The sequence below is a fragment of the Mobula hypostoma genome, chromosome 3 (assembly GCF_963921235.1).
Source record: "Mobula hypostoma chromosome 3, sMobHyp1.1, whole genome shotgun sequence".
Taxonomy (NCBI): Eukaryota; Metazoa; Chordata; class Chondrichthyes; order Myliobatiformes; family Myliobatidae; genus Mobula; species Mobula hypostoma.
The window spans coordinates 130,340,097-130,484,275 of NC_086099.1; the positions used below are offsets into that span (position 1 = coordinate 130,340,097).

Genomic DNA, 144,179 nt, shown 5'->3' on the forward strand with positions numbered 1-144,179 from the left:
CATGAGATAGTGATCTTTACATTAAGCATTCACTAGAGTGCTCAACTAACCAACTCCCATTGTACAGCATTCTCTCTGACAATCGACCTTGGAAAATATGCACGTGGAGTTCATGTTTCCCTCCCTGTTGTGCCTGGAGCAGAGGTCATGTTGCAAAATAAGGGATCAGTCACTTGGGACTAAGATGAAGAGAAAGTTCTACAGCGGTTCCTGCATCCATGCTGAGCTTGTCGATATCATCCTTTCTTGTCTTTTTCTTCAGTCCTTTGCCTCTTCAACCCATCCCTTCCTCGCTTCTTAGTTCATTCTCTCTCCCCCACCCACCCACCTTCCTTCTCATCTGTTCTCACCAATCAGCCGCCGGATTGTACTCTTTCCCCTCCCCCCACTTTCTAATTCTGGCTTCTGCCCCTTTTCTCCCCAAGTCCTGATGATGGGTCTTGGCCCAACACGTGAACTGTTTATTCCCCTTCGTAGATGCTGCCTCTGACCGGCTCAGTCCCTCCAGCATTTAGTGTGTCTGCTCTAGAGATTTCTACACCTGGTGCTTAGTGAATCTTTAGAACTCTTCCTCTGGGAGGGCTGTAGAGCAAAGTTCGTGAACATATTAAAGACAAGTAGTAAGGGAATAATATGGATTGGATATTGGAATCTTCTCGGATATTAAGGGAATCATATAATATGGGGTTGGTGGAAGGAGGTGCCAATGAGATAAAAAATCAGCTGTGATCTTACTGCAGTATGATGGGAGGGGCTGAATGGCCTATTCTCATTCTTGTTTATTTTCTGTATATCAGGAGCCACCTCCAGTGCAAGCAGACATTGATAATTCAGTCACAATGCCTCCAGTGACTCAACCTGAAGAAAAGGGTGCTCAGAACTCAAGACTTCAAACCTGTCACAAAGTTCATACTCTGGTGGGTGACGGTGATTACATGCCCTCCTGCAAAAGATGCACATCTAAAAGCACTAGAGAGGTGCCAACTAATCACTTCCTTCCTTAGCCCGCCTGTGGAGGCATCTGCATATTTAAAATTGTGCTCTTCAGTCATCTCAGAATTCACAATAGCAAACTACATGAATTGGAAATGTACCTCTCGGTTAGTGGGATTAAATTTCATTCTGTGGAAGGAAATATCTCCTGTGGCCTGACCTAATCCTGTGTTCAAGTAACTCACGTTCACCTCAAGCCTCCCTAACACAACCAAATCAACAATAACAATCATCTAAACCTTAAATATTTTAAGTACACAAACTAATCAAATGAAACAACAATAAGTAAATCTAAGCTAAATCTAACCTTGTAATAAAGGGCTTTAAACTGTAAGTTCAAAGGCTGGTCTCTTTATAATTCTTTATTTGGGCATTTTGATCACCCACCAGATGAAGCTGAACAAAATATTCTAAATGTTGCATTTCATTACAATATTTTCTTTGTAGAATTGTATTTAACAACATTTTGACCTTCTTGCCTTTCTCTAAATGCAGCCTTCAACTTTCCTAATGTGACAATGGACTTTACAGCCTATAGAAGAGAATTCAGTAAAATCCTAGATTCTGCACGTTACTCTTCCTCTCACGCCCACCTTCATCAATTGATGACTGGTTCAGATCAGTGCAAGTAAATAGGTTTTCTCAACATTGGCCAATTCTAAAATGTTATACCGAAGGATTAACATGTTGTATTTTTTCAGATATCATTTCTAAGCATTTTCAGCCTTTTATTTGTGTTCATTTTTATTTTCCAGCATTTATAGCTTTCTTTTAAATTGCTACCACCATCAATTTTCCAGCATTTGAACCTCCATGAGCAATTAAACAACATGGTGGTTCTTTTTTCCCCTCTCATAATTTTCTCTGCATGGTAAAATGGGAATCTGGAGGTTAAGACAGCAGTCAAAGAAGTGATTTACACATTATAGTCTTCTGTATTTCAAATTCCAACAATTATTATGCAAGTAAATTATTCAAACATCTCATGCTCACATTAGAAGTCATAGTCCTTTGTGATAACTGTACATCTCTGAAGAGATCACTTTTAAAAATTGTGTTCCAGAGATCAATATGTCAACACTTTCCTAAACAGAAAATCTTATTGAGCTCTATATTAGACTTTGAATTCAAATAAAGCATTTACTGCAATATTGTACATAGATTTAATCCTATTATATTAACTGCCTGCAGCTTTTTGTATACATTGAACAACTCAAATAAAGAATATGTTGGATTTGATTCCAAGAGTGCATCATAAAAATATTCAAAATCTATGTTTCACAGTAAATACAGCTATATCATATTGAATTCACTACATGTGACCTGATTATATAAAACACCCAGAGAAAGGAGCAGTCTTTCAACATATTAAGTCTAAATCAATCATCTTGTACAATTAGCAAACATTCTGTCATGAGCCCTGTTGTCCTGTTATGAGCCATAGAGCATTGGGCTTCTAGGTGTCTCGAATATCTGTATTTACTAATTATTGTATTTGCAAGTGTCGTTAAGCCCTTGTGCTTTTTGTTTAATCTTGTGAAGTTTATTGTGACTGGCATGGGTTTTCCACTTTCCATGATTATTTAATGCAGTCTCCCATTAGGCACTGATCACAGAGCCCTTGAGTTGAAAATGATTTGTGTTGCGGTGTTGCTCGGCCATGCCACTGATGGAATTCCTATGCATAAGCTCTTGTTTCCATCCCTACATGGGAGTCTGCCACTCCTCCGCACCTGGATTCAGTCATCGCCAACACTCACCGTGACAGAGTCTGTCATATCTCCACACCTGGGGCGAGCCATCGCCAGTGCTCACCATGACAGAGACCTCTGTCCCTTCACACCTTGGTTCAGTCATTGCCAGCATTCACCGTGACACATTTAGTACAAAAGGAAGTGGTTGCTTGTGAAAATATACCTAAATCCTCAAGTGCTGTTAAACAGGCAAATCAAGTGCTTTGTTCTGCTTCATGATTCGCTTTAAAATGAACCAACAAATTTTGTATATGCATTATTGTACTGTTCCAAGGGTGTATGTTATAATAGTTTTTCAGCCCACCGTCGGAGTTCCGCAGTGAATGGTAAGGCACTGAGGAGTGCAGTAGAACAGAGGGATCTGAGATTGCTGGTCCATAATTCCATGAAAGTGTGTCACAAGTAGACTGGATTGTAAAGAGAGCTTTAGTACGTTGGCCTTCATGAAAAAAAAAATACTGGGTACAAGAGTTGGTATGTTATGTTAAAGCTGCACAATTTGTTGGCGAGACCAAATTTGGAGTATAATGTATAATTTGGTTCCTTACCTACAGGAAATACATCAATAAGATTGAAAGATTACAGAGTGAACTTACAAGGTTGTTGCTGGGTCTTAAGGGCCTGAGTTACAGGGAAAGGTTAAATAAATTAGAATTTCATTCCCTGGAGTGTAGGAGAATGAGGGGAAATTTGATAGACGTATATGAGGGGTATAGATAGAGTTAATGCAGACAGGCTTTTTCCACTGAGATTGGGCGAGACTGGAATGAGAGACCATAGGTTAAGGGTGAAAGGTGAGATATTTAAGGGGAACATCTTCACTCAGAGGGTGAAGAATAGGCTGCCGGAAGAAGTGCTTGTTGCCTGGATGCAGGTTTGTTGCATTATTGAAGAGGATATTTTATGTATATGGATGGAAGGCGTATGAAGGGCTATGGTCCAGGCATGGGTCAATGGAAGGAGGGTGAACAACAGTTCTGCATGGACTACATGGTCCCAAGGGCCTGTTTCTGTGCTGTAACTGACTATGACTGTCTAATTTAATGAAAAAAATCTGGTATCTATTCTTGGAGCCTTCCTTTCCACTGCATGTGATGATGGTGGGAGAGGCGATGTGAAGAATTAAGGGACAATGATGTAAAGACTAAATATTCTCAGCAACAGGATGTGTAGAGGATGTTTCCTATAGACTCCCCCACTATAGGAAACATCCTCGCCACATGCACTGTAACTAGGGCTACAATATTCCATATGTTTCAATGAGATCCCCACTCATTTTCTAAACTCCAGTGAGTACAGGCCCAGAGCCATCTGCCACTTCATTGCCCATTCTCCCAATCTGTTTAAATCTTTCTGCAGTTTCACTGCTTCCTCAACACTACCTGCCCCTACACCCATCTTCATATTGTCCACAAACCTGGCCACAGAGCCATCAATTCCACCATCCAAATCATTGACGTATAATGTGAAAAGAAGCAGTCCCAACACTGACCCCTGCGGAACACCAGCAGCCAACCAGAAAAGGCCCACTTTATTTCCACTCTTTACTACTCACCCATCAGCTATCTGTGTTAGTACTTTTCCTGTAATACCATGGGCTCTTATCTTGTTTGGCAGCATCATGTGTGGCACCTTGTCAAAGGCCTTCTGAAAATCCAAGTAAACAATCTCCACAGATCTAACCTTTTTCTGTCCTGCCTGTTATTTCCTCAAAGAATTCCAGATTTGTCAGGCAAGATTTCACCTTAAGGAAATCATGCTGACTTTGGCCTATTTTATCATGTGCCTCCAAGTACCCAGAAAACTTAATCTTAATAATGGACTCAAACATTTTCCCACAACTGGCCTATAATTTCTTTTCTTCTGCCTCCCTCCCTCCCTCCCTTCTTAAAAAAGTAGAGTGACATTTGCAATTTTCCAGTTCTCTGTAACCATTATAGAATCTAGTGTTTCTTGAAAAGTCATTGCTAATGACTCCATAATCTCTTCAGTTACCGATTTTAGAACCCTGGTCCATCTGGTCCAGGTGAGTTATCTACCTTCAGGCCTTTCAGCTTCCCAAGCACCTACTCCTTAGTAATAGCAACTAGACTTACTTCTGCTCCCTGACACTCTAATTTCTGCCATATGACTAGTGTCTTCTACAGTGATGACTGATGCAAAGTGGGTTACGGTGGGTGCCATGGTAATGTAGCGGTTAACGTGACGCTATTACAGCTCAGGGAATTCCAGAGTTTGGAGGTCAATTCCAGTGGTGTTCTGTAAGGAGTCTCTGTACATCCTCCCTGTGGAATGCATGGGTTACTGGGGTGCTGTAGCTTAGAGGGCCAGAGGGCCTACTCTATGCTTCATAGCTAAATAAAAATGCTTATGTTCTTGCACCATTTCTACTTTTCTAACATTGTTTTCCAGTGGTCCAATATTCACTCTCGCTCTCTTTTACCCTTTATATGTCTGAAAATATACCTGGTATCCTCTTTTGTACTAATGGCTAGCTTATCTTTATATTGTGTCTATTTTCTCCTTTTTTAAAGTTGCCTTTTGTTGGCTTTTAAAAACTTCCCAATCCTATAACTTACCACTAATCTTTGATAACATATATGCCCTCTCTTTCTCTTTTATGCTGGCTTTGACTTCTCCTGTCAGCCACGGTTGTCTCATTCTCCAGTTCAAACATAGAACATAGAATTGTACAGCACAGTACAGGCCCTTCAGCCCACAATGTCGTGTCAACCCTCAAACCCTGCCTCCCATATAACACCCCGCCTTAAATTCCTCCATATACCTGTCTAGTAGTCTCTTAAACTTCACTAGTGTATCTGCCTCCACCACTGAATCAGGCTGTTACTTCCACGCACCAACTGCTGTCTGTCTGTATCTTGTTTTACGGCGGTTGGCATCCAGCTTAATGGTGCATTACCGCCACCCTCTGCTCCAGAATGTGCACTAGACATACATTCTAAATCCCGCACCAACCCCTCTCTGAGCCTTCCTCTAATATCCCCCTTGAACTTCCCACCCCTTATCTAAAAGCCATGTCCTCTTGTATTGAGCAGTGGTGCCCTGGGGAAGAGGCGCTGGCTATACACTCTATCTATTCCTCTTAATATCTTGTATACCTCTATCATGTCTCCTCTCATCCTCCTTCTCTCCAAAGAGTAAAACCCTAGCTCCCTTAATCTATGATCATAATCTCTAAACCAGGCAGCATCCTGATAAATCTCCTCTGTACCCTTTCCAATGCTTCCACGTCCTTCCCATAGTGAGGCGACAAGAACTAGGCACAGTACTCCAAGTGTGGCCTAACCAGTTTTATAGAGCTGCAACATTACCTCGCGACTCTTTAACTCTACCCCTTGACTTATGAAATCTAACACCCCATAAGCTTTCTTAACTACTCTATCTACCTGTGAGGCAACTTTCAGGGATCTATGGACATGTACCCCCAGATCCCTCTGCTCCTCCACACTACCAAGTATCCTGACATTTACTTTGTACTCTGCCTTGGAGTTTGTCCTTCCAAAGTGTACCACCTCACACTTCTCCGGTTTGAACTCCATCTGCCACTTCTCAGCCCACTTCTGCATCCTATCAATGTCTCTCTGCAATCTTCCACAATCCGCTACACTATCTACAACACCACCAACTTTTGTGTCATCTGCAAACTTGCCAACCTACCCTTCTAACCCCACATTCAGGTCGTTAATAAAAATCACAAAAAGTAGAGGTCCCAGAACCTATCCTTGTGGGACACCACTAGTCACAACCCTCCAATCGGAATGTACTCCCTCCACCATGACCCTCCGCCTTCTGCAGGCAAGCCAATTCTGAATCTACCTGGCCAAACTTCCCTGGATCCTATGCCTTCTGACTTTCTGAATAAGCCTACCGTGTGGAACCTTGTCAAATGCCTTACTAAAATCCATGTAGATCACATCCACTGCACTACCCTCATCTATATGCCTGGTCACCTCCTCAAAGAACTCTACCAGGCTTATTAGACACGATCTGCCCTTCACAAAGCCATGCTGACTGTCCCTGATTGGACCATGATTCTCTAAATGCCCATAGATCCTATCTCTAAGAATCTTTTCCAATAGCATTCCCACCACAGACGTAAGGCTCACTGGTCTATAATTACCCAAACCATCCCTACTACCTTTTTTGAACAAGGGGACAACATTCGCCTCCTTCCAATCCTCCGGTACCATTCCCGTAGACAACGAGGATATAAAGATCCTAGCCAGAGGCTCAGCATTCTCTTCCCTTGCCTCGTGGAGCAGCCTGGGGAATATTCCATCAGGCCCCGGGGACTTATCTGTCCTAATGTATTTTAATAACTCCAACACCTCCTCTTCCTTAATATCAACATGCTCCAGAACATCAACCTCACTCATATTGTCCTCATCGTCAACAAGTTCCCTCTCATTGGTGAATACCGAAGAGAAGTATTTATTGAGGACCTCGCTCACTTCCACAGCCTCCAGGCACATCTTCCCACCTTTATCTCTAATCGGTCCTACCTTCACTCCTGTCATCCTTTTGTTTTTCACATAATTGAAGAATGCCTTGGGGTTTTCCATTACCCTACTCGCCAAGGCCTTCTCATGCCCCCTTCTTGCTCTTCTCAGCCACTTAAGCGCCTTTCTTGCTATCCTAAATTCTTCAATAGACCCATCTGACCCTTGCTTCTTAAACCTCATGTATGCTGCCTTCTTCCACCTGACTAGATTTTCCACCTCACTTGTCACCTATGGTTCACCGAACCATTCTTTATCTTCCTCACTGGGACAAATTTATCCCTAACATCCTGCAAGAGATCCCTGGACATCAACTACATGTCCATAGTACATTTCCCTGCAAAAACATTATCCCAATTCACACCCGCAGGTTCTAGCCTTATAGCCTCATAATTTGCCTTTCCCCAATTAAAAATGTTCCTGTCCTCTCTGACTTATCTTTTTCCATGATAATACTAAGGGCCAGAGAGCAGTGGTCACTGTGCCCCAGAAGCTCACCCACTGAGAGATCTATGACGTGATCCGGTTGGTTACCTAATACTAGATCTAGTATGGCATTCCCCCTAGTCGGCCTGTCAACATACTGTTACAGGAATCCATCCTGGACACACTTAACAAACTCTGCCCCATATAAACCCTTAGAACTAATCAGATGCCAATCAATATTAAGGAAGTTAAAGTCACCCATGAAAATAACCCTGTTATTTTAGCACCTTTCCAAAACCTGCCTCCCAGTCTGCTCCTCAGTATCTCTGTTGCTACCAGGGGGCCTATAGAATACTCCCAATAGAGTAACTGCTCCCTTCCTGTTCCTGACTTCCACCCATACTGACTCAAAAGAGGATCCTGCTACATTACCCACCCTTTCTGTAGCTGTAATATTTGTTTGAGCTTTTCAAACTGCTTGGTCACCTGACTTCGATTGCCCTATCAGCTGCTTTCTGCTGAATCTGAGCTATTCAAATCTTGATTGTTTAATCAACTGCTTTCTGCTGATCTATTCAAATCTTGATTGACTTGATTGCACAGTCCAACTGCCAAAACTGCCAGAATTTCTCGAGTGGAGCTTTGAGGCTTTGGCTCCTTCACTGGCCGCTTTCCACCAAACATGATCTACCTAGTCCCGATTTGCCCCCGGCCCTCCATTTACCTACCCAGGTACTTCTTCAATGTTACTACTTAAATTGTACCTGTCTCAACAACAGAAGCACTCCTGTGCAGGTCTAGCAAAAAACTTTAGAAACCCAGTCTCTATAAAAGAGAGGTACTGCCTAGCAGAGCGGTCATCATGGAAGCGGTTGTCATCGGAGTAGTCTGAGTCAGAGTAGTGAGGCTTCGGCAAAACAGGTGGAGGCAAGAAAATTAAGTTGGATGATTGGGAAGCTTTTAAAATCCAACAAAAGGCAACTAAAAAAAGCTATAATATGAGGGCAAACTAGCTGATATATAAAGCAGGATATTAAAAGTTTTTTGAAGTTATATTAAGAAAAAAGGGAGGTGAGAGTTGATATTGGACCACTGGAAAATGTGTTGGTGCGGTTGTAATGGACGGACAAAGAAATGGCAGATGAACTTAATAAGTACTTTGCTTCAGTCTTTACTGTGGAAGACACTAGCTGTATGCCAGACATCTGAGTGTGTCAGGGAGCAGGAGTGAGTGCCATTGCTATTACAATGGAAAAAGTGATAGGTAAACTCAAAGGTCTTAAGGTGGAGAAGTCACCTAGACCAGATGGACTACATCCAAGAGTCCTGAAAGAGGTTGCTGAAGAGATAACAGACGCATTGGTCATGACCTTTCAAGAATCACTTGATTCTGGCATGGTCCCAGAGGACTGAAAAATTGCAAATGTCACCCCACTCTTTAAGAAGGGAGGAAGACAAAAGAGAAGAAATTATAGGCCAGTTAGCCTAATGTCAGTGGTTGGAAAAGTGTTGGAGTCCATTATTAAGGCAAGGTTTCGGGGTACTTGAAGACTACTGATAAAATAAGTCAGTCAGCATGGTTTCTGTTGAGGGGTATCTTGCCTGATAAATCTGTTGGAATTCTTTGAAAAAGAAACAAGCAGGGTGGACAAAGGAGAGGCAGCGGATGTCATTTACAAACGTACTTGGATTTTCAGAAGGCATTTGACAATGTGCCTCATGTGAGGCTGCTTAACAAGATAAAATCCTGTCATGTTACAGGAAATATACTAGCATGGATTGAGAAATGGCTAACAGGCAGGAGGCAGCGAGTGGGAATAAAGGTGGCCTTTTCTGGTTGGCTGCTAGTTACTAGTGGTGTTCCTCAGGAGTCAGTATTGGGACCGCTACTTTTCATTGTTTGTTAATAATTTGGATAACAGAATTGATGACTTTGTGGCAAAGTTTGTGGATGATATGAAGATAGGTGGAGGGGCAGGTAGTGCTGAGGAAGCAATGCGATTGCAGCAGGACTTAGACAAATTGGAAGAATGGGCAAAAAAGTGGTAGATGGAATAGTGTTGCTAAATGTATGATCATGCATTTTGGTAAAAGGAACAATAGTGCAGACTATTATTGAAATGGGGTAAAAATTCAAACATCAGAGGTGCAAAGGGATTTTGGAGTCCTTGTGTAAGACTCCCAGACAGTTAATTCACAAGTTTGAGTCTGTGGTAAAGGCAGCAAATGCAATGTTGGCATTTATTTCCAAGGAGAATAGAATATAAAAGCAAGGAGATAATGCTGAGCCTTTATAAGACACTAATCAGGCCTCACTTGGAGTATTGTCAACGGTTTTGCACCCCTCATCTCAGAAAGGATGTGTTGTCATTGGAGAGTCCAGAGGTGGTTCATGAGGATGAAGGGGTTAACATATGACGAGGTGGTTCATGAGGATGAAGGGGTTAACATATGATGAGTTTTTGGCAGCTTTGGGCCTGTCCTCACTGGAATTCAGAAGAATGCATGGGGATCTCATTGAAACCTACCGAATGTTGAAAGGATTAGATAAGGTGGCTGTGGAGAGGATGTTTCCTCTGGTGGGGTTATCCAGAAATAGAGGGCACGGCCTCAAAATTGAGGGGCAACCTTTTAGAACACAGAAATAAGGATGATTTTTTTTTAGCCAGAGAGTCGTGAATCTGTGGAACACTCTGCCACAGACTGCAGTGGAGACCAAGTCTATGGGATATTTAAAGCGGAAGTTGACAGATTCTTGATTGGTCAGGACATCAAGGGATATGGTGAGAGGGTATATGGGGTTGAATGGGATCCAGGATCAACCATGATCAAATGGTGGAGGGTACTCGATGAGCTGAATGGCCTAATTCTGCCCCTATGCCTTATCGTCTTAACGTTCTCTGCCAACACATTCTATATACTAACGCTAGTGCTACTCCAGAAGGTTTAAACTGGTTTCGCAGAGACATGGGAACCAGAGCACCAGGCAGAAAGTGAAGGGATTGAGTGGAAGGTGGATGTCAGGCCAGGAAAAATAGGCAGGAGCAAAGTAATAGATATGATGGACTGGAAAATTTGAAGTGTGTCTATTTTAATGCTAGGAGTATTATGTGCAAAGGTAATTAGTTTAGAGCATGGATCCGTACATGTTGAGGCCATTACAGAAAATTGGTTGAAAGACAAACAGGGTTTTGATGCTTTGGGAAAAAATAAGAGACGGGGGTAAAATGGTGTGGGGGGAGCTGTACTACTTATCAGGGACAATATCATAGCTTCACTCAGAGGGGCTATAATGCAGGGCTTGTCCACAGAGTCTATATGAGTAGAACTCAGAAACAGGAAAGGTGTAATCACTCTGATGGGATTGTACTACAGACCTCCAATAGCCACCAGGACAATGAGGAACAGATATGCAGGCAGATTAAGGAAAGGTGTAAAAACATTAAGAATTGTTGGCATGGGGGACTTCAACTTCCACAATATAAACTGGAACCTTCTTAGTGCTAGAGGTTTAGATGGGGCAGAATTTGTTGGGTGCATCCAGGAGAGTTTCTTAAACCAATATGTAGATAGTTCAACAAGAGGAGGGGCTGTACTTGACCTGGTCAAGTGACCGACCTTCCAGTGGGTCAGCAGTAGAGGAATTGTGACTACAACTCCTTAAGTTTTCAGATAGTTATAGACAGGGATAAGTATGGGCCTTGCAGGAGAGTATTAAATTGGAGCAGGGCAATTTACGAGAGTATTATGCAGGAACCAGGGGAAGTTAATTGGGAACAGGTGTTCTCAGACAAGTCTGACATGTGAAGGGAATTTAAAGACTACGGGACAGGTGTGTTCGAAGGATGGCAAAGTAAGAGAACCTTGGATGTCGAGAGAGGTGATGAAATTAAGTCAAGAAGTAAAAGTATGGAAAGCTTAGGAAGCTAGAATCAAACACAGCCCTTGAGGATTATTTTGAAAAAAGCCAGAAAAGAACTCAAGAAGTTCATTAGAAAAGACGGGTTGGGGGGGGGGGGCAGCTATGAAAAGTCCTTGGCAAGTAGGATTAAAGAGCATTCTATAAATACACCAAGAGCAAGGGGATATTTGGGGGAGATGGTGGGACCACTCAATGATAAAGGTGGGAACATTTGCTTGGATGTAGAGAATGTGAGCAAAGTCCTTACATCAGTATTTACCAAGAAGGGTGTGGAGGATAGGGAGATCAGTACTGAACGTATTAATATGCTAAGGCATTTCGAGGTAAAGGACGAGATAATGTTGGGTCTCTAGAGAGCATTAAACTCGATAAGTACATCAATTACAGGTTATTGAGAGAAGCAAGGAATGAGGTTGCTGGTGCCTTGACCAACATCTTACTGTCCTCTCTAGCCACGGGTTAGTTCCAGAGGACTGTTGTGCAGCTAATGTTGTTCCATTATTCAAGAAGGAAACCAGGGTCAATCCTGGAAACTATAAACCAGTTTCATATCAGTGGCAGAGAGGTTACTGGAGAGAATTCTTAGGGATAGGATTTATGAGCATTTGCAAAACCATAGCCTAATTGGGGGGAGCCAGCATGCCTTTGTGTGGTGCAAGTCATGTCTTACTAACTTGATTGAGTTCTTTGACTAAGTGACGAGGAAGACTGATGTAGATAGAGCTGCAGGTGTTGTCTACGTGGATTTTAGTAAGGCACTTGACAAAGTCCCTGTTGGGAGGCTCACCCAGAAGATTAAGATGCATGGGATCCATAGTGAATTGGCTGTGTAGATGCAGAACTGGCTTGCCCATAGATGAGAGGATCGTGGTCAAATGAACATATTTCAGGTGGAGGTCTGTAATTAGTCGTGTTCCACAGGGATCTGTACTGAGACCTGTACTGTGTGTGATGTATACAGTACAAGTGACATGGATGAAAATGCTGATGGGTGGATTAGTACATTTGCAGATGATATGAAGTTTGGTGGAGATGTGGATAGCACAGAGGACTGGCAAAGAATACAGCAGGATATAGATCAGTTGCAGATATGGTCAGAGAAATGGCAGATGAATGTGAAGAGTTGCACCTTGGTAAGGCAAATGTAATGAGACAGTATGAGACCCTTAACAGCGTTGATAAGCAGAGGGATATTAGAGTCTGAGCTCATAGCTCCTTGACAGTGACTGCACAGGTTGACAGGGTGGATAAAAAGGCATTTCGCATGCTTGCCCTTTTTAGTCGAGGCACTGAGTTCAACAGGCAGGAAGTTATAGAAACATAGAAAATAGGTGCAGGAGTAGGCCATTCGGCTCTTCGAGCCTGCACCGCCATTTATTATGATCATGGCTGATCATCCAACTCAGAACCCTGCACCAGCCTTCCCTCCATACCCCCTGATCCCCGTAGCCACAAGGGCCATATCTAACTCCCTCTTAAATATAGCCAATGAACTGGCCTCAACTGTTTCCTGTGGCAGAGAATTCCACAGATTCACCCCTCTCTGTGTGAAGAAGTTTTTCCTAATCTCAGTCCTAAAAGGCTTCCCCTTTATCCTCAAACTGTGACCCCTCGTTCTGGACTTCCCCAACATCGGGAACAATCTTCCTGCATCTAGTCTGTCCAATCCCTTTAGGATTTTATACATTTCAATCAGATCCCCCCCTCAATCTTCTAAATTCTAACGAGTACAAGCCTAGTTCATCCAGTCTTTCTTCATATGAAAGTCCTGCCATCCCAGGAATCAATCTGGTGAACCTTCTTTGTACTCCCTCTATGGCAAAGATGTCTTTCCTCAGATTAGGGGACCAAAACTGCACACAATACTCCAGGTGTGGTCTCACCAAGGCCTTGTACAATGACTGGTGTATAATGACACCCAGGTCTCATTGCACCTCCCCTTTTCCTAATCAGCCACCATTCAGATAATAATCTGTTTTCCTATTTTTGCCACCAAAGTGGATAACTTCACATTTATCCACATTAAATTGCATCTGCCATGAATTTGCCCACTCACCTAACCTATCCAAGTCACCCTGCATCCTCTTAGCATCCTCCTCACAGCTAACACTGCCGCCCAGCTTCGTGTCATCCGCAAACTTGGAGATGCTGCATTTAATTCCCTCATCCAAGTCATCAATATATATTGTAAACAACTGGGGTCCCAGCACTGAGCCTTGCGGTACCCCACTAGTCACTGCCTGCCATTCTGAAAAGGTCCCGTTTATTCCCACTCTTTGCTTCCTGTCTGCTAACCAATTCTCTATCCACATCAATACCTTACCCCCAATACCGTGTGCTTTAAGTTTGCACACTATCTCCTGTGTGGGACCTTGTCAAAAGCCTTTTGAAAATCCAAGTTACCACATCCACTGGTTCTCCCCTATCCACTCTACTAGTTACATCCTCAAAAAATTCTATGAGATTCGTCAGACATGATTTTCCTTTCACAAATCCATGCTGACTTTGTCCGATGATTTCACCGCTTTCCAAATATGCTGTTATCACATCTTTGATAACTGACTCCAGCAGTTTCCCCACTACCGACGTTAGGCTAACCGGTCTATAATTCCCCGGTTTCTCTCTCCCTCCTTTTTTAAAAAGTGGAGTTACATTAGCCACCCTCCAATCCTCAGGAACTAGTCCAGAAGCTAACGAGTTTTGAAAAATTATCACTAATGCATCCACTATTTCTTGGGCTACTTCCTTAAGCACTCTGGGATACAGACCATCTGGCCCTGGGGATTTATCTGCCTTTAATCCCTTCAATTTACCTAACACCACTTCCCTACTAACATGTATTTCCCTCAGTTCCTCCATCTCACTGGACCCTCTGTCCCCTACTATTTCTGGAAGATTATTTATATCCTCCTTAGTGAAGACAGAACCAAAGTAATTATTCAATTGGTCTGCCATGTCCTTGCTCCCCATAATCAATTCACCTGTTTCTGTCTGTAGGGACCTACATTTGTCTTTACCAGTCTTTTCCTTTTTACATATCTATAAAAGCTTTTACAGTCAGTTTTTATGTTCTCTGCCAGTTTTCTCTCATAATCTTTTTTCCCCTTCCTAATTAAGCCCTTTGTCCTCCTCTGCTGAAATCTGAATTTCTCCCAGTCCTCAGGTGAGCCACTTTTTCTGGCTGATTTGTATGCTTCTTCTTTGGAATTGATTCTATCCCTAATTTCTCTTGTCAGCCACGGGTGCACTACCTTCCTTGATTTATTCTTTTGCCAAACTGGGATGAACAATTGTTGTAGTTCATCCATGCAATCTTTAAATGCTTGCCATTGCATATCCACCGTCAATCCTTTAAGTGTCATTTGCCAGTCTATCTTAGCTAATTCACGACTCATACCTTCAAAGTTACCCCTCTTTAAGTTCAGAACCTTTGTTTCTGAATTAACTATGTCACTCTCCATCTTAATGAAGAATTCCACCATATTATGGTCACTCTTACCCAAGGGGCCTCTCACGACAAGATTGCTAATTAACCCTTCCTCATTGCTCAAAACCCAGTCTAGGATAGCCTGCTCTCTAGTTGGTTCCTCGACATGTTGGTTCAAAAAACCATCCCGCATACATTCCAAGAAATCCTCTTCCTCAGCACCTTTACCAATTTGGTTCACCCAATCTACATGTAGATTGAAGTCACCCATTATAACTGCTCTTCCTTTATTGCACACATTTCTAATTTCCTGTTTAATACCATGTCCGACCTCACTACTACTGTTAGGTGGCCTGTACACAACTCCCACCAGCGTTTTCTGCCCCTTAGTGTTATGCGGTTCTACCCATATCGATTCCACATCTTCCCGGCTTATGTCCTTCCTTCCTATTGCGTTAATCTCATCTTTAACCAGCAACGCCACCCCACCTCCTTTTCTTTCATGTCTATCCCTCCTGAATATTGAATATCCCTGAACGTTGAGCTCCCATCCTTGGTCACCCTGGAGCCATGTCTCTGTGATCCCAACTATATCATAATCATTAATAACAATCTGCACTTTCAATTCATCCACCTTGTTACGAAATAACAATCTGCACTTTCAATTCATCTACCTTGTTATAGAAACATAGAAAATAGGTGCAGGAGTAGGCCATTCGGCCCTTCGAGCCTGTACCGCCATTTATTATGATCATGGCTGATCATCCAACTCAGAACCCCGCCCCAGCCTTCCCACCATACCCCCTGACCCCTGTAGCCACAAGGGCCATATCTAACTCCCTCTTAAACATAGCCAATGAACTGGCCTCAACTGTTTCCTGTGGCAGAGAATTCCACAGATTCACCACTCTCTGTGTGAAGAAGTTTTTCCTAATCTCGGTCCTAAAAGGCTTCCCCTCCATCCTCAAACTGTGACCCCTCGTTCTGGACTTCCCCAACATCGGGAACAATCTTCCTGCATCTAGCCTGTCCAATCCCTTTAGGATCTTATACGTTTCAATCAGATCCCCCCTCAATCTTCTAAATTCCAACGAGTACAAGCCCAGTTCATCCAGTCTTTCTTCATATGAAAGTCCTGCCATCCCAGGAATCAATCTGGTGAACCTTCTTTGTACTCCCTCTATGGCAAAGATGTCTTTCCTCAGATTAGGGGACCAAAACTGCACACAATACTCCAGGTGTGGTCTCACCAAGGCCTTGTACAACTGCAGTAGTACCTCCCTGCTCCTGTACTCGAATCCTCTCGCTATAAATGCCAGCATACCATTCGCCTTTTTCACCGCCTGCTGTACCTGCATGCCCACTTTCAATGACTGGTGTATAATGACACCCAGGTCTCGTTGCACCTCCCCTTTTCCTAATCGGCCACCATTCAGATAATAATCTGTTTTCCTATTTTTGCCACCAAAGTGGATAACTTCACATTTATCCACATTAAATTGCATCTGCCATGAGTTTGCCCACTCACCCAACCTATCCAAGTCACCCTGCATCCTCCTCACAGCTAACACTGCCACCCAGCTTCGTGTCATCCGCAAACTTGGAGATGCTGCATTTAATTCCCTCATCCAAGTCATTAATATATATTGTAAACAACTGGGGTCCCAGCACTGAGCCTTGCGGTACCCCACTCGTCACCGCCTGCCAGTCTGAAAAGGTCCCGTTTATTCCTACTCTTTGCTTCCTGTCTGCTAACCAATTCTCCACCCACACCAATACCTTACCCCCAATACCATGTGCTTTAAGTTTGCACACTAATCTCCTGTGTGGGACCTTGTCAAAAGCCTTTTGAAAATCCAAATATACCACATCCACTGGTTCTCCCCTATCCACTCTACTAGTTACATCCTCAAAAAATTCTATGAGATTCGTCAGACATGATTTTCCTTTCACAAATCCATGCTGACTTTGTCCGATCATTATGCTGCAGCTTTAAAAAATAAAACCCTTGTTCATCTGCATCTAGAGGTTTGCATACTGTTCCGGTTGCACCTTTATAAGAAGGCTTTCAAGGTGCAGAAGTAGTTTACCAGGATGCTGCCTGGATTAGAGGCATGTGCTATAACGAGAGGTCCGGCAAATTTGGGTTGTTTTCACTGGAGCGGTAGAGGCCGAGGGAAAATCTGATAGAGGTTTATAAGATTATGAGAAACTCACAATCGTAACTCAAATTCATAGATGGATAGACATTTTTTCCCAGGGATGAAATCGTAAATTCTACAGGGCATGCATTTTAAGGTGAGAGGGGATATTCAAAGGAGATGCAAAGGCTAAGATTTACTTGTTTGTTTGTTTACAAAAAGTGGGTGTCTGGAATGCACTGTCTGGCGAGGTGGTAGAGGCCAGATACATTAGAGACTTTTAAGAGACACTTTGATAATGTGAGAGAAATGAAAGGATATGGACATTGTGTAGGCAGTAGAGATTATATGCTGCACTATACAGACAGGTTAAATGCAAGCAGGCTTTTTCCACCGAGGTCACAAGAACTAGAGGTCTTGGGTCATATTTGGAGATACAGTGTGGAACAGGCTCTTCCAGCCCAAGCCACACCACCCAGTTACTCACTGATCTAACCCTAACCAAATCACAGGACAATTTACAATGATGAATTAACCTACTAACTGACAGTGTATGGAAACTCTTGCATGGACATACAAACTTCTGCAGAGGATGCTGGAATTGAACTCTGAACTCTGACACCCCAAGCTGTTTAGTACAGTAGATTGGACCAAACACGCTACAAGCAGTGATTTAAGCAAAAGTAACTTTCAGTCCTAATTCTTAGCATTGCAAGGAGGAAGGTGTGATAAATCACAGGAAATTATTGCCTGAGCATCTTAGAAAAGACAACAGATAGCACAGATTGGAGATTATAACAAATAGCAGCTTTAGAAATGACCACACTGGGTACTGATGGGGCCTGTGAGTGCAATGACAGTGTTAGTTAGGAAAACTTTGGTCACAAAAAGTCATTCGGTGCCTATAAAAAGTATTCGCCCCCCCCCCCCCCACTTGGAAGTTTTCAGGTTTTATTGTTTTACATTAAATCAGTTTTTTTTTAAACTGATCGACAGAAAGACTCTTTTGTGTCAAAGTGAAAAAAAGCGATCAAAGTGATCTAAATTAATCACAAATATAAAACAGAAAATAATTGATTGTGCAAGCATTCACCCCCTTTAATGTGACACACCAAATCATCACTGGTGCAGCCAGTTGGTTTTATAGGTCACATAATTGATTAAATTGAGATCTGTTTTTGGAGACCTGTGTGCAGTCAAGGTGTATCAATTGATTGGTGTAAAAATAAACCTGCATCTGGAAGCTCCAACTGCTGGTGAGTCAGTGTCCTGGCATGAAGACAAAAGAACACTCCAAGCAACTCCACAAGAAGTTCATTGAAAAGCACAAGTCAGGAGATATAATCAAGAATATTTCCAAGTCACTGAATATCCCTTGGAGTACAGTTAAATTAATCAACAAGAAATGGGAAGAATATGGCACAGCTGTATTCTACAGCAGGCCATCCTCAAAAGTTGAGTGACCGTGCAAGAAGGGGACTAATAAGGGAGCCCACCAAGAGACCCATGACAACTCTGGAGGAGTTACAAGCTTCAGTGGCTGAGATGGGAAAGACTGTGCATACAACTGTTGCCTGGGTGCTTCACCAGTCAAGGCTTCATGGGAGAGTGGCAAAGAGAAAGCCACTGTTGAAAAAAAACCTCACAAAATCTTGGCTAGAGTTTGCCAGAAGATACATGAGAGACTCTGAAGTCAGCTGGAAGAAGGTTTTATGGCCTGATGAAACCAAAATTGAGCTTTTTGGCCATCAGACTAAAGATTTTGTGTAAGCCAAACACTACACATCATCAAAAACACACCATCCCTACCATGAACGTGATGGTGGCTGTATCATGCTGTGGGGATGCTTCACTGCAGCAGAACCTGGAAGGATTGTGAAGGAAGAGGGTAAAACGAATGTGGAAAAATACAGGGAAATCCTGGAGGAAAACTGATTCAGTCTGCAAGAGAACTGTGACTTGGGAGAAGATTTGTTTTCCAGCAAGGCAATGACCCCAAGCACAAAGCCAAAGCCACACAGGAATGGTCTAAAACAATTAACGTTAATGTCCTGGAGTGGGCAGAATCAGACCTCAATCCAATTGAGAACTTGTGGCTGCACTTGAAAAGGGCTATTCGCTTATGATCCCCATGCAATCTGACAGAGCCTGAGCAGTTTTGTAAAGAAGAATGGGGAAAAATTGCAGTGTCCAGATGTGGAAAGCTGATTGAAACCCATCCACACAGACTCAAGGCTGTAATTGCTGACTTGAAGGGGGTAAATAATCAATTATTTAATGTTTTTATATTTGTAGTCACTTTGTAGAAATTGGTTTTCACTTAAGAGTCTTTTCCTGTTGATCAGTGTCAAATAAAGCTGTGGCGGGCGGGGGGGGGGAGGAGGGAGGATAATTTTTATAGGCACTCTATGGACCAATGAGGAAATTAAATCATGCACTGGCTTCTGGAAATCTGTTTCTGAATCAACAGAACATGCATGTATCAGACCATCTTATCTAACATACTGACAATATTTGCTCAATATTTACATTGCTCATATTTAAATATGCCTCAGGTTACTTTCCACTTTTACAATTTTTTGTTGCCTATTGAAAGCAAAGGACCTTTGTCATCTATCAAAAATGTTAAGGAAAATGAATCATTTTATGAAGTCTCTCCTATCCTGTAGAAATAATCAGCTATTGAAGGATTACACACAGGCCTCTCAACTTAACGATATTTTAATGGACAACTTCAGTTTTCTGCTGCAGGTGAAAAAAAAACATTTTCCCCCCAGAAAATGTATTCTTTTATACAAATATGCTTTATAAAAATGTGAACAAATCATGCCTTTAAGGCCATACTGGCAGAATCCATTATTAAAAGTTTATGATGCCAAGAAAACACATTTAAAAAAAAGATTTACAAGTGAATTATTGTAACAAAATATTCAGGTTAATAATCTTGTTGTAGAAAGTCTGATATTCAAAATCAAAATTTCTTTCCCTCCCCAAACACCACCAATAATATTCCCTTTTAATTTTTTTTTACACATATTAATTGTGTATTCTTTAATTCTTAAACGTCTGAAAGTTACTTAGAATTAAGTTCTATGGGCAGTTAATCATTTTTAATCATTACATGCATGATTATAATCACAAATGGAAGCAGACATACATTAAAACAAAAGTACCATGCAAGGCCAGAAACAACCTGTGTAATCACAATAAGGTAGCTAAATGACTTTAATGATGCAAATCTATATAAATTTAGATTTCACTGCTTTCCAAGAAGACAAGTTTACTTGCACCTACAATTATATGAACTTTATTCCTGGCCTTGCATAAAAAAGTATAAAAGTACTTGTGATAAATAATAAATCAACTGTAATTTTCTACAGCCATGTCCACTTGCGACAGACACTAACTCACTGGAGAAAAATGCAAGTATTACTAATGGCAACACTTACCATTTATAGAACTATACATATCATAATTCTTCCGTGCAGCTATATGAAATTAAGACCAACAAAGTACACAAGTTAGTCGGTGATATAAACATATTTATACAAAAAGAAATGGGCACTGATTCAGCCTTTGAGGTTTACTGGGACACTAGATCGAATTAGTGCCTAGCCTCTTTCTACAAGCAGGCCTTATCAAAAGATAGTTTAAATATATGTAAAGCATATACTAAATAATTCAAAACCAGAACCAAGCACCAAAACAAAAAAAATGCAGTGAGACAGAAGCAAATATAAAAAAGGCTGAATACATGAATGGAAGTTGAATGTTTAAACCCCTTTTGCAAGGTTAGTAATATTACCTGGTCCATGAAAGTATTTTAACAAATCAACGAGTTTCTCCTTAAACATTATAGTTAAATGAAAAAGAATCTTAACAGGAATACAAAAAATTACATGCACAACTTTAATTGCAAAATTTGTAAAGCAAATGTTTGACAAGAAATATAAGAGCAAAATTTTGTCTTCAGACAGACAGGAGTTGCATCTGCCATTTTCAATCTAAAATTTCTTCTTGATGAATATCCTCCAACACTTTAGATCTTAGAAAGTTATTCCAATAACTAAACAAAGCTGCAGATTTGGAAGAAAATGATCACAATTAAGTATCAATGATATATCCCATGTACAAATAAAACCTGGAATAAAATCAACCTTCTTCCAGTAAGGTTGAATCAATAGCATTGATAAATGACTCTACATCATTGCAGCAGCTTATCTATGTCTTTGGACATGCTTTTTTCAAAAAGCATTTAAAAAATATTGGGGACTTGTTAAAGAAAAAAACAGTATGATGTCATATTCTAAATTTCAATTGTCATCCACACAGAGATCAGAAAACAATGTTATGGAAAAAAAAACAGTAATATCTTGGAATAATCAACATGATTACCATCAGATACCACTTTCCCAAGATGTCGATGGAAAGCAAAAATTACAAAGAAGTTTTGTAAAAAAAAAGTTCTCTATAAATTAATAAGTCCGCAGATTAAGATCAAACAATTAAACTCTTTTTAAAAAATAGTGCCACAGGAAAGTTTTATATTTGAATCATACCAAACAAGTTTACAAGAAGAATAAATTCTTGTAGCATTTTAGGAAAACATTGGTAAGCTGCTGCACGTCTTTTAAATCTGAATAGTCAATGATCTGAACAGCTACTTTGCATGTGACTCCTTTGTCCAGTTAAAATGACAAATTTAAACCTTCATTACAAGTAACCAACGTCAAATTAAAAGTTGCGTTTTAATATCGATAAAGAACTTTGTAAGTTTTTAAAATGGGTTCTAATTTGAAATAAACTGATAAGTATGGAGCCTGGACCGCTGCACGTTATATTATCAATATTCATCTATGCTATTTCCCACAGCTGACATTGCTGGACTGGAATCCTGGGAAGTAGTGGTAATGGCGACTATTCTGGGAGAGACAAGAACCTCTGCCACAGATGGCTCCATGTCCGGCGAGATATTCCCAACAGTTTGAACAACAGTAGCACCTTTCTTGTTCTGATGGGTTTTGACATGTTTTGAAAGATGATCACTGCGCATAAACCGCTTTGAACACTCTGGGCAGGAAAACTTCTTTTCACCTATAACACAACCAGAATAAATAAATTAATGGAGAAAATATTAAAACGTATAATCACATACGGGAGCTGGCGAGCTGGAGGGTTTGGTGGTAGACAAGTTGGGGCAGCATTCCAATTTCACAATTTTTAACTCAAGGAAAGCATTTGGGATCGAATTTTCACTAAGACTGTTGTCCTTCGCAAAGTGTGGCACACAGGCTTTGAATGCAAGTATACAACAAGTAATATTTTCTTTTAGGTGAGGAGACCAAAATTGTACACAAGACTCCTCGAAGCTTGGACAGTTAAAATCATGGTTAAAAGACAAAGGGGTAAATTACTGGAGGGTACTTGGAATCTATTGAAATGGAAGTTTGATATTACACAGATATCAAATTGCACAATTTGAAGTACTGATGCTCTGTATTTTCATTGTGCCATAAACACTAAACAGCACAAAATGTGTAGCTGCTTCCACAAATATATCTGTTTGCCCCACCTTCAGGAGAGATTTAAAATACCGTGGATTCTGGTTAGTTGGGCCATCGGTTATTCGGTGCAGCTGTTTACTTGAGCCAACTTTTAAAGACCAAAAATTAATCAAGGAAATTGTTGAGATTCCCTTCATTTATTTGGGACATTATGCCATTTAATTGGTGCAGGAAACTGTTGCCAGCCAGGTTTTAACTGGCGTCAGTCATATGCATTTGAAACTCGCTACAGCGCGCTTAAAACGAACACTTATTAAATAGTGTCAGTTGTGTTTGCTTGTGTTCAAAAAAGCAGGGATTTCTCTGATAGTTGGTTAGAAATAAGCAGCAAGACAATTCAGAACTGTTCTGCTCACTGCAGTTTTAAGCATTCAGGCTTGGAAATGCCAGAAACAGATGGGAGTGAAGATAAAATGATTTCACTACTTCAACAAGATAGGATCTATGAATAATCTGAAGGTATCAACGATCATCTTGAATGTTACAATGAATACAAATATTTGGAGAATGCAATCATTGATAGCATTGTATGAAAGCAGTCTATCATCTGCACTAGGTGTCTGCAATGATTTTGTTCATTTACAGTCAATCAAAAGAACACAGCAGCGTACATCAAATTCCTTCATTGATAACTATTAGGAAATAAAAGTTTTATCGTACTGAAGTAGTATTGATAGTGTTCCAAATGTCTCATTTAAATATATAATTTGATACTTAGTTAAATGTTGTTTGCCTGTTTTCATACCTTTTAAATATGTCCATGAAACTTCAGCTAATTGGGGCAGCGGCTTAATTGAGCCAAAATGTACGGGCCCTGGTGTGTCCCACTTAACCAAAATCCACTGTATTTGAAAGATACAATGATCTGGTTTAAACTGCAAGGGTAAATTATTATGGGCATCAGTTCATTCACTCAGACACTAAATTTTAAGCAATGAGAGTTCTCCCTAGAAAGAATCATTGGAGTAACCAATGACAAGACTGTATATACGGCACGTGAAAAATACAAAGCTCAATTTTCACCCCCTGCAAAAGTAAGCTCTTTACAAAAAAACGTATCCCCAGTTCTATATTCTTACACAAAAGAAAACATCCACTCTATCAAGAACTTCACAGATTTTTAAAATAAAGCCTCCGCCACACTTCAAAGTTCAAAGGAAACTCAAAACCAGAGCCTGCCCGATCTCTCTTTATTAGATAATCTGCCCTTTCCAGGTAAAGCTTCTAAAGCTTTGAAAATGTTTCCTCACGTACAGATGTCCCCAGCTTTTCGAACGTTCGCTTTACGAAACCTCACTGTTATGAAAGACCTATATTAGTACCCTGTTTTCGCTAACAGGTGTTTTCACTGTTACGAAAAAAATCAGCGCGCGCACCGAGCAGCCGCTCTCCCCCAGATTCGAAACGGCATTCTCGCCAGCATTGCTTCAACACGTGCCTGTGAGCAGCCGTTTGCAAGATGAGTTCTATGGTATCGAAAAAGCCTGAAAGAGCTCGTAAGGGTGTTACACTTAGCATAAAACTAGACATAATTAAGCGTTTTGATCGTGGTGAACGAAGTAAGGACTAAGTGAGTTTGGCTTGTGGAAGCTGACGAAGATGATGTTGAAGAGGTTTTGGCATCCCATGACCAAGAACTGATAGATGAAGAGCTGATGCAATTGGAAGAGGAAAAGATAACAATTGAAACCGAATGAGTAATGATAAAGTACGACTTTAATTTTGAAAGGGTACGTTGGTTTAGGGGATATTTGCAAGATGGTTTGAGTGCTTACAAAGAACTGTATGATAGAAAAATGCGCGAGGCTCAGCAGTCAAGCAAGCCTTCCACATCAACCACAGCAGATGACGAACCTCGACCTTTGACATCGAGGCGGGCAGTCATAGGAGAAGATGAGCTGCCTGCTCTAATGGAAACAGACGACCAGATGACACCCCAGTGTCCCACCACCCCAACACCCAGGCCGCAGACAGATACCGATTCACGGAGAATGCAGCAGTAGCCGGGAGACACACAGCGCATCTTTAAGAAAAAAGCCGAAATAAACATGCTAATTAATTAGGTGCCGCCCGACACGCAATTGTCGGCCCAGGTCAGAGGCGATGCAATCGGCAATGATCTGGACCGACAATTATGTGCCGGGCAGCACCTAATTAATTAGCATGTTTATTTCGGCTTTTTTCTTAAAGATGTGCTGGGTGCCTCCTGGCTACCACTGTACCCCTGCATGATTCACGGATCGGTATCAGTTCGCTGCCCGGAGGATGGGGGCCAATGCACCACCCAAACTCCGATGACTCAGTCTAACACACCACCATCAGTGTGCTCCGCGCTTTCCCGATTCCGGTACGTGATACTACACTGTACATACATTATTTCTACTTTATATCGGCTGTGTATTTTTACGTGTTATTTGGTATGATTTGGCAGCTTCATAGCTTAAAGGTTACTGGAGAGCGCTTGCGCCGCGTTTTTGCCGATGGCACTTGCGTGAGATTTTCGCTACGGAGAATAGTTCAGGCAATGATTGTGGGAAAGTATTTCTACTTTATATAGGCTGTGTATTATCATATCATTCCTGCTTTTACTATATGTTACTGTTATTTTAGGTTTTATGTGTTATTTGGCATGATTTAGTAGGCTATTTTTGGGTCTGCGAACGCTCACAAAATTTTCCCATATAAATAAATGGTAATTGCTTCTTCGCTTTACGACATTCCGGCTTACGAACTGTTTCATAGGAACGCTCTACCTTCGGATGGCGGGGGAAACCTGTATTAACATCGTTCCTTAAATAATGAGGATCAACACTGCTCTACGTAATTAAAGTGAAGTCTCCTGACTTTAGTGTTCAATTCCCTTAGCAATAAAAAAAACTGAAAATCTGCTAAAGAATTTTTGACCTGAAGTGAACCATTTTTCTTTAACACTTTTTAGCTACCATTTGACATATGAAATCAGTCAGAGAGTTAAAGCATGAAAGCATGCCCTTCAGCCCAAATTGCCCAAGTTTTGTCCAACTTGAGGTCATTTGCCTGCCTCTGGTCAATAGTTTTCTCTGGGTAATTCTCAAAGTTCAAAGTAAATTTATTATCAAAGTGCATATATGTCACTATATACAACCCTGAGATTCATTTCTTGAGGGCGTACTCAATAATGTCTATAGAATAACTATGAGAGAAACAATGAAAGACCACTCAACTAGGGCATTCAATCAGAGTGTAGGTAATAACAAACTGTGCAACTACAAAAAGAGAAACAGAATTAATAAATATCTTGTCGAATGCCTTCTGAAAATCCAAGCAAATGTCATCTACTGAGTCTCCTTTGTCTATCCTGCCCATTATTTCCTCAAAGAATTCCAGCAGATTTATCACGCAAATTATTAAGGAAACCTTGTTGACTTCGATCCATTTTATCATGTGCCTTAATACCCCGAAATCTCATGCTTCATAATGAACCAACATCTTTGCAATTACTGAAGTCAGGCTACTGGCCTATAATTCTAATTTTTCTTTTTTTTTCTCTCTCTCTCTCATTTCCTTTACTCCACTGTAATACTGATACAGCTGGTTTTAGCTTCTGCTTTTCAACTACAGAGTAATTTCTATCATATGATGATCACTGTCTCCTAAGGGTTCTTTTACCCAAAGCTCCCTAATCAAATCTGATTTCTTACAAAACCCAGTCCTGCCCTGCCCCACCCCCGAGCAGGTTTCTGTAATAGCTATAATATCACATTCCCATGTGCCAATCCATCCCGAGTACCTCTGCCTTACCTGTTAGCTTCTTGCATTAAGGTAAATGTAGTTTAGTCTATTACATCTTCCTCACTCTGTCTAGCCTCTGCCTGTCCTTTCCACTGGAGTTTGTCGCTTTAACATTTAACTGTCTCAACTTTCCCATCTTTCTCAGTAGTTGAATTAATTTTAAACAGCAAAGACAAGCTTTGAGATTTCAAATGTAGCAGGGCATAAAGTATCACTAGACATTTAACTAATAATTGCTTTAATTAGTAATGTTCAACCGCTAACTGCTTCCAGAGGTTCCCATCCGCTTCAAAATGGGGACAATCATACTGGTGCAACTATCGCACAGTTGCACTCACAGCAACTGTACCGAAGTGCTTCGAGAGGTTGGTCATGGCCAGAATCAACTCTTGCCTACGTAAGGACCTGGACCTGCTGCAATTTGCCAATCACCTCAACAGGTCTATAGTGGATGCAATCTCTCTCTCCACTCACCATGGATTGCATGGACTATAACAATAGTTACATCAATCTGCAGTTTACTGATGACAACCTCAGTTCGGATCAACAAGCTCCAAAACCTGGGGTTCTGTACCTCCCTCTGCAACTGGATCCCTGACTTCCTCACTGGGAGACCAGTCAGTGCGGATTGGAAATAACATTTCTTCCCTCGCTAGCAATCAACACTGGCACGCCTCAAGGATGCGTGTACAGCCGAATGCTCTACTTTCCGTACACCCATGACTGTGTGTAGCTCAAATACCATCTATAAATTTCACAATAACATAACTACTGTTGGCATAGTTTCACATGGTGACAAGGTGGTGTACAGGAGTGAGATGGATCTAACAACGGTTGAGTGATCTAACAACAACTTTGCACTCAACGTCAGAAAGACCAAGGAGTTGATTGTGGACTTCAGGAAGGGGAAGTTGAGGGAACAAACACCAGTGCTCATTGAGAGATTAGCAGTGGAAAGAGTGAGCAGTTTCAAGTTCCTGGGTGTCAATAGCTTTCAGGATCTGTCCTTGGTCCAACATACTGATGCAATATGATACAAAGGTGGCACAACAGTGTATATATATTAGGAGTTTGAAGAGATTTGGTACATCACCAAAGACGCTAGCAAACTTCTACAGATATATAATGGAGAGCATTCCAACTAGCAGCATTACCATCTGGTATGGAGGAGCCAGTGCACAGGATCAGAAAAAGCAGAAAAAAGTTGCGTTCTCAGCCAGCTCCATTATGGACCCGAGCCTCCCCAGTGTCCACGACATCTTCAACAGGTGATGCCTCAGAAAGTCAGAATCCATCCTCAAGGATGCCATCACCCAGGACATGCCCTCTTCTCATTGATACCATCAAGAAGATGGTACAGTAGCCAGCAGACACACAACTCAATGTTTCAGCAACAACTTTTCCTTTCCACCATTAGATTCCTGAATGGGCAATGAACCCACAAATACTATCTCACTCTTTTTTGTTCTTTTTTTCCCCCATTACTTATTTATTTTAATATTTCTATATACGTACACTTCTTAAGAAAGGAGGAAGGCAGCAGAAAGGAAATTATAGACCAGTTAGTCTGACCTCAGTGGTTGGGAAGATGTTGGAATCAATCGTTAAGGATGAGGTTATGGAGTACTTGGTGACACTGGACAGGATAGGACAAAGTCAGCATGGTTTCCTTAAGGGAACATCTTGCCTGACAAACCTGTTGGAATTCTTTGAGGAGATTACAAGTAGGATAGATGAAGGGGATTTTAGATTAGATTAGATTAGATTAGATTAGATTATGAGGACACTCAGTCCTCATTTATTGTCACTTAGAAATGCATGCATTAAAAAATGACACATTGTTCCTCCAGAATGATATCACAGAAACACAGGACAAACCAAGACTAAAACTAACAAAACCACATAATTATAACATATAGTTACAACAGTGCAAAGCAATACCGTAATTTGATAAAGAACAGACCATGGGCACGGTAAAAAAGTCTCAAGTCCCGATAGCCCCATCATCTCACACAGACGGTAGAAGGGAGAAACTCTCCCTGCCATGAACCTCCAAGCGCCGCAAACTTGCCGATGCAGCACCACTGGAAGCACCTGACTGCAATGGACTCTGAGTCCATCCAAAAACTTTGAGGCTCCAACCAGCCCTCCGACACCGAGCACCATCCTCTGCCAAGCACTTCGACCCCGCCCCAGCCGCCGAGCAACAAGCAAAGCCAAGGACTCGGGGCCTTCCCCTCCGGATATTTCAGATCACACAGTAGCAGCAGTAGCGAAGCAGGCATTTCAGAAGTTTCACTAGATGTTCCTCCGTGCTCTCATGTCTGTCTCCATCAAATCAGGATTGTGCACGGCACCTACTTGACAAGTAACAGATATCACCACTGGAGTGGCCGCTGCGTGCTGCGTTGCACCACCATCTTCTCCTCATGAAGAGATGCAGTGAATGTTGTACATTTGGACTTTCAGAGGCCATGACAAGGTGCCACATATGAGGCTGCTTACCAAATTAAGAGCCCACGGTATTACAGGAAAGTTACTAACATGGTTAGAACATTGGCTGATTGGTAGAAGGCAGCGAGTGGGAAGAAAAGGATCCTTGTCTGGTTAGCTGCCAGTGACTAGCGGTGTTCAGCAGGGGCTGGTATTGGGACCGCTTCTTTTTATGTTGTATATCAATTATTTAGATGATGGAATAGATGGCTTTGTTGCCAAGTTTTCTAGAGGATATGAAGATTAGTGGAGGGACAGGTAGTGTTGAGGAAACAGGCAGGATGCAGAAGGACTTAGACAGATTAGGAAATAGGCAAGGAAGTGGCAAATGAAATACAATGCTGGAAAATACATGGTCATGTACTTTGGTAGTAGAAATAAATGTGCAGACTATTTTCTAAACAGGGAGAAAATACAAATATCTGAGATGCAAAGGGATTTGGGAGTCCTTGTGCAGAACATCCTAAAAGTTAACTTGCAAGTTGAGTTGGTGGTGAGGAAGGCAAATGCAATGTTGGCATTCATTTCAAGAGGTCTTGAATACAAGAGCAGGGATGTGATGTTGCGGTTTTATAAAGCATTGGTGAGGCCTCACCTTGAGTATCGTGAACAGTTTGGGTTCCTCATCTAGGAAAAGACGTGCTGGAATTGGAGTGGGCTCAGAGGAGGTTCACAAGGATGACTCCAGGAATGAAAGGGTTATCATACAAGGAATGTTTGATGGCTCAGGGTCTGTACTCGCTGGAATTTAGAAGGATGAGAGGGGATCTCACTGAAACCTTTCGAACCTTTTGAAAGACCGAGACAGAGCAGGTGTGGAAAGGACCAGGGGGAATGCCATACTAGATCTAGTACTAGGTAATGAACCGGATCAGGTCACAGATCTCTCAGTGGGTGAGCATCTGGGGGACAGTGACCACCGCTCCCTGGCCTTTATAATTATCATGGAAAAGGATAGAATCAAAGAGGACAGGAAAATTTTTAATTGGGGAAAGGCAAATTATGAGGCTATAAGGCTAGAACTTGCGGGTGTGAACTGGGATGATGTTTTTGCAGGGAAATGTACTATGGACATGTGGTCGATGTTTAGAGATCTCTTGCGGGATGTAAGGGATAAAATTGTCCCGGTGAGGAAGATAAAGAATGGTAGGGTGAAGGAACCATGGGTGACAAGTGAGGTGGAAAATCTAGTCAGGTGGAAGAAGGCAGCATACATGAGGTTTAGGAAGCAAGGATCAGATGGGTCTATTGAGGAATATAGGGAAGCAAGAAAGGAGCTTAAGAAGGGGCTGAGAAGAGCAAGAAGGGGGCATGAGAAGGCCTTGGCGAGTAGGATAAAGGAAAACCCCAAGGCATTCTTCAATTATGTGAAGAAAAAAAGGATGACAGGAGTGAAGGTAGGACTGATTAGAGATAAAGGTGGGAAGATGTGCCTGGAGGCTGTGGAAGTGAGCGAGGTCCTCAATGAATACTTCTCTTCGGTATTCACCACTGAGAGGGAACTTGATGATGGTGAGGACAATATGAGTGAGGTTGATGTTCTGGAGCATGTTGATATTAAGGGAGAGGAGGTGTTGGAGCTGTTAAAATACATTAGGACAGATAAGTCCCCGGGGCCTGATGGAATATTCCCCAGGCTGCTCCACAAGGCGAGAGAAGAGATTGCTGAGCCTCTGGCTAGGATCTTTATGTCCTCGTTGTCCACTGGAATGGTACCGGAGGATTGGAGGGAGGCGAATGTTGTTCCCTTGTTCAAAAAAGGTAGTAAGGATAGTCTGGGCAATTACAGACCAGTGAGCCTTACGTCTGTGGTGGGAAAGCTGTTGGAAAAGATTCTTAGAGATAGGATCTATAGGCATTTAAAGAATCACGGTCTGATCAGGGACAGTCAGCATGGCTATGTGAAGGGCAGATCGTGTCTAACAAGCCTGATGGAGTTCTTTGAGGAGGTGACCAGGCATATAGATGAGGGTAGTGCAGTGGATGTGATCTATATGGATTTTAGTAAGGCATTTGACAAGGTTCCACACGGTAGGCTTATTCAGAAAGTTAGAAGGCATGGGATCCAGGGAAGTTTGGCCAGGTGGATTCAGAATTGGCTTGCCTGCAGAAGGCAGAGGGTGGTGGTGGAGGGAGTACATTCAGATTGGAGGATTGTGACTAGTGGTGTCCCACAAGGATCTGTTCTGTGACCCCTACTTTTCGTGATTTTTATTAACGACCTGGATGTGGGGGTAGAAGGGTGGGTTGGCAAGTTGCAGACGACACAAAGGTTGGTGGGGTTGTAGATAGTGTAGAGGATTGTCAAAGATTGCAGAGAGACATTGATAGGATGCAGAAGTGGGCTGAGAAGTGGCAGATGGAGTTCAACCTGGAGAAGTGTGAGGTGGTACACTTTGGAAGGACAAACTCCAAGGCAGAGTACAAAGTAAATAGCAGGATACTTGGTAGTGTGGAGGAGCAGAGGGATCTCGGGGTACGTGTCCACAGGTCCCTGAAAGTTGCCACACAGGTGGATAGGGTAGTTAAGAAAGTTTATGGGGTGTTAGCTTTCATAAGGCGAGGGATAGAGTTTAAGAGTCGCGATGTAATGATGCAGCTCTATAAAACTCTGGTTTGGCCACACTTGGAGTACTGTGTCCAGTTCTGGTCACCTCACTATAGGAAGGATGTGGAAGCATTGGAAAGGGTACAGAGGAGATTTACCAGGATGCTGCCTGGTTTAGAAAGTATGCATTATGATCAGAGATTAATGGAGCTAGGGCTTTACTCTTTGGATAGAAGGAGGATGAGAGGAGACATGATAGAGGTGTACAAGATAATGAGAGGAATAGATAGAGTGGATAGCCAGCGCCTCCTCCCCAGGGCACCACTGCTCAATACAAGAGGACATGGCTTTAAGGTAAGGGGTGGGAAGTTCAAGGGGGATATTAGAGAAAGGTTTTTTACTCAGAGAGTGGTTGGTGCGTGGAATGCACTGCCTGAGTCAGTGGTGGAGGCAGATACACTAGTGAAGTTTAAGAGACTATTAGACAGGTATATGGAGGAATCTAAGGTGAGGGCTTATATGGGAGGCAGGGTTTGAGGGTCGGCACAACATTGTGGGCCAAAGGGCCTGTACTGTGCTGTACTGTTCTATGTTCTATGTATGTGGGGGAGTCTCGGACAAGAGAGTGCAGCCTCAGGATAGAGGGGCATCCATTTAAAACCGAGATACAGAGAAATTTCTTTAGCCAGAGGATGGTGAACTTGTGGAATTTGTTACCACAGGCAGCTGTGCAGACCAGGTCATTGGATGTATTTAATGCAGAGATTGATAGGTTCTTGATTGGACACGGCATCAAAAGTTACGGGGAGAAGGCTGGGAATGGGGTTGAGGAGGGGAAAGTAAGGATCAGTCATGATTGAATGGTAGAGCAGACTCGATGAGCCCAATGGTCTAATTCTGCTCCTATGGGCAAAAAAAGACACATACATTCGAATGCTGTTCATAGTCTTCAGTTCAGCATTCAACACAATCATTCCTCAGAAACTGATTGGAAAGCTGAGCCTACTGGGCCTGAACACCTCCCTCTGCAACTGGATCCTAGACTTCCTGACTGGGAGACCTCAGTCAGACCGGATCAGAAGCAGCATCTCCAACACCATCACACTGAGCACGGGGGCCCCCCAGGACTGTGTGCTCAGTCCACTGCTGTTCACTCTGTTGACCCACGACTGTGCTGCAACACACAGCTCGAATCACATCATCAAGTTCGCCGATGACACGACCGTGGTGGGTCTCATCAGCAAGAATGATGAGTCAGCATACAGAGAGGAGGTGCAGCGGCTAACGGACTGGTGCAGAGCCAACAACCTGTCTCTGAATGTGAACAAATCAAAAGAGATGGTTGTTGACTTCAGGAGGACACGGAGTGACCACTCTCCGCTGAACATCGACGACTCCTCCGTTGAGATCGTTAAGAGCACCAAATTTCTTGGTGTTCACCTGGTGGAGAATCTCACCTGGTCTCTCAACACCAGCTCCATAGCAAAGAAAGCCCAGCAGTGTCTCTACTTTCTGCAAAGGCTGAGAAAAGTCCATCTCCCACCCCCCATCCTCACCACGTCCCAGAGGTTGTATTGAGAGCATTCTGGTTCGGAAACTGCACCATCTCGGATCGCAAGACCCTGCAGCAGATAGTGAGGTCAGCTGAGAAGATCTTCGGGGTCTCTCTTCCTGCCATTACAGACATTTATACCACACGCTGCATCCGTAAAGCAAACAGCATTATGAAGGATCCCACGCACCCCTCATACAAACTCTTCTCCCTCCTGCCATCTGGCAAAAGGCACCGAAGTATTCGGGATCTCACGACCAGACTATGTAACAGTTTCTTCCCACAAGCCATCAGGCTCCTCAATACCCAGAGCCTGGACTGACACCAACTTACTGCCCTCTACTGTGCCTATTGTCTTGTTTATTATTTATTGTAATGCCTGCACTGCTTTGTGCACTTTATGCAGTTCTGGGTAGGTCTGTAGTCTAGTGTAGTTTTATGTTGTTTTACGTAGTTCAGTGTAGTTTTTGTGTTGTTTCATCTAGCACCATGGTCCTGAAAAACGTCGTCTCGTTTTTACTGTGTACTGTACCAGCAGTTATGGTCGAAATGACAATAAAAAGTGACTTGACTTGACTAATCATGTTGAAGCACTGGAAAATTAACACAAGGAGAGAGGAAAATAAACTACACCAAGTAAATTCAAGGTCAAATCAGTTACAATTAAGTTGGATTTTAATGAGTAGAGTAGGAAAATGGATAAATAATAAGTTAGGTTCTTTTTGTGCTTAAATGGAATTTTCCTCTAAACACAAATAAGGCACTACATGGAACAAATAAATAAGGAATGAGATGTCATGTTAGTCAATTAATTTTCAGGTTGCTTGAACTCTAACAGCATTTATTTCGTCAATGAAAGGCTATTACAACTACAATGGGCAACTCTTATCTAAACTTTCCTGATCAAAACTTTAAGTTGCAGCCTTTTAAAAGCTCACCATCATTCTGGTGTGAAAATCTGGGTCAATATCACATGAAGGTTAAAAATTAGTTTATACTTCTAAAGAACTGAGCATCCACTTGAAACTGACTGAAGATTAATAAACAATCACTTGAACAAAATTGGACTGAAAGTTTGATCCAGAAGCTGAGAACCTCAGCCAAATTGTTCTCAGACAACTGCAACACTAACAAAGCATGATAGCGAAATGGAATAGGCTCTAAGGCCAAGCAAGAACTCCTGCCCGAGGAGTGACTTGGATCTGCTCCAGTTTGCCACCAGGTCAACAGCAGGGGCCATTTAATTGGTTCTCCACTTATCACTGGAATATCTGAACAGTAACGATGCATACACAAGGATACACTTCACTGTGTACAGCTCAGCATTTAACACTATCATCTTAATCATTAAGCACAACCAAGGCCTCAATACATCCTTGTGTAACTGGATACTCTATTTCCTCACTTGCAGAGCCCAATTAGTACAGATTGGCAACAACATCTCCTCCACAATCACCATCAGCATAGGTGCACCACAAGGCTGTGTGCTTAGTCCCAGCTCTACTCACATTCTATTTATGACTGTGAGATTATATTTCAGTTCGTTACACGACAGCACTGTTGTTGTCTAATCAAAGGCGGTGCTGAATTGGTCCACTGAAAATCTGACTGAGTGGTGCTTTGGCTTTGCTGACTCACACAACATCAGCAAAACCAAACAGCTAATTATTGACTACAGGAAGAAGAAAGCTGGAGTTCATGAGCCAGTGCTCATTTGGGGATTGAAGGTGGAGAGGGTCAGTAACTTTAAATTTCAGGGTGATCTATCCTGAGTTTAGCACTAAAGTGTCAAAGAAAGTTTGGAAGCGTTTCTACTTTCTTATAAGTTTGCACAGAACTGGCATGTCATCGAAAACTTTGACAAACTTCTACACATGCATAGTGGAAGAGTATCCTGACTGGTTGCATCATGGCCCGGCGTGGAAACAGGAGTGTCCAAGAAAAGCCTGAAGTGGTAGATACAGCCCAGTTAATCACACGAAAAGCCCTCCCCACTATTGAGCACATCTACAAAAAAAACAGTGCCACAAGAAAGCAGCACCCATCATTGAGAACCCCTATCATCCAGACCATGCTCTCTTCTCACTACTACCATCAGGAAGGAGGTACAGGAGCCTTAGGTCCCTCACCACTAGGTTCAGGAACAATTATTACCCTTCAACCATCAGGCTGCTGAACCAGTGTGGACAGTTTCACTCACAACACTGAACTGATCACTCAACACTTCTCAAGGACGCTACAACTCATGTTCTCAGTAATATTTATTTATTTATTTATTTATTATGAAGTTTTTTTTGTAGTTGCACAGTTATATCAGTTGTCTGGCCGGTCATTGTGTGTAGTTTTCCATTGATGCTATTGCATTTCTTTGTTCTACTGTGAATGCCTGTAAGAAAATGAATTTCAGGGTAGTATTTGGTGACAAATCTGTAATTTGATAATAAATGAACTTTAGAAAGAGCTTGATATTAGCTGATGATGCTCAGAGTTCAACTCCATTATTGGCATCACAAACTACAAATATTAATGATATCACACAAATTCTTGTCAATGATCAAGCAAAGTTTAACCTCCTATGGCAATATATCGAGCTTCCCATCATTGCCATCGACAGGAAACTTCCTTAGAAGAGCCATATAATGCAGTGGCCGCAAGATGTCAAAAGCTGGGTATCCTGCAAGAGAGATAACTCCAAGCTGCCAGCCTGTCCTCATAGTCATACTTTATTGATCCCGGGGGAAATTGGTTAAATAAGATAGGACAGGTAACAGAATTAAATAAGTAATCAACATATTGAACAATAAAAAGAGAGAATATTACGGATTGGAATTGGACTGAAGACAGGGTGATTTGAACACCACTCATGATTTTGTCTTTGCCAGCACTACACAAGAGCATTTTCTGTAGAGGAAATGGGGACAATGTCAGGGCAAGTTAAATTAAGAAAAGATGGAGATGGAAAGTTATTCATGCTTTGTTACTTAAGATTCAAGATTGTTTATTGTCATTCTTCAGGGCAAAGGGAAACAAGTGATTGTTACTCGCGATCTGATGCACCATAAACAAACATAATAAGCATGAAGAACACACTTAAAATCCAATAAATGTACATTACATCAGCTTATATACAGAGATTGATTGTATTCTATATTTAAAGATCCCACACACCTCACAACTCCCTGAAATGCTCTTCCATCCTCTTCAAGAGGTGCAACATTTGTCCTTTCACTTCTTCCCTTCTCACCATCCAAACAATCCTCTTACATAGAACAGAAACTGATTTATACCACCTCCAGTCTACTTGCATTCAGTGGTCAATATGCAATCTTCACACCGGTGTGAGCACGACTTCAGGATTGAAGGACGTCCATTTAGAACTGAGATGCGGAGAAATTACTTTAGTCAGAGGGTGGTAAATCTGTGGAATTTGTTGTCATGAGCGGCTGTGGAGGCCAAGTCATTGGGTGTATTTAAGGCAGAGATAGATAGGTTCTTCATTAGGCAGGGCTTAAAAGGGTATGGGGAGAAGGCAGGGGGAGTGGGGATGACTGGAAGAATTCTATCAGCCATGATTGAATGACGGAGCAGACTTGATGGGCCGAATGGCCCATTTCTGCCCCTATAACTTATGGTCTTATGGGTGCCCAATTACTTTTAATTCTTCATCGAAACATAGAAAATAGGTGCAGGAGTAGGCCATTCAGCCCTTCGAGCCTGCACCGCCATTCAGTATGATCATGGCTGATCATCCAACACAGAACCCTGCACCGGCCTTCTCTCCATACCCCATGATCCCTTTAGCCACAAGGGCCATATCTAACTCCCTCTTAAATATAGCCAATGAACTGGCTTCAACTGTTTCCTGTGGCAGAGAATTCCACAGATTCACCACTCTCTGTGGTGAATTCATTGGAGCTTCGTACTCTCACATTGAAGGAGATGAGGAGTAGCACCTCAACTTCCATCTGGGCATAATCCTGAGTCAAAAGGACATTCAACAATTGCAGGTACTTCACCTTCTCTTATTATCTGAACTGGCAATTTTTGAACATCCACCTGTAATATTAGGTCACATTTCTCTTTCCCCATTAACAATGCTTGATCTGCTGACTAATCCAATACTGCCTCTTGAATTACACAGCTTTTATGTGTTCCTTTGTTTATTTATACTTGGCGTGTTTGTCTTTCTTTGTAAGTGCTCTCATCATAGTATGGAGATAACTGCACCAAAATGCTCAACCCTGACCTCATCTTATCAAAAAGTACACCCTTCGTCCTATCCATTTCACAACCTCGCCTTTTCTGCTTTTTAAAACTAGTTATTTTTCTTCTCCCCACACCTCCCCCCTGCAGTTCTAACAAATGATCATGGACCTGAAACACTCACTGCTTCTCTTCCTGGCACTTCCAGCACATTTGTTTTTATGCCAGCTAGTTATGGTTGCTAAGGTTTATAATCCACATTACCCTATTCAAATGCACATAATTCAGATCAAAGCATTTTGTAAAGCTACATTCACCAAAATAAATGGGACTTCAGAGGCCTGAAGAAAAATAATCATATGGAATTTCTTTCTTCAACAACTGATACTTAATCTTTTCACAATAGTATCTCTGACAATGGAATATAAAACAGCAGTGTTCATGAGGAGGTATAAAAAAGACTTTGTTACTATTAATTTGGTAGCAATAGTGATGCTATTAAAGCTCGAGGCATCGGAGTTCATTTCCGACATTCTCTGTAAGGAGTTTGTACTTGTGGAATGAATGGGTTTTTCCCAAGTGCTCCAGCTCCCCCCCCACAATCCAAAGACATACCAGATAGGTTAACTTGTCATTGGAACGTGCCCCATGATCAGGTTAGGGTTAAATCGGGGTTGTCAGGGGCAGCTAAAGGTGCACAGCCTGAAGGATCAGAAGTGCCTACTCTGCACTGCATCACTAAATAATATCTGCTAAAAATCAGATAGGAGCACATATTAAATAAGTTCAACCATGCCTGGAACATTGTTAATTACGGCAAAAATGTGTCCTTCATGCTCAAGTTCCTGTGTGCTACTTAGAGATTACAACTCAGTAAGTACTTGCATAAGATGAACTCCATAGTTCATTGTTCTGCAACTTGTCCTGAGGCCAGTTCAGACAGCGAGAATAGCAATTACAAATGATTTTCAAATCAGTTATTAGCTATTTTGGTCTTTCAAGGGTTCCCAACGTGGGCGTCCACAGACCCTTTGCTGAATGGTATTGGTCCATGGCATAAAAAGGGCTGGGAACTCCTGTTGGTCACTTTGTTTAACTAGAAGCACAACTTTTGCTGATCCAGTGATATTGATTAAAAATATCATAAAGAATAACAAATATTGAACAGTCACTGAGTTCTCCATTCTATATGTAGATACAGTATTTTGCTCAGGTGCAAGGATCATGTTTTTTGATTTCTCAAGTGTCTTCAATACACTCAGCCCTCATGCTGGGGGAAAAGCTCCATACAATACAGGTTGGCACTTCCATTGTATCTTGGATAATGAGTGGCAGACCACAATATGTGCAGTTTCAGAGATGTGTGTCAGACATGGCCTTAAGCCACACAGGAGGCTGTATTGGCTCCCTTCCTAATTACCCTGTATACCTTGGCCTTTAGATACAACAGAATCATGTCATCCGCAGAAATTCTCTGATGACTCAGCAATTGCTGAGTGTAAAAAGAGAGGACGGGAAGATGAATACAGGGACTTGGTGAAGGACTTTGTCAAATAGTGCAAGCTGAATCATCTGCAGCTCAACATCAGTAATACAAAGGAGATGGTGATGGACTTTAGGAAGACTAAGCCTGTACTGCTCCCTGTTACCATTGTTGGTGAGGACGTGGATGTGCTGAGGACCTACAAGTACCTGGGGGTGCACCTGGATGACAGACCTGAGTGGGACACCAACACAGAGGCTGTGTACAAGAAGGGCCAGATCGCCTCTACTTCCTGACGAGACTGAGAAGTCCTTTGGAGGATGAGGGCTGCTTCTTCACACGTTCTACCAGTCTGTTGTCACCATACAATCTTCTATGCAGTGGTGTGCTGGGGCAAAGGCATCAACATAGGCGATGCCAACAGGCTCAATAAACTGATTAGAAAGGCTGGTTCTATTATAGGAGTCAAACTGGACACACTGAAGCCTGTGGTAGAACAAAGGACCCTTTGTCTAGAATTGCCAGGATTTTCCAATGTTTCTCACTCTCTGGCTGAAGAAAAGAGCGCTATATGAGGCTACTCTTACCCTCCATTAGGCTCTATAATCAGTCAACCTATAGCCGGGAAAGTGATGACCCCCCTCCTGTTAGACTGCTATTAACCCCTAGTTACCAGAGCTCTGCTTAAACTCTGTTTACCACACCCTGCTATTGTGGACACCCTGTGCAATACTACTGTCATTTCTTATCTGGACAGTGTGAATGTACAGTGTGAATATTACAGTAATTCTTGAACTACCATCTTAGCAGTGTAAACTTGGAAATCTTGTAATCTATTGACTTGTAAATCTTGTACATCTTATTTTTAAGGCAACTTTTTTTATTCTTATCTCTTTTCTAATATTTGTATATCTGTGCACTTGTAATGCTACTGTGACATTGTAATGTCCTTTGGGATCAATAAAGTATCTATCTATCTATTCATTAAACATGGCCCATTTCCCAGTGTCCAAAATCTAGACAGGAACCAGTGCCTTTCCAGGGGAGGCAAAGGGGATTGGGGAAAAATGTCTAAAACATCAATTACAGTGAGTTAGTAGAGTGCAGGAGCAGGATCCCAGCTCCAGAGTCGCTCATTCTCTGGGACAACTGGAATTAGATGCTAGGATTGTTCTGTTTATTTCCATTTAAAACTAATGTAATGCCCTAGTTAAGATTTTTATTGCTATGCTGTAGGTACCTCATTTTAGCATTCTGCAAGTCCTGCTTTCAGCCTGTTTAGGTTTGAGCTGAGATGAGGGGCTTTCTGTTCACCTTAGGAATGTGCTGTCAGCCAATCAGGATGATAGGATTGGGAGAAGGTTCTAGAAATCACTGGGGGGGGGGGCGGGGGAGAGGCTTTTGTTGGAGGGAGCTGGGAGAAAACAGGAGGGAAGGTGGTGGAGGATGTCGTCCCTGTTGCACAAAGTGCTTTGTGCAGATGAACGGCTTCAAGGAGGAAGAACCAATACTCCCGTGGGTGAGCCCGTTTGTTCAAGATGGATTTCAAGTGACATTCGGAAAGTAGTGTGTGCTTTCACACAGACCACGGCTCAGGCACCGAGTTACAGACAAGGTCAAGATTTGAGCTCCACTGTGCACATGTGACTGTTTCAACTATAACAGCCTCTTTTTGGTTTTTTTTTCTTTCCTTTAATTACTATATTTGGGTGCAGTGTATGATCTGTTATTTCTTGCTGATGGGCAACTGCTGGGGGCAGTAAATCACACAGCATTCACACAAACCGAGGCTTGGGTGGGTAAGACATCCCAATCTCAAGTCATATCCACCCTAGACGTAGGGAGCCTGTGAAAGGTGGGTTCCTCACCTCGGAATCCAGTGGCTGTTAGTGAGGGGCTAATGAGTCACATTTCCAGAGATGCCCAGTAAAAAGGGATTTAACCACAAAAAAAAAAAAAATCGCAATCCTGGGATGCAACAGTCATGGTAGGGGAAAAAAAATTTATTGCCTATGCCAGGTATCCAAAGGGTGTCAACCATATTGTCTGTTACTCATATTGCAAAGGTTGCCAAAGGGATGAAGGCAGCAGTTTTACTTTCCTAGACATCCTAATAAAATTTGTTGAGTTTTACATCAATGCACCTGCAATCATACCCGGGTTTTTTAACCGCTGCTCTACAAATGTTATTTTACTGCATTAAATCACTTGTCACAGAATGACCAGAATTTCTAATTTTGAGCTTACCAGTCCAAAAACATGAGACTATCTTCTACTACACATCAGAAACTGGACACAGATCCTCCCCTAATTAAGTGAGGGCCCTGCTCCTGAGAACTGTCTATATCTCAAATAGCTCACGAGCAGGAAATGCAGCTGTGAACTGAGTTCTGATACAGCAGATTCCTGCAGCTTTACAGCAGCCCACTAATCCACTCTACTGGTCTCTGAAAAACTCACTCATATGTATGGGCTGTACATAAGCCAGGCGCTTGTAGACTGGGAAGGACCTACAGTGTTTCAAAACAAGAGACAAGGGATCTACAAAGTGATCTAAATTAATCACAAATATAAAAAAAAATTGATTGCATAAGTATTCACCCCTTTTAACATGACACACCAAATCATCATTGGTCCATGGTTTTAGAGGTCTCATAATTAGTTAAATGGTGCAATCAAGCTGTTTCAATTGATAGTAGTAAAAATACACCTGTATCTGGAAGGTCCAACTGCTGGTGAGTCAGTATCCTGGCAAAATCTACACCACGAAGTCCAAAGAAGACTCCAAGCAGTTTCACAAATAGGTTATTGAAAAGCACAAGTCAGGAGATGGATAAAGAAAATTTCCAAGTCACTGAATATCCCTTGGAGTACAGTTAAGTCAATCAACAAGAAATAGAAAAACTATGGCACAGCTGTAAATCTGCCTACAGCAGGCCATCCTCAAAAGGGGATCTATGACAACTCTGGAGGAGTTACAAACTTTAGTAGCTAAGACGGGTGAGATTGCGCATACACGACTGTTGCTCGGCTGCTTCACCAGTCGCAGCTTTATTGGAGAGTGGCAAAGAAAAAGCCACTGTGGAAAAAACTCACATGAAATCTCGGCTGAAGTTTGCAAGGAACAGCTTCTTCCCCTCTACCATCTGATTCTCGAATGGACTTTGAAGCTTTGGACACTACCTCACTTTTTTTTAAAAATATACAGTATTTCTGTTTTTTGCACATTTTTTAATAATCTATTCCATATACGTAATTGATTTACTTGTTTATTTATCTTTCTTTTATTTTATTTATTATTATTTTTCTCTCTCTGCTAGATTATGTATTGCATTGAACTGATGCTGCTAAGTTAACAAATTTCACGTCACATGCCAGTGATAATAATCCTGATTCTGATTCTGATTCTGATGTGGGAGACTCTGAAGTCAGCTGGAAGAAAGTTCTATGGTCTGATGAAACCAAAATTGAGCTTTTTGGCCATCAGACTAAATGCTATGTTTGGCATAAGCCAAACACCGCACATAATCAAAAACACACCATCCCTACTGTGAAGTGGGGATGCTTCACTGCAGCAGGCCCTGGAAGGCTTGTGAAGGTAGAGGGTAAAACGAATGCAGCAAAATACAGGGAAACATTGGAGGAAATCTGATGTAGGCTGCAAGAGAACTGCGACCCCAAGTATAAAGCCAAACCTATGTAGGAATGACTTAAAAAGAACAAAGTTAATATCCTGGAGTGGCCAAGTCAGATGCCAGACGTCAATCTAATTAAGAATTGTAACTGGACTTGAAAAAGGTTGTTCACTCATGATCCCCATGCAATCTGACAGTTTGAGCAGTTGAATGAAGAAGAATGGGGAAAAATTGCAGTGTCTAGATGTGCAAAGTTGATAGAGACCTATGTACATGACTCAAGGCTGTAATTACTGCCAAAGGTGCATCTTTTGACTTGAAGGGGGTCAGTAATTATTGCAGAAATTTATTTTCACTTTTGACACGAGAGAGTCTTCTCTGTTGATTAGTGTCAAAAAAGCCAAATTAAATCCTCTGGGATTCAATGTTGTAAAAGAATAAAACACGAGAACTTCCAAGGGAGGTGAATAACTTTTTATAGGCACTGCTTATCAAAACTGTCACTGAATTTTGAAAACAAATCAAGTATTAAATTTAAAGCAACAAAAACAGAAATATGGAATTGGAAAGTGTTACTTTTTTTAACTATTCATTTTTCAGCATCTGGGCATTACTGACAAAGCCAGCACTAATTAGGCAATGTCAACAGAGTATACAAGCTGGATGTTACGTTGCAATTATACAATTTCCCATTGAGGCTGCATGTGGAATACTGTATTCACCTTTGGAGACTCTGCTATAGAGAAGATGCCATTAAGCTGGAAAGAGCGCAGAGGAGATTTACGAGGATGCTGTTAGCACTTGAGGGACTAAGTTATAAGATCATAAGAGACAGAAGCAGAATTAGGCCATTCAGCCCATTGAGTCTGCTCCACTATTTCATCAAGGCTGATCTATTTCCCTCTCAACCCCATCCTCCTGCCTTCCCCACATAACCTTTCACACCCAAATCAAGAACCTATCAACCTCTACCTTAATTACACTCAATGACCTGGCCTCCACAACTGCCTGTGGCAACAAATTCCACAGATTCACTACCCTCTGGCTAAAGAAATTCTTCCTCATCTCCGTTGTAAATGAACATCCCTCTATTCTGAGGCAGTGCCCTCAGGTCTTAGTCCTTAGAGGGAAACACCCTCTCCACATCCATTCTACCAAGGCCTTTCACCATTCAATAGGTTTCAATGAAATCCTGCCCACCCCTCATTCTTCTAAATGCCAGTGAGTACAGGCCCAGAGCATTCAATCGCTCCTCATATGATAACCCTTTCGTTCCCAGAATGATCCTTGTGAATCTCCTTGGAATCTTATCCAATGTCAGCGCATCCTTTCTTAAAAAAGGGGCCCAAGACTGCTCTCAATACTCCAAGTGATGCCTCACCAGTGCCTTATAAAGCCTCAGCCATTACACCTTGCTTTTATATTCCAGTCCTCTCGAAAACAATGTGAACATTGCATTTCTCTTCCTCACCAGACTCAAAACAGAAAATTAACCTTCAAGAAATCTTGCACAAGGACTCCGAAGTCCCTTTGCACTCGGATTTTTGTATTTTCTTCCCCTTTAGAAAATATTCTATGCTTTTATTCCTTCCACCAAAGTGTATGACCATACACCTCCAGAATGTATTCCACCTGTCACTTCTTTGCCTACTCTCCTAACCTGTCCAAATCCTTCCGCAGCCTCCTGGCTTCCTCAACACTACCTGCCCCTCTGTCTTTGTATCATCTGCCAACTTGGCCACAAAGCCAACAATTCCATCATCTAAATCACTGACATACACTACAAAAAGCAGTCCCAACACCAACCCCTGCAGAACACCATTAGTCATTGGTAGCTAATCAGAAAAGGCTCCTTTTATTTCCACTCTTTGTTTTCTGCCAATCAGCCAATGCTCTATGTGAAAATCTTTCCATGGGCTCTCATTTCATTAAGCAGCCTCTTGTGTGGCACCTTGCCAAGGGCCTTCTGTCAATCCAAGTACACAACATCCACCAATTTGCCTTTGTCTATCCTGCTTGCTATTTCCTCAAAGAATTCCAACAGATTTGTCAGGCAAGATTTTCCTTTAAGGGAAGAATGCTGACTTTGGCCTATTGTATCATGTGCCTCCAAATACCCCAAAACCACATCTTTAACAACTTCAACATCCTCCGAACCATTGAGGTCACACTAACTGGCCTATAATTTCTGGTTTTTCTGCCTCCCTCCCTTCTTGGAGAGTGGAATGACATTTGCAATTTTCGATTCCTCCAGAACCATGCCAGAATCAATTGATTCTCGAAAGATTATTACTAATGCCTCCAGAACCTCTTCAGCCACCTCTCATACAGCAAGATCAAGCAGATTGGAACTTTATTCACTGGAGTATCGGAAAATGAAGGGTGATTTATTTATTTATTTATTTATTTTTAAAAAGAGGTGTATAAAGTCATGAGTTTTTTTTCTCTCTCGGGGTTGGTGATAACATGAGTTTAAGTAGAGACAGAGGCACAGAGAGACAGAGATTTAATGGGAACCTGGTTGCGCTTTTCAACCCAGACAGTGGTCAGAAAGAGTTGCCAGAAGAGGAGGTTGAGGCAGGTACAGTAAAAACATTAAAAAACACTTAGGCAGGTACATGGATAGGAAAGGTTCAGAGGGACATTGATCAAACTAGACTAGTTTCGATAGGGACCTTCTTTAGCTTGGACCAGTTGGGATGAAGGGACTGTTTCTATGTGGAATGACTATATCTGGTTTATGGGCATAATTAATAAACAAATATACATATATAAAAACATGTTAAAAGTCAAACACAAGTGGATTCAGATTCACACAAAGACGAAATAGATAAGCATGACAGGTTTTCCCTCTGAAGTAGTGAACATGATGAATTAAAAAAAACTATATAATTTATAGATTCTGAGATTATTATCTAAACTAACGGCTGCAAATTCCAGACTAACAACCTAATTTAAATTCCACAGATGCCATGCTGGGATTTAAACCTGGGTCTTTGAATCACTAGCATTGGTCTCTGGATCATTAATCAAGCTACAAATATACTTTCAAAGAAAAATACTGTTTAAAATAAAAAAAAAAGTACCTTCCCCTTTGTCCCTTAATCAGCAGGCCAAGAAGCAACATTGAAATCTACAGGGTTTCACATCCAGACCGGGATCTGAACAATTTCCCATTGTAATGCTTTGGAATCCTGTCAGGACTGGACCACGTCATTCTTTTCTCAACACAGATACCATCACTGGAGCATAAGGAAGCATATGTAAATATTGGACTTCAGTGATCGTATAAAGCGCCAAGACAAGTTTAGAATGAGTCATACTTTGGATTCTGTTTGGTACATCTGGCCACAGTTTACAAGGCTTCTCCTGGAATGCCTCAACCCCATTAATTCCCTTTGGAAAGCTCTTGGGGCAACATTAAGCGTACTTACACTATCACTAAAGACGACATATCATAATGATGGTTGTGGTATTTAACATGAAGTCAGAGAGCAACTTCATTAATAAATGCTGAAGCTATTGCAATGCTCACAAGATGGCAACTATTCTACATTTTATTATATCTGAAACCACACAAGAAAATGGCTACTTATTTGATTTCAGTCACAGATCTAAATCTCTAAATCCCCAACATTAGCTTTGGCTTTCAACCAATCTCACTTAAATAAAAACGGAATCACAATCCAGTTGACTCAAAATTTGATCAGAGCTCATTCCTGGATGTAATAATTTTCTGAGGAAAAAAACCTTAAAACGTGTATTGCTTTCTTTATATTATATTTAATAATAGATGAATTTAAACAATATGATCAAGATTAGCAAACTAGATTAACCTGGATAACATACACTTAGAACAAGATTCATTTAAAGCAAACACTTAATAAAGTTTATGTACTGCAGTACTTTGAACTAACGTCAGCTATCAGTTAATGCAGCATGAAAATTGAATTCAGTAACACCTATCCATTTGGGGATCATGAGTGTTCTAAAGCACAAAAATGGCTGTTGTGTCCTGTGCACCCATTTGTGGCTTTCATAATACTGGAATCCAGACTGGTAAATGTATTTGTATGTAAAAATTGAACTACTGCCAGATGAGACAGACTGTGATTTGACACCAGAGCTGCTATTCCAGCAGCAGTACTTAGTAAGAGATCAACAATTACCCAGTTCCTTAGTTTCTACCTCAAGATCCTCTATTGCTGTGATTCCACACATATCTGCAATTCATACTTTTTTTAAAACTTTTACAAAGTCGCCAGGGACTGGTAATGTCAACTTCTTAAGGTGTTTTGCCAATTTCAAGGCTTCTAGACAAAACTGTTATTGGATAAATTAGGAAGCCTTAGTGTCACAGTAATTTTCCCATGAGAACTACAGTGAGGAATGTCTTGCACAACATCTGTGCTTCCATAAGGATGGCATCAACAGAACCTATCATCAGCAGCAGTCACAACTAAAGTTCCAAAATTGTGTTTGGACTGAACCATCTTTAGAATTTTACATTTTTGTTTCTTTTGGGCTCAGATATTTTTCCAGCTCTTAATGCTTGAATGACAGGTCCTCAAGACTAATTTGGAAAAACCACTGATGAAATCAAGACTTTGGAAATATAGTTGCGGTCTCCCCCAGAGTGGAAAGTATGATGGCCAGTTGGCCTCATTAATAGGTCTCATCTTGCCACACTGTTTACTTATAAATGCCTCTTATTTGTTAAAGATTTTTTTAAAAATCCAGCATTGTACATTGCTAACCTGTGTGAGTCCTTCTATGCCTCTGTAATTCATCGCTTCGTGTAAAACGCTTTCCACAGAAGAGCCAATTACACACAAATGGTCTTTCACCGGTGTGCCAGCGAAGGTGTGCCCGTAGATGGGATGTTTTACCATAAACTTTTCCACAGCCTTCCATGTGGCAGATGTGCTGTTTCTTCTTCCCTGGCTCAGTAGAGGACCTATTCAAAAGAGAAGTTACAGAATGAAGATCCAAGAGCAAAAAAAAATTAAGTCAGCCAAATTTTTTTGTAAAGTAGTTACTTGTTAATATATTGTATAGTTCTACTGTAAATGACTGCAAGAAAATGAATTTCAAGTATATGGTGTCATTTACATACTTTGATAATAAATTTACTTTGAGCTTTGCTCAACATTTTAAAAAAAGTGTTTCGTAAAACCCAAAAATTGCCTATTGGCCATAAAACTGTTAGGATACTTCAGTTATATGAACTCAGCTGCTTGTTTGGAAGGGACCCAGATACATTGGAATGATAATTTTAAGTTGGCTTTTCCCAGATGGCATCCACCTTCCTCATTTTGATGGCAATAAACTTTATTAGTAGACAGTGTAAATATAGCAGGAATAATTAGAGGTAAAAAGGGTGAATTCATAAAAGGTGACTATGTTTCACTTGAAGGTTAATTTGACATAACCAGATATTTCTCCATCCATTTCCTTTCAAGTTAGGTCCCTTCAGAATTGTGATACTCTCAGCTGGAAAGTGGACAGAAATTTAAAAATCTGAAGGATTCTCTTCAAGTGCTGCCTCATGTACTCCTTGCAATTTTGGCTTCAATTGCAGATAATCTAGTTAGAGACTTGGTTCACTCAATTATAAAGAAATAACACCTTTTATGTATTCTTTGATAAAAAGATTAAAACTACCCCCGCGTGAACCCCTGCAGCAGCTGGCGGCCCAATAATATCTGCCTCAGAAGCCAATGTGAGAACATTCATCAGGAGGGTGAACCCTCGCCAAGGTGCCAGGCCCCAGAGTACCTGGGAGGGCACTGAAAACCAATGCCAACCAACTGGCTGGAGCATTCAAGGACATCTTTAAACCCTGCACTGCTTCAGTTGGAGGTTCCCATGTTGCTTCAAAAGAGCATCAATCATACCACTGCCCAAGAAAAGTAGAGTGAGCTGCTCGAACGACTATTCTCCAGTAGCATTTCCATCTACTGTGATGAAGAGTCCTTTGGGAGATTGGTTATGGTTAGAATTCACTTGTGCATGAGTAAGCCTCTGGACCTGCTGCAATTTACCTACTGCCATAACATGTCTACAGCGGATGCAAACTTGCTGGCCTCTCAATTGGCCTTGGGCCACCTGGATAACAACATCTATGTCAGGCTGTGGCTTATTGGTTACAACTCAGCGTTCAACACCATCATCTATTCAGTACTAATCAACAAGATTCAAAACCTGTTTATTAAAAATAAACATGTGCATACTATAATACGCAAAATCATAGTAAGCAGTTACTTACATACAAGTAATTATATAAAGCACAAACAGATAATTGATTGTTACACTGCAAAGCAAAGAATAATCTAAGAATTAAACATACAGATCTAATAATTCCCCCTTTGATTCAAAATCACATGTTTAGAATCATTACATCTGAAAATTCAGAGGCAGGAGAACATGTGCCATCTACATTATGTATAAAATAATCAAAACACTAATTAAATTACAAAATATCAAAGGGTATATATTCTTCAAACAATTCAATAGATCATGTCATGGTTAGGCAGATTAGTATGCATACTTGTGCAAGTTTGACCTATTCTGTTAATGATAGCCTTTAAACAAGCAGAGAAAGATGCAAGTTATGATAAGGCATATTGGTATGAATAATAAGACTTGTAATGTAGAGTAACTCCAGCTTCTGAATCCAATCAAAGAAATCCCAACCATCAGACTGATGTGCTTCAGCTGCTTCTTTATAAATATGATCAGCCAAATTAGTTACGTCTTCAGACTCGTCAAGTATGTAAGTACAGCACTCCTTGCTGCACATATTCTCTTAACTGCTAAGCAAAGATCCAATGCCATACAATTTTCAAGGACCATCTTACACACAGCGACCATCTCTGTTGTTACTTTTCCCAAGGTTTCAGCAGTATCGTTCTAAGGCTGCAGCAACATTTTAAATCTCTTATAATCCTTGTAACACCATAAAATGGGAATAAAATTGATGCAAAATTATCTGAAATGTCATTTACTTATAGGTTTGGGAGGTAAAGGTAAGGTGTGTGCAGGAAAAATATATCCTAGGTAACAAGATCCTAGCTAATTACATGGAAGAGGTAAATTAAAAGTTCATATGCTCAGGTTCATTGTCATCTGATTGTACATACAGCACTGTGGAAAAGTCCTAGGCACATAAATATAGCAGTACTGCATAAACAACCAAATGAAACAACGTTCCTCCGGTAACAATAAAGTACATATTGTTCCGTGAACTTACACCATTCCTTATTACTTGACAAGAGCCTTGTTGAACTGTAACATTTTTCTGTTCATCAATGGTAATTCTTGAGTCATTACCCCGTTTAAGACAACGTAGAGCGTAATTGAACTATGTCCTACTGGAGTAGTACCTTCTGAACACAAGCAAAAGGTAGCTTTTATAGTGAACACATGGAAGTACTTAATAGCTTTGTCATGGACATTAGATGTAGATATATCCCAGGACACAACATGAATAGGTCAAACACGACAATCCATAAATCATGGTGGTATTTACATAAATTATCTAGCTTAAGGCGATATGTGCGGGGACATGATCATTGTATATTTGTGTCTTCCTTGAGAATAATTAATCAGGAATAATGTCAACATCGCCAGTGTTGGAGTGTTTAATAAAGAGGATGCATTTTGTTCTGGATTGGCAGGAATGCCTAGGATGAGTGAATATTTTGAAGTGTGTGGTATATATTGACATACCCAACACCTACAGTCATTAACAGCATCAGCAAATTCATGTAATATTTGCAAGTATACGTTACGAGTCATCTCAGCTACCTTTTGCTTGTGTTCAGAAGGTACTATTCCAGTAGGGCATAGTTCCTGGGAAAATTGGCAAAAATTTACCAAGAGTATTAGAATGAACATTATAATGACAACTTGATTGACGGCTTCTGTCTGGATAGTGATTTGCTGACTGTAGCCCAGCAATGTAGGCACTAGGTCAAAGGTTTCTAGCACATTAACCACAACATTAGCACTTACTGTCCTCGCCTTCAGTTCGCTCGCAGCGGCTGGCCTGTATCCACTTACTTTTACCTTCTGCCTACCACCAAGTTGGTAATTAACAGCACTTGAAAAGGACTCTCCCATCCAGCTCACGGTGGTTACCACTTCGAATAGACTTAGTTTGGGGTTACTCTGATGCTGCAGAAGACCATAGGAAGGGCCGTAAACAATAGTACACCTTCCTCGTGATGCTTGTTGTTGTTTGATGTTTCCATTCACTCGTTCGACTTGTCCTGATGACTCTGGGTGATATAGACAATGAAAAGTTCGATGTTCATCAGTGGACATAATCCCTGACGAGCACTCCCAGTGAAATGTGTTCCTTGGTCAGGGTCAATATGACATGACAATCCCTGTCTAGAAATATAGTCCCTGGTCAGAGTTTATGCTGTGGGTGTGGCAGCGGCTTTACTTGCTGGAAGAGCTTCCACCCATCTTGTCTATTATTACCAGTACATCTGAGCATCCTTGACAACTTGGTAAAGAAATGTAGTCCACTTGAGAGTGCAGAAATGAACCAGGTGGTGCAGGAACACTGTGACAGAGAGCACTCAGTAAATGCACCACACATACACCCACCCTTGTCATTCTGCTGTCGTTGCGCTGAGTGTACGCACTTCAATGACTTCCCCAGTATATTCTCATAATGGGTCCTAAACTGAGCTGACACACTTCGGTTGGCTTTATGGTGCCTTTCATGCCATACATGGCAGAATTTTCCATTTCTTTAGTAATGGGGATGTGTTAAATGTGTACATGTTGTTTGTATACTATATTTAATGTAGATACCTTCATTTATTTTGTAATGATTGCAATTTCCTAACCAGAAGACCACAAACTGTTCGGATTAATGATAGTATCTCCTCCTCACTGACAATCAACACTGGTGCACCTCAGGGATGTGTGCTTAGCCCACTGCTCTACTTGCTGTATACTCATGACTGTGGGGCTAGGCACAGCTCAAATGGACCTATAAATATGCTGATGATACAACCATCATTGGTAGAAGCTCAGATGGAGACAAGAGGACATACACAAGAGCAAGATATATCAGCTAGTTGAGTGGTATCGCAGCAACAACCTTGCACTCAATGTCAGTAAGACAAGAAAGCTGATTGTGGACTGCAGGAAGGGCAAGATGAGGAAACATGAACCATCCTCCTAGGGGGAGCAGAAGTGGAGAGCAGTTTCAAGTTCCGAAAACTTCTACAGATGTACTATGGACAGCATTCTGACAGGCTTCATCACTGTCTGGTATTGGGGGTGGGGGGGGGGGGGGGAGTCTGCTGCATAGGATGAAAGAAGCTACGGAAGTTATAAAATTAATCAGCTCCATCTTGGGTACTAGCCACGGAGCAGTCCCTCAGAAAGGTGGCTTGCATTACCCAGGACATGCCCTCTTCTCATTGTGACAGAGGAAGGAGGAACAGAAGCCTGAAGGCACACACACAGTGTTTCAGGAACAGCTTCTTCCTCTCTACCATCTGATTCCTAAATGAATATTGATCCCATGAATATAAAGTTTGCTTTTCGATGCATCTAATAAACAGCCTTGCACTAAGTGCCAGTCATAACCCATGTATCTAATATGTGTGGCAGCGGTGGGATGGCTAGTCACAAAGTGGTGTGTTCAACCTGGAGAAGAATGGGATTGCGGTCCCAAGTCTGGAAATCTCTGAGGATAAAAATGAAGTAGATGCCTGAGGGACAGTGATCTCAGAGGAGGAAGAACTTCAACCCAGGGACAAAGACAGGCCAGAAACAGGCACTACCTCCGAACCCTTCTTGGAAAATCTGTTCAGCAAAGGAGAGATGATGCTTTTTGGAAGGAATTCCAAAGCCAGGGAAGAGTCCCAAAATGCCTTCCTATCAGCAAGGTGACGATATTGTGAACTAACTCCTAAGGGTTCAAGAGGATGGCCTGGATACGGCAATGGCCAGAGGAGAAGTTGGCCTGCCAGCTAGTGCCACCACTGACGTGTACAGCTCTTGAAGCCTATGCTGCAATGGATGAAAAGAGGTCCAAAAACTATCCTGACCTGAAGGAGACACTGCTGGCTAAATTTGATATCTCAGCAGAAACCTATTGCCAACAATTCCATTCCAGTACTCTCCCACCAGGGGTGGTCACCCACTGGGATGAGGGGTCTCTATGGCTGATGGATTTGAGCAGAACAGAAGTCCAGGGAGGAAATTGGTGATGCCATTGTTCTGGAGCAGCTGCTGTGGCTTCTTCCTCCAGACACCAGAACACAGGTCTGAGAGCACGAGCCAGCAGATGGACACACTGTGTTCCGACTGGCACTGCAGTACTTCAATGCCCGCAAGGTTGTGCCATCACTCCAAAGCAACAGAGACTCTAATGCTCCAAGGGACCCTCAGGTAACTCTACAGAATGGGGCTGGGAGAAATGAGCGTTAAAAAACTTTGGTACTCACATCTATGTCTTTTATTTGCTACCATTGTCAGCAAACCAGGCTACAAGTCTTGTGTGTCCTCTCAAGAAGACTAAAATGCCAGACGTGTGCTCTACCAAGAGACAGAGCAAGTGATGATAATGATAATAATAGCCGAGAGTGTGGTAATGGAAAATAAGCAGACTGTGATGAGAAAGAGCCTATGTTTATTTGAAATATTGTGGAATATCAGTAGCTCGGGTTGGCTATTTGGAAGTCTGGCTGATCGCCAAGCTTGGCAAGATGTTTGCAGGCATTTCCGTTCCAATTGAGAAGCTATCATCAGTGCACAATTGAGGACATCGTCTCCTCAGAATGCTGGCTTATATATTCATCCGGGATCTGAATAGATATTAATTAGACATCGTGATCTGGTTGGCTGTCTTCAAGGGAGGTCTGTTGGAAGTGTCTGCTTCGCTGTCTAGGTCCGATTGTTTATGTTGTTGTTTCTCTTTTCTCCATAATGGTTCACATACCAGATCTATGTCGATGTGTTTGTTGATGGTTCCTTCTATTGAGAACCATGCTTTGAGAAATTCTCGTTCTTTTCGTGTTCTTGTTTGAGTCAAGACCCTTGCTGCTGTCCAGTTGAAATGGTGTCATTCTTCGTCTTTATGAGCTGACACTAGTGAGCGTAGGTCATGCCATCTGCACACTAGCTGATGCTCATGTTGCCTGGTCCAGTTTTCTTCCCGTTTGTCCAATGTCATCGCAGGATTGTCTGAGCAGTTGCTGTCTTTTAGCAGAGCGTTGAGTGGTTAAGCAATAGTTGAAGGATCTGCCACTAGCTCATCAATAATTAACAATGGTTTCATCTTCAGTCCTGTATCTTTTCACTCCCTTGGTCTTTATTGGAGCAAGCTATGACATAGCTGTCAATTTTATTGTTTCATCACTGTCATCCTCACCGCGAGTCACTAGATGCCGCTGTAGAGTCCATGTCATGTCCATCTGTAATTCCTCAGTGTTCAGATGGTGGCGCAGTCTCTGGAGCCTGTCTGCTATAGGCTGTAGTTCTCTGGAGTTCGGATGGTGGCACTGTATAAAGAGACTGTTTGATGTGGACCATTGGGCGGAGCTTCAGAAACAGGTTTTTCCCAGGACGGACCACCAGTAGTAAAGTCACGAAGCACTACTAGCAGGACTGCCCATTTGAAGTCATGGTTGTGCTTTCTTGTTTGTTTGCTTTGAAGCTTTATACAATGCACATTGATTTTATCATGTTTCACTTCTTCAGTTAATGCAAATATTTGCTCTTTAGGCTTTTTACTGCCTCTATCATACGGTTTTCGTAGTTCATCACAAGTTTTGTGATTTCTTTTGAATAGTAGAAGATTTTACTTGTCCCATTAACTCTTCCAGTCACTCTCACATTTGATCAAACTGACCACGCAGTCTTTTCTCTAAACCAGTAGCAGTCATTTCCTGGACATGTCCATACCTTCAAAATATCATGCAAGGGACACTTCATTGGATTCAACACTGAAGGTATATTTCGTCTGGACATGTTCAACAATTTTATCAAACTGAAATGTTTCATTTAGATAAGAGCTTTGGCCATTGTTTTGATTTGATCAAAATTCATAAGCATTTTTAATTATTTTGACCACAATGTTGAAACACTAAAAGCTTGCAGCTGAAATTTTAATAGGTTGGCTTGCACGGCAAATTTAATTACTTCCACCCCCCACCCCCCGTACTCTGCTAGCTTACATATACTTAAAGTTTTCTCACACACTCCATTGGCTCACTTATCTTTTTATCAGAATCAGATTTATCATCACTGGTATGTGACATGAAATGTGTTAACTTAGCAGCAGCAGTTCAGTGCAATACATAATCTAGTAGAGAGAAAAAAATAACAATAATTAAAATAAAAAATAATAATAAATAAACAAACAAGTAAATCAATTATGTGCTCAACTGCTTGTACTACTTAATTTTTAGGTTCTACTGGCTTGTGTATTTAATCCGCACTCTCCCATGGCTCTACCAGGTTGTGTTTTTTTTACAGATCTGTTTTTAAAAATAGCAACAGAGCAGTCCCTCACTCCCAACTCCTGACCAATGATGCAGAAGCCAGAATTTTTCTCTCAGGCAAATGGGAAAACAAGAGGAAGTTCTTACCCCTTTTGTTTAAGCACCGCAAATTCCACATTTATCTTCGATTGTTCCAAGTTCTAAATCGTGTTTGCCAGCTACGCCACTTGGATTCTGGTGTTTTAATCCAAAGTTCTTTTAGAAGTCAGGAAAGAGGCATAAAACTTGTTTCTTTATGATTGTTTCATTACGAGTCAGGTCCAATAACTTCCTCATTGGGAAGTCATCACCTGAATGGAAATAACATCTCCTCTTCGCTGGCAATCAACACAGGCACCACGCAAGGATACAGACTTACCACTGCTTTACTTCCTCTACACTCATGACTGCGGCCAGGCACAGTTCAAATGTCATTTATAAATTTGCCAATGACAGAACTGCATTTGGGAGAATCTCAGATGGTAATGATGAGGCATACAGGCGTGAGGGAGATCAGCTGGTTGAGTGCTGTCACAACATCAACCTTTCACTCAACAATGGCTATGGGCTTCAGGAAGTGGATGCCGGAAAAACACTCAGTCGGGTACAGCACCAGGAGGAGTAAGCAGATTCACGTTCCTTGATGCGGACATCTCACAGGATCCATCCCTAGCCCGACATATTGATGCAATCATAAAAAAGACACTTATACTTCTTTCAGAGTTTGAGGAGATTTTATTACATCACCAAAGACTCAAATAAATTTCTATAGAAGTACCGTGGAGAACATTTTAACAGATTGCATCACAGTTTAACGGAGGCTCCAAAAGCACAGGTTGAAAAATGCTGCAGAGGTTTGTCGACTCAACCAGCTCCTGCATGAGCACCAGCTTTCCCACTATTGAAGATATCTCCAAGAGGCAGTGCCCCAAGTTGGCATCCATCATTAAGGTCTCTCACCATGCAGGACATGCCCTCTTCTCATTACTACCAGCAGGGAAGTGGTAAAGGAGCGTGAAGACACATACACAGGCTCTGAGGAAAAGGTTCTTTTCCTCCGCCATCGGATTTCTGAACGGTCAATGAACCTATGAACACAACCTCACTATAGTGCTCTCTTTTGCACTTTTAAAAATATTTCCTATTATAGTATTTTGCTGTTTATGTATCGCACTTGTATCGTACTGCTATTGCAAAACAACAGATTTCATGTTTTTTCCCAATTTATTGAGATACTGCGTGAAATAGGTCCTTCCAGTCTTACTGTCTCGCCCAGCAACCACCAATTTAACCACAGCCCAATCATGGGAGAATTTACAATGACCAATTAACTTTCCAGCTGATATGTCTTTGGACTATGGGTGGAAACCGGAGCACCCAGAGGAAACCCATGCGGTCAAACTCCTTACAAATAGCAGCAGGATTGAACCAGGTCACTAGTACTGTAAAGCACTGTGCTAACCATTAAGCCACCCTGCCGTCCCAGTATATGTCAGTATTAATAAACCTGACTATGATAACACAAATGACTACTCATGCAGATGCCATTTCATTGGATCTTCACTCAACCCTGGAACACCTGGGCAGTGAAGATGCATACATCAGGATGCTTTACAATGACTACAGTTCTCAATTCAATACTATCATCCGCTCAAAACTAATCAAGAAACTCCAAGACCCAAGCCTCAGTACCTCCACGTACAACTGAATCCTCGATTTTCTCACTTGCAGATCCCTGTCAGTTCAGATTGAGGGCAACATCTCCTCCCTGATCTCCATCAGCACAGGTGCACCACAAGGCTGTGTGCTTAGCCGCCTACTCTATTCACTTTACTTATGACTGCAAGGCCGAATACAACTCCAACGCCATATTAAGTTTGTTGACAACTCTACTGTTGTTGGCCAAATCAAAGGTGGTGAGGATCAGTAAGGAGACTGAAAATCTGGCTGAATGGTGCCACAACAAGAACCTCCCACTCAATACCAGCAAAACAAAAGAGCCAATTATTGACTACCGTAGGAGGAAACTGGAGGCCCACAAGCGAGTCCTCATCAGGGGATCAGAGATGGAGAGGGTCAGTAACTTTCAATACCTCAGCATTACCATTTTTGAGAACCTGTCCTAGGCCCAGCATGTAATTGCCATTACGAAGGCAGCCGCACGGCAGCACCTCTACTTTCTTAGAAGCTTGCGAAGATTCATGTTATCTAAAACTTTGACAAAATCCTATAGATGTACAGTGGTGAGTATTCTTTCTGGTGGTATCATGGCCTGGTATGCAACCAATGCCCTTGAATGGAAAAGCCCAGTAAAAGTAATTGATACAGCCCAGTCCATCACAAGTAAAGCCCTCTGCACCATCGAGCACATCCACAAGGAGTGCTCTGGCAGGAAAGCAGCATCTATCATCAGGGACCCTTACTATTGAGGCCATGCTCTTTTCCTGCTGCTGCCATCAGGAAGGAGGTACAGAAGCCTTAGGTCCCACCTCACCAGCATCAGGAACAATTTTTACCCCTCAACTATCAGGCTCTTCAACTACAATAAATCACACACCCCAACACTGAGCTGACTCCACAACCGATGGACGTAATTTTGACTCAGACTCATGCTTTCAATATTCATTTACTTATTATTATTTTTTCTTTTAGTATTTGCACAATTTGGTTGTTTAGCTATCTTTGTGTGCAGTTTTTCATTGATTCCGTTGCGTTTCTTTGTAGTTGCTATGAATGCCCGCAGGAAAATTAATCTCAGGGTAGTATACAGTGATATACATGTGCTTTGATAATAAAGTTATGTTGAATATTGAACTTTCAAATTCCATTTTACCCAGCAAAGACTGCCCCCTTAAGGAATCAGTACAGCTATATCACCTGGCTTAGCCCAGGTATTCCCAGCTTTTTTTATGCCACGGACAAATGCCATTAAGCAAAGCATCTGTGGACCCCAGGTTAGGAAGTCTTTGCTCAGCCAGTCAGCAGAAGACTGATTAGTTGTACTGCTCAATGCACAGGTAAGAAATAAGAATATATTAATCCGCTGAAACAAAGTAAAAAGCATTACTTGGAGAGCAACCATCATATCTAGCAAGGTTTTATGTCAGTAATTAAACCCACATCGTTAGAAACCCAAGTAATTATCAAGAATGAAATTATTAAAAGCATGAAAACTAATTCTGCAAATGAGAGTTTTCAGTGAAATTTAGTGTTTAAAAATACTGCCCTTGTGATAAATATGGATTTGTGAGAAGGTTGACTGTTTTGGGCTCTGGGAAGTGAAGGTCAGACAAGTTGATGCTACAGCCAAGAAATCTCATCTGCGCCTCTACTTCTTCAGCAGGTTACAGAAATCTGGAATGTCCCTGTCAACACTAACCACTTTCATTGAAGCACCATAGAACTAAGTAGAAAGTACTCACCTCCCTTCACCATCTCTGCAGTTAGGACATGAACAGGCAACTCTTCTCAATCTTTTTCCGGGTTGAACATCTTGCTCACTAGATGACTGGAGCTGTACTTGAGCGAGGTTGTTAGGGCTAACAGTGCCCAATGCAGCACTGGAAAGACCACCGACTGCCACTGTGACTGGAGTTACAGCTGTAGGCTGTACTTTTAGATGCCATTTTGTATCTCCACCATCCTGGGTCTGCTGTTGACCTGTGAAAATGTATTACATATAAAGCTCTTTTGGCCATCATTTTCAGCAAATTAAAATTCTATTATGTTCACTTCTATTTATATTTCCACTATATTTTTAAGCAATCTCATTTAATCAAACAAAGCAAACTGTAAAGATTTATAGAAATTTCAGATCTTCCCAACAAGATTAAAGAAAAGCAATTCATGTTAGAGCTTTTTCTACCAGTGAATATAAAATTCTACCTGCCTGCCTTTGCTCCACCACCTCAGTAAAAATCAAATTATCCCCTACTGAAATATGCAACAACCACACCATTTTGCCATTTTTGATAAGACAGATCCAGATTATGTAAATGAAAACTCTTCAATTTTAGGCTCTGAACTTCTCCATTAAAACTTTCTACTATAGCCTTTTACGAAATATCAATTGCACAAAATTTGCTGGAGAGTACCCAGTTACCTGGACTAAAGTTGTTGCTTTTCCCTTGGCATGCAGCACAAATATACATTGCTTTACAAGTTGAAAGAAAGGCACACATGGAATGTGGCAATGAAAATGGGGTTGCTGGGGCATGAATGAATTATGAGACCAACAGCATGTCTGTATTATCAATGAGATGCAAGATGGAAAATTAAATGACAGCTTTAAAAATGTAATTTTCAAATTACAGTCCCACACAGCCACTTATTAAAGAAGCTGTCTTTCTGGTTTAGAAAGATTATTTGATATTGTACAAACACAATTATCTTTAAAGATTTGCAACAGAAATACTTGGCCAATAGTGGACTGAACCATATAAAAGGGATTAATCTTTGGATTTGAATGAAGATGCAACAACCATCACCAACTTCAGTTCCTGCCTGAACGAGTGTGTGCCTTGAAGAACATACTGAATCTTCCCAAACCAGAAGCGCTGGATGAACAGTCTGCTGCGGGCTAGATCTTTGGCATTAAAAAGTGGTGATCCAACCCCTACATTAGTCCAGCTACGACCTCTACAAGGATATACTAAGAGCGAAAAGACAATTCCATGTGAAGTTAGAGACAAAAATCAGACGTGTGATATCTATGGCAGGGTTAGCCTGCCATTCCTTCCTATAAAGTGAAACCTAATAGCATAGATGGCAGGGGTTCTCCATTCCTCCATGAGCTCAAAGCCTATATGCAAACTCTGAAAAGGAGAATAACATTATGCCTGTGTGAATTCCTACAGCATTTGACGGCCCTGTCTTGAAGGCTGACGTCAGAACATCTTTCAAGAGGGTGAACCCTTGCAAGGCATCAGGCCCTGATGGTGTACCTGGAAGGGCAATGAATACCTGTGCCAACCAACTGGACATCCTCAGTCTCTCACTGCTGCAGTCGGACATTCCCACCTGTTCAAAAGGGCATCAAACCAGGAAAAGCAGGACGAACTCCCTCCAATGACCATCACCTGATAGCACTCACCTTTACTACGCTAAAATGCTTTGGGAGAATGGTCATGGGTAGTATAACTCCTGACTGAGCAATGGCTTGAATCTGCTGCAATGTTCCTACTGCAACAACAAATCTACAGCAGAAGCAATCTCACTCACTTTGGAGCCTCTGGGCAATGACAAAACATATGTTAGACTGTTTACTGAATACATAACAGCATTCAACACCATCATCCCCTCACTACTAATCAACAAGCTTCAAAAACTGAGCCTCTACACCTCCTTTTGCAACTGGTTCCTCGACTTCCTATCAGGAGACCATAGTTAGTGCAGATTGGTAATAACATCTCATCCTCAATGACAATCAACATAGGCACACCTCAAAGGTGCGTGCTTAGCCCATCGTTCTGCTCTCTATACTCACGACTGTGGCTGGATAAACACCATCTATAAATTTGCCAATAACGTCACTATTGCTGGCAGAATCTCAAGATAGTCATAACGCAGCGTACAGGTGCGAGACAGATCAGCTAGTTGAGATGTGTTTGCAACATCAACCTTGCACTTGGCAAAACCAAGGAACTGATTGTCAACTTCAGGAAGGAGAAGTCAGGAGAACATACACCATTTTCATTTATGGGGTCAGCGGTGGAATGGATGAGCAGCTTCTCCAGGTGCTAGCATCTTAGAATATTGATGAATTAATTGAACATTGATTGAATCATGAGCAAGGCACTCTAGCAGCTATACTTTATTAGAAGTTTGGGGAGATTTAGTCTGTCAAACGCTCGCAAATTTCAAGGTAAAACACATTCAAAGGTTTAAGAACAGTTTTTTCCCCTCTACCAGATTTGCTAATAGACCATCTAGTCCTTGTGCCTCCCCTCCACCATCACATTTCCTAATGGTCCATCTAGTTTCTGTGCTATTTATTTATCTTTGTAATATATCATAATCTTTTATCTCTTGTACTCTTCTGCCGTTGCAAAACAACAAACCTCGTGACACATTTCAGTTATAATAAACCAGATTCTGATTTGAAAATTTTGTGGCAATTTTGATGGGCACTGAATGTGCAATATGCATTTAGGGGCCAAGGTATCATTGGTGTGACAATTTAAATTCAGATGATAGCTCTTCCTAAACAGTGTTGGGCAATTTATACCTTCATAAAACTCAAGCATATTAAACATGAAATTAATTTAACATCAAAATTATGACCCAATCTAATTGAATCTTAGCCTAATGAGCATTTACTTTATGACACCTGATAGTATGACTAGACTTTGTGTGTGTGGGCTACAGTGCCATTTCAGCCTCACTAAAGTTTATTTAATTGTTTAATGAAGTGCAACATATGATCAGGAAAACTGACAAATCTGACCATACAAAAATGCAACCACTAAAGTTTCAACAATCATGATGCAACAAAGCAAACAATAATTCTGGGAGTTCCATACTACATGCTAGGAGTGAAAGCAGAAAATACTGCAGATGCTCAGCAGCCTCCTTGGAGAAATGAAGAATGGACATTTCAGTCAAGGATCTTTCATTAGAGCCATTAAGATTAAATGCTAACTGTTTTTCTTGACACAGAAGCTGTTTGACCTGTTCAGGGCATGTACATTTCAGCTTTCATTTTAGATTGCCTTCTCCTGCAGTATTTGTTTTATCGAAATAAACAACATGTACTCGGAGCTGAAAAAAGTTCCCTGAAGCAGCTATTTCAATGTAATTATATATAGTCCTCTGCAATTTAGTCAGAATTGAAGGGTTTAATCAGACACTGCTGTGTCCACTCTATTTTTACACCTTGACTGATCTGTTTAAAGAGGAAGGATCTGTAATTTATTAAAGTGAAAATCTAAGATTCAGAGTTACCATGAAGATTAATACCCATCAGCCCACACTATTTAAGAAATATGTCTCTATCAACACACGGATTAACATTAACCAGTTTCATACTAAACATTTGGGAAATGACACAATTCTTTGCCAAATTCTGATCAACACAAGAAATCTAAGTGTAGTCTTTACTATGCTCTTTCTCCCAGCAGATTAAATTACTCTTGGGCTGTTGTCCTACATTTATCCAGTTAGTTAACCCAAAAGCTCATCTAGACAGCTAAGAAGAGGCACACGTAAAACTGTTACACCTTAAATTCAAGAAACATCCAGCTGCAATTATTATCATGGAGTCACTGAGAAGTAAAGCACAGAAACAAGCCCTTCAACCCATCTAGTCCATGCCAAAACCAATTAAAATGCCTGCTCCCAACGACCTGCACCTGGACCATAGTCCTTCGTATCGCCACTATCCATGTACCTATCCAAGCTTCTCCTAAATGTACAAATCGAGCTTGTGCGGACCATTGGTTCTGGCAGCTCATTCCACGCTATCACAACCCTCTAAGTGAAGAGGTTTCCTCTCATGTTCCCCTTAGTTTTCACCTTTCATCCTTAACCCATGATCCCTGATTGTAGGCCCACGTATCCTCAATGGAAAAAGCCTGCTTGCATTTACGCCATCATACCACTCATAATTTTGTATACCTCTATCAAATCTCTAAATCTGCTATGATCTAATGAAGGCATTCCTCACCTATTCAATCATTCCTTATAACTCAGGTCCTCTAGATCCATCAACATCCTTGTAAATTTTCTCTGCACTCTTTCAACCTTGTTTACATCTTTCCTGCAGGTAGGTGACCAAAACAGCACACAACACTCCAAATTAGGCCTCACCAACTTCATAAATGTACTGAGTACAGAAGATGGGATGTTATGTTGAAGGCCAATGTGATGCCATTTTCAATGAATTATGTAGATGTATTCCCAGATCCATTTGTTCTGCTACACTCCTCAGTGCCCTACCAATTCACTGTGTAAGTCAGAGAGGCAATCCTCTACTACGCTCTGGCTTCTCTCACAAAGCCAAATGTCTAATCCACTCTACTACCTCATCCTGAATGCCGAGCAACTGAACCTTCTTGACCAGCCTCTCATGCGGGACCTTGTCAGATGCCTTACTAAAGTCCATTTAGACCATATCCACTGCCTTGCCTTCGCCCACTTTCCTGGCAACCTCCTCAAAAGACTGGTTAGACATGACCTACCACACATGAAGCCATGCTGACTATCCTTAATCAGTCCATGTCTATACGAATACTTATATATCTGGTCCCTTCGAATACCTTCCAGTAACTTTCCAACAACCGTGTCAGATTCACCAGCCTATAATTCTCTGGTTTCTGTTTAGAGCCTTTTTTAAAAAAAAAACAGCAGAACAACATCAGCTATCCTCCAATCCTCTGGTACCTCTCCTGTCACTAGGGGTGTTTTAAATAACTCTGCTAGAGCCCTCGCAATTTCTACACTTCTCTCCCATAGAGTCCGAGGGAACACCTTAACAGGCCATGGGGATTTATCTACGCAACACACATCAAAGTTGCTGGTGAACGCAGCAGGCCAGGCAGCATCTATAGGAAGAGGCGCAGTCGACGTTTCAGGCCGAGACCCTTCGTCAGGACTAGTCCTGACGAAGGGTCTCGGCCTGAAACGTCGACTGCGCCTCTTCCTATAGATGCTGCCTGGCCTGCTGCGTTCACCAGCAACTTTGATGTGTGTTGCTTGAATTTCCAGCATCTGCAGAATTCCTGTTGTTTGGGATTTATCTACCCTCGTTTGCCTCAGATTAGCAAACACCTCCTCCTCTAATCTGTACAGGGTGCATGAAGATGATGCTGCTTTGCCTCACTTCTATAGACTCTGTACTGTGTATGTCTCCTGAGGAAGTACAGATGCAAACAATTCATTTAAGATCTCCCCAATCTGTTTTGGCTCCCCATACGGATTACCATTCTGGTCTTCCAGAGGACCAATTTTGTCCCTTGTAATCCTTTTGTTCTTAACTTACCTGCAGAATCACTTGGGATTCCCCTTCATCTTGTCTGCTAGAGCATGCCTTCTTTTAGCCTTGCTGAACTTTTTCTTAAGTGTTCTTTGCATTTCTTGTACTCCGTAAGCACCTCATTTGTACCTACCTGCCTATACCTGTTACGCACCTCATTTTTTTTTTAAATCAGGGCCTCAATATCTCTTGAAAACCAAGGTTCCCTACACCAGTTTATCTTTTATTCTGACAGGCACATACAAGCTTTGTACTCTCAAAATTTCATATTTGAAGGCCTCCCACTTTCCAAGTGCACCTTTGCCAGAAAACAGCCTGTCCCAATCCACACTTGCCAAATCTCACCGACGGACCACTCCTATCTTTTTACATATTTACTTTGAAGCACTGTGGTCACTGGATGCAAGTGCGTTCCCCTACACAAACTTCTTTCACCTGCCATCTCATTCCTTAATAGCAGATCCAGTATCGCCTGCTCTCTTGTTGGAACTTCTACGTCCTGATGAAGGAAATTCGCTGAACACATTTGACAAACTCAATCCTATCTATTCCTTTTTCAGTATGGGAGCCCCAGTCATTATGTGGAAAGTGAAAATCATCCACTATAAAAACCTGGCAGCATCTCTAGGAAGAGGTACAGTCGACGTTTCAGGCCGAGACCCTTCATCAGGACTAACTGAAGGAAGAGTTAGTAAGAGATTTGCAGCATCTGCGGAATTCCTCTTGTTTACTATAACAACCTTGTGTTTCTTGCAACTGCCTGCAATAGCTTTACAAATTTGTTCTTCTAAATCCTGAGGACAGTTGGTATCTGCAATATAGTCCCATTAATGCGGTTATACCTTTCTTATTTCTCAGTTCCACCTATAATGCCTCACTAGTCAAGTTCTCCGGTCCATCCTGATGGAGCACTGCCATGATATTTTCTTTGATTAGCATCGTCACCCCCTCCTCCTTCAATCCTTCCTGCTCAGTCACATCTAGATCAACAGAACCCCAGAATATTGATCTGGAGAGGACTTGGACTAGCAGTAATTAACATTTACAACTTGCACCAAAATGGACACAACTTCATTTAGTAGCCCAGTTTAAATTGTATTGACCACATAAATGCTAATTTTCACATAATTTACTGCACTTCAATAATGCATGAAATGCTGTTATTGCAAAGATCGTGTGTGGAGGGTCACTTTTCATGCTGTAGTATTATTGGCTTCCCAGAATTTAAACTCAAAATTATAGACCTAAGCTTGGCTCAAATAATCATCCTTTGTACGTAAGTGAATCTATTCGAGACAATGAATGCTATCAAACAATTTACTGACGACAATAAGCATTATGGCAAGCTCCAGTTGTGTATGCTTCCAAACATTACATGTCAGATTGAGAGAACCCTTCCCAACCCAACTATGCAGAAACTAAAATCCCAATCAATTGCTGCCAAATTGAGAAATAATCAATTGCCTAAAAAGTGAAAACACTATATTCTAGGGTTCCTAGTGATGAAACGCTGCATTACCTGGGGGTGGGGTGGTGCTATAATCTTGTCAACATCATAATTTATCATGAGTTGAAACAAAGCTCTAAGTTGAATTTAATTACTCTCCCCCCCCCACATAATTCTGGGCATGCAAAGTTTATTTTGCTTTTGTGAATTCTGTAAAGGTGGATCTGTAACATGAGGGTCATCTGTACTTAACAATTTTCATGCAAATCACTCTCAGTGGCCACTTTATTAGATAGTACCTGTACCTAATAAAGTGACCACTGAGTGTACGTTTCTGATCTGCTGCTGCTGTAGCCCTTCCACTTCAAGGTTCGATGTGCTGTGCATTCCGAGATGCTCTCCTGCACACCACTACTGTAATGGGTGATTACTTGAGTTACTGTCGCCTTCCTGTCAGCTTGAACCAGTCTGGCAAGTTCTCCTCTGACCTCTCATTAAACAAGGCATTCTTGCCCACAGGCAAAAAAAAAGTAATAATAAAAAAAAATTCTTGCCCACAGGGCTGCTGCTCACTGGATTTTTTTTTTTTTGCACTATTCTCTGTAATCTCTAGAGACTGCTGTGTGTAAAAATCCCAAGAGATCAGCAGTTTCTGAGATACAAAAACTACGTCAGTCACTAATAATCATTCTACAGTCAACGTCATCTAGATCACATTTCTTTCCCATTCTGATATCTGGTCTGAACAACTGAACCATTTGACCATGTCTGAATACTTTCATGCATTGAGTTGCTCCCACATGATCGGCTGATTAGATATTTGCATTACGTGAGGGTGTACTGGTGTTCCTAATAAAGTGGCCAATGAGTGTATATACAGTCCATATGTTCTTCAAAAAGTAAAACATCATTCAAAAAGAAAAGCAAGTTATTACCAAAGCTCCATTCAGAAACAAGGAGATTATAAATTCACTACCCTCTTGTTATGCATAAAATAATTATGCCTGTTAGTGTAACAAAGCAAGTCAGTCATGTGAAGGTGCCATCCTGAATAATGTGAAACATTGCTGCACAAGTACAACTGTTCCTCTGGACTGGAATTGAAAACCATCTTCTAGAACATGCCTTCAGGCTTGAAGAACCACTGCTTTGTATTGGAAATTTGAGTTCTATAGATCATTGATCCACCGTGCTCTACTGGAAATTCACTTCTTAATTTTCTGACTACTACAATTCATTGATGTTTTAACTATTCCTTCATCCTGCACGAGAAATAACTTGGACAGTTCAAGCCGTCCATGTATTAGTGTCTCTGTAGAGGAGGGTTTCCCAACCCTTTTTATGGCCATGGACCCCTCCCATTAACTGAGAGGTCTGTGGACCCTAGGCTGGGCACCCCTGCTGCAGAGCAAGAGCTGGTCATATAACATGCAAAGTATTCAATTAATCTGTTTCATGCTCAGCAGCGCTGTCCTCATCACCTGTATAATAAATGCTGAGCTAACAAATTTCCACATTTCTTTCCGTGGAATGTGCTTCTGAAAGCTATAAAGCTTGACCTAAAACGTAGCAATTTCAATAGTAATTCTACCTACAAGCTTCTCAAATTTCCCCACATCACACGGGGAGGGGGTGCAGTGGCGAGCAGGGGAGTAGCTGGTAAGTAATCAGGGGATAATTCTCTAGCCAAGAGAGGCAAACATGAGCACAGTAAAGGGAGAGGATAGGCCATTGGCTCAAACTGCATTTATTTCAATGCAAGAGGCTTGATAGGCTAGGCAGATGAACTCAGGGTACACATTGGCTCTGGCAACTGGAATATCATGGCCATAATAGAAACATGGCTGAGGGAAGGGCAGGACTGGCCTTGTGTTTCAGGATACAGATGTTACAGGCATGACAGACACTCAGGAAAGAAAAGAGGGGTAGTGGACTTCCTGATGAAAGAGGACATAACAACAGTTATTAGAGAGGATATTCTTGGGGTGGATCTTCCACTGAGGCCAAATGGATTAGAAACAAAGGGATGATCATTCTGAAGGGATTGTATTATATGATCCACCAATACTCAATGGGAATTGGTAGAGAAGATATGCAGAGGGGTTGCAGTTCGTTTTAAACATAATGGGTAGTAGTAGTGGGAGATTTTAATTTTCATAATATTGACTGGGCCAAAGTGTATAAGGCTTGGATAGAGTGGAATTTTAGAAATGTGTTTTAAGAATAATTCCTTTTATCAATTTGTAGAGGGAACCACTGAAGAGGATGCAACACAATCTCCCCTGGGAAGCGGGTTCGGGCAAGTGACTGAAATCGCCGTTGACAAGTACTTTGGGTCCACTGACCATAATTCTATTAGTTTTAAACTAGTAATAGAGAAGGGTACAATCAGTTCACAGTTCAGGGTCCTAAAATTGGGCAGAGCAAATTTTGGAAATATTAATTGGGATCTTGTTGAGTGGCTGAGATTGTAAGAAAAGGAACAAAGGAAAAAATAAATTGGAGCAAAATCACAGGAGGGTCTTGATCAGCTAGGTATGCGTGTTGAGAATTGGCCAATGGCTTTCAATTCAGATTAATGTGAGGTTTTGCACTTTAGCAGATCAAACCAGTGACTGGAAGGGCTTTGAGGAGTGTTATGGAGCGGAAGGACCTAGGTTTGCAAGTAAAAGTAGCACATCATAGGTTGAACAGGGTGGCGCAGAAGGCACACTGGCCTTCATCAATCAGGACTCTGGGTATAGGAGTTGTGAAGTTACATTGCAAAAAACATTGGTGAGGCCACACTTGGAGTATAGTGTACATTTTTGGTCACTTGAAAGGATACAGTAAAGAAAGCATCTAGGATGTTGCCTAGACTTGGGGACCTGACTTACAAGAGGACATGTACAGTAGGATTTTGTTCCCTGGAACATAGGAAGGATGACTTGATAAAAGTATGCAAGATCATGAGGGCCAGTGACATGGTGAAAGCATGGCCTCCCCCCCCCCCCACCCCCAGGGAGGGTGTGTTAAAAAAGCAAGGGCATAGGTTTAAGATCAGAGAAGATTTAAAAGGAACATCAGAGGCAGCTCCTTCATGCAATGCGTGGTGAAGATTTGGAATGAGCTGCTGGAAATAGTGGCTGAGGTGGGCACGTTAGCCATCTTGCTAAGTAGATGAATAGGAGGGGTTCAGAGTGTTATATGCCCAATGAAGGACAATGGCACTAGCTGGCACAATCAATTTGGACAAGTTGGGCTATGTCCCTAGGACACTCATGTCCCTTTTCCTTTACTCTGCTTTACACTTGGTTAGAGGTTTTTTTTTTGTTGAATTCCAATGAAATCTTTTGGGAATGAAACAAACTTCCTACTCTTGAAATGTGAAACAACAACAGAAAAAGCCAAAACTTTCAGCTGATTGGACATGATCTGTGGGAAGAGAAAAAGAGATAAGATTTCAGGTTCAAGACCCTTCATCAGAACCACTGAGTGTTCCCAGCATTTGCAATTCTTCTGTCAGAAACATCAAAGCTTTGCACAATCCTCTTGGGATGTTACTTCCTCAAAAAACAAATGGCCAGAACAGATTCCTTACCTAATCTGTGTTTGCTGTTTAGGCCAACATTAAATATAAAATATTTTGGTTAACCATTTATAATCAATTATTTTCTAACTAGCATTTCAAAACAACTAATACAAGGATCCTGCCACTACATGTTTCCTGCGTTATTTCAAAGATAGTTAGCTGACTTATTGGGATGCCTAATGCCTGGACATCTAGGTTGATTTGTCTAATGGCACAAAATATAATATTTCCATGTTTCCTTATGATACTGAACAAGGGAGGGGGACTGGAACTTGAGGAAAATGTAAAATTGCATTAAGGCATGGACATGCGCACTTGCTTCAAGGGGAATAGAATATCAAAACAAGGAGATAATGTTGAAGCTTTATCAGACAATAGTCACGCCGCACTTGGAGGGCTGGCAACAGTTTTTGGCCCCTCATCTCAGAAAGGATGTATTGTTATTGGAGAGAGTCCAGAGAAGGTTCTCAAGGAAGATTCCAGGAATGAAGGGGTTAACATATGAGGACCACTTGGCAGCTTTGGGCCTGTACTCACTGGAATTTAGAAGAATACAAGGGGATCTCATTGAAACCTACAAAATGTTGAAAGGACTAGATAGGGTGGATTTGGAGAGGATGTTTCCTCTGGTGGGGGTATCCAGAACTAGAGAGCAAAGTCTCAAAACTGAGGGACAATCTTTTAAAATGTAAGTAAGGAGGGATTTTTTTAAGCCAAAGAGTGGTGAATCTGTGGAACACTCTGCCGCAGACTGTGGTGGAGGCAGTGGGTAGATTTAAAGCAGGTGATAGATTCCTGATTGATCGGAGAATCAAGAGATATGGTGAGAGGGCAGGTGCATGGCATTGAATGGATTCTGGGATCAGCCAGATGAAATGGCAGAGAGGACTCATTGGGCTTAGTGGCCTAATTTTGCCCCTTTGGCTTATGGTCTTACGGACATAGTGAGCAAGTGTGCAAGAATATGGTGGATAAAACTTATTAAGTGGTAAAAGGCAAGGTCATCCAGTTTGGTGCACGCAACAACAAAACAGAGTATCTATTAAGGCGGCAAGAGATTGTGTATGTTGGTCAATACGTTAATGTTTCCAGTCAGGACCTTTCCAAGACTGAGGGTCTCGACTCAAAACATCGACTGCCTGTTTCCTCCATTGATGCTTTCTGATCTGCAAAGTTCCTCCAGTGGTTTGAGTGTTGCTCCAGACTTGCAGCATCTCCAGTCTCTTCTGTCTCCACTCTGGGTATGCTGAGGTTCCATGGAGTCGAGGTGCACTTATCCACAAGCCACTGAAGGCCAACATAGAGGTGCTACAAACAATTAGGGATGGAAAATGATATTGGGACATTGAGTCTGCAGTTGCTGGAATCTGGTTCAAAGCATTCCAAACACTTACCAGTTTCTGAGTAACAAAACAAAAATACCACAAGGTTGCTAAACAAACTATGAGCCCACGGTACTACAGGAAAGATTCTACCATGGATAAAGCAGTGGCTGATTGACAGGAGGCAAAGAGTGGGAAGAACGGGAGCCTTTTCTGGTTGGCTGCCAATGACTAATAGTGTCCCACGGGGTGTGTTGGGACTGATTCTTTTTACCTTATATGTCAATGATTTAGATGATGGAATTGATGGCTTTGCTGCAAAGTTTGCAGGCGATACTAACATAGGTGGAGGGGCAAATGGTTTTGATGAATTAGAGAGGCTACAGATTAGGAGAATGGGTTAAGAAGTGACAGATGGAATGCAGTGTTGGGAAGTGTATGGTCATGCACTGTGGTAGAAGAAATAAAGTGTAGACTGTTTTTTAAATGGAGAGAAAAGACAAAAATCTTAGCCACAAAGGGACTTGGGAGTATTCGTACAGGATTCCCCAAAGGTTAATTTGCAAGTTGAGTCGGTGGTGAGGAAGGCATATGCGATGTTAGCATTCATTTCAAGAGGACAAGAATACAAAAGCAAGGAGGTACTATTGAGACTTTACAAAACACTGGTGAGGACACACTTGAAGTATTGTAAGCAGTTTTGGGCCCGTTATTTTAGAACTACATGCTAAAAATGGAGAGGGTTCAAAGGAGGTTCACGAAAATTATTCCAGGACTGAACAGCTTACCATATCAACAGCGCTTGATGGCTCTGGGCCTGCATTACCAGAATTCAGAAGAATGAGCGGTGATCACATTGAAATCTATCAAACGGTGAAAGACCTTAGTAGAGTGGATGTGGAGACATTTCCTACGGTGGGAGAGTTTAAGACCAGAGGACACAGCCTCAGAATATAGGGTTGTCCTTTTAGAACTGAGAGGAGGGATTTCTTTAGCCAGAGAGTGGTGAATCTGTGGAATTCTTAGCCACAGGCAGCTATGGAGTCCAAGTTTTTAGGTATTTTTAGGGGAGAGATCGATAGCTTCTTGATTAGTCAGGACATGAAAGGATATGGGAGGGGGAAAGGCAGGAGATTGGAGCCGAGTGGAAAATTGGATCAGCCATTATAAAATGGTGGAACAAACTAGATGGGCCAAATGGCCTAATTCTGCTCCTATATCTTATGGTCTTAACATGTTATTTAAACCTTCCTCCTCTCACATGAAATCTATGCCTTCTAGTACATGATGATTCCACCCTGGGATAAAGACCTTGTCTATCCGCTGGAGGATCTCAGCACAGCAGGCACCGTATGTGGAGGGAAATTCATGAGTCGAGACCCTTCATCTGACTGAAAGATAAATAGCCTGTACAAAAAGATGAAGAGAAAAGTTGGAACAAAAGCTAGCAAGTGATAGGTGGCTCTCAGTCAGAAGTGATAGGCAGATGGAGGAGCGGTGGGTGGAAATAGCGATAGAAGCCAGAAGGTGGTAGGTGGAGGCAACAAATGGTTGAAGATGAAGAAACCTGACAGGCAAGGAAGGTAGACCATGGAATCATGCAAGGGAGGTGAGGGGGTTAGCTGGGGGTAGTGGGGGAGAGAGATTCAGTGGGAGGTGTGGTGATTATCAGATGGGATGGGTGGAGAAGGGAAAAGAAATAGGGTGATGGGGACTGAGGCAAGCAGAGGAAGAACTGGGTAGATTGGTAAGCATTACCTATGAGTTGCTGGTCAGTGATTTGGGCTACGTTTAGTTAGTTGCTCCCCTAGCATTACTTACTCTTAGAAAGGATAATGATCCAGATAGCACTAATGTTTGTCAATAATCAACTCCTCAAATCCCTCAGGGAAGCAAATCTACCACCCTTGTGTGACCGCAGATCCGCAACCTTTAACTTCTTCCTCAGTTCAGTTGCATTTAGGGATGTATAATAAATGTCTGTTTTGATTGTGACACCTACATATATCCCTTAAGTAAGAGAAAAATATCCTTACAAAACTAAACCTAATTGCTTCAACACATCTATCAATGATTTGAGAAATACAAACTCAGTAGCAATGACTGGAAGCACACTGTACTGTACCTCATACTTGATCTTAATTTCACTAATTTGACACCATTGAAATCTCCTTAGTTCATTAGACTACTACATATACACTGAAAACATTCCATTTACTCCCCCAACATCCACCACCACCTCTGCCAAAGGACCAGGATGACCAGGATTACATGGTTCCACTTTGTAATTACATGACTGCTCTAGCAAATATGGGACAATCCCACCTGGTCCCTCAACACCACCTCTTTGGTCAAAAAAGTTCAGCAGTGTCTCCACTTCCTGAGGAGATTGAGGTGAACGAGGCTCCTACTGCACCCCCCCCCCCCCATTTTAACCACTCCATTGAGAGTGTCCTCACCAGCTATATCACCGTCTGGTACAGGAATAGCAAGGCATCTGACAGCAAGTCCTTACAAAGGATTGCAAGGACTGCTGAGAGTATCATTCGGGTCCCTCTTCAGTTATTTATCAGGAACGCGCATATGCAGGGCCCTTAGCATTGTCAAGGATACCTCTCATCTGCCCCACAATCTCTTTGACCCACCACCATCAGGCAGGAAGGTACCAAAGCATTAGGACAAGAACTGTTAGAAAAGCCAACAGCTTCTTCCCCTCAGCAGTAAGACTACTGAACTCTCTGTCACTACCCAAATCTCATCACATATGAAGCAACTGTGTTGTACACCTTGGTCTGGAGGAACATTTTTTTTTGTTTGGCGGTATACATGCATATTGTTGAATGACCATAAATTGAAATAGAACTTGTTTTCAAGGTCTGCGTATAGGGCAAGAGTTTTTATTTTAAAGTCAATTCCAAAATGAATTAGATTCCTATGTGTTTGGCAAGGCCCTGTATGCTGGTGACAGATAGGAAATACTACCATGTATGGCTGGTTATGCCACATCACCAAGCTTAAGTTGCTATCAAATCCATCTGAGTATCAATGTTTGTGAATATCCATAACTGCAAGGGTAAAGTTTAACCACAATATTGAAGCCACTTAAAAACAATGAAATGCATTTAATTTACCTCAGTTTTTAAAATACAGACCACCAGAAAGCCTCCTCTATTCCTTGCAAGTTCCTCTTGATCAAAATGAACAGAGTGTAAACTGACAGATTTTCTAGCATTTCTTCTGGGAAATGGCAGGAAATCAGCGCACTGCAGCCAGACACCTTGAAAAGTGCAACACTGCAGCAGTCAGAGAGAGAGAAAAAAAATCACACAAATTCCTGACATGCAGACTGGAATTTCATGAGATGCACCTAACTGTCTTCACAGCCACAGAAGGAAATACAAGTAGTTCCATGTGGAACAACCAGTAATTCATGGGGAAATTGCAGATAATAATGAAAAATAGTTCCTTGATTATTCTTCAAGGAATGCTGACAATGAATGCAGAAGAGCAAATGGCACTATGCCACTCTATTCTTGCAATACAGCAGTGTGAAATTGAGATTTTTGCAATTACAGTATCACATTGAGTCTTTTGTTTAAAAGACAAATATGATTAATAAATATTCTTGGAGATTATAATGAAATAAATGAAAATGGAACAAAGCATCCGATGTGGCTATTCTGGACAGAATGACAATGGATCTGCATAGTCAAGAATTGAAAGTATGGTCAGGATTGCGTCTACCTTTAACCAATAGTTACGCAGAGAACCTTTGGCTTTCTGTAGTAAACGGTTCAGCTTGTCTTGGATTTCCACGCATGCATGGTCAATCGCCAAAGACAGACAAATTGGAGCTCAACTGCTGGTGCATGTGACCTCCCCTCTGTTGCTGGAGAGTCTAGCACAAGAACTGCAACTCCATTCATTTAAATTTCATTTAAACCCTGTAAAGAAAATGTAAGTGAAGGGAGATAGTTCATTTAATTTCTCTGTTTTAAAGTGTTTTTAAAAATAGTTTTGGCTATTTTAATGATTTAAATATATAAAATATCAAAGGCCTTCAGGGTGTTCTAAAGATAGAACCTCAGATGTTGATTGCTAATGTCCAAAGCAAACCTTCGCACCTAGACGAGTCCACCTCATGAGAAAATTGGCATCTTTGCCACTCGGAATGGGTAAGTGCAGACAGACACCGCAGGTGGTAAATTTAGGCAGTGGACTAGATCCAGGTTAGTTTCCCCTTTACTAGGCTGAATTTTACAAAGTAGGATACACTGAATCTTTTTGTTCCCATCTCCCTGAGGGGGTGTCTTGCCCAATTCATTCTAACTGGTAGGCATTTCAGTTTCAGCTCCAGCTCTGACCGGGATTCTGTTTTAGTGGGTTCCGTCGTGCAGTCTCCAGAGGAATTTTAAATTTACTATGCGACAATACAGGGAATAAAACCAATAAGGACTTTGGGGTTTTAAATTCATTATTCACTTTTTCCCCTCCCTCAGTCTATTAGGGGAATGGCTAGGTGTTCAGTAAAACTTGTATTTGATTTTGTGATCTTCTTCTGAATTCTTTCACATCTTAAGTTCAATCAGAATTCAGCAGTAGCTAACTGGAACAATCCTTTGCAATGCAGTATCCACATCTGCAGAAACTGTGATCAGATGCTGCATGTGGGCAAGGTCCCTATTCTCTACTATCAAATTCCTTCATGTTCCCTTTGGTTAGGGCATATATAAGATCTTCTCAAAATAAATTTATTTCAGTGAAGTTTGTGGCTCCACTAACTCTGATGTTAAAACTGTTTGGGGTTTTGCCCCTCTGCAGAAAAATACTCAATGTTAAGAATTCTGAATCATGGCTGAAGCTGCATAATTAACTAACTTTCTTTTGTCCCTTTGATATAACAGAGTCTGCAATTTTTAAGTGGAAACTGGCAAGCAATGTATTACTATTTCACTGTAGCTCCATCAGCAGACTGCTTCTGCTGTACAATGATTTTGCTACTGGTGCCATTTTTAGTCAAAGTACTAATCAGCTGTTTCCTCAACCACTGTACATTCTCCAGGGGTTCTCAGCCGATTTCGTGGGTTCAGTTCTCTACTAAAAAGCTGTCAGAAGGCAACCCAATTAACCAACTTCCAAACAGCTTTGTTTACTAGATGGCTAGGCGATTATAATCCATCATCTTAACTCAGTTTATGACTCAGCTCTCCTTCATGTTGAGCAAATATTGGAAGCAGCATTGAAAGTTTTGAAGGTCACAGGATGTACTGTGGGTGAACTAGAGTGGCTTCATTATGAACATTACAGACCAAAATAAGCAAGTCCTATACGACGTAGATGTCAGGATTGTTTGTATGGCTATTAACAACTAATAAGGGTTTAAACTCACTTGACTTCATCTTTTCTTGTCACCCCACAATAAATCCATCATTCCATGACAGTATTAGTGGAAGAAATCACAACACAGACCTCACATCCATGAAAAGTGTCACCATCCATGGTGTTATGTTGCACTAGCAACATTATACGTACTTGTCTGGCTGTGTCTACCTTTATCAACAATCAAGAAGCTTGATACTATGTCGAACAAACTAGCCTAATTAAATTGTAACCCATATACCACTATGAACACAGACAGACTACTTATCATCTTAATCACCCGATGACTCAGAACTCTTCCAGCTACTCCAACAGCAACTCCCAGACCTGTGACATCTAACATCAAGGAGGATAAGGTTTTCACTCATCTATGGGCTCTCTTCAAAGATACATTAAATGTCAAAGTGGAAATTGTATGCATCTTTATCTCTGGCCCAAGATATCTCACCTGTGAGAATAACTTCAACACACTGAATGAAGTAGTTCAAGGCAACAGTTTACCACCACAATTAGGGATGGGCAATAAACCTTGGCTCAATTCCCAGATCACCAAAAACAAAAATTGAATGAAAATGTAGACAGAGTCATTAGCATTATGTTCTACGCTCCCCACCTCAAGGGACCACGGCCAGCAACAATCAACATGTGTTTGAGAAGTATACTGGAAAAACTGGATTGCAAGACAGTTTAATGCTAATCAACCATAAAAAGACCACACGGCATAGGAGTAGAATTCGGCCATTTGGCCCACAGAATCTGCTCCATCATTCAATCACGACTGATCCTCCCCCCCCCCCACCCAATCCATTCCCCAGCCTTCTCCCCGTAACCTTCAATGCTGTGTCCAATCAAGAACCTATCAATCTCTGCTATAAATATACCCAAAACCCGGCCACCACAGCTGCCTGTGGTAACAAATTCCACAAATTCACCACCCTCTGGCTAAAGAAATTTCTCCGCATCTGTTTTAAATGGACGCCTCCTCTATCCTGAGGCTGTGCCCTCTTGACCTAGACTCGCTCACCACGGGAAACATCTTTTCCACATCTACTCTGTCTAGGCCTTTTAATATTCAATAGGTTTCAATGAGATTCCCCCTTCATCCTTCTAAATTCCAGCGAGTACAGACCCAGAGCCATCAAATGTTCCTCATATGATAACCCTTTCATTCCTGGAATCATCCTTGTGAACTGCCTCTGGATGCTCTTCAATGCCAGCACATCTTTTCTTAGACGAGGAGCCCAAAACTGTTCACAATACTCGACGTGCAGCCTCACCAGTGCCTTATAAATCCTCAGCAACACATCCCTGCTTTTATATTCAAGACCTCTTGAAATGAATGCTAACATTGCATTTGCCCTCCGCACCGCAGACTCTACCTGCAAGTTAGCCTTTAGGGTGTTCTGCACAAGGACTCCCAAGTCCCTTGCATCTCAGATTTTTGGATTTTCACCACATTTAGAAAATAGTCTGCACATTTATTTCTACTACCAAAGTGCATGACCATGTATTTTCCAACATTGTATTTCATTTGTCACTTTCTTGCCCATTCTCCTAATCAGTCTAATTCCTTCCGCAGCCTACCTGTTTCCTCAACACTACCTGCCCCTCCACTAATCTTTATATCATCTGCAAACTTGGCAAGAAAGCTATCTATTCCATCATCTAAATCATTGATATACAGCATAAAAAGGAGTGGTCCCAACAACGACCCCTGCGGAACACCATTATTCACTGGCAGCCAACCAGAAAAGGATCCTTTTATTCCCACTCACTGCCTACCAATCAGCCAATGCTCTAACCATGTTAGCAACTTTCCTGTAATACCATGAGCTCATAACTTAGTAAGCAGTCTTATGTATGGCACCTTGTCAAAGGTCTTCTGAATGTCCAAATATACAACATCCACTGCATCCCCTTTATTTATCCTACTTGTAATCTCCTTGAAGAATTCCAACAGATTTGTCAGGCAAGAATTTCCCTCAAGGAAACCATGCTGACTTTATCCCATCTTGTCCCGTACTCCATAATCTTATCCTTAGCAACCGACTCCAACATCTTCCCAACCACCAAGGTCAGGTTAACTGGTCTACAATTTCCTTTCTGCTGCCTTCCTCCTTTTTTTTAAAAAAAGACTGACATTTGCAATTTTCCAGTCCTCTGGCATCATGCCAGATTCCAATGATTTTTGAAAGATCATTGCTAATGCCTCCACAATCTCTACCGCGACCTCTTTCAGAACCCTAGGGTGCAGTTCATCTGGTCTGGGTGACTTATGTACCCTTAGGTCTTTCAGCTTTTTGAGCACCTTCTCCCTTGTAATAGTAACTGCACTTACTTCTCTTCCTTCATACCCTTCAACATGTGGCACACTGCTAGAGTCTTTCACAGTAAAGACTGATGCAAAATACTCATTTAGTTCATCAGCTATCTCCTTGTCCCGTTATTATTTCTCCGGCCTATATCCACTCTCATCTCTCTTATTTTTTTTTACATATTTGAAAAAGCTTTTACTATTATTGTTTGCTAGCTTGCTTTTCATATTTCATCTTTTCCCTTCTAATCATTCTTTTAGTTACTCTCTGTGAGTTTTTAAAAAGCTTGTCAATCCTCCATCTTCCCGCTAATTTTTGTTTTGTTGTATGCCCTGTTTTGTTTTTATATTAGCTGTGACTTCCCTTGTTAACCACAGTTGTACTATTTTGCCATTTCAGTATTTCCCTTTTTCTTGGCATACATCTGTCCTGCACCTTCCTCATTTTTCCCAGAAACTGGCACCATTGCTACTCTGCCGTCATCCCTGCCAACAGCTTCTTCCAATTTACTATGGCCAACTCCTCTCTCATACCACTGTAATTTCCTTTACTCCACTGAAATACTGCTACGTCAGACTTTACTTTCTCCCTATCAAATTTCAAGTTAAACTCAATTACATTGTGATCACTGGATCCTAAGGGGTCTTAAAGCTTAAGCACCCAGATTGCTTCCAGTTCATCACACAGCACTCAATCTAATATTGCTGATCTCCTGGTAGGCTCAACGACAAACCGCTCTAAGAAGCCATCCGTAGGCATTCAACAGACTTACTCTCTTGAGATCCATTAACAACCTGATTTTCCCCAATCGGCATTCATCTTAAAATTTCCCATAACTATAATAACATTGCTCTTTTGACATGACTTTTCCATTTCCTGTTGTAATCTGTGATCCACATCCCAGCTACTGTTGGGAGGCCTGTATATAACAGCCATCAGGGTCCTTTTACCCTTGCGACCTCTTGACTCAGCCCACAAGGATTCAAACTTCCGATCCTATGTCACATCTTTCTACTGATCTAATGCCATTCTTTACCAGCAGAGCCATATCACCCTCTTTGCCTACCTTCCTATCCTCCAATACAGCATGTAACCTTGGACATTCAGCTCCTAACTATGATCTTCCTTCAGTCATGATTCAGTTATGGCCAAGACATCATACTTGGCAATCTGTAATAGTGCAACAAGATCATCCACCTTATTTGTTATAATCTGTGCGTTGACATACAACACTTTTGAGTGCTGTATTTGCTACCCTTTTTGATTTTGCATCCCTAATGCACTAATACTCACTCTGCTGGCTGCAATTTTGTCCGATCATCTGCCTGCCATTCCTGGCAGTCTGACTGCACGCTATCTTTGCTTTTTTGCCATGTGTCCCATCCTGAGTCTCTTCATTCCGGGTCCCATCGCCCTGCCAAATTGGTTTAAACCCTCCCCACCAGCTCTAACAAACCTGCACGTGAGAATATTGGCCCCCTCCCGTTCAGATGCAACCCGTCCCTTTTGTACAGGTCATATCTCCCTCAGAAGAGATCCCAGTGATCCAAGAACCTGAATCCCTACCCCCTGCACCAGCTTATCAGCCACACATTTATCTGCCAAGTCATCCTGTTTCTACTCTCACTAGCATGTGGCACAGGTAGCAATCCAGAAGTTACTATTCTGGAGGCCCTGCTTCTCAGCTTTTTGTCTCGCAATCCGAGATGTCCCTGATCCTGGCACCTGGGAGGCAACATACCGTCTGGATGTCCCATTCACATCCACAGAATTTCCTGTATGTTCCTCTGACTACTGAGTCCCCTATCACTACTTCACCTTCTGAAGCATGGACCCATGCTTAGAGCCGGTAATCTGGTCTCCGTGGTATTCCCCTGGGAGGTCTTCCGCCACAAAAGTATCCAAAATGGTATAACTTATTTTTCAGGGTAATGGCCACAAGGGTGCTCTGCACTAATTGCCTATTAACATTTCCACTTCTCCTGACAGTTACCTAGCTACTCACCTCCTGCAGCTTCGGGGTGACTACTTCCCTGTAACTCTGACCAATTATCTCTTCACCCTCCCGTGTGAGCCAAAGGTCATGCAGCTATTGCTCCAAATCCCTAACACGGTCTTCAAGGAGCTGCAGCTGAATGCACTTCACACAGATATAGCTCCCTGGGAGACTCTGGGTCTCCCAGGACTCCAACATTCAGCATGAAGAACATACAGCAGCCATTTACTACACTAAGTGCAGCAAAAGAGAAAAAAAACTGGAACCTTAACAGAAACTTACCCAGAGCCAAAGCCTGACACTCCTACTTTCACGACTAGCTTACTCCCAACAATAATGTGTGTGTGTGTGTGAGGAGAGACAGGATCATTCCAGGTCTTTCACCCACTCCTTAATTTGTTCATGAAAAGCCTATCTGTGCAAGTTGGAACTTTTCTCACAAATACATCATATGAAATGGATATGCTGCTCAGTACTCTATCCACATGCAAAAACACAACTTATTGTTTTGCTATACATTCTCAGTGCAATGCATGATAAAGTTTGCTTGACTTTGCTCCAGCATAATCTCAAAAGCTGCAGTTGAGGCAGCCGATGGCTACATTTTTGTTAGAGGCCTCATTTCGAACTTTTCTTCCAAAACCTTAAGCCAGTGGAGAAAAGCTTGCAACATTGCTGTGACTATATTGGACTAACAGATAGAATATGGCCAAATAACTCCATGAACAGTGCTACATAATTGCCAGGATGAACCAGGTAGAAAATCTTACAAACATTAAGATGTTTGTGTTCCCATATTTTCCAGAGCAGATCCCAATATCATGAATATTCCCATATATCATACCAGTTCCTTTGTACAGATACAAATAGGGCTGCATTTTAATGCACATTATTCATGGCAGAATAGATTCTGTTGGGATTCAATAGTTATTTGTGACTTTTCTAATGCCTCCATTTCTTCATGTTTCATTGTACAGTTTGTAAGTAATGAAATAAAAGGCATTTGTCTAAAATTAAAGACCAAGAGCTTGTGTGCTTCCAGTTTGTTCATCACTGTTGCTACTAAAATACTTACCACCTCAGCCTCAGGATGCTACATTTACTCCTTCTAAATTAATATCTAGAACCTTCTTCTGTAAATTTCTCAAGAGGGATTGTTCATTTATTGGAACTGATACAGATGGTTCAAAGTTCAAATTTACTATCAAAGTAGGTATATAATATACAACCTCGAGATTTATCTTTTTGCGGCAGCCACAAAACCAAGAAACACACAGGATCCACGAGAAACCACACACAACAAAGACTGACAAACACACAATGTACAAAAGAGGACAAATCATGCAAATATTAAAAAGTGGTAAACAAATAATGCATAGAACATGAGCTGCAGAGTCCACAGCCGTAGTCAGTCCTGCGCGAGTCAGGCGAGGGAAGCCATTCCGGGATCCCGATGGCTGCAGGGTAACAACTGTTCCCGAACCTGGCCAAGTGGGACCCAAAAGTCCTGCACCTCCCATCTGATGGTAGTAGCAAGAGAGGGAGTGGATCGAACACAGGCAGTCAGCACTAAACACTGGTTCATTTTCCGTTCTCAGGCCTCGATGCATTAATTGGTGTGGAGTAATGGAGCTGAGCAAGGCTCAATTCTCATCCAGTGCACAGGGATGTCACACAAGCTGACAATACTGGGCTCACTTTGTATGATGCTTGCTTAGTCATTGTCATATGCCTAGGTACATACATACACTGAAAGCAAGTACTACCAGGCTTCAGGACAGCTTCTATCCTGCTGTTATCAGATTCTACAATGGATTTCTTGTACAATAAGATAGACTTTGGACCCCACAATCTATCTTACGATCTTGCACTTTATCATTACCTACACTGCCCATTCTCTGTAGCCGTTAAACTTTATTCTGCATTGTTATTGTTTTACCTTTTCCTACCTCAATGGTTTGATCTGAATGAACAATATTTCAAGACAAGTTGTTCACTGTGTCTTGGTGCAATGAGATCATAATTAACCAATACCAACACTTGAAATACAGACACAGAGCATCAGAAGAAAAATAAACTGAACTCAAAACAAAACTCATTGTAATGCAAAGTAGCCACAGTGTTGCTATACTGAGTTAATGATTAGGATTGTGCAGGTTGATGCAAGAACCGAATGGTTGAAGTAGCTGTTCTTGAACCTGGTGGTGTGCAAATTCAGGCTTCGGTGCCTCCTGCCTAATGGCAGATGTGAGAATATGGCACATGGACCAGATGGTGATCTTTGATGATAGGTGTTGACTCAGGGGTCTGTCCTGGGACCGCTACTTTTCATACTGTTGGTCAATGATTTGGATAACAGAATTGATGGCTTTGTGGCAAAGTTTGCAGATGATACGGAGATAGGTGGAGGGGTAGGTAGTGCTGAGGAACAATGCGATTGCAGCAAGACTTGAACAAGTTGGAAGAATGGGCAAAAAAGTGGCAAATGGAACACAGTGTTCAGAAATGTATGATAATGCATCTTGGTAAAAGGAACAATAGTGCAGACTATTATCTAAATGGGGAGAAGGTTCAAACATCAGAGGTGCAGAGGGACTGGGGACTCCTCATGCAAGAATCCCAGAAGGTTAATTGACAGGTTTAGTCTGTGGTAAACAAAGCAAAAGCAACATCAGCATTTATTTCGAGGGGAATAGAAATCAAAACAAACAGATAATGCTGAGGCTTTACAAGACACTAATTAGGCCGCACTATTGTATTGTTAACAGTTTTGGGCCCCATATCTCAGAAAGGATTATTGTCATTGGAGAGAGTCCAGATGAGGTTCATGAAGATGATTCCGGGAATGAAGGGGTTAACACATGACGAGCATTTGGCAGCTTTGGGCCTGTACTCACTGGAATTTAGAAGATGCGGCAGGGGATCTCATTGAAACCTACCGAATGTTGAAAGGACCAGATAGGGTGGATGTGGAGAGGATGTTTACTATGGTGGGGGTATTTGTGGACAAAGACAGCAATTGAAAAAACAGTCATGCCTAGATATCTGCCTTTTCCGCAATGAAGTAGAAGAGGAAGACAATATATTGTTTTCAACCAATTGCAGATTTTTCCTACAAAGGTAGGCTTGTTTTACACACCACGTTAAAATAATAAAAACTATTCCTACAGTGCAGCCTTAACCTCTTCAGCGATGTAGACACTTACACTGCTTTTCATAGACATGTGGCAGGCCATAATGTTGCTACCCACCAGATGCATCCCCTAGCTCAGACTTTAAAGACCCAATGGTAATAAATTTCTAAACGAGGTACCCAATAATGGATTTGCACTCCTGTACCTCCATGTCATAGCTATAATCAGAGTTCTATGATGAAAACAATTATGCCATCTGTTATATGCTTCTCCTATAGCAACATGAGGGCAGCAGAATTCCTGGAGTTGATTTTAATTAGATCTAGCAAATAGAATCATTTATTTTTGAATTTAAATCAACCAATATCTATATTTTATCTGACCCAAAAACTGACCGTCTTGCCTCTCTCATAAATGCTATTCTTGACTGGAGAAGGGTCTGCCTTAGGGGACATCAACAGTATGGTTGCAATTCAGGAAACATTAGAGAGACATTGAGTAACTCAATATAAAACAAAAGCTAGTAGTTTGCAGGGGCAAATTTATAAACAAGTTAACAGAGAGGCACAAGAACCAGTGATGCTAATCCAGGTCTTCCATTAATCTTTACTATTATCAACCAGGCAAAGAGGAAAAACACTTGAAGTGTACACCATTTTCTTGATTATTATATTAGATTTAGTTCTGTAGAAGGTACCAATGGGAAAAGTCTGACTATATCATAATCAGTGATTACAGAAAAAGTCACAAAAGACAAGAGGCCACAAAATTCTTCACTTTCTTATATTGCTGTTTACCCATTCCCTCCTTCTTTGCCAATTCCTGGTGATGAGGGTGGTTAAATTTCTTCCTCAATCCACTTGCATGATCTCAGTCTAGTTTGTGCCATTGCATTGGCCACAATGCTCCTGCAGCTATTGACAAGTAACGTCCCCGTCTCCCACCAGTAATAGCATAGCTCTCACCACAAACATTACTCATTCTAATCTCCACTCCCCTAAATCAAACAAAACCGACTGGAACTAATACCATGAACAGCCAGTTTGGATTTCTCATCTTGGGCCTGAACATTCAGTAATCTTTTCTAGTTCACTACTGAGAAGACAGGAAGCTATTTCCAATTCACATTTATAAAACCATATCAGAGATTTGTAAAACTGACCCTGCACAAATTTAGAATTTGTATTCCATGTCTATCTTTTCCCTTTTTAATAGCTAGGCTAAATTTGATCCAATTACATTTGTTATCAAATGTTGTCACACTTCACGTTTCTGTAAGATGAAGTCCACTATCAACTAAGTGAGGCATTAATTAAACAAAGAGACCTAGCATGCTTAATTTAATTTGGAGATACAGCAAGATAACAGGTCCCTGTGGCCCAACAAACCCATGCTGCCCATATGACCAATTAACCTGCTATTCCTGCGTCTTTGGAATGTGGGAGGAAGCCCATGCAGACATGAGAACATGCAAACTCCTTATAGTCAGTGATGGGAATTGAAGACTGGTCACTGACACTGTAAAGCAATGTGCTAACCACTGCGCTACCATGTTCTTTCTAGGACATAAATGTTAAGAAAAAATTGAGAGAGGTTATGCTAATGGAGCCAATAAAGTGAAATTCTTCCCAGGAAGTGAGGGTCAATAGCCACAAGATGATCCTGACGAAGGATCCCAGCCCGAAATGTCGACTGTACCTTTTCCTATTGATGCTGCCTGACCTGCTGCGTTCACCAGCATTTTTTGTGTGTGTTGCTTGAATATATTTAAGATGCCTTAATGCACTTGAAGGTTATGGTTTACCACCTTGTTGACGTGTTATAGTCCTAGTCAAAGTATTCGCATAATACTCTTAGTCAGCAAATTCCCAATATTTGGGGACAATAATAAAAGGACTGAAAATATAGTGTGCAACTTTAAGGTGTACTGCAGACAGTGGTGTTCCCACATGACCACTTATCCTCCTCGATAGGGGGAGGTCAGGAGTTCAGTAGATGTTGTTGGACTAGCCTCCACAAGAAGCTATCCAGCACTCTGCAGGCAGAAATCATGGTAGCTACTGTATACCAGTGGAAGCAGTGTTCTGGATGGGGTTGATCTCCTTGAGAACTGGAGCTGCAGCCACCGAGGAATGACCCATCATATTCCAGATTGATATATTGAAAATGAAGGAGGTTCTTCAGATGTCAGAAATTACCCACTAGAGCCCCCAATCTCTGACCTGTTTTTTATGGTGCAGGACTCTGCAATGTAAAAGGCTGAAGATACATGGTGAGAACCTCAATGGAAATGGTCATTGCCTGCCTCTCACCATGAACACAGGGCTGAGCACCTAATCCCTACTCTACGCAATTTGTACTTATGACTGTATGGCTAAGTACAGCTCCAATGCCGTATTTAAGTTTGGTGACTACACTACCTTTGTTGGCCGGGTCAAAGGAAGTGACAAACTGGTGTACAGTGTGGAGATTGCAAGTCTGGTTGAGTGGTGCGACAACAGCAATTTCTCATGTAAACCAAAGACCCAATCATCTACTATAGGAGGAAGAAACTAGAGGTCCTCATTAGGGAATGGAGTTGGGGAGGATCAGTAGTTAACATGTCAGTGAATCTATCCTAGGACAAGCTCACAAGTGTCATCACAAAGAAGGCACAACAGCAACTCCACTTCCTTATAAGTTTGAGTAGATTAGGCATGTCACCAAAACTGGCAGTAAGATGGTGACTCACTTGGACGCAGCAGCCAGCCCGGGTCCAATCAAAGGCGAAATTGTACATCCTTTATCTTTTTCATGATCACGAGACACTGCTGTTTATCACGAACATCAAGTACTGCAGGCCTACCCCATCAGTGAGCTGCTCGTTGGTGGAAGAGCTAAACTTGGTGTGCAAAGGTGGTGTGCACTCTAGCAGCGAGTGATTGCCTTGGACATATTCCTTGTGACTGCAAAACCCAGTTGGATGTTGGTAATATAGAACGCCAAGTCCAGCTCAATAGTTTATTGACAAGACCAACGGTGGGGGAGATGTATGGCCTCAGTTGTAGCGCAGACTAGGCCTCATTCCGTGGGGTAGCCTGTTGCAGCCGCCCAGGGAAGGAGAGGCCATAGGCGGTGTGGCGCAGCACCTGTGCCTGCTTGGAGGCTGGCCCCTTGTCGGTGCTGCCCTTCAGTGCTCGCTCGGTGGAAGACAAGTTGGATTGCATTCATCTGCAGACTGCTGTGGGCTTGTTCTTGCCGACAACTTCCATGCACCATAAATATACGTGACAATCAGGGTCTTGGACTACTGTCCGTTGTATTTTTGTGTGACTGTGTTCGCTGCTACCTTACATGTGCTATATGTGCCTTGTGTTGGGTGTGACTGTTGGTAGTGTGTTTGGCACCTTAGCCCTGGAATAATGCTATTTCATTTGGCTGTACTGAACTTGAAAAGGTTGACAAACTTCCATAGATGCACAGTGGAGAGTATACAACTGGTTGCATCACAGCCTGCTACGGAAACACTAATGCCCAGTAACTGAAAAGGCTACAAAAATTGACGGATACAGCCCAGTCCACAGGCAAAGCCTCACCCAACACCTGGTGTATTTATACAGAGTGCTGTCACAAGAAAGCAAAATCCATTAAAGACTCCCAGCATAGAGGCCAGGCCCTCTTCTCGCCATTACCAACAGGCAGTAGGTACGGAGCCATAGGTCCTAAACCACTAGATTCGGGAACAGTTATTAGGGCGCAACCGTCAGGCTCCTTCACTCATCACTACTCTGAACTGATTCTTTAGCTTATAGACTCTCTTTCAACGACTCCTCAATATTTTTATTTTCAATTTTACTTCTTTTGGTAATTTGTCAGTCTTTCTGCAGAGTTACTTTCGTAAAACTCCATTGTATTTCTTTTTTCCTGTAAATGCCTGTAAGAAAATGAATCTTAAGCTAGTGTTGTTTCAGTCTGCTGCATGCAGTAATGCCATATTTTATTTGCTGTGGAGCAGTGAGTGGAATTGAATATTGTGCAAACATCTACAGACATCCCATTTATCCCATACAACTCAAACAATCACAACCATCTTCACTTATGCAAGGTACATCTCCCACCACTAGAGTGTCTTCCTATGATGCCCATTAACTTCAGTTTTGCCAAAACTTGATGCCATACAGTCAAATGCCACCTTTGGCATTCAGCTCCTTGGCCCATGCTTGGGTGACAGCTGTGATGAAATCAAAATTGGGCACAAGTAGAAACAGTACCTTTAAAAAAAATATTCCGTCCCTAATACTTTATTCACATAAATGAGCATTACAACCAGGGATAAAATCAATTTAACTGAGAATTTAAATTTTTTGAATTACATGCTCCTTTCTCCCCCCCACAGTAGAGACCCCCCCAAAAAAGGGAAAACTGTAAAGCATAAAAAACTAAAAATGCAAAAACAGAAATGTCAGCAGTTCAAAAGTATTCATCCCCCTTTGCTCAGTACAGAGTTGAACCATCTCTCACAGCTATTACAGCCAGTAGTCTTTTTGGATAACTTTTTTCTAGCTTTGAACAAAGTGATAGAACAAGATTTGTCCATTCCTCCTTGCAAAATTGCTCAAGCTGTGCCAGATTAGTTGGGAAAAAGCAGTGGACAGCAACCTTGAGCTCTTGGCAGAGATGCTCGATCGAGTTAAGGTCAGGACTCTCACTGGGCTGCACAAGGACATTAATTTTCTTCATTTGAAGCCACCCCACAGCTGCTCTGGCACTGTGCTTTAGGTCATTGCCCTGCTGAAAGACAAACTTCCTCCCCAGTTTAAGTTTTCTGGCAGAGGCTAGCAGGTTTTTAACCCAGGATTTTTCTGTATTTAACAGCATTCATCTTCTCATCAATCCTGACCAGATTTTCAGTCCCTGATGCTGAAAAGCATCCTGTTAGCATGATGCTACCTCCACCATACCTTACAGTAGAGATGGGGCTGCCTGGCTGGCACACAGTGTTAGATTTACACCACATGTACCGCTTAGTGTTGGGGACCGAATGTTCTGCTTTAGTCTCAATTAACCACAAGATCTCTTCTACATCTTTAACCTATCTTCCAAGTGATGCTTTGCAAAGACTTTACTGGCAAGGATATGCTTTTTTTTAGCCAGGGCTTCTTCCTCACCACTCTTCCACAAATACCCCTTTTATGCAAGAGCTGAGAGATTGTGAAACCATGAACATCATCTCCAGTTGCAACCACTCACTTCTGTAGCTGGCATCACACCAGCCTGTCTTGGAAGTGCCATTCTTCTCCAGTGACTCAGTTTAGAAGGGTGGCCAGACCTAGGCAGTGTGGGTGTGGTTTCATTTTTTTTCACGTTGCACTGCACTGAGCTCCAAGATATGTTCAATGCCCTTGAGATGGTCTTTTACTCTTCCCCAAATTTGTGCTCCTCTATTATCATTTCCCTGACTTGTCTTGAATACTCTTTTGTCTTCATTTTGGTTTGGTCTGTTGAAATGTCACCATGCAGTTGGTCCTTACAGACAGAGGGGGTATTTATTCTTATGAATTCATTGAAAACAGGCGATCCTCTAATTTTCTACACAAACAAATTAGGTGAGTTTGTAAGGTAATATTGCACCTGGGGAAAGTTAGTGAGGGAATTACAAAGGGGATAAATACTTCTACAGCATCACAGATTTGTTTTTTTTTAAACTTTTAATAAATTGTTGACAGGTTTTGGAATTTTTCTTTTGATTTGACATGAAGCACAATGTTTTGTAGATTAGCTCAAAAATCCTAATTCAATATATTTTAAGTTTAGAAAATGACACTGCAAAATATGAAAGTAGTTGTGGGGAGCTGAATGCTTTACAAAAGCACTGTTTACTGAGGAGGGAGTGTTGCTCACTAATGTTGCAGATGGCTCCATCAGTTTGCTAAAGGTTGCAAGACAAATCAGCCAGATCAGACCCATTCTGCTGTTTTCACCCTTGGAGCAGGATGTATTGGACAATTTACCACATTTTACAGGAGCTGGCAGTGTTCCAACTGTTCAACAAAGGCTTGGCTGTTCTTACAAGAATTGTATACTGAAATGCAAGTTGAAAGGGCACTACAGTAGTGTAGCAGCTAGCACAACGCTATTACAGCTCTGGGCATCAGACTTCTCTCTACATACACGACTATATGGCTAGCACACCTAAAATGCCATCTATAAATCTGTTGATGACACAACCCTGCCCATCTTAACGACGATCATCCAGTAGCACTCATATCTACAGTGATTAAGTACTTTGAAAGGTTGGTTATGGCTGGAATCAACTCCTGCTTAAGCAAGTACCTGAACCCAATGCAATTTGTCTATCACTACATTAGGTTTGGAGCCAATGTGATCTCATTGGCTCTTCATGTGGCCTTGGATCAGCTGGACAATACTAATACTTGGGTCAGGCTGCTGTTTACTGACCACAGCTCAGTGTTTAGCACATTCATTTCTACAGTTCTGATCAAAAGGCTCCAGAACCTGGGCCTCTGTACCTCCCTCTGCAACTGGATCCTCAATTTCCTCAGCGGACACCCACAATCTGTGAGGATCAGAAGCAACATCTCCACCGCACTGATAATCAACACTGGCGCACCTCAAGGATGTGTACTTAGCCCATTGCTCTACACCCATGACTGTGTGGCTAGACGCAGCTCAAATGCCAACTATAAATCTCCTGATGACATAACTATTGTTGGTAGAACTTCAGATGGTGATGAAGTGGTGTACAGGAGCGAGATTGATCAGCTAGTTGAGTGGTGTCACAGCAGCAACCTTGCATTTAACATCAGTAAGACCAAAGAATTGATTGTGGACTTCAGAAAAGGTAAGACTAGGGAACACACAAGGGAAGAAATAACTATGCTTTTGGCGATGATCATTGAATCCTCACTGACCACAGGAGTAGTACTAGATGATTGGAGGGTGGCTAATGTCATTCTTTTGTTCAAGAAAAGGAGTAGGGGGTAACCCTGGGAATTATAGACCAGTGTGTCTTTACAGTGGTAGGCAAATTATTGAAGAGAATTCTCAGTGATAGGATTTACAAGGATTTGAAGAAGCATAGTCTGATTAAGGATAGTCACCGTAGCTTTGTGAGGGGCAGGTTATGCCTCAAACCTGATTGAATTCTTTGAAGATGTGACAAAGCACAGTGGATGTGGTGTATATGAATTTCAGGAAGGTGTTTGAAAAGGCTCTTTCAGAATATAATGAGGCAAGGGATCCAGGGAATAGCTGGGTGAATATTAAACTGGCTTGCCCATAGAAAGCAAAGGGTGGTAGTAGATGGACAGTATTCTGCCTGCAATTTGGTGACCAGTGGTGTTCTACAGGGATCTATTCTGGGACCCCCGTACTTTGTAATTTTTATAAATGACTTGTGTGAGGAAGTGCAAGGGTGGGTTAGTAAGTTTGCGGATGACACAAAGGTTGGTGGAGTTGCAGATAGTGAGAATGGTTGTTGTAGATTGCAATGGGACATTGACTGGATGCAGAGCTGGGCTGAGAAGCGACAGATGGAGTTCAACCCAGAAAAACATAAAGTGATTAATTTTGGAAAGTCAAATTGGAAAGCAGAATACAGGGTTAATGGCAGGATTCTCGTCAGTGCAGTAGAACTTGTATCCCTCAAAGTTATGCAGAAGTTGATAAGAGTTGTTAAGGTGTATGGCGCATCGGTCAGGGGACTAAGCTCAAGAGCCTCGAGGTAATGTTGTAGCTCGACAGAACTCTCCTTTGACCACATTTGGAATAGAGTGTTCATTTCTGGTCGCCTCATTGTAGGAAAGATGTGGAAGCTTTATAGAGGGTGCAGAGGAGATTTAGCAGGATGCTGGCAGGACTAAAGGGAATGTCTTTTGAAGATACGTTGAGCTAGCTAGGGCTTTTCCTCTTTGGAGTGAGAGAGGATGAGAGGTGACTTGTCAGAGGTGTATAGGAGGCATAGCTAGAGTGGACAGCCAGAGACCTTTTTCCCAGGGCAGAAATGACTAATAAAAGAGCCATAATTTTTAGGTGAGTATAGGAAAGTATAGAGGGATGTCAAAGGAAAATTCTTTATACAGTGAGTGGTGAGCACATGGAATGCCCTGCCAGTGCTGATGATAGAGGTAGATACATTAGGGTGATTTAAGAAACACTTATATAGGCACATGGATGATAGAAAAATGGGACTATGTAGGAGGGACGGGTTCAATTGATCTTGCAGCTTACAAGATCAGTATAACATTGTGGGCCAAATAGCCTGTACTGTGCTGCGATGTTCTTAGTTCTGTTCACTTACAGAATAAAACATAATTGCTTCCCCTCAAGTCTCTAGGTCATCATCCTAGAATCAAACTGCATCGTGAAGAATACATGTATCATATCTTTTCACATCTGAAACCTCCTCAAAGCAGGACAATAATCCAGTTACACATTTGACCAAATTGCCCAAAGCCTCCAGGAACACTACTTGGAGCGAAGACTACTCTGTAAAGATGACTTAAATTTGAATACTAGCCCATCAGAGAAAAAAAAAAGGCATTTTTGCAGTTTGAAAGTACTGTAGCAATAATGCAACAAACTAAATATCAATCATGATTGAAAATCAACTCAAAAACAAGATACACATTATAGTAAGAAATAACCCAGAAGCGGCCAAGATAACTTTGTGGTAAATTTTATCTCGTCAAGCATTTAATTTAGAAAGCAGAGTTGCCAATTTTCATCAGACATTTTTTCTACAAATATTATAAATTGCACAAAACTCAAAGAAAAATTTAGAAGATTTTTCAAATATTTAAGTTTCGGTAAATACATCTCTGTTCAGTTTAGAGCAAAGAGGTTCAATAGCTTACAATACACTACTGTATTTTAAATAATTATTTTTAGGCCGCAGTATAATATGCAAATTTATTGTTAGACTTAAAAATTATTTGCCATCACCATTCATGGAAGCAAAATATTAACTAAAAACAAATATATCAGCAGAAATTATAGAAGACAACTATTCATGCAGTGGTAAATCAATTTAAAAGAAGCTGGTGCTGGTCAAAATAATATCTTTATCAAAGTTACTAAATGCAGCTACAATCATCATTCTGACATTTTACTGCAACGGAAGTGTATATACAAAGTCTTTTGATCTTCAGGTCTTGAAAGATTTTGTTAAAGCCAATCCAGTTTAGTCAGTAAAGGGTAACCATGTCTACTGCTTGTAGTTTTTGTTCAATTTAGTCAGAGTAAGCAAACTCTGAATTGTAAATGCTACATGAAAACATCTCTAAGAGGCCATTTTATCAAAACAAGTGCTAGGATTTATACAAAATCTACCGTTTGTAAATTGAAACACAAAATGATAAAGCTCTGCTCTGCTTCATTTGAAATTTCAAGAATACTAAAACAAGATTCACTTCAAACTTCATTACTCTCATAGTATTTCAGTCTATATGAGAAAAATATTTAAAATTACTAAAAATCTTACAACTCCTAACAAAATGCCTTGCTGGATGTCAGAACATACTTACTTGTCTTGCAAATTTCTAGAAGCTGATATTTAATGCAAATGTACTTGTACATCATAATTTTACTTCAAACGTATGTGAAAAATAGACAAGTTATAAAGAACATTCCTACCTGCCAGATTGGTGATTGCCACCGGTATTCCTTGCACCTGCACTCCACCCGAACTCAAACTCCCGATGTTCACTGTCTGGAGGTTAGGGACAGACGCAAGTTGGGCAGCACTTAAATTAATGGTGTTGCCGGTAACAGTTACAGGGGTAATCTGGGCAACAGCAGTTCCACCTGAACTACTTGAAGACACAGGAGTCACGGTCAGTTGCTGAGCATTTTGAATCTGTACACTTGAAAGGTTCTGGATGTTTTGCACTTGAATGGTCTGCCAATTTATTTGCCCAGATGGTGTCAAACTTGGTGCCCTGATGATCACCTGAGTTGGATTCTGCATTGTTGATAGCTGAGCATTTTGCAAGGCCTGTTGCTGGACATTTTGAAGAGTTTGACCTGGGACTGCAGCACTTTGGATGGTCTGAAGAGCATGGTGTGGGATTGTCTGAATGATCTGCTGCTGAATCTGAGACGACTGCTGTTGCTGAAGTGGTACCTGCTGTCCAGAGGCCAACTGCACTTGAAGCTGACCGTGTTCCGGCAAATCCTGCAACCCATTGGGCTGAGAGAGGTTTGCACCTTCGCCCTCAGAGCCGGCCACGGCCGAGGATGGTTCATCTTCTGTGTTCTCCGAGCCAGTGCGGAACAGAGCCTGGACTGTCTCGTTGGAATTTGCCAGCGAAGTCACACAAGACAATGATGGAGAGGCGGTGGTAACACTGGTCGATATTGAGGAGGAGGAGTGAGGAGGAGGAGGAGACGACGAAGGAGATTCGGGCATGCTGCTCAAAGAGGTGGTGGAAATGGGCGTGGAAACCATTTGATTCCCATTCGAGACCCCGCCGTCTGGAGGCTGGACGAACTGGATGGATCCACCTCCAGTGGCCGCCGACAGGCTGTTTATAGGCACGGCCAGGGTCACACCGGCTCCTATGTTGATTGGCAAAGTGGCGACCATCTGGGTCTGAGCCCCGGAAATGTTAACGCCTTGCAGCTGCAGCGGGATGGAGAGGCCGGGTCGAATCTGGATAGGGACGCTGGCGGGCGACTGAGAAGGCGCGGCGGCGTTCGGCGTGGTCGTGCTCGCAGATGTCGTCCTGGTCAGCGGGCCGATGAGGGCCGCCTGACCGTGGCCGGCGGTCAGGATCTGGATCTGCCCGTGCAGATCCTGCTGCAGATTGGCCGAGCTGATCTGGATCTGCTGCCCGTCCACTGTCTGCAACTGCGGAATGACTTGGTACTGCACGCTGTTGGAAGAGCCGCCAGCAGTGGCTGCTGCGTTGACCACCATGGTAGGATTTGGTAGCGACTGCACTGGCACCACGTTGTACTGTCCCGCTGCTGACACGATTGGTCGGGCTTTGACGGGCGAACCCGTGCCATCTTGAACACTTGCAACGTTCCCGTTGCTGGTGGTAGGGGACGCGGGGGTTGTGTTGCTGCAGCTACTGCTGGCAGACGTCCCTTGGTGTTGTGCAACGCTCTCTTTCGTCGTCGCGGGGCCGGCGGCGATGATCTGCCACCCGTTCCCACTGAGCTGGGCGGTCACAACCTCCAGCTGCTGCTGCTGCACCGCTCCTGGGCTCTGGTCGATCAGTAGCTGTCCGCTTTGCAGGGCGTTGGAGCCAGCCGCACCATCAGCCGAGCCCGGAGAACCGATCTTGCTGCAAGTGGCTGCGAGGAGGGCGAGAGGAGACGGCTGGGTGTCCTACCAACACAGACACACAGTGGGCGGGTTTAGAGAGGAAAGAGTGGGTGTGAATTTACTTTAGCACAAAAAGGGGCTTCACGCAGGAAGTACAGAGCAATTAACGATTAAACACCCGTGTTTCAATAAGATAACATAATCCGAAATCGTACATTTTATAGTTTGTTTAAATCAGGAAGTAGGTGCACAGATCTGCAAGAAAAATGGCTTCACATACAAGTGGTTAGCAAAATTAGTTCAACAACAAGCAGACTGTGGCAGATGTATTTTTTTTAAAAAAACACGTAAAATAAACTGAGAGATAAGCTTAGTGTTACGTCTTGATTCGAAATTTATATTCATACCTGTGAGCCTGATGTTTTGAGTTGCAAATATTCACCAGGTTTCCCTCCTTCAGTTAGGGTGGCCATACTTTCCTCCTTTTGATCTGTGAACGGAAAAAAATACAAATAATCATAACAAAATAATCCACTTTTAAGATACACTCTACTTTCACATAGTTACTTAAATCACCCATCAATTCCCCTGGAGGGGAGGGGAAAACCAGAAACGTGGTTTGAAACCCGACCCAGTGGATACAAAGTAACACCCAAAAGAGGGTTGGCTCACACAACTCACTACTGTAGATTCTTGTTGTCAAGCTGATCAATTAGCAGAAAGCTTGTCACCAAGGTAAATTGACTTTTCCCTCTTGTTTTTTTTAAGGAGGGAGGGGATAGAGGGAGGGTTACGTACCACTCATTCTGCATTGCTTAAGAAGGGAGGAAAAAAATAAGGCCAGTACAAAATGTAGGCAGAACAAGGCAGGGCTGGCCCTTTCTTTCCACGAATGGCTGTTTGCGTAGGACGGAATAATCAGGTTCCTCTTGATTGACGGAAATGGAACTGGAAGGCGGAGCTTCGAACCAGCAGACCCGAAGACTTGCCGTTCTCCGACCACTTGATTGGATTGGTGGTGCGGCGGCGGAATGGAGGGCCGCCAGCGCACAGCCTGCTGGGGCTTGTAGTTTCCGCGGAGGCTGACGTTTCACGGTGACGTGGAAACGAAAGGCTGGAACTACATGCCCCGGTAGGGCATGAGGAGCGCGGGGCGCATGCGTACGCGGTATTTACGTTTTTCCCGCCCTTCACCCCTCCCTCCGTGATTCGGAACAAAGGCGGTGCTTGATGGCGGCGGGAGGGTTGTTGCTTTCAGTGTTTTTATGTCGGGAGAGTCGGGTTTCGGGGTTCCTTTCAACTGCTGCCTCAGTTTGAACATCGTTGTACAATGCCCCCAAGCAGATCTAGGAGGAATTAAAGTGGATTCAGCTTTGCAAAATTCGTAGGTGTGGATGGAGTTCTGTCATCTGTCCTAGGTTACCAAGAATGAAATTGGGGATGTTTAAACCATCTTCATTCATCGCCACCTCAAGGTCTGGAGCATTGAAAGTCTTCTCACCCTAATTTTTCAGTAAGAGGAGAGCGATAAACAAGCAGGCTGCTGCTGCTGCTCCCGGGCTGCCCAGTGTTTTGTTTTTGAAAGTTATTGGACTCCGTTTCCTTGGGGTAATCGATTGTCTGGCTTATGCAGCCTCTTCCCCCTCCCCCCCGCGAATAATTTCAAAAAGTACAAGTGTCCTCCGGGCAAAATAATGTCCTTGAAATGTCATTATTTGCAAGACTCATTCCTGCTAGTGAAAGATTTCCTGGGCTCTCAAAGTTGAGAGTGATTGAGATTTGCTTTTTAAAAAAAAAATAACCACGTAGAGGTAGAAACTGGGGAAGTTGGAGGCCTGATGTCTGCAGGGCCACTGGAGCCCCGGAGGTAGCCTGTACAGGGTTTGGAGGCCTGTTTGTGTGTGGGAGGGAGGGAGGGGACTTGTTTTGCTTTTGTTGCGTGAGTTATTCTGCTGAGCGTTGTGGGCACGGTTGTTGGTGCTGGAATGTATGGCGACACTTACAGGTTGCCCCCAGCGCATCCTGTCACAACACGTGCGTTGGTTGTTAATGCAAAAGACGCCCTTCACTGTTCACAATGTGCATATGCTAAATAAATGGATCTGATTAGAAAGATTTAAATATTATGCTACATCTTAAGAGTACTAAGTTTTGGTAATTCCATTGCTGGAAGAGTAATGAGTAACTGAGAAATAACAGAAGAGAAAAGTCAAAGTTTGTAAACTGTGGAAAGGCAATTCTGTGTGAAATTAGTGATACAATCAGACACGCAATAGCTGTCCCAGGGTTAGCATGCCATTACTTCCTAAAAGCATAAAGGTGGTGATGCTTCAGTTTCCGATGAGCTTGACATCTTTTATGCTTTGAAAGGGAGAATAACATCACATCTATGCAAATACCCACAGCATTCACATTCAACAAAACCGTGATCTCTGTCTCTGAGACTGACCATCCTTTAAGAGGGTAAACCTGTGCGGGCATCAGGCCACAACAGTGTACCTGGTCGTGTACTGAAAACCTGTGCTGACCAATTGGCTACAGAATGTTCAGAGATATCTTCAGCCTCTCATTACTGTGATCTAAAGTTGCTGCTCCTTTCAAAAGGCCAGAAAGCATACTGGTGGCCAATAGGAGCAGGGTGTCTCGTGACTTATTGATTGCTGACCCTCACATCCATTGTAATGAAGTGTTTCAAGAGGTTGATTACGGCTAGAGTTAACTCCCGTCTGAGCGAGGATGCCTACTCCTACTATAGCAACAGGTCTACGATAGATGTAATCTCACTATCTCCTCATTTTGCTTTGTATCACCTAGACAACAGCAAAACATTTGTCAGGCTGCTCTTTATTCCCTACAGTTTAGTGGTTTAATACCATAATCCTCAGTATAATCGCAAAGCATACTAAAACTAGACTCTGTAACAGTAGGGGGAACTTAACTCAGAGGGTGGTGAGAGTGTGGAACAAGCTGCCAGCAGGAATGGTGGGTTTGATTTCAGTATTTAAGAGAAGTTTGGATAAGTGCATGGAGGTCCATGGCCCAGGTGTGGATCGAAGGAACTAGGCAGAATACTATTTCAGCATGTACTAGATGGGCTGAATAGCCTGTTACTGTGCTGCAGTGTCCTATGACTAGGCCTCTGGATCTCCATTTCCTCATCAAGAAACTACAGTCACTACAAATCAGTGATAATATCTCCTCTCACTGACAATCAACACAGGCGCACCTCTAGGATATGTGCTTTGCCCATTGCTCTGCTCACTAGACTCAAAACTGTGTGGCTAAGGACAGATCAAACACCATCTATGGATGATATCACTATTGTTGGTAAAATCTCAGATGGCAGCAAAGAGACACATTGGGAGTGAGATAGATTGGGTAGTTGAATGCTGTTGCAACGACAACCTCTCGCTCAATATCTTCAAGACCAAACCAATGAATGTGCTCTTCAGGAAGCGAACACACACCAGTCCTCACAGATGGGTCCAAAGTGAAAATGATGAGCAGCTTCATGTTCCTGGACATGGGCATCTAATTTCAGAGGATGTACTGTATATTGGGCCCAACACTTTAATGCAAAAGATGCATTAATGAAGGCATGCAAGGGACTCTGTTAACTGTTTGAGAAGTTTTAGTGTGATATCAAAGACTTGCAAATTTCTATCAATGTATAGATGAGAGCAATTTGAGGTGTTGCTTCACTGCCTGGCATAGAACTTCTCATGCATGGTATTCTGACATCACAACGCGGTAGAAGGTTGTAGATTTGGTAAGCACCATCATGGGCACAACCCACCCCACCATTGAGTGCACCTTCAAGAGGTGGTGCCTCAGGAAGGCAGCATCCGTCGGTAAGGACCCTTATTATCCGGGGCATGCCCACTTCCCATCGCTACAGCCATGGAGGTGGTGCAAGAGTCTGAAGACCCACACCCTGCAATTCAGTAACAGCTTCTTCCCTTTCGTCTTCAGATTTTTGAATGGTCCATGGACCTATGAACACTACCTCATTGTTCTTTTTTCATTATTTATTTATTTTGCAATTTATGGTGATTTTATTTATTTACACTGTACTGGTGCAGCAAAAAAACAAATGTCACATTAGATAAGACGGTGATAATCTGATTCATATGCAAAAGTGCATGTATTCACAATATAATGAAAAAAATTACTTGAAGCAGGATCACTGGTTCATAGCATCACAGAAATATTTGCAAGAAAAGTATTTTAAACATAAATTATGCACAATTTTTACAAGAAACAATTATAGGCATCCATTAAGTCTCATGAGACCATGAATTTGTGCCTTGGAAAGTTTCCAGGGCTCAGGCTTGGGCAAGGTTGTATGGAAGACCGGCAGCTGCCCATGCTGCAGGTCTCCCCTCTCCAGGGGAAGGACATTAGGACCCATACAGCTTGGCACCGGTGTCATCGCAGAGCAAAGTGTGGTTAAGTGCCTTGTTCAAGGACACACACGCTGCCTCAGCCAAGGCTTGAACTAGCGACCTTCAAATCACTAGATGAACACGCCATGCACCAACACACAAGAAACAATTAGAACAATAATAAAAAAACAAGTTTGTTTTAGTACATAGTGGTCGAAGTCATCACAGAATTGCTAAGCTATAGTGATTAGGATTTTGCTGGTTGGTTCATTAACCAAATGGTTGAAGGCATGTAGTCATTCTTTAAGTTGGTGGTGTGGATTTTCAGCCTTCTGGACTTTACAGCTCCTCCCTTGGAGGGTCAGACACACTGAACCGATAGGCTGGTCCTGGACTTATTTCATAATTTACTGGCATAATTTACATATTACTATCTAACTATTTATGGTTCTATTACTATTTATTATTTATGGTGCAACTGTAATGAAAACCAATTTCCCCCAGGATCAATGAAGTATGACTATGTTCTGTACCTCCTGCTTAGTGGTAGCTGTGAACTGATGGTTTGACCCAGATGATGTTACGTACTTGAGGCAACATTTCCAGTTGATGCTACCAGTGATGGGGGAGATGTGCACATGATGAGTCCACTATCACTGTCAGGCTGATGTCGTTTTCTGAAGACTAAAGTGAAATTTATTTGAAGTGTAAAAAAAAAATGAAGAGGTGACAAAGTGGATGGGAAGATCTGTTCATCTTATTGGATCATCAGTGTTAATGTGGTCACAAGTTTAATATAGTTAGTAGAAGGGTTTCAGGACAGCTGAGAAAGCATTTTCACATAGAAGTCAGTGGATCTCTGGATTTCATTGGCAGAAAATAGTAGACGTTATAAGCATAGGAGAAGATTGATAGTATGTTAGGTTTCTCTTAACAAGCAGGCTTGAGTTCAGAAGTACATTATCCAGGGCCCTGTTGAGACGGTACCTTGTGTGTAGATTTGGTCTCCTTGCCTAACTATGGGTGTACTTATCAAAGGTTTCAGTTATAATAGTTCAAGGGTCCATTGGGAATCCCTGCACTATCGTCCAGAAGGCTGACAGATTGTGTTGGAAGTTGCAGAATTCCTTTAGGGATCAACAGGGTGGTTGCAGGTAGCATGTTTTCCCTGACTGATTTTTGGTCACTGTCTAAGAAGCTGTGCAGTTAGGACTCAGTTGAGGAGTTTTGTTCTTCTTCAGAAGTGGTGAATCTGAAATTAGAAAAAAATTTGAGGCTATATGTGTGTAAAAGTTTGATATGGTATTGAAGACGTGTCTCTTCAATACCATATCAAAATGGATCCGTTTTATTTTTAAAATAGTAGTTAGGTTCCTTGTAAGAGTGTATTGTTAGGCTTTGCTATTATAAAGTATTCTTTTTATGGGCATTGGCTTTAGGAAAGATGTCATCCATACAGAGACTGCAGAACAAGTTGACTAGAATGGGACTAGTTTGAGGGACTTCAGTTACATGAAGAAACTGGGTTTATTCTCCTTGGAGCAACGGAAGTTAAGAAATTTGACAATGATGTTCAAAATCATAGACTGGTTTGACTGAATAAAGATGAAACTTATGAACTGCAGAACATCTAGAACCAGAACACAGATTATGGTGATTAGCAAAAAAAAGCCAGAGACAGCCTGAGGAAACAGGCTTTTACACAGTGATTAGTGATATGGAATGCATTGTCTGATTGGGTGGTGGAACCAGGTTTGAAAGGAAATTGGACAAATAATTGAAAACATGTTTTGCACCATGGTAACATACACACAATGCTGGAGGAGCTCAGCAGGTCAGGCAGCATCAATGGAAAAAAAAGTACAGTTGACGTTTTGGGCTGAAACCCTTTGGCAGGACTGGAGAAAAAAAGACTGGGGAGTAGATTGAAAAGGTGGGGGAAGGGGAGAGAGAAACACAAGGTGAAAGCTGGAGGGGGAGGGCTGAAGTAAAGAGCTGGGAAGTTGATTGGTGAAAGAGACAGAAGGCCATGGAAGAAAGAAAAGTGGGGAGGAGCACCAGTGGGAGATGATGGGTGAAAAAGGGGATGGCAAATGGTGAGGGGGGGGTGGCTTAGGGGACATTACCAGAAGTTTGAGAAATCAATGTCCATGCCCTCAGGTTGGGGGCTACCCAAACGGAATATAAGGTGTTGTTCGACCAACCTAAGTGGATGACAGTGGAGAAGGCTATGGATGGATATGGGAATGGGAAGTGGAATTTAAATGGGTGGCCACTGAGGGATCCTGCTTTATCTGGCAGACGGAGCATAGGTGCACGGTGAAGTGGTCTCCCAATCTATGTCGGATCCCACTGATATACAGGAAGCCACACTCTAGAGCACCGAACATATTATACGACCCCAACAGACTCACAGGTGAAGTACTGCTTCACCTGGAAGGATTGTTTGGGGCCCTGAATGGTAGTGAGGGGGAAGGTATAGGGGCAGGTGTAGCACTTGTTCCTCTTGCAATGATAAGTGCCAGAAGGGATATCAGTGGGAAGAGGGTGAATAGACAAGGGAGTCACGTAGGGAGCGATCCGTGCGGAAAGCAGTAAGTGGGGGTGGGGGATGATGTGCTTGGTAGTGGGACCCTGTTGGAGGTGGTGGAAGTTTCAGAGAATTATGTGCTGGACGCGGAGGCTGGTGGGATGGTAGGTGAGGACAAGAAGAACCCTATCCGTGGTAAGGTGACGGGAGGATGGGGTAAGAGCAGACGTGCGTGAAATGGAAGAGCTGCGGTTGAGGGCAGGGTTGATGGGGGAGGAAGGGAAGCCCCTTTCTTTGAAAAAGGAGGACAGCACCATGGCGAAAGAGTGTGGGAGTGCATGTTGTTCTACCAACAAGTTGGCGCAGGCATAATGGGCTGAGTAGCTTCCTTCTCTGTAACCATTTAGTGAGATTTGTATGTGAGCATAGAATCAGCTTACTATTTAGTGTATTAAGCGAGTGGGAGACATTTTTTTCTTTTGCAGTGTACAGAGCGAGATAAGTTGATGTAGATTTCTGTTGGCTGCATGTTGGAGAAGAATTGTTTTATCATTTTGCCTGTGGAAAGGCAATATAGTAGAGTAGGGATTAAGGTCGACAGTTTGACTGAAATATTGAGACTTCTAATCTTAGTTATTGTCTTGGTTTATGCAGTTTGGACCAGTAAGAGGTTCCTTTCATGCAGATCAGTAATTGTAACACATGACCAGAAATGTTTCTGTAGAGATTAGTGCACTGTAAACCAAGGACTTGAGCAATATGTTCTGAGGAGCTGAGGATTAGGTTGTGTTTTGAACAAGAGTCCAGGATATATTCTCCAAAATGAACCCACATCATATACTTGACTGCATTAAAGTATATTTATTCATTATCTATTCAATAATTTGAGCATTTTAAGCACAGAGGTTTGTGCACTCAACTTTTGTTGGAAATTGTACATGGCTGAAATATCAGATATTCACGTGACTGGCAGGATAAAATGGTGGATTTCTTTTTAATTATCAGTGGTCTACATTCGGCTTAACTTGTATTAATAATAAAAGCTGGTCTGTTCACAGTAATATTTTTATGGGTCATTTCAATTGTGAATGTTAGTTGATGATAATGGATTCTGTGAACTTATAGGGAGCTTTTAGGATTTTAGTAAAAATTCACACACTAAAATTGGCAAGCATTTTGATGTATTCAGATCTTGCTGTTGGTGCCTTATTGGTATCATACGTTACATAGCTACTTATGACAATATATCCTGAAGTCAAATGACATTATTTGATTCCAAACGGAATGTCATTCTTGATTAGAGTTGTAAGTATTGGTATGTCTTTTAATCTGTTTGTTCTTACTATATGTGGTGTTACCATTTTCAGGCTTGAATCTGATACTGATTCATTTCAGTGTGTTTTTTCCAGTTGAGAAGAGTTCTGATTATGTTTAAAGAAGAAATGGGCAAATCATAGATGCAGAAGGCTGGGGGACACATGATTAGATGAAATTAGGATGTGTGGGAAATGGCCACAAAATGGAGGGTGAAGAGGCGTAAGTGAATATATGCCTGTCTCAGTGGTTATGTTAATACTTTGAGGGTATGTTACTTATCTGGTTTTCAATTACACTGCTACTAACAGCATCAATGATTAAATATTACATCATTGTGTTATAATATATGTTATCAGTTGTATAGGGTGGCTAGAACATCAAACTATTGGTGCTCTGATTTCTATATCCAGGATTTTTTACCTGGGTGACTCCTGAAATTGAGTTTTTATTATAAAACGCACTTCTTCACAAAATTGAAAATCACAAGGACACCGGGTGTGGTGCTTCCAAAGTATTGGTTACATCCTCGTTCTCTCCACCAAAGATACTTAGTGAAAGGATACATCTATGCAGGAAATATTATGGAAAGGTAAAATATTTGTACAATGGAAAAGTGTAAAGGTATAACATAATATTTTAAGGACATTTTCGTTCATATTTACTTGTAACGATCAGATGCCCAACTGTGCAGTTAACCCTTCAGTCACCATTGTATTTCCCCCGAACATTTTCAGGTAGTTTCACATGTCAAGTGAGGTAGAATGTTCAAATCAGGTGTAACGTGAAATATAGGCTATGTGAAAACTCATTCACCATGATGTCAGGAGGAAGTAGCTTATAATTTAACATTAATGACAGGTTTAGAGTTGATGTGTAGAACTGTTAGGTGGTCTCCCCATGCTGGGGCTGACACACATCACAGGAATATGCTAGAAATACTCAGCATGTCAGACTTTATTGTCTGCGTTATCAGACTGCAAAGAAAAACAGAGTTGATGCTTTTCCTGATGACGGGTCTTCAACTGAAAATGTTAATTTTGTTTCTCTTACAGACATGGCCTGATATGCTAAGTATGCCCGCACTTTGCTTTAGTTTCCAGCGTCTGCAGTCGTTTTTTTGATTTTCAGATCACAGGAAGTTTACCATGCATCAACATTCTTTGCCTCACTTTGGGAGAGTTGGATGCTGTCAGTGAATGGCTGATGTAAAAAGAAATGGACCACTTGAAACTATTGGTTTCAGTTTATCAGCAAGTTATCATCTTTAGCAAATAATGTCTCTTAATCATTTTAGAACTGCACACTTTCTGTAATTTGTAATTTCTGCAGTTCTGTAAGGATGACGGACTTCAGTGGAGCAACAACACAGAGGCTGTGTACAGGAAGGGCCAGAGTCGCTTTTACTTCCTGTGGAGTCTGAGGTCCTTTAGTGTATGCAGGCTTCACATGTTCTACCAGTCTGTTGTTGCCAGTACAATTTTCTTATGCGGTGGTGTGCTGGGGTGATGGCATCAACATGGGTGATGCCAACAGGCTCAGTAAAATGATTAGAGAGGCTAGCTCTGTTATAGGAGTCAAACTGGACATACTGGAGCCTGTGGTAGAACAAAGGACCCTCCAGAAAATCCTGGCAATTCTGGACAATGATTCTCACCCTCTGCATGCCATCTTGGCTGAACAGAGGAGCGCTTTTAGTAATAGACTAAGACAACTGTGCTGCTCCAAAGAGTGCTATGTGAGGTCATTCTTACTCTTGGCTATCAGGCTCTATAATGAGTCAACCTATGGCCTGGAAAGTGATCTTTAATTTTTGACTTGTGTATCTTGTACATTTTCTATTTGAGGTAAGTTATTCTTTATTATGTGTTCTCTTCTAATATTTGTATACTTGTGCATTTGTAATGCTACTGTGACACTATAATTTCCTGTGGAGTCAATGAAGTTACTATCTAATCCGGGTTTGCCATTATGTGTATTTAACAGGTTAACAGTTTTCCTCCAATCTTTTGCTTGGCCTCGTATATTGTTTTCATGTGATGCATCTAACCTACATATTCAGAATCTGAATCACTTTATTGCCAGTATGTGAAACATACCTGAAAGGTTTATGGTTCGGTGCCAAGCATAAAACACAGGACAACACAACACAATAGCAACCAACAATTTGCAAGACAACAGTGCAAACTGCCACAAACAATCAACAATTAGCAGAACAGTCACATGTGCAAACTCAATCATTACCAACAGAACAAAGAGCAGGAAAGACCATTTAACAGATGTTGTGCAGGGACAGTTAGGGTATTACACCTGAGTGAGTTTTGTTCAGAAACTGGATAGCTGCAGGAACGTTAAAACATGAGGTCACAGTATAAACACAAATAAATCTAATTTGTATAAAATTACAAAGAAATCAAAGGTAGAAGTTGGCTCTTTGTTCTACTAATTAGTGTTTTATTTTAAAAATAGTGTAGTCCTAACTTAATATGCTTGCTTTTCTCACTAATTTTTTCATAAATTATTTGGCTTCTGTTTAAATCATAGACCTTGATTACTCATTGTAACCAAGGAGGACGGTGGTTGAAGAAAACCAGAACAGTTACACATTCTTTGACCCTTCAATTATAGGCAATGTGGACACCACCCCATATCCTGGAGATTTCTCTTCAAGCATACATTTTGTTAATCCATTGATGTTTTATTAACCCAATCACAGGTACTGTCTTCTAGGGCAAAAAAAAAGCATCTGCCATGAACAGGAAATATAGTTAAAACAGTTGCAGGAGGTTGTTTCTTGTTATAGCTGCCTTATGAGGTGCAGTTTTTAGACAGCCTGACTTCTTTCTCCTTTTCTGGCACTAGTTTTACTGTGATCTTCTGTGGAGATTCTTAGCTACATCTTTATTTTTATTTTGTACATCTTTCCACGAAACACAAAACTTCATTAGCCTTTACAGGAGAAGCCGCCGTTTAAACTCCTTGAAAATCTTGATAAGTGGACTTAAACAAAAACAGGTGAAGTGTCGCCTCACCTGGAAGGACTGTCTGGGGCCCTGAATGGTGGTGAGGGAGGAAGTGTAAGGGCATGTGTAGCACTTGTTCCGCTTACAAGGATAAGTGCCAGGAGGGAGATCAGTGGGGAGGGATGGGGGGGGACGAATGGACAAGGGAGACGTGTAGGGAGCAATCCCTACGGAAAGCAGAGGGGGGGGGGAGGGAAAGATGTGCTGAGTGCTGGGATCCCATTGGAGGTGGCGGAAGTTACGGAGAATAATATGTTGGACCCGGAGGCTGGTGGGGTGGTAGGTGAGGACCAGGGGAACCCTATTCCTAGTGGGGTGGTGGGAGGATGGAGTGAGAGCAGATGTGCATGAAATGGGGGAGATGCGTTTGAGAGCAGAGTTGATGGAGGAAGGGAAGCCCCTTTCTCTAAAAAAGGAGGACATCTCCCTCGTCCTGGAATGAAAATGAGGCGACACTTCACCTGTGAGTCGGCTGGGGTGATATACTGTGTCCGATGCTCCTGATGTGGCCTTCTATATATTGGCGAGACCGGACGCAGACTGGGAGATCATTTTGCTGAACACCTACACTCTGTCCGCCAGAGAAAGCAGGATCTCCCAGTGGCCACACATTTTAATTCCACATCCCATTCCCATTCTGATATGTCTATTCACGGCCTCCTCTACCATAAAGATGAAGCCACACTCAGGTTGGAGGAACAACGCCTTATATTCCGTCTGGGTAGCTTCCAACCTGATGGCATGAACATTGACTTCTCTAACTTCCGCTAATGCCCCACCTCCCCCTCGTACCCCATCCGTTATTTATTTATATACGCACATTCTTTCTCTCTCTCTCTCTCCTTTTTCTCCCTCTGTCCCTCTGACTATACCCCTTGCCCATCCTCTGGGTTCCCCCCCCCCTTTCCTTCTCCCTGGGTCTCCTGTCCCCTGATCCTCTCACATCCCTTTTGCCAATCACCTGTCCAGCTCTTGGCTCCATCCCTCCCCCTCCTGTCTTCTCCTATCATTTTGGATCTCCCCCTCCCCCTCCCACTTTCAAATCTCTTACTAACTCTTCCTTCAGTTAGTCCTGACGAAGGGTCTCGGCCCGAAACGTCGACTGTACCTCTTCCTACAGATGCTGCCTGGCCTGCTGCGTTCACCAGCAAATTTGATGTGTGTTGCTTGAATTTCCAGCATCAGCAGAATTCCTCGTGTAAGGGTTTAAACTAGTTTTGCAAGGGGCTGGGTCAGTAGTGAAGGATTGGACCAGAAGGGAGACGTCAGGGGAAGTATTGAAAGGCAAAATTGAAATAACAAGTATGATGGGTCAGATAGTTTGAAGTATGTGTATTTTAATGCTAGGAATGGGTAAAAGTAATGAACCTAGAGCATGGATCAATACATGGAACTATGATGTTGTGGCTATTACTGAAACTTGGTTGAGAGAGGGGCAAGAATGGGTGATTAATGTACCAGGTTTCAAAGTTTTAGAAAAGATAGAGAAGGAGGTAAAAAAAAAGGGAGGGGGGTTGCACTACCATTAAGGGACAATATCACAGCTGCACTCAAGGGAGACATAATGGAGGGGTCAGACACTGAGTCCGTTTGGGTAGAACTCAAGAATAAGAAAGCTGCAATCACACTGATGAGATTGTAATGCAGACCCCCAATAGCCACCGGGACATTGAGGAACAGATATGTAATCTGATTAAGGAAATGTGCAAAAATAATTGGGTGGTTGTCATGGGGGATTTCAACCTCCTTAATATAAACTGGGACCTTCTTAGTGTAAGGGCAGAATTTGTTAAGTGTATCCAGGAGGGTCTCTAAAATCAATATGTGGATGGCCCAAAGAGAGGAGGGCTGTACTGGACCTGGTGCTGGGTAATGAGCCTGGCCTGTGACTGACCTTTCAGTGGCTGAGCAGTTACAGAACAGTGACCACAACTCTGTAACTTCCAGGATAGCTATGGATAAGGATAGATATGGTCCTTGCAGGAGAGTTTTAAATTGGAGTAGGGCAATTTATGAGAGCATTAGGCAGGAACTAAGAAGAATTAATTGGGAGCACCTTTTTTCTGCAAAGTCCACATCAGACATGGGGAGGGTGTTTACAGATCAATTGCACGGAGTACAGGAAATGTGTGTTCCTTTTAGAAGGAAGGACAAGGATGAAAAAATAAGAGAACCTTGGATGTTCAGAGAGGTGATGAATTTAATCAAGAAGGAAAACTATAAAGCTTTGGAAGTTAGGATCAAATTTCATCATTTAAAAATGCCATTTATCAGAGACTTTTAAATATACAATCACCAGCAGAGATACAAATGTTGTCAGAGCAGAGGTTAATAGATCTGTTAGCAGAAATTACCGTGGACATTCTCTTGTGTATAATTAATTAGTAATAACAAATAACACTCAAAGTCTATATAATGTATAAGCCTTGTACTAACTAGGTAGGGTTTGTATTTTTCCAGTTTAACTAACTGTAAAAATAACCTTTTAAGTACCTACTAAGAAGATTTGTGAGTTTTTACCATCAATCAGGCTCTTTGTTAATAATATATTTTGTAACTTCAACCATGCATTTTGCTTAAAGGATATAGTTTTCAAAATACAGTCATCATGGATCAACAACTGACCGATCACATTTGTGGCAAATGCGGTGTTCAGCAATGTGATTGGAGTAATGTTGAAGGGTGGGGTGGGGACAGAACATTTTAAGTAAAGTTGGTGGCTGAGTGTACTTACTACAATGAATTTAAAGTTCATAATATTTTAAAACAGAAAGCAAAAATAGTACTTTATTAACTATTAACAATGTGAAAATATATCCAAGCGTTAGAGTGTATAGCATAATTTACAAAAATAGCTGTCAACTGGCATGTTCCACTTTGAAGTTTCTCCTGGAGGTTAACATTTTTTCTATTTACATTTGTATTTCTCTAGCTCTGTCACACTCACACATTCTCATGAATAAGTAGATTCTGATAGTTCGTTCACCTATTTTTGTCAAAGGGCTGAAAATCTATCCTTATTGATTTCTGTGTGGCTGAGCTCTACCCAATGTACAATAATTATATATCTATGTCATATATTGTAGCCAATAGTTATAGTATTTAGTGAACATCTCAGAGGTTGTGAGTTCAAAGCCAATGATGGCAGATTATGAAATTGAATTCAGTAAGGCTGTTGTTACAAGGATTAGCCCTTGGTAAGAATGATCATCTAGGCACTGAGAGAATCTGTATTTACTGACAAGGATCTTTGTCTCAACTAACAAGTATGCAAATTCACAAACTGACACTGTGTGCACACCTACTAACTTTCCCTGGCCCTTCATGAACATAAAGAAGAAAAAAGGTAATTCCCAGAGAAAAGAATCTGCACTGGCCAGGTGTTCCTCGTCCAGATCTGATTTCCACGTGTCCGATGTAGGATCCTCCACATCTGCGATGGTTGGTCTCCGGAATTGTTGCTACCTAGCTCCTAAGGTTAAAGGCAACAAGGCCAAGAGTGGAGGATGGGTGGGTATTCGATGTTGTCCGCCTGCATTTCACTCGTTGTCTTCTCCCTCTCACTAGCTGCTGTTGGAGGAAAGTACAGGAATCCTGGGACCCTCCTTGTCAGGATTGATTGGCAAGACTCATTTTGGCGTTTTTGAGGTTCATGGTGTATGTGTTCCTGGATTCTGGTTACTTTTTTTGTTGCTGTTTTTGAGCAGTTTGATGGGGCCGATCGATGAGGATTGGGGTACTTCAGTGAAGAATGGCTAGTGGTGTGGCACTGAATGGAACTAAATGGAATACTGCTGGTTTGATGTTTGATATTCTATGTGCTGTTTGCTTACTTTTTGACATTTGCATAATTTCTGCCTTTTTTCACACGTTGAGTGTTTGATGTTTTCTTGACTGGATTCCATGGTGTTTCTTTGTTTTGTGGCTGGCTGCAGAAGGACAAGTCTCAGAGTTGTATTCTGTATACATACTTTGATAATAAATGTACCTTGAATCCTGCTTTCTTATTCTTTTCCTTATCAGATCATTGGAAGTGACACAAGACTACAAGCAGAATTGCTTTATGGTCCTTCCCTTTAGCATTGTGTCTTAGGTGATTCCTTTTGTTCTGTCCAGCTCAGACTGGTTCAAACCAGTTGAAACAGGTCACCCAAATGCTGGGCCCAGCCAACCAGATCACAGGCTGTTCTTTCTACGAACCTGCCATTTTACATAATAAACAACCTCTTATATAATAATGGTTTCAGTTTTAGCAAAGGATTGGCAGAAACTCCTTTTGTCCATGTTCAACTGCTCTGATTAAGTTACCCTGGAGCAAGAATCAATTCACCAAACAATTCACAAAATGACCACTGCCATTCCTGTCATCACATGGCAAGAACAAAGACATTTAGTTCTGTCTGTTTCCACCAGCCTTGCCTCATTCCTTTTCACTTATTTATAGATTGTAGTTCTTTCTGGCCAACATCTCTCTCCTTTTGATCCAAAGATATTTATCTTGGGATCATTGGCCTCCTCTCATTCTGTTGAATGAGGAGAATTAAGGGTTCTGGGGAAAAGGCAGGTAGGTGGAGATGAGTCCATGGCCAGATCAGCCATGATCTTATTGAATAGTGGAGCGGGCTGGATGGCCTACTCCTGTTCCTATTTCTTATGTTCTTATGTTGACTGCCAATAGGACAGCCGTGGACCCCCAGCAGATGTACTACACTTACGTTATATAAAGATAAAAGTAAGATTCGCTTACTGAATTCACGTACTTTTTATAACGATAATCCTCTCTTCTGTTTTATAAGAGCATCATCCTCAAACTTTCACATAATTTCAGTCTTTCACCTTCTGTTGATACACATTAAGCATTATAATTATCAACATATTCAAAATTAGTATTACTGCAGCATGCAATACTATACTTATCGACAGATATATTTCTACATTTGAGCCCCAATTCCAAAACTTTCTCCAAAAATCTGAGTCACTCAAAACTTCATTTGCCTTATCAGCACATGTTTTAATTACTCTATAGTGTGTTTAGTCCATTGATGGATTATCTCCCTTGCCTCCCCCTCAACTCGTGTCCAGTCTGCAGTCAAGTGAGGAATCAGTGGCAGCTCAGTAACAACACAGTCCCACAAATATTGATCTGCATCACTGCATTGGATTATAAAGTTCTCCTAAGCTACCTTGTCTACTGCTGACCGAAGCAAAGTTTTGTCCTCCAATAGCCAAATCTAAAGTCACATTTCCAATAACTTCCCAAAGGGTTCTAATTCCATCCCTTGGTGTAACTCATGGCTGCTTTTACTGTATAATATGCCTTTTCCACCAATGCATACAGCAAGAATTGACTGATTATTCACAGGAAAATAGACAGTGAACAATTTTCATAAGTACTGAAACCACAATTTGTAAGTTTCTGTCTGACCATTTATTCTGGGTAAGCCCAGTGGTGGAATCTCGATGGCATCTGGATAAATCTATCCCCTTACGAATGATAACAATAGCATGTGTTGGTGGGTTACTTAAAGATATCCAAGTCTTCTCATGATATTTGCTGACATTATGGCAGGTCCGGCCATATAGGCATGCAGTCGCTCCCTTGGTGGAGATGCCATTCCCTGGTACTTCTACTGTACAGATGTTACTTGCCACTTATCACCCATGTCTGAATATGGTTCACGTCTTGGTGTCCTACAGACTGTTTCACTTGCTGAGGATCTGTGAATGGAATTTAACATTGGATACTCTTTAGTGAATCTTACAGTAGAAGGAAGATCATTGGTGAAGCAGTAGCAAATGGTTGGACCCTGGGCACTGCCTAGAGGAAACTTTAGCTGTAAATATTATGGAGCTGAGATGATTGATTTCCAAACCACAATCACCCTTTTTTTCAAGGTATGACTCCAGCTATTTTCCTCAAGATTCCAGGTTTTATCAGGTGCTCTGATGCCATTCTGAGTGAAATGCTGCAATAATATCAAGAGAATTCAGCTTCATCTCACTTCTGGAATTCACCCATTTGGCCCACATTTATATCAAAGTTGTGATGAGAACTGGAGGAGAATGGTACTAGCAAAACCCACATTGGGCATGGCAGACATTTGACTGGTGAACAAGTGCTGCTTGATAGCACCTTTGATGACATCGTCCATCATTTTGTGGATGATTGAGAACAGACTGATGTGACAATTAGCTAGATTGGATGTGACCTTTTAGTGGGCAACACACACCTGAGCAAGTTTTCATATTATTTGGCATCTGTAGCATACACATCACTAACAAAGAGCTTTGAAATAAGGTCACTAATTTGCACTTGTATATCACTTATGATGTTATGTAAAGTCTCGGAGTATGGCACAGTAGTGTTACCAACTCAAAACTCGACACTGAAATACATTAGGGGTTTCAGGGCAGTTGATCAAAAGTTAGGTCAAAGGAATAATGTCAAGGACTGATTTAAAGGAGAGAATAACCAGGGATTTCAAAAGGACTTTGGAAACTGAAGGCAGAGTAACCAGTGGCGATTCAATTAAATTTGGAAATAAATGGAATTAGATGAGTGCAGTGATCTTCAGGGGGGTTTAAGGGAAAATAAAGTTAAGAAGATGGGAAATTCTGAAGTGATAGAGTAATTTGAAAACAAGGAGAAGAATTTGGAGGGAGGCATTTCAAATTTGTTCTTTTCTGCTGTTATTTAGTTCACACAGCATTTTGTTGTAGAGGCACGAGTAGATTTTGGCAGCAGTTGAGCTGATTTTTTTTCCTTGAAGTGGTCAGACAAAAATAAATTTCAGTGGATAGAAACGTAGAAACATAGAAAATAGGTGCAGGAGTAGGCCATTCGGCCCCTCGAGCCTGCACAGCCATTCAGTATGATCATGGCTGATCATCCAACTCAGAACCCTGTACCAGCCTTCCCCCCCATACCCCCTGATCCCTTTAGCCACAAGGGCCATATCTAACTCCCTCTTAAATATAGCTAATGAACTGGCCTCAACTGTTTCCTGTGGCAGAGAATTCCACAGATTCACCACTCTCTGTGTGAAGAAGTTTTTCCTAATCTCGGGCCTAAAAGGCTTCCCCTTTATCCCCAAACTGTGACCCCTCGTTCTGGACTTCCCCAACATCGGGAACAATCTTCCTGCATCTAGCCTGTCCAATCCCTTTAGGATTTTATATGTTTCAATAAGATCCCCCCTCAATCTTCTAAATTCCAACGAGTATAAGCCTAGTCGATCCAGTCTTTCATCATATGAAAGTCCTGCCATCCCAGGAATCAATCTGGTGAACCTTCTTTGTACTCCCTCTATGGCAAGGATGTCTTTCCTCAGATTAGGGGACCAAAACTGCAAACAATACTCCAGGTGTGGTCTCACCAAGCCCTCGTACAACTGCAGTAGTACCTCCCTACTCCTGTACTCGAATCCTCTTGCTATAAATGCCAGCATACCATTCGCCTTTTTCACCACCTGCTGTAACTGCATGCACACTTTCAATGACTGGTGTATAATGACACCCAGGTCTTGTTGCACCTCCCATTTTCCTAATTGGCCACCATTCAGATAATAATCTGTTTTCCTGTTTTTGCCACCAAAGTGGATAACCTCACATTTATCCAAGTTAAATTGCATCTGCCATGAATTTGCCTACTCACCTAACCTATCCAAGTCACCCTGCATCCTCTTAGCATCCTCCTCACAGCTAACACTGCCGCCCAGCTTCGTGTCATCCGCAAACTTGGAGATGCTGCATTTAATTCCCTCATCTAAGCTATTAATATAAATTGTAAACAACTGGGGTCCCAGCACTGAGCCTTGCGGTACACCACTAGTCACTGCCTGCCATTCTGAAAAGGTCCTGTTTATTCCCACTCTTTGCTTCCTGTCTGCCAACCATTTCTCTATCCACATCAATACCTTACCCCCAATACTGTGTGCTTTAAGTTTGCACACTAATCTCCTGTGTGGGACATTGTCAAAAGCCTTTTGAAAATCCAAATATACCACATCCACTGGTTCTCCCCTATCCACTCTACTAGTTACATCCTCAAAAAATTCTATGAGATTCGTCAGACATGATTTTCCTTTCACAAATCCATGCTGACTTCGTCCGATGATTTCACCGCTTTCCAAATGTGCTGTTATCACATCTTTGATAACTGACTCTAGCATTTTCCCCACCACCGATGTCAGGCTAACCGGTCCATAATTCCCCGGTTTCTCTCTCCCTCCTTTTTTAAAAAGTGGGGTTACATTAGCCACCCTCCAATCCTCAGGAACTAGTCCAGAATCTAAAGAGTTTTGAAAAATTATCACTAATGCATCCACTATTTCTTGGGCTACTTCCTTAAGCACTCTGGGATACAGACCATCTGGCCCTGGGGATTTATCTGCCTTTAATCCCTTCAATTTACCTAACACCACTTCCCTACTAATATGTATTTTGCTCAGTTCCTCCATCTCACTGGACCCTCTGTCCCCTACTATTTCTGGAAGATTATTTATGTCCTCCTTAGTGAAGACAGAACCAAAGTAGTTATTCAATTGATCTTCTATGTCCCTGCTCCCCATAATCAATTCACCTATTTCTGTCTGTAGGGGACCTACATTTGTCTTAACCAATCTTTTTCTTTTCTCATATCTATAGAAGCTTTTACAGTCAGTTTTTATGTTCCCTGCCAGTTTTCTCTCATAATCTTTTTTCCCCTTCCTAATTAAGCCCTTTGTCCTCCTCTGCTGAACTCTGAATTTCTCCCAGTCCTCAGGCGAGCCACTTTTTCTGGCTAATTTGTATGCTTCTTCTTTGGAATTGATACTACCCCTAATTTCCCTTGACAGCCACGGGTCACTACCCTCCTTGATTTATTCTTTTGCCAAACTGGGATGAGCAATTGTTGTAGTTCATCCATGCGATCTTTAAATGCTTGCCATTGCATATCCACTGTCAACCCTTTAAGTGTCATTTGCCAGTCTATCTTGGCTAATTCACGTCTCATACCTTCAAAGTTACCCTTCTTTAAGTTCAGAACCTTTGTTTCTGAATTAACTATGTCACTCTCCATCTTAATAAAGAATTCCACCATATTATGCTCACTGTTACCCAAGGGGCCTCTCACGACAAGATTGCTAATTAACCCTTCCTCATTGCTCAATACCTCATCTAGAATAGCCTGCTCTCTAGTTGGTTCCTTGACATGTTGATTCAAAAAACCATCCCAGATACATTCCAAGAAATCCTGTTCCTCAGCACCCTTACCAATTTGGTTCACCCAATCTATATGTAGATTGAAGTCACCCATTATAACTGCTGTTCCTTTATTGCACACATTTCTAATTTCCTGTTTAATACCACCCCAACCTCACTACTACGGTTAGGTGGCCTGTACACAACTCCCACCAGCGTCTTCTGCCCCTTAGTGTTATGCAGCTCTACCCATATCGATTCCACATCCTCCCGGCTAATGTCCTTCCCTTCTATTGAGTTAATCTCCTCTCTAACCAGCAATGCTACCCCACCTCCTTTTCTTTCATGTCTATCCCTCCTGAATATTGAATACCCCTGAATATTGAGCTCCCTTCCCTGGTCACCCTGGAGCCATGTCTCTGTGATCCCAACTATATTATATTCATTAATAACAATCTGCACTTTTAATTCATCCACCTTGTTACGAATGCTCCTTGCATTGACACACAAAGCCTTCAGGCTCGCTTTTACAACACTCTTAGCCCTTATACAATTATGTTGAAAAGTGGCCCTTCTTGATTTTTGCCCTGGATTTGCCGGCCTGCCACTTTTACTTTTCACCTTACTACTTTTTGCTTCTACCCTCATTTTACACCCCTCTGTCTCTCTGCACTTGTTCCCATCCCCCTGTTGTGAACTAACCTCCTCTCTCCTAGTCTCTTTACTTTGATTCCCACCCCCCAATCATTCTAGTTTAAAGTCACCTCAGTTACTCTCGCAAATCTCCCCGCCAGGATATTGGTCCCCCTAGGATTCAAGTGTAACCCGTCCTATTTGAACAGGTTATACCTGTGCCAAAAGAGGTCCCAATGATCCAAAAACTTAAGTCCCTTCCTCCTGCTCCAATCCCTCAGCCACGCATTTATCCTCCACCTGATTGCATTCCTACTCTCACTGTCGCGTGGCACAGGCAGTAATCCCGAGATTACTACCTTTGCGGATGAATAGATTAACATGTTAAGTCAGCTACATTTCACACAGAATGTATACATTAACAAAATAGAGGTGTTCAAGATAATAAGAGGCAAAGATTGAGTAGATAGCTGGAGACTTTGTTTCTCAGGGCGGAAATGGCTGCTACCGGGGAGAATAATTCTAAGGTGATTGAAAGAAAGTATGGTGGGGGGACGTCAGTGGTAAGTTCTTCACACAGAGAGTGGTGAGTGCATGGAACGCGGTGGTAGAGCTAGATACACAAGGGGCATATAAATTCATAAGCACACAGATGATAGAAGAATGGAGTACTATGTAAAAGGAAAGCGTTAGATTGATCTCAGAGTAGGTTAAAGGTTGGCATAATTTTGTGGGCCGAAGGGCCTATATTGTGCTGTAGTGTTCTATGTTCATGCCAATAGCATGAATGGCAGTGATGCTTCACTAGCAGGTGAGCTCAACGGCTTCTATGCCTGCATTGAAAGGGAGAATATAACTACAGCTGTGAAGATCCCTGCTGCACCTGGTGCCTTGTGAACTCTGTCTCTGAGGCTGATGTTAGGCTGCTTTTAAGAGAGTGAACCCTTGTAAGGTGACAGGCCTCGATGGAGTTCCAGGTAAGACTCTGAAAACTTGTGCCAGCCAACTGGCGGGAGTATTCAAGGACATTTTCAACCTCGCACTGCTACGGTCAGAAGTTCCCACCTACTTCAAAAAGGCAACAATTATACCAGTACCTAAGAAGGGTAGTGTGAGCTGCTTTAATGACTTGCCCAGTAGCACTCACATCTATAGTGATGAAATCCTGGACCCACTGTAATTTGCCTATGTCTACAATAGGTCAACGGCAGACGCAATCACAATGGCTCTTCACATGACCTTAGATCACCTGGACAGTACAAACACCTATGTCAGGAAGCTGTCTGTTGATTATAGCTCAGCATTTAACACCAGCATTCCCACAATCCTGATCAATAACCTATAGAACATAGGCCTCTGTACCTTCCTCGGCAATTGGATCCTTGACTTCCCTACCGGAAGATTGCAATCTGTGCAGATGGGTGATAGTATCTCCTCTTCGCTGATGATCAACACTGGCACATCTCAGGAGTGCGTGCTTAGCCCACTGCTCGACTTTCTCCATACCCATGACTGTGTGGCTCAAATGCCATCTATGAATTTGCTGATGATACACCATTGTTGGTTGAATCTCAGATGGAGATAAGAGGATGTACAATAGCAAGATATGTCAGCTAGTTGAGTGGTGTCACAGCAACGATCTTGCACTCAAGATTGAGTAAGACAAAAAAACTGATTGTGGACTTCAGGAAGGGTAAGATGAAGGAACACATTTCAATCCTTACAGAGGGATCAGAAGTGGAGAGAGTAAGAAATTTCAAGTTTCTGGGTGTCAAGATCTCTGAGAATCTAACCTGGTTCTAACATATCGTTGCAGCTCTAGTGTGATCCATTTTTCCTCTCAGCTCTAATCACCTACCTTCTCCCTGTATTCTGACCAATAAAGAACCTATCGATCTCTGCCTTACATATACAAAAAGACTTGGCCTCCACAGCAACCTGTGTCAAAGAAATCCACAGACTCACCTCTCTCTGGCTAAAGAAATTCCTCCTTATCTCTGTTATGAAAGCACACCCCTCTATTCTGAGGTTGTGTCCTCTGGTTTTAGACTTTCCCACCACAGGAAATATATTCTGCACATCCACTCCATCACTTGATCGGTTTCCATTAAATTACCCCTCGTTCTTCTGTATTCTAGTGAATATAGGCCCCAAATCAATCAAGCTCTTCATATGACGAGCCATTCAATCCTGGATTCATCTTCGTGAACCTCCTTAGAACCTTCTCCAGCTTCAGCACATCCTTTCTAAGATAAGGTGCCCAAACCTGCTCACAATACTCTTAAGTGATGCCTCCCCCATGCTTTATAAAGTCTCATCATTGCATCTTGCCTTTCATATTCTAAAATTCCTGATGCAATAGACTGGGCTGCAACCAAATAGTACTCATGCACTCAATTTAAACACCTGGTTGTGCTGTCAATGATGAACATTGAGAGGGAAGAGATGTACAGGATGATGGATGCCAGTAGTCCACATTAAATTTTTCTCTGGTAGATATATGTGTATTTTTAACTGAGGCAGGGCAATCACATAATTTCTTGGATCTCCTGACTGACCAGGGTGAGCTAATTTTATAATGATGTGCATTCAGTTTCAAATTTGTTATTTGAAGGTATTGAAAATATGTAATTAGATGGATTCTACTATTGGCAATAAAATACAAGAGGGCTGAAGGTGGACTGCTGAGTGCCAAGATTCAGGGCTCTTCTGAGATGTCAGGTTGTTTGCTGAGGACACTCTGCCTTCTCGCGATGGAATAAGCGTTATGCAACTCCAAAGCATTAAGTAGCTTGAGGTTACCACAGAAGGCATTATGTTTTCAAATTGTTAAGAGGAAAGGAAAAAAAATTGATCTTATAGGAACGTACTGATTTAGGGGAGGGCAAATTATATCAGGATAAGATAGGAGCTAAGGAGTGTTGATTTGGAGCAGCTGCTGTTGGGCAAACCCATGCCTGGCATGTGGGAATTGTTTAAAGACCAGCTTGTCAAAGTACAGCATTAACATGTTCCAGTCAGGACAAGGATTGTAAAGTAAGGGAACCTTGGGCAATCAACTTCCCAGCTCCTAGCTTCATCCCTGCCCCACCTGTCTTCTCCTATCATTTTGGATCTCCCCCTCCCCCTCCCTCTTTCAAATCTCTTACTATCTCTTCCTTCAGTTAGTCCTGACGAAGGGGCTCGGCCTGAAACATTGACTGTACCTCTTCCTATAGATGCTGCCTGGCCTGCTGTGTTCTACCAGCATTTTGTGTGTGTTGCTTGAATTTCCAACATCTGCAGATTTTCTCGTGTCAACCTTGGATGATCCGAGTTATCTGAACTTTAGTCAGGAAGGGAAAAGAAGCATGTATAAGGTTTAGCAAGTTAAAATTAGGCCGTATTGAATATAAAGTTAGCAGGGAAATGCTCAAGCAAGTGATTGGAAGGACCAAAAGAGGCCATGAAATGTTCTTGGTGAGCAGGGTCAAGGAGAATCCCAAGGCATTTTGTACTTGCATTAATAGAGGAGAGGGTAGTCCACTCGAGGATAAAGGAGGGAATTTGTGCTTGGAACCACAGCAAGTGGCTGAGGTGTCAATATTTACCAAGGAGAAAGATTTGGAGGATAGAGAAGGCAGGATGAGGCATACTCAGGTGCTAAGGCATTTTGAGATTGAACAGGAGGTAGTTCTGGGTCTTCTGAAAAGCATTATGATTGGTACATATCTCAGAATATTGAAAAAAGCAAGTAAGGAGATTACTGAGGATTTGCCAAAGATCTTTGTGTCTTCACCAGCAGCAGGTGAGATTCCAGAATACTGGAGATTAGATAATGTGCCTTTGTTCAGGAAAGGAAATTGGGATAATCCAGGTAATGAAAGGCCTGTGAGCTTCATATCAATGGTAGAGAAGCTATTGGAGAGGAGACTGAGAGATTGGAAAGGCATGATGTGCCTAGTGACAGTCAGCATGGCTTTGTGCAAGGTAGGTCATGTCTTACAAAGTTGATCAAGTTTTTTTTGATGAAGCTACAAAAAAGTTTGATGAAGTAAGGCAGTGGACCTTATTGACATGGATGGGGTTCCTCATGGCAGGTTGATTCCTAAGAAATAGATGCATTTGTCTCAGGATGAACTGCAAGTTTTGATTCAGCACTGGCTTGTCAACAGAAAACAGAGAGTAGTGTGGAAGGCTGTTAATTTGGCTGGAGGTCCAAGACCAGTGGCATTCTTCAAGAACCGGTGCTGGGACATCCGTTGTTTTTTATATACCAATGATTTGGATAAAATGTAGATGGGCAGATTAACATGTCTGCAGATGACACCAAGACTGGTGGAGTAGCAGACACGGTAAAGTCTATCAATGGAATCAGTGATGTATAGATCTGTTTTAGATATGGGCCGATTTAGTTTGGGCAAGTGTGAGGAGCTTCACTTTAGAAGGTCAGATGGAGAGAGAAAGTATACAGTTAATGGTAGACACCCTCAATAGCACTGAGGTACAGAGGGATTCTGGGGTCTATAGTTCACAGAATGTGGCTTACCTTCATTGCTAGGGGTGTAGTGTATAAGAGCAAGCAAGTCATACTGCAGTTGTGTAAAATTCTAGTCAGACCACACTTGGAGTATTGTCATTTGATCTGGTCGCCCTGTCAAAGGAAGGATGTGGAGACTGGAAAGCATGCAGAAGAGGTTCGCCTGGATAGACCATAATACATAGGAGCAGAATTAGGCTATTCAGCCCATCGAGTCTGCTCTGCCATTCCATCATGGCCGATCCTGGCTCCCACTCAGCCCCATGCACCTACCTTCTTGCCATATCATTTGATTCCTTGATCAATCAGGAAACGATCAACTGCCTTAAATATATGCATGGACTTGGCCTCCACTGCAGGCTGTGGCAGACCATTCCACAGATTTACTATCCTCTGGCTAAAAAAATTCCTCCTTACCTCTGTTTTAAAGGGTTGCCCCTCAATTTTGAGGCTGTGCCCTCTCGTTCTGGATATCCCCACCATAGGAAACATCCTTTCCACATCCACCCTACTAGTCCTTTCAATATTTGGTAGCTTTCAATGAGATTACCCCCACATTCTTCTAAATTCTAGTGAGTACAAGCCCAAAGCTGTCAAATGCTCCTTATGTGTTAACCCTTCATTCCCAGAATCATCCTCGTGACCCTCCCCTATACTTTTTCAATGACAACACATCCTTTCTGAGATACGGGGCCCAAAACTGTTGACAATACTCCAAGTGCAGCCTGACTAGAGTCTTATAAAGGCTCAGCATTATCTTCTTGCTTTTAAATTCTGTTCCCCTTGAAATAAATGCCAACATTGTATTTGCCTTCTTTACCACAGACTCAACCTGTAGAGTAACCTTCTGGGAGTCTTGCACAAGGACTCCTAAGACCCTTCATACCTCTGATGTTTGAACGTTCTCCCCATTTAGATAATAGTTCGCACTATTGTTCCTTTTACCAAAATGGATTACCATACATTTCCCAGCACTATTCCATCTGCCACTTTTTTGCCTATTATTCCAATTGGTGTAAGTCCTGCTGCAATCACATTGCTTCCTCAGCACTACCTACCCCTCCACCTATTGTTGTATCATCCACAAACTTTGCCACAAAGGCATCAATTCCAGTATCTAAATTATTGACAAACAATGTGAAAAGTAATGGACCCAATACTGACCCCTGAGGAGCACCATGAGTCACCAGCAGCCAAACAGAAAAGTTCCCCTTTTACTCCCACCAGCTGCCTCCTGCCTGTCAGCCATTCCGTTATCCATGCCAGTATCTTTCCTGTAACGCCATAGGATTTTATCTTGTTAAGCAACCTCACCTTATCAAAAGTATTCTGAAAATCCAAGTAAATTACATCCACTGCCTCTGCTTTGTCCACCTTGCTTGTTGCTTCCTCAAAGTCTCTGGAGTAGGTTACATGGTTGGTACAACATTGTGGGCCGAAGGGCCTGTAATGTGCTGTAAATTTCTATGTTCTATGTCAGGGGTTCCCAACCTTTTTTGCACTGCGGACCGGTTTAATATTGACAATATTCTTGCGGACCGGCCGATCCGGCGGGGGGGGGGGGGGGGTGGCGGGGGTAGGGTTGCCAACGGACAAGAATAGCAGTCACGAAGAATTCTGCAGTTGCTGGAAATTCAAGCAACGCACATCAAAGTTGCTGGTGAACGCAGCAGGCCAGGCAGCATCTCTAGGAAGAGGTACAGTGGACGTTTCAGGCCAAGACCCTTCGTCAGGACTAACTGAAGGAAGAGTTAGTAAGAGATTTGAAAGTGGGAGTCACTAGCTCTTCCTTCAGTTAGTCCTGATGAAGGTTCTCGGCCCGAAACGTCGACTGTACCTCTTCCTAGAGATGCTGTCTGGCCTGCTGCGTTCACCAGCAACTTTGATGCATGTTGTTTGAATTTCCTGCATCTGCAGAATTCCTCGCGTTTGCATTTCTGATTCTGATTGTGGTTTAATGACCAAAGATATTAACTGATATGAAATAAGTGCCTGCTTATGTGGAATGGCAGAACTTGGACTAAAGCACCAGCAACTTTGAAGAGTAGCAGTCAAGTACATTGTGTTTACCCCGAAAAGACTACAGTGACCATGAAGACTTGCGTGGGCACCAGTGCGCATGCATGTACCTGCCGATTTTGTTTTTGGCGATTCTGTTCGGGGGGGGGTGTTAATCATAACTGGAATATAGGTGATAAGTGGCTGATACACTCAATTTCGTTTCTAAAAGGGTTTATCTAACGAATTTAATATTTAACACACAGCGCATATTTTCCTCGCATGAATATAGTGATAAGTCAATTATCGGGGAGGACAGGGGAGCTTGAAGAAAGTGTTGAACGTACTTCCAGGTGAAGTGGTAGAAGCAGGTTCGATATTATCATTTAAAGAAAAATTGGATAGGTATATGGACAGGAAAGGAATGGGGGGTTATGGGCTGAGTGCAGGTCGGTGGGACTAGGTGAGAGTAGCGTTCGGCACGGACTAGAAGGGCAGAGATGGCCTGTTTCTGTGCTGTAATTGTTATATGGTTATAGAAGTAAGTCAATAGTATCGTAACATTTTAAGTAATGTTTGGATATTAAACACACAGCACATATTTTCCCCGTATGAACATACAAAATCATTGCAACACGCCAATATCGCTGAATCAGTGGGAGCCCTGGGCTTGTTTCCTGCAACAAGACAGTGCCATCGAGGGGTGATGGGAGACAGTGATACTCGAAAGGGGTTCCTTATGTCCAGTCTATTCCACAATTTAGTTTTCGTTGCATTAATTGCAGAAAAGTCCGCTTCGCAGAAAAATGTTGGAAATGGAAGCAACGTTTTCAGTGCTCCCGTGGCTATTTCAGGATATTTAGCCTTGACTTTGATCCAGAATGCCCGCAGAGATGTTATGTCAAACATACTTTTCTGCCCGCCGTCATTTGCAAGCTTAAGGAGTTGATCTCCTTCCCGCGCTGACATGGATGACGCGCGGGTAATGACCTCGCATGCGTAATGGCTCAACAGTGCGTGACAGGGAATGAGGAAAGGTGCAGCTGAATCATATCGCCAAATCATATCATTTTCTCGCGGCCCGGTAGCTCATGCTTTGGGGCCCGGCACCGGTCCCCGGCCCGGCATTTGGGGACTGCTTCTTTACACACTTCCATATTCCTATCTGTGCTGCTACCACCAACATTCAACCTCTGCATGGTGCAATGTAACATTTCACCTTTTGCTGATAATGGGAAAGTAACTGTTAGTGTGAATTGTGATACATCGAACCTTAAATCATATACGCCAAGAGAGAGAGAGAGAGAGAAATAATGTAGCAGATGAAGTATAACCTGGAACAAGTTGAGGCTATGCATTTAGTAACATTTTTTTATATACAGTAAATGGTTAGAGATTGGGGATGTTGATGCTCAGAGACCTGTATGCACAAATCACTTAAAGTTAATGCAGTAGGAGGTAATTAGGAAGACAAATGGTGTGTTGGCCTTTACTGCTTGATGATTTAAGCATAAAGATTATACAATTATATAGGGTCTTTGTGAGACCATATCAAGCATTTTGTGTACAATTTAGCTTTTCATTACCAGAAGATATACATGCTATACAGTAAGTATAGCAGTGATTCATCAGACTAGTTCATGGCATAGCAAAGTAAAGATATCAGATGTTAGCAATCTGAAATAAAAACAGACAATACAGGAAAAGCTCGGCAGGTCAGGCAGCATATGACAGAAAGAGAAATGGTCAACATTTCAGGCTGAAGACTGTTCACCAGAACTGGTACAGCAAGTCTGTTATGTGAGATGAAATTAGTGCTAATGCTCTAACAGAGATGAAGTAGTAATAAGATATTCAGGTGTGTTTGTGTATGAATCATGAAAGATACTTGAACAACTGCAAGTAAGTATCTAGACAAATGGGCCTTTATTGCAAGCAGCTTTGAGTTTGGAAAACTGTACAGGGTTTCAATGAGGAGAATCTGGATTTTTTGACCCTGTATTTAAAAAAAAGGATGTACTGGCATTGAAGGCTTTCTAGAAGAGATTCTAGAAAGAGGCTAATTTGTAGGATGAGAGGGGTTAACCTATCACAAACGGATAACAAAGTACTCTGTGAAATATAGAGTAATTGGGGGAAGGATCTATTGGAACATACTTGAGGGCAGACGTCAGGATAGTTGTTGAGATCTATGCTTTAGTCGGCAAAAAGGAAGATACATAGTTAAGATAAAAAGAGCAGTTGTTTAAAACCTAACTGCATAGGAACCTGTTCCCAGAAAGTGTGATGAACCTCTGGAGTGTTATGGAGGGTAGATATCTGAAAGTTTTTATGGATGAAATGGATACATTTTTGAAAGATTAAGGAATAAGAGCTAATGGAAGACTGGCAAAGAAGGATATTTACAAGGACGTTGCTGGGACTGAGTTATAGGCAAAGGTTCAATAGGTTAGGACTTTGTTTCCGAGAGCATAGGAGAATGAGGTATGGAAAATTATGAGGGGTATTGATAGGGTAAATGCAAGCAGGCCTTTCCTACTGAGGATGGGTGAGACTACAATTAGAGGTCATGGGTAAAGCATGAAAGGTGAAATGTTTAAGGGGAACATGAGGGGGAACTCCTTCACTCAGAGGGTGGTGAAAGCATGTGGAACAAGCTGCCAGCACAGGTGATGGATGTGGGTTTGATTGAGAAATTCGGATAGATATGTAGATGTGAGAGGTACGGATGGCTATGGTCTGGCTGCATGTTAATGGGACTATACAGAATAATAGTTTGGCATGGACTAGATGGGCCAAAGGGCCTGTTTCTGTGCGGTAGTGTTCTGTGACTCTATGACTACGAACACTTGAGTCCAGGTGCAGGTAAGCCGTGAAGGTGTTGAATAGCAAGGCCGGCTTGATGATCAGATAACCTATTCCTCGAGTATGGAAATATGTTTCTATTAGCTGCCAGCAACATGTTGCCTATTTCCAGTGCTATCATTTTAAGTAACTCTCTTATTTCATACCTCTGCTCTTATTTTCATGCTCTTGTCAGAGTCGTAGACTTATACAGTGGGGAAACAGCCCCTTTAGCGAACTGAGTCTTTGCTAACCATCAAGCACAAATTTATACTAATCAAGCATAATCTCATTTTAATCTGCTCTACCAGATTAGACCACTCAATCACACACCAGGGGTAATTTCCTCTGCCAAATTAGACTACAAAATACACTTGCCTTGGCTTATGAAAGACAACTGGAACACCTGAGTAAACTCACACAGTCATAGAGAGTGTGCACACAGACAGATCTCATCCTGGTGTTAGACAAGCGGAACACCAGGAGTAAACTCGCGCAGTCAGAGAGAGTGTGCACACAGACAGATCTCATCCTGGTGTTAGGAACCCGCTCAAGTAGGTCCCGTTGGTTTTTGCACCATATATTTAGATTATATACATTCTGATGATATACATATAACCCCCCTCACTGGGCTCATATGCGAACTTGCTCGTTAGCTAACTCTGCTAACAGCCACGTAACACAACCGGGAGAGGGCCGCCTTTCATAAACAATGTACGCCTTGGGTCAGTATGATTTGGGGTTCAACCAAACTGGAAAATTGGGATGTTCTGATTAGCAGACCCAGATTTGAGTGAATGCTGTATAAATACTGCCCGTACATGATTATCCATCGGCAAGGAATAACAGATTGGACACCGCATGCAACTAGAAAGTAAGTGTACTTACTAATTTCAGCTTTATGAAACAGTTAAGAGAAAGAAAAGAAAAAAGGAAAAAAGGGTTTAGATGGGACAGAGTTTGTTAGGTGTGTCCAGGACGGATTCCTGTCACAGTATGTGGACAGGCTGACTAGGGGGAATGTCATACTAGATCTAGTACTAGGTAATGAACCGGGTCAGGTCACAGATCTCTCAGTGGGTGAGTATCTGGGGGACAGTGACCACCGCTCCCTGGCCTTTAGCATTATCATGGAAAAGGATAGAATCAGAGAGGACAGGAAAATTTTTAATTGGGGAAGGGCAAATTATGAGGCTATAAGGCTAGAACTTGCGGGTGTGTATTGGGATGATGTTTTCGCAGGGAAATGTACTATGGACATGTAGTCGATGTTCAGAGCTCTCTTACAGGATGTTAGGGATAAATTTGTCCCGGTGAGGAAGATAAAGAATGGTAGGGCGAAGGAACCATGGGTGACAAGTGAGGTGCAAAATCTAATCAGGTGGAAGAAGGCAACATACATGAGGCAACACACATCAAAGTTGCTGGTGAACGCAGCAGGCCAGGCAGCATCTCTAGGAAGAGGTACAGTCGACGTTTCAGGCCGAGACCCTTCGTCAGGACTAACTGAAGGAAGAGCTAGTAAGAGATTTGAAAGTGGGAGGGGGAGGGGGAGATCCAAAATGATAGGAGAAGACAGGAGGGGGAGGGATAGAGCCAAGAGCTGGACAGGTGATTGGCAAAAGGGCCAAGAAAGGATATATGGCTGTGATAGCGAGTCTGAGTCAAAACGTGGTTGAAAAGTTGAAGAGCCGAAGAAATTACAGATGGGGAGCAGTGAATGATGGTTTCACTGAACTCCCGTCGAAGAGAAGATTTAAACTTCTTCAGTGTAGGCATCACTGGAAGAGGCTTCGCAGTAGTGAATTTAAAAACGCAAACACGAGGAATCCTGCAGATGCTGGAAATTCAAGCAACACACATCAAAGTTGCTGGTGAACGCAGCAGGCCAGGCAGCATCTCTAGGAAGAGGTACAGTCGACGTTTCGGGCCGAGACCCTTTGTCAGGACTAACTGAAGGAAGAGCTAGTAAGAGATTTGAAAGTGGGAGGGGGAGGGGGAGATCCAAAATGATAGGAGAAGACAGGAGGGGGAGGGATAGAGCCAAGAGCTGGACAGGTGATTGGCAAAAGGGCCAAGAAAGGATATATGGCTGTGATAGCGAGTCTGAGTCAAAACGTGGTCGAAAAGTTGAAGAGCCGAAGAAATTACAGATGGGGAGCAGTGAATGATGGTTTCACTTAACTCCCGGAGTTCAGTGAAACCATCATTCACTGCTCCCCATCTGTAATTTCTTCGGCTCTTCAACTTTTCGACCACGTTTTGACTCAGACTCGCTATCACAGCCATATATCCTTTCTTGGCCCTTTTGCCAATCACCTGTCCAGCTCTTGGCTCTATCCCTCCCCCTCCTGTCTTCTCCTATCATTTTGGATCTCCCCCTCCCCCTCCCACTTTCAAATCTCTTACTAGCTCTTCCTTCAGTTAGTCCTGACGAAGGGTCTCGGCCCGAAACGTCGACTGTACCTCTTCCTAGAGATGCTGCCTGGCCTGCTGCGTTCACCAGCAACTTTGATGTGTGTTGCTTGAATTTCCAGCATCTGCAGGATTCCTCGTGTTTGCGTTTTTAAACATACATGAGGTTTAGGAAGCAGGGATTAGATGGGTCTATTAAGGAATATAGGGAAGCAAGAAAGGAGCTTGAGAAGGGGCTGAGAAGAGCAAGAATGGGGCATGAGAAGGCCTTGGCGAGTAGGGTAAAGGAAAACCCCAAGGCATTCTTCAATTATGTGAAGAAAAAAAGGATGACAGGAGTGAAGGTAGGACCGATTAGAGATAAAGGTGGGAAGATGTGCCTGGAGGCTGTGGAAGTGAGTGAGGTCCTCAATGAATACTTCTCTTTGGTATTCACCAATGAGAGGGAATTTGTTGACGGTGAGGACAATATGAGTGAGGTTGATGTTCTGGAGCATGTTGATATTAAGGGAGAGGAGGAGTTGGAATTGTTAAAATACATTAGGATGGATAAGTCCCCAGGGCCTGATGGAATATTCCCCAGGCTGCTCCACAAGGCAAGGGAAGAGATTGCTGAGCCTCTGGCTAGGATCTTTATGTCCTCGTTGTCCACGGGAAAGGTACCGGAGAATTGGAGGGAGGCGAATGTTGTCCCTTTGTTCAAAAAAGGTAGTAGGGATAGTCTGGGTAATTATGGACCAGTGAGCCTTACGTCTGTGTTGGGAAAGCTGTTGGAAAAGATTCTTAGAGATAGGATTTATGGGCATTTAGAGAATCATGGTCCGATCAGGGACAGTCAACATGGCTTTGTGAAGGGCAGATCGTGTTTAACAAGCCTGATGGAGTTCTTTGAGGAGGTGACCAGGCATATAGATGAGGGCAGTGCAGTGGATGTGATCTATATGGATTTTGGTAAGGCATTTGACAAGGTTCCACATGGTAGGCTTATTCAGAAAGTCAGAAGGCAGGGGATCCAGGGAAGTTTGGCCAGGTGGATTCAGAACTGGCTTGCCTGCAGAAGGCAGAGGGTCATGGTGGAGGGAGTACATTCAGATTGGAGGATTGTGACTAGTGGTGTCCCACAAGGATCTGTTCTGGGACCTCTATTTTTCGTGATTTTTATTAACGACCTGGATGTGGGGGTAGAAGGGTGAGTTGGCAAGTTTGAAGACGACACAAAGGTTGGTGGTGTTGTAGGTAGTGTAGAGGATTGTCAAAGATTGCAGACAGATATTGATAGGATACAGAAGTGGGCTGAGAAGTGGCAAATGAGGTTCAACCCTGAGAAGTGTGAGGTGGTACACTTTGGAAGGACAAACTCCAAGGCAGAGTACAAAGGATACTTGGTAGTGTGGAGGAGCAGAGGGATCTGGGGGAACATGTCCACAGATCCCTGAAAGTTGCCTCAGCGGTGGATAGGGTAGTTAAGCAACTTATGGGGTGTTAGTTTTCATAAGTCGAGGGATAGAGTTTAAGAGTCATGATGTAATGAAGCAGCTCTATAAAACTCTGGTTAGGCCACAATTGGAGTACTGTGTCCAGTTCTGGTTGCCTCACTATAGGAAGGATGTGGAAGCACTGGAAAGGGTACAGAGGAGATTTACCAGGATGCTGCCTTGTTTAAAGAGTATGCATTATGATCAGAGATTAAGGGAGCTAGGGCTTTATTCTTTGGAGAGAAGGAGGATGAAAGGATGTATTGAAATATATAATACATATATTATGCATAAATTGGCTGTGCTGATTTGGAAAGGTCGCGTATGGGCTGGAAGCAGTCCAGAGCATCTTGCTGCGGTGGGCCCTGGGCCTGGGTTCAGGGTTGACCTGGTGCTCGGACAGTTTAAAGGGTGGGCCAGATGGACTGAAAAGGCAGGGTGTGTCGGGACGGAGCTGAGGGTTGAGCCGGTTCTGCTCTGTGACATTTTACTCCGCTCTCCTTGATGCTGAGGCTGAGGCTGAGGCTGCATCGTGCTCTGACTGCTCCGAGCTTAGTGTCTGCAAGATTCACGGCCGTTTGCCTCTGCGTGGGGGACTGAGAGTGACTCCACGGGCCTACTCCGGCTGTGGGTTTATGGACTCAACTTCGTTCTGAATGCTGATGCTTGCTTTATTGTTTGCATGATTTGATTTGCTTTTTTTCCCTCTCTCTCCCCACATTGGGTGGTCTTTTTTTAATTGGGTTATTTTGGGTTTCTTGTTTTGTGGTCGATGAATGTTGTACAATTTATACATGCTCTGATAATAAAATGTACTTTGAACATAAATAATATACATTTCAACCTTCTCCTCCCTCCTTCTGCAGACCCACCATCATCTCCCCCGAACGAGCTAACAAACTCATTCAGATACTGGAGAACACTATCTAAGAACATAAAACTTCATTGAAGGCAATGCAATGCCGGATTTTTGTTGTCCACTATCTAATTTGCACTATACTCACAGGCAAAGTGCACAGATGATCTACTGTCGGCACTGACTATTCCTTAGAGGCAGTAGACTCTAGCACTGAAGGAGTACCAGCAGTTTCATTGGTATTTGCCTGCTTTGAGAGCAATGATATATTTCTGCAACTTCCACCATCTCCAAAGTGATCCCTCCACTTACATAACTTTACCTCTCCCCACCCCACTCTGCTTTCTGCAGGGATTGCTCCCTCCATGACTCCCTTGTCCATTCATCCCTCACCACTAATCTCCCTCCCCGCAGTTATCCCTGCAAGCGGCCCAAGTGCTACATCTGCCCTTAAACCTCCTCCCTCACCTCCATTCAGGGTCCCGACAGTCCTTCCAGATGAGGCAACGCCCAACCTGCGAATCTGCTGGGGTCGTCTATTGTGTTCGCTGCTCCGAATGCGGCCTCCTCTACATTGGAGAGACCTGTTGTAAATTGGAGGAGGACTTCGTTGAGCATTTCCGCTCCATCTGACAAAAGCGGAACTTCCTGGCAGCCAGACATTTTAATTCCCATTCCCATTCCTGTTCCAACACATCGGTCCGTGGCCTCCTCTTGTGCCAAGATGAGGCCACCCTCAAGGTGAAGGAGCAACACCTTACATTCTGTCTGGGTAGCCTCCAAACTGATGGAATGAATATCATTATCTCCTTCCACTAAAAAACATTCCCTCCCCTTCCTCTCTCCTATTCCACACTCTGGCCTCTTATCTTTCTTCACCTGCCTATCACCTCACCCTCCCCTTTCTCCCATAGTCCACTCTCCTCTCCTATCAGATCTCTTCCTCTCCAGCCCTTTATCTTTCCTACTCAGCTGGCTTCACCATTCACCTGGCTATCCTCTTTCCCCAGTTTTTTATTCTGGTATCTTCCCCCTTTCTTTCCATCCCTGAAGAAGGGTCTCGGCCTGAAACATTGACTGTTTATTCATTTGCCGCCTGGTCTGCTGAGTTCCTCCAGCATTTTGTGTGTTGCTTTGGACTTCCAGCATCTCGAGACTTTCTCATGCTTTTAACAATGGTTTATGGATAGGCTGTAAAGGTCAATTTTTTAAAAGGTCAGTTTTGAACTCACGGGGAATCCAGAGCAAAAGACTTCATTTCATGGAAGAGGAAAGTTATGTTTTTTATGATGTGTGTGTAAATGGTGAATTGACACATAAATGTGTTTAAGGAATCTCATATGAGTGTTAGCATTCTTTAAACAGCTAAAAGTACTCTTTCACTGCCACAGCAACTGGATGTGTAACCCTTTGTCCTTTTAGAACCATGTCCATTTGATGGGACAGCACAGTATCATGGTAATGCATGACAAACTAAAGTTAGCTCACAGTCTGTTGAGAGGTGCACTTCGCACACAAGTGAATGATAGAAAACGCGCAGATGCTTTTTTAAAATTCAGTCCACTTCCACACCCTTTCACAGCAATTGGGGTTTTGCAGGTCACACTTGTCACTTAGTTTAACAAGAAATTAAAATAATGCAGCAATTCCAGATATTCCTTTGGTTCTGTTACATTAATTGGGCAGGAGCTTTGGTGAGGGTGTACAGTACTGTACTGTATTAGGCAAGTAATAAAATTCTGTAAAGCGAAGATGCTTTCAAAAATAATGAAATAAAACATTTCTAAATATCAAAAAAATTACTATAAAGAGCAGTAAACAGTAAAAAAAAACTAAATCATATCAATATTTGGTGCCTTTAAAACTGCATCAATTCTCTTAGGTACACTGTCATGCAATTTTATCAGAAATTCGGCCGGTATGTTTTTCCAAGTGTCTTGGAGAACTTGCCACAGTTCTTCTGCAGACTTGGGCTCTCTTTCTTACTTCTGTCTCTCCATGTAATCCCGAACAGCCTCAAAGATGTTGAGATCAGGGCTCTATGGAGGCCATAGATGTTGAGATCAGGGCTCTATGCAGAACTCCTAGTTCTTCTTTTTGATGAAGATACTTCTTTATGACCTTGGCCGAGCATTTAGCGTCATTGTCCTGCTACAGAATGAAGTTGGGACCAATCAGAGGCCTCCCTGATGTATTTCATGATGATGAGAATTTGCTTGTACTTCTCAGCATTGAGGTTTTCAGTAATTCTGACCAGCTCACCAACACCTTTTACAGAAATGCAACCCCAAACCTCTGCCGTGCTTCACTGTTGGCTGCAGACACTCATCCAGGTAGCACTCTCCAGCTGTTCTATAGACAGGCTGCTTCCTGCTTGAGACAAAATTTCAAAATTTGACTTGTCAGCCCAGAGCACTTGCTGCCATGTTCAGCACCCTAGTCCTTGTGTTTTTGTGCGTAGGTGAGTCTCTTGGCTTTTTTTTCACTTCAAGGGAATGGATTCTTGGCAGCAACTCTTCCATGAAGACTACTTCTGAGAAGTCTTCTCTGGACTGTGGAGGAGTGTACTTGGTTACAGTAGCTTATGTGAGTTCAGAGCTGATAGTAGAGCTGGAGTTCTTCCGTTGCTGGAGGGACATCAGTTTGATGTACCTCTCATCTGCTGCACTTAGTTTCCAGGGCCAACCACTGCGTTTCTGATCCTCAACCTTGCCTGTTTCCTTGTGCTTCTTTAGAAGACTTTGGACAGCACATCTTGAATTCCTGTCTGCCATGACATTTCTGCCTGGGAGACACTTTGTTGATGCAGGATGACCACCTTGGGTCTTGTTTCTATTCTGACTTGCCGTGGTGTAAAAATTGATGCTTTGAAAGTTAAACTGTCACATCTGCCACACCCTCGCGTTTTAGTTTTTGTCCTTTGCCCCATTTGATTCCTTCTACACACAGAGAGTGGTGAATCTGTGGAATTCTCTGCCACAGGAAACTGTTGAGGCCAGTTCATTGGCTATATTTAAGAGGGAGTTAGATATGGCCCTTGTGGCTACGGGGATCAGGGGGTATGGATGGAAGGCTGGGGCGGGGTTCTGGGTTGGATGATCAGCCATGATCATAATAAATGGCAGTGCAGGCTCAAAGGGCCGAATGGCCTACTCCTGCACCTATTTTCTATGTTTCTATGTTTCTACACCTATTTCAGTTTCGGTTAATCAGTTTAGTTCATTCAACTCATTATGTCATTGATCATTAGCACCTGTTGTTATCTTTGTTTAATCATACTCTGGGCTATATACCTACAGAGTAATCAAGTTTTCATTTGAAAAGTGGTCTATTACTTAATATGTTACTTACTTTAATGAAATACAAAAGTTTATCTGTAACTTTTTTTTGGAAAATTAATGTTGGAAATCAAAAATATACCATAAATTTGTCTCTATATGTAGGCAAGCCACAGAAATTGTAGGATATGTAAACTCTTAATAAATAGTTTTGTCTGGAGACACAAGAGACCGGAGCAACAAACAACCTGTTGAAGGAACTTAGCATGCAGAGTAGCATCTGGGGAATGGGGAAGGAACTGTTGACATTTTGGTTCAAAAGCCTGCATCAGGACTGAGGGTGGAAAGGGAAGGTAGCCAATGTAAAGAGGAGACAGGTGTCAGGGAGACAGGGAGTGGTGGACTGAGGCGGGGAGGAGGACAGGTGCATGGAACCAGGAAGGGGGTGAGGAAAGGTGGAGATAGGAGACCGAAGGCAGGTGGATGATAAGTGGAATCAGACAAAAAAAAAGGCAGATTGAACCAGATCCAGGAGTGGAGAGGAGGGGCGAGTGAAGATGCAACAGCTAGAAACATAAAGATCACTAGTCTTTATGTGAGGGAGATGACAATGATAACTCTCAGGGGCCAGGGGAAGGACAAGTGGAACTAGGTGTGTAACAGGGGTCACTAGTGGATTAAATATGTTGGTGAATAAAGCCAGGAGGAGGAGGCAGAGAGTAAAGATGGGTTTGGGGGACTGGGGGCAGTCAGGGAAGAAGAAAGGGGACAAAAGCTGGAGGTGGATGGGAAGGAGAAACATTGGGTGAGAACTGGAGGCGAGGGTTTGGAAATTGCAAAATTCAGAGCATAGTCGACTCCCCAGGAGGAACATGATGTGTTGTTCCCCTAAATTACATTTGGTCATACCTAGGGAGTGGAGAAGACAGAGGATGAGCAGGCTGGTGTAAGAATAGAAAGGGGAGTTGAAATGCAAACAGGAACTTGGTACTGTGCTGGCCGAGGGAGCACAAGTAATTTATTTATTTATTTATTTATTTTAGTGCCTACTAGCCCTTTGAGCCGCACCGCCAGCAAACCACCAATTTAACTCTAGCCTAGTCACGGGACAATTTACAATGACCAATTAACTTACTAACGGATACATCTTTGGATTGTCAGAGGAAACCCGAGCACCCAGAGGAAACCCACATGCACATGGGAAGGAACGTACAAACTTGCTTCCAGACGATGCCGGAATTGAACTCTGAACTCCAATCCCCTGAGCATGTAATAGTGTTGTGCTAACTGCTATGCTGCCTTGGTGCTACCATAGTCTGTCTGTAGAAAGAGGGTGGTGTAGTTTCCGTGCACTATAGTCTGCAAGTCATCTGGAATTTACTACCTTCTAGTAATGTACTCTCTATATCCCCCTACAGTTTTCTTTTAAGACTAACATCACACAGTTATTATTTGGATTCAAATATCCAAGGATGGAATTTGCATTTTTGCATGCTAAACAGCCAGATCCTCAGTATGCCCACTATTTTGTCTGCAGACTAATTTCAAGAATTTTTCACGATCATCTAATTAATTATAGAAATGGAATAAGAGCAGTACTGAAAACCTGTTAGGAGAAAAATGGGAGAAGGTAGTATTCTAAAATTTAAACCTGTAAAGTAATAACTTTATTTTTGTGTGAAGGTTATCTGTGTAGTAACTTCACTAACTATGTGACTGGTTTTGAACAAAGATGGCCTTCAGAAAAGCAGTAGCAGTGGGCCTTTTCTCCCCAAAACCATAAACATTTTAATGACTTTTTCGAAAGCCTTCTTTGAAAGCTGTATGTCGCAAAACATACATTGTCATAATGGGCAGCAGAGGCGGGATTGGAATCTGTGACTGTGTGATGTTCGAATGCAGTAGAGGAACCCTTTGATGATTATATGGTTGTATGTGTTGCTGGGTCAGATTACTTTATTTAGCATAATAAGACACTCTGCTCTGAAGTTGACACTGTAGCTTTGCTTTGTCGGATTTGATGCGTACCTGCAAAGAGTATCTGTGTTCTCATAAAACCTGTATTTACAGGAGAGAATGGCATATTTTAGTGAAGATATCATCAATTTTCCCCCACTCATTCAAGCTGCCAAATGAGAGGTCACAAAATGTGACATGGTGAAGTTGCATGTACCTATTAATTGTTAGTTAGGCTGCACTTAGAGTATTATGTGCAGTTCTGATTGCCATTCTGTAGGAGAAATTAGATTAATCTAAAGAGGGAGCAGAAAGTATTCACACGGATGTTACATGGATTAGAGGGCTGAAGTTATGGGAAATTAGATAGGATGGGATTGTTTACCCTGGAGTGAATAAAGCTAAGAGGTGACATGATAGAGGTAAATAAGATTATGACAACTGTTGGGGAGTATTCTGGAGTCATGTGAATAAAGCTGATATTTATTCATGCAAGAACCAGTCTTCATTAAGTTCATATTGTAAATTGAAGTTAAAAACACACCTTTACAAAGAAACAATATTGTCTGTCGAGCACAGGCTGGCCCACAGACTGAGATATGGTTTGCAAAATGGTGACCATGATACATTTTCAGATGCATCAGTGAAACTTTAAGACAATGGGGTTGTATTAATTGGCCTGTATCACTGCAGGTAACTATCGCTTTAAGTAAATAGCATCATTGTAAACACGCGAGATGTGGATACTCAGCAAGACGATGTGAAAGTCTCCAGATGGTTGCTATACACGAATGCTCCGGATGGCTCTTGACATGAGTTGGCAACAGCGCATGATGAACGTTGAGCTCTATAACAACCTACCGATGCTCCCCACTAAAATCGAGGCGAGAAGACTGCAACTAGCGGGGCACTGTCTATGCCACCCCGAGCTACCTGCCAACCTAGTCGTCATATGGGAGCCCAAGCATGGGAGGATGAACCCTGTGTGCCCTCCCAAGACTATGGTCAACATGCTCCTAGAAGACAGTGGCGCGGCTAATGTAGATGAACTGAACACACTGATGAGGGAGAGGGAGAAGTGGAGAGTCCGTCATCGTGCCCGACGCTGGCCCCCTAGGCCTGAATCAACATATTAGTAGTAGTAGTGGTAGTAGTATTGTAAAATTCAAGGAAGTTTGCAGACCAGACTGATACTATCACATAGCACACCAAATATCTGATCTGTTGTGTGCTCAGAGAGTCATCCCTATTAACATCAATAAGGGGTGTCTAAGATCCCTGTCCCCAGAAGCTTTTAGACTTTGTGTGAATTACTTTATCTCGGCAAAGGTGTTTAAATATTCAGAGGTGACTCCCACTATAGAGGTGTAATTCAAAGGAAGCATTGTCAACCCAAGATATTGAAGTAAATTATGTCATTGTAAAGATTGAAATTACATTGAAGTACTTACTGTAACAGTTGACCTTAAGAGTATAAAAGTGTGATGTACTTGGCGTTTTTGAGACTCTACCAAGAGGGTCTCCAAAAGAATGCCTGCTTGTTGTGATGAATAAAGACGTCTATATTACCAGCTTCAATGTCTCGCGAGTGACTTGAGCAGTGTAAGGTGGGGGGAGTATTTTTAAGAATAGATTTGTTCAAGTCAAGGACCATGGGGTCACATAGTATCAAAGAACAGGGCGGAGAGCTGAACTATAGATATAAAAGTGTGGTAGTGTGTGTACATGTGTGTTTGTGTAAGGGACCAGCCATCACATAGTTGTGAAAGGTGGTTACTTACTGTTCGATCCACCAGAGGGGTGCATGTATACCTGTTTGGGAAATTGCATAGCAGTATGCTTGTTTCTGTGTGTGTGTGTTTTAGAATAAATTTGAAACTTTGGAGTAACAGACATTTATATATGAGGGAATACAACAGGCATCATGAGTTCAATGGCACAGAAGTGGAAGTTTGCAGAGTACACCCTCTGTGGTTTTAAGTATGTACTATTTAATTTTTATCCACCCCTTATATCTTGCTTAATACGGGAATTAGAGTGGAAATGTTTGTAGGAGAGGTTATACCCAGGTATATCTGTTGGGACGGTACCTATTGAGGTCAGACGATGGCAAGTCGAGTATCCTGACAAACCTAGCTAGTCTTTTGACTCTGCTTACAACCACCCATTTGCTTCACCCCCCCCCCCCCCACCAGGGGACGCAAAGCATTTTGTCTGAGCTGCCCTCAAAGTTGCTGTGGGAATCCAGATTTCTGGCACAAGCTCAAAGAAATAATTAAGTTCACCAGCTGCACCCAAAAGATGTATATGTGTTGGTAAAAGTGAAATGCCGATGATGATACTGTATGGGACGGTAGGAATACGGTATCGTACTTGGGCAACTAGCAGGAATGCTAGAATCAAGGAGAAACACCGCTTCTTTAAGGGGGAAGTGACTCAGAAGCAGGAGAAGGTGAGAGTAATTGGGGAATGACCCAGCTCTCTGCAGAGTGTAAATGTTGAGCATGTAAGGAATATACAGGGCTGAAATATTCAGGGAGGGACAATCCAGTCTTCCTGAAAATGCTGAGCTCAGTCCACTAGGAAGTTTTAGATTTTATGATTGCAGTGGGATCAACCTATCTCAGGGTAGTATTATGGGCCAGGGAGATAGAACAGAGGAGGGGGAACAGAAGTTATGAAGCGACTGCAGTGGATTTAGCAGCTACGATATTTCAGAGGACTTGCTTTGGGTGCCAGTGGCCTGGGCACCCAGCAAGGAACTGCTGGAACTGTTGTAGAAAGGTAAAAGAAATACTATGTTACAATTGTGGTTTGTCAAACCATAATTAGAGGCCGTGTCCTCAAAAAGGAAGCAGGTGTGAAAGTTGCTCACGGAAACAGGTAGAAGTGATAGCAGCACCTCTCCTGTCTAATTTGACTGCCAAGCAGGTCATAGACCTGGTGAGGGACCGCATCCAGGTCAGACAAACTGCTGGTGACAGCATTCACTGCCAGTCATGGTCACCCAAGGATGGACACAAAAGGTTTATTAGGAGGCTGTGAATATGGTATTTAGTAGACACAGGGTCATTAGTGTTCTTTGCTGATCTACCCTGGTCCATGACTGGAGAGGCGATTTACATCACCGACGCAGGTGGTGAAACAATGAGGGCAGAGAAAAGTGAGCCTCAGGTACTTGAGATTGAGGGAGTGTAGTTTCCTGTTGATTTCTGGGTGTGCCAAAACAGTGAGGGTACTATCCTGGGGATAGACAAACCAAATCAGGCGGGTGCTTACACAGACACAGGAAAAGGAAAAATAACACGGACAATGCAGAGGCAACACACATGAGGTAAAATGCTGAAGAGGAAGCAATCTAATAGGAAAGGCCTCTGGACCATGGAAGAAAGGTAGGGAGGAGGGGAACCAGAGGAGGTGATGGGCAGCTGAGGAGAAGACAAGGGGTGAGAGGAAAACCAGCATGGGAATTGGAGAAAAGAGAGTAGGAGAGAGGGGGCAGAAAGTACGAGAAGTTAGAGAAATTGATGTTCGTGCTATCAGGCTGTACGTTACTCTGACATAATATGAAGTGTTCAAAGTTCAAAGTAAATTTTAAATCCAGGTATGTATTTGTCACCATATATTACCCCAGGTTCATTTTCTTACAGGCATTCACAGTAGATCAAAAGAAATACAATAGAACCAATTAAAAACTACACACAAACAGATGAATAAACAAACAATGTGCAAAAGAAGACAAATGTGCAAATACAACAAATAAATAATGTTCATGAGTTCTCGGATCCTTGAAAGTAGGTCCATAAGTTATGGAATCAGTCCAGTGTTGAGGTGAGTGAAGTTATCCATGCTGGTTCAGGGGCTTGATGGTTCGAGGGTAATAATTGTTCCTGATCCTGGTGGTGTGAGCCCTGAGGCTAATTCACCTCCTTCCTGGTGGGTGCAGTGAGAAGAGAGCATGTCCTGGGTGGTGGGGGACCCTGATGATGCTTGCTGCTTTCCTGTGTCAGTGCTCCTTGTAGATGTGCACAACGGTGGGGAGGGATTTTTCTCAGATGGACTGGGCTGCGTCCACTACTTTTTCTAGGTTTTTCCATTCATGGGCGTTGGTGTAGCTCCTCCAACCTGAGTTTGACCTCATCATGAAAGTAGCAGAGACCCTGGATAGACATGTCAGAATAGGAATGGGAGGGCGAATTGAAATGGATAGACACCGGGAGATCCTGCCTTTTGCAACAGACAGAGCAAAAGTGCTTAACAAAGCAGTATTCCAATCTGTGATAACTTTCACCGATGTAGAGGAGGCCACACTGGGAGCACCGGATACAATAGTTGATCCCAACAGACTAGCAGTTGAAATGCCACTTCACTTGGAAGGACTGTTTGGGGCCCTAAATATTGGTGAGGGAGGAAATGTAGGGGCAAGTCTGTCACTGTGTAAGTGTCAGGAGAGAGTTCAGTGGGGAAGGACAAGTGAACAAGGGAATCACATAGAGAGTGGTCCCTATGGAAAGCAGACTGGCGTTGGGGAATATTCAAAGCTCATTTATTATCAAAGTATGTATGCACTATCCAACCCTGAGATTCATCTTCTCCCAGGCAGCCACGAAACAAAGAATAACATGGAACCCATTCAAAGAGAAACATCAAACCCCCAATGCAGAAAAAAAGAACAAATCACGCAAACAGCAAAAATGAGTGGGAAAAAAAAACACAGCAAAATGTAGGTCGCTGGCTGCAATAGTAGCAGATTCGTACTTGAAAGAAGAAGTGAAGTAAGTAGTTTTGTGAACTGTCTGGAGGATGTCTCCCTTGGTTACATTGTTCACTGGAGTCATCTTCAACTGTGATGTGCTTAGTTGTAGTGGCACTAAGATTTGCTTAGATTTAGCATCTTGATGGAGATGGTGGGAGCTATGGAGAGTGAGGTGGCAGGTATGGAGAGTGAGGTGGGAGCTATAGAGAGTGAGGTGGCAGGTATGGAGAGTGAGGTGGGAGCTATAGAGAGTGAGGTGGCAGGTATGGAGAGTGAGGTGGGAGCTATGGAGAGTGAGGTGGCAGGTATGGAGAGTGAGGTGGGAGCTATAGAGAGTGAGGTGGCAGGTATGGAGAGTGAGGTGGGAGCTATGGAGAGTGAGGTGGCAGGTATGGAGAGTGAGGTGGGAGCTATAGAGAGTGAGGTGGCAGGTATGGAGAGTGAGGTGGGAGTTATGGAGTTGGCAGGTAAGGTCAAGGGCAACTCTATCCCTTTAATGATGGTGGAAGGATGGGGTGGGGGCAGATGTGTGGGAAATGGAGGAGATGAACTGTCAATGGTGGTGAAAGGAAAACCCATTCTTTGAAATAAGGAAAAAGAAGAGAAGACAATTTTTCAAAACGACGGGATGAGAAGATAACTGTGAGAGTCAGTTGTTTGTAAAAGATATCAATGGATATTTTGTCACTGAGATGGAGACAGGGAGATCGAGAAAGAGAAGCGGCAGAGATAGACCAAGTAAGTGTGAGGGCAAGGTGGAAGTTGGAAGTTGATTAAATTGATGAACTCATCACCAGTGCAGAAAGAAGCACCAATGTAGTCATCAATGTGGTGGAGAAAAAGTTGAGGAGCATTACCAGTATAGTCCTGGAACATGGGCTGCTCTACAGAACCAACAAAAAAAAACAGGCATAGCTGGGGCCCACGTGAGTGTCCATGGCTACACCTTTGGTTTGGAAAAAGGGGGTGGAACTGAAATTGTTGAGGGTAAGACCCTGTTGAGGGTAAGACAGAGGAGGGCGGTGGTGGAAGGAAACTGGTTAGGTCTTTCATTCAGAAAGAAGCGGAGAGCTTTATAGTCTTCCTGATGGAGGGATGGAAGTGTATGGGGTCCGGATGTCTATAATGAAAATAAGGCGATCCAGGCTAGGGAACTGAAAGTGATTGACAGCAAATGAAGTATCACGGATGTAGGTCGGAAGGGACTGGTAAAAGGGGGACAAAATGGAGTTGCGTTATTCAGACTCATGTTCAGTAGAGCAGGAAAGGGTAGAAACAACGGCCAAACCGGGGCAGTTAGGTAGTGGATCTTGGGTAGGAATTAGAAAGAAGCAATGAGGGGTACAAGCACTATGAGGGTGGTGGCAGAGGGTGGGAGATCTCCAGAGTCAGTGTGGTTTGTGACAGTGCAGAAGACTGATGCTCCTTAGTGGGGTCCTGAGCAAGGGATAAATAAGAAGAGATATCCGAGAACTGTTGTCTGGCCTCAGCAAGGTAGGGGTCTGTGAACCAGACTATAACAACCACCAGGAAATGGCCTCTTAATGCCTTCCCTGATCTCATCCTGAAGCTTTCAATGACTACCAATTAACATGACCATTCGTCTGTTGTCTTCCTGTGCTTTGTTTCAATGGTATGGAATCAGAATTCCCCACACCAAAAGATTGGTTTCAATTGCTTTTATGTATCCGTTGACATTAAATTGTGAACAGGTTTTATGTTCTGAAGATTGGGTTTCATTTAATTAATATATGTTGTCCATAATTATGTAACTCCAGAATAATCCCTAACAATTTTGGAGAATCTGGATCAATGCTGGGAAGAGGCTGGTTGAACTAAGTTCACCTAGATTGGAGGAATGTGATTCATGTTAAGACGGGTGATGATAGAATCTGACAAAAAGTGCTAGGAAGATATAATGAAGTTGAAAGGCACTCTCAAATCAAAGTTCATAAACACAAGAAATAGAAAAGACAGAGAATCTGCAGATGCTGGAGATCTTGAGGAACACACATGCAATGCTGGAGGAACTCAGCAGGTCAGGCAACATCTGTGGACATTTTAGGCTAGTTCATTCCAAAGAGGAAGAAAGATCCTAAGGGGAGTAAGGGGAGGCCGTGGCTGACAAGGGAAGTAATGGACAGTATAAAAATAAAAGAGAAGAAGTATAACATAGCAAAGACGAGTGGGAAGCCGGAGGATTGGGAAACTTTTAAAGAGCAACAGAAGGTAACTAAAAAGGCAATACGCGGAGAAAAAAATGAGGTACGAAGGTAAACTAGCCAAGAATATCAAGGAGGATAGTAAAAGCTTCTTTAGGTATGTGAAAAGGAAAAAAATAGTTAAGACCAGAATTGGGCCCTTGAAGACAGAAGCGGGTGAATTTATTATGGGGAACAAGGAAATGGCAGACGAGTTGAACAGGTACTTTGGATCTGCCTTCACTAGGGAAGACACAAACAATCTCCCAGATATAATAGTAGCCAAAGGACCTAGGGTAATGGATGAACTGAAGGAAATTTATATTAGGCAGGAAATGGTGTTGGATAGGCTGTTGGGTCTGAAGGCTGATAAGTCCCTGGGACCTGATGGTTTGCATCCCAGGGTAATTAAGGAGGTGGCTTTAGAAATCGTGGGCGCATTGGTAATCATTTTCCAATGTTCCATAGATTCAGGATCAGTTCCTGTGGATTGGAGGGTGGCTAATGTTGTCCCTCTCTTCAAGAAGGGAGGAAGAGAGAAAACAGGGAATTATAGACCGGTTAGCCTGACGTCAGTGGTGGGAAAGATGCTGGAGTCAATTATAAAAGATGAAATTACGACACATCTGGATAGCAGTAACAGGATCGGTCCGAGTCAGCATGGATTTACGAAGCGAAAATCGTGCTTGACTAATCTTCTGGAATTTTTTGAGGATGTAACTATGAAAATGGACAAGGGAGAGCCAGTGGATGTAGAGTACCTGGGCTTTCAGAAAGCCTTTGATAAAGTCCCACATAGGAGATTAGTGGGCAAAATTAGGGCACATGGTATTGGGGGCAGAGTACTGACATGGATTGAAAATTGACACGGACAGAAAACAAAGAGTAGCGATTAACGTGTCCCTTTTGGAATGGCAGGCGGTAACCAGTGGGGTACCGCAGGGTTCAGTGCTGGGACCGCAGCTGTTTACAATGTAAGTTACATTAGGAAGGATGAGAAGATGGCAGCGCGCCGTGCGCATGCAGCCCTCTGGTGAAAAATGATATCGTATCTGTTAAATAGGGGCCGTGGAGAATTCTGATTTGATGGAGAATGGACGTGAAAGCACAGAGAAACATCTGGAGAAATTTCTGAAACGCCCGTTCGCTGCTGTCGTTACTGTGTGGTCGTGAATCTTTCGGAAGGTAGGCCTCAAAATCCCTGGCCTTGCCTGCTTTTGGCAACCAAGAAGGAGGTCAAATCGTTCGGACAGAGATGGCGCTCAGTACTCGGTGTCGGAGAGCTGATCAGAGCTCGAAGTTTTCGGATGATTCAGAGTCGGGATTGTGGTCGGCATGGCGGGGAGAGTTTATCTTCCTTCTCCCATCTGCGTGAGATGTGGGACATTTGAGAAACCTTGAACTTTACTGTGCTCACAGACTTCTTCATCAAGTTATGGTATTGTTACACTGTTTGTAACTATATGTTATAATTATGTGGTTTTGTCCGTTTTTTCAGTCTTGGTTTGTCCTGTGTTTTGTGATATCACACCGGAGGAAATAATGTATCATTTCTTAATGCATGCATTACTAAATGACAATAAAAGAGGACTACGTGTCTTTATAATCATAAAAACATTTGCCGATGACACAAAGCTGGGTGGCAGTGTGAAATGTGAGGAGGATGTGAGGAGGATGTTATGAGAATGCAGGGTAACTTGGACAGGCTGGGTGAGTGGGCAGATGCATGGCAGATGCAGTTTAATGTGGATAAATGTGAGGTTATCCATTTTGGTGGTAAGAACAGGAAGGTAGATTATTATCTAAATGGAGTCAAGTTAGGAAGAGGGGAAGTACAATGAGATCTAGGTGTTCTTGTACATCAGTCACTGAAAGCAAGCATGCAAGTACAGCAGGCAGTGAAGAAAACTAATGGCATGCTGGCCTTCATAACAAGGGGAATTGAGTATAAGAGCAAAGAGGTCCTTCTGCAGCTGTACAGGGCCCTGGTGAGACCACACCTGGAGTACTGTGTGCAGTTTTGGTCTCCAAATTTGTGGAAGGACATTCTTGCTATTGAGGGAGTACAGCGTAGGTTCACAAGGTTAATTCCCAGGATGGCGTGACTGTCATATGTCGAAAGATTGGAGCGACTGGACTTGTATACTCTGGAATTTAGAAGGTTGAGAGGGGATCTTATTGAAACATAAGATTATTAAGAGATTGGACATGCTGGAGGCAGGAAGCATGTTCCCGCTGATGGGTGAGTCCAGAACCAGAGGCCACAGTTTAAGAATAAGGAGTAGGCCATTTAGAACGGAGTTGAGGATAAACTTTTTCACCCAGAGAGTGGTGGATATATGAAATGCTCTGCCCCAGAAGGCTGTGGAGGCCATGTCTCTGGATGCTTTCAAGAAATAGATGGATAGGGCTCTTAAAGATAGCGGAATCAAAGGTTATGGGGGTAAGGCAGGAACTGG

General features: G+C 42.2%; 1 protein-coding gene across 4 annotated transcripts; it reads right to left on the reverse strand.

Annotated features, from left to right (window-relative positions):
* Positions 1-19,894: 19,894 nt before the first annotated feature.
* sp4 (sp4 transcription factor) lies at positions 19,895-95,304 on the reverse strand. 4 transcript variants are annotated; one of them, XM_063043739.1, is made up of 6 exons: positions 95,153-95,304; positions 94,762-94,844; positions 92,716-94,417; positions 58,370-58,607; positions 47,190-47,389; positions 19,895-22,277 (listed from the first exon to the last, which is right to left on the reverse strand). In XM_063043739.1, the coding sequence occupies exons 1-6, from the start codon at positions 95,157-95,159 to the stop codon at positions 22,027-22,029; spliced, it is 2,481 nt and encodes an 826-aa protein (XP_062899809.1). In that variant the 5' UTR covers positions 95,160-95,304; the 3' UTR covers positions 19,895-22,026. The 4 variants fall into 4 exon arrangements, with proteins under 4 accessions (XP_062899809.1, XP_062899811.1, XP_062899812.1 ...); XM_063043741.1 differs by lacking the exon at positions 95,153-95,304 and adding an exon at positions 95,036-95,093; XM_063043742.1 differs by lacking the exon at positions 95,153-95,304 and adding an exon at positions 95,029-95,047.
* Positions 95,305-144,179: the final 48,875 nt, after the last annotated feature.

Coding starts and splice junctions, on each gene's coding strand:
- sp4 (XM_063043739.1), bottom strand. Junction 94,418..94,761: donor TCAAAACATCAGGCTCACAG/GTATGAATATAA, acceptor CTGTGTTGGTAG/GACACCCAGCCGTCTCCTCT. Junction 47,390..58,369: donor TGCAGAGATGGTGAAGGGAG/GTGAGTACTTTC, acceptor TCTTTTGAATAG/GTCCTCTACTGAGCCAGGGA.